This window comes from Lepisosteus platostomus, chromosome 3 (genome assembly GCF_059453375.1).
Source record: "Lepisosteus platostomus isolate fLepPlt1 chromosome 3, fLepPlt1.hap1, whole genome shotgun sequence".
Lineage (NCBI taxonomy): Eukaryota > Metazoa > Chordata > Actinopteri > Semionotiformes > Lepisosteidae > Lepisosteus > Lepisosteus platostomus.
In genome coordinates this window covers 73,405,895-73,550,073 of record NC_142613.1, presented here as the reverse complement: position 1 = coordinate 73,550,073, position 144,179 = coordinate 73,405,895, and the positions used below count along the sequence as shown (strand labels likewise).

Sequence of the window (144,179 nt, the reverse complement as noted above, 5' to 3'; positions counted from 1 at the left end):
CAGTAAACTGTGTTCTTAATGATAACCTGCTATCTAGATGGCCTAAATGGCATCCTTGTGTTTGTGATCTTTCTTACATTTTTGTAATATAGCGTGAAGTAGTTTTTATATACACATGCAGGACAAAACTGAAGAATGTTGAATTTGTAAACAAATGAAATGGAATGGCAAAAGAGTCCAGAAAAGGTACCCAATCAAATAATGAAACAGTGTGGTGAAAACTGACCTATGAGAACTGTTTGAAATAATTGCTAGGTTCAGTATTATGCACGCACAGCAATATTTTGAACATGTCAATCAAGTATTCCCTTAGCCATCTCTAAACAGCTTTGGTACTTTCAGTAAAAGTTTAATCACAAATCAGACCCTGGCTTATCAGATTATGCAAAACTGACCTTTTCTGGAGGTTTATAAGGCAGGAGGCGTGTTAACCAGAACTAGTTTTCCACGGGGCTTCAAACCAGGACATTGCTTAACTTCACGATACCCTCTTTGGATCGCAAGCTTGGGATATTCCCAAGCAATCAATTTGACTATTTAATTTAATCTCCGCAATACGGAGAAGCTGAAATTGATTAATCTACTAGGATGCATAAGTCTTTTCCCAAAGGAAGCCTACAAGTTCCCTGACACACATTTTATAATTGTAACCCACATTTCATCTGTATTACATAACACTTTGTGTTCAGTATTATTACATCCCGATATTTATAGATCTGTCCTTTCCTTTTCTCAGATTGGTCTGAATTTCCCAAACAGTCTCTATAGCATATATTTTCATTTTTTAAGTTTTTAAGCTTATAAACTGTTGGATGTCATTTAAATATGCCATTCAGGCAATATCCTGGTTTCTTTTAAGAAACAGACGAATTATTGTTTTAATTAGCTACTAACTACCAAATGGCCTCCTTTTATTTATACCTCCTCTTTCATACTGTACATTCTAAAGTATAGTGTAGATCTCAGTGGGACTCTGCTTCTCAAATCACCCTCATTACATGATCTTTAATCATTTAGTTTAAACCATTTAAATCGTTTTGTTATCTATGTGCACTGACCGTTTCATAACTTTTTTTTATTTTTTTACTTTCTCATTAGATGTGATACCATCTTCTGAAAATCCATAAATCACAGGTGAACATCATCTTGGATCATCTACAGTATGTGTTGCAGGTGTTTCCTCTAGACGGAAATGTGACTGTGCCACAAGCATCTCTCGTTTTTTCTAACCAGTGGTCACAGTGTGAACTCATTACAAGACTATGTCCATCACAGAAGCATACAATGCAATAACCCAGGATTGTGTGCTGAAACGTATTAACAGATGCTATTGAGAGCATGCCATCACACAGTACTGGCTTGTGTACTGGATATTCCAAAAATATCATAGGACCAGATAATTAATTAAAAAAAAAACATAAGATACTCTTATGCCATGCAACTATGATGCAATTAAAGTCACAGAAACAAAGAGTGATGGTGAATAGTGCATCAACATTGGATGCACAACTGGCAGCATTGGCAAGGATAGAAGACATATACTGTATATCAAAAAGATTATTCAAGCACAGGAACAGGACAGGGGTGAGATACAGTTTAAAAACTCCAGTGAGAGTCTATACTGGATGGCAGGCACTTCTCTGCGGGTTGAGTTATGTGCCCTGTACGATATTACCATTGAGTCTTAGTCTGACTTTATCCTGACACTGTATGTTGCACTGCTGGTCTTCCCTTTACATCACTGTTTTTGTTTCTGTATTGTACAACTTTGAAGCTGTCTGTTACTTTTAGCAGCTGGTTTCAGACCAGTCTGTTTGTCTGGTCCAGTTGTGACTTGCTTACTGAGTCTCTTATGTAGCCTTGTTACTTTTTCCTCAGCAGCTAGCTAGGCTTTTCTTTTTGCTGTTTTGGTTGAGGATTGTTGATATAGGATTTCTTATTGGTGAAAATTTCATCTCATGGGCTGCAGACAAACGATTCTTGCAAAAGTCTCTCACTTCTTTGCTTGCTTCTGGTGTCCTATACAATTTAATTCTGGGCCTTTTTTTACTCAGCTTCTACGACTTGGCAAGGTCATCTGTCTTCATGGTATTAATTTCCATGAAACTGCAGACTAATAAGAAAATATTAGAAGAAAATAATAGCAAAACAGGGATGATGCTACAACGGCCTCTAAACAAATAGTATACCATGATTGAATTTAGCCTGGTTATTTATGGTTTGCAGATTCATTCAACCATCCAAATAACTCATTTCAAAAATATTTTTCTGCCTATGTAATATTGCCAATTTTCACCCAATGTAGTCCCAGTCTCAATGTATGCAGAGAATCTGGGTCATGCCATACTTTTCTCCAGAATAGATTGTTACAAGGCACTGCCTGAGGAAAAGAGTTCTATATGAAATAATACTGGCACAGAAGAAGCCAGTATTGTGGTAAAGGTATAACAATCATTTGATATAAGAGAATCTCCAGGTCCTGATGGCAGATTTATAGACCATCTCCCAACACTTACATGAGATACGGGTAATATCCATTTCCTTGAAAGCTGCTAATGAAGGTCATCCATAAAAAAGGCATCGACACTGTATATAAAATAGGACAATATATGGTAATATGCTGGTAATAGTATTCTAGGGATAGTAATCAATAATTTATGAAAGGTAAGTGTTCCTAATGTGTTAGAGTTCTTCAACAAATCAATAGCAGATCCATTTTGGATACAACACAGAGCATATGATATGGTGCATTGAATTTGTTTTAAGATTTTGATATAGATCCCTGTATAAAGATTCAGTTTTAAATTACAAGCAGTTGACATTAAAGATAATTCATATCTTTAATACAGATTACAGATAATGGCTGAATTCTTTGGGGTAATGTAATTATGTAATTAATGGAGCAGCACTGGAATCTGTACTAGGACCACTGCTTTTGTTAATTTATATCAATGATCTATATTTTGATAATGTTAGTAAATTAGTCAGATCCTCAGACTGTACTAAAAACAGAAAGAATACCAAATAGTATAGAGGCTAAAAAGGAAATTCCAAAAGATTTTGAATTTCAGGACTGGACAAACACTTGGCTGAAGACAGGTGAAAGCTGCCAATACAGATACATCATTTTCATATTCTAAAGAATGTGAGGGAGCAATAAAGAAGGCAAACAATGTTAAGACATATACTGTAGCTAAATACATAACATTTAAATCAATGGATGTTAGGTTAAAATTGTACAATTTATAATATTGTATACAATTTGGTGAACACATTACAGAAAGATATTGCCGTGGAATCACTACAGAGAGGTGCAACCAGATATGTTCTGGGACTTCCTACACTGACAGGCTGAAGAAACAGAACCACTTTACCTGGAAGATTGAAAAAGAGACCTGATGCAAAATCCTCAAAGGCATTGACAAAGTCAACCCAGTGGACTACTTCAGAATAAAACAAGAGACATGAACCAGATGATGCAAGTGGAATCTACAGTATGTTAGCTGCCATCCCATCAGGTCAATAACCATCAGGTCAATAACCCTAGATATGAACAACAGATTCCTTAACTCCCGGGATGTAGGTAACCTGGGAATCAGGGAAGGAGTAAGCCCACATACAATTATGTCTAATTAAATCAATTGACAAGTATATCAAGAGGACAAAGAAACACAGACAAAATCCATAAAACCAACAAATATTCTCTTTAATTAATCAGTCACTAAACTAACTAGAGTTAAAAATGGCCACACAAATGTAAAAATAAACAACAAAAGATATTGTCTAAGATACAGTCTATTAACAACAGCAGTCCCTTCAGGCTCGGGGGGTTGGAGAAGAGCGCAAAACACAATATAACAAGTAATAGGTTTATTCCATGCTGAAAAAAAAAGAAAAGGAGAAGAAAGAAGAAGAAAGAAAACACACACCTGCTCACACCTGACGAAGGCTCCACGGCCGAAACGTTGTGTTTTCTTTCTTCTTTTTTTTCAGAATGGAATAAACCTATTACTTGTTCCTTTGCAGCCTACGCATGCTGACGCAGCTACCCACCTGAACTAACAATATAGCTTAGTTAGGGGAAAACGTCTCAGTACTTTCTCTGCAGTACAAATGCAAGACAGAAATAAAAATATAAGCTTAATGGAATCAAAAAGTGTGTCTGAACACTTGCAGGTGAAAGTGTATGTGAACTGAACACAGAAGACTGACCACAAGAGGACCTGGAACAAGAACTCCTCAAAGGCTTTGACAGAGGCAACCAAGTAGAACACCACTCTCTTTTTTTTCTCTTCGAGACATGGTTTGTCTAAGTCTCGTCTCTCTTGGATCATTTTTCCCGATCCCCCCTTTTTTTTCTTGAGATAAAGGAATGCTTGAACACCAGGTTTCCTGTCATCAATCATTAAACACAAAGAGTGACCGAAACCTGGGGCAACTCACAGGGAAACAAACCTTGGGACAAAAACAATGTAACTGGCAAATTAAAAAAGAACCTACAGGAAGGAACGATGCAAAGGAGCCGATTAAACGTGGCCTATTTTGCTTGTTTGGTAAACGAGTGGGCAAGAATAATAATGCATGAAATAATTGACCTAGTGTTTAAAAAAACAATTATCCAGAAAAATAAAGTAAAAGTTGGAATGGAAACTGTGCTCAAAGAATCCCCAAAGTAATCCATTAAACTTGGCGCCTGCTGCAGACCCTTTGCATTTTATTATAGCTCCACACTGCCTCACAGAGATATTCTAAGATGATTCAGAGCTGTTAAAAGTTAACTATCTGTTATAAGTTAACTGGGCATAACAATTCTTAAGTAAAATCACAACATCGTTGAAGTGCAGTAAAATCACATAGTGGAAGAGCCCTGAAAACATAGCAATAATTTAGATATCCCTGTGGGTCCGGTCTATGGTTTACTAACTGTACAAATGTGTTGTGAGAGTGGTTTTTTTTACATTGTTAATCTATCTCAAATAGTTCATTATACATGTGTGAGGCATTATTATTTTTTTGAGTTGCAATGTGCAGTATGTTTGACTTATCCCCATCATTATACAAATTATTGGTTCTTGGAGAAATATAAAAGACTGTTTCTTCAAGAGTTGGGAGATCTGAGACAGGCACTTCCATTTTCCATTAGCTGCACCAGGCTCTGTTGATTGCATGCAGATTTCCTTAGTGTTTTTTTTCTCCGTGTATTGAAGAGATCATACATCATTTTTAGCAAATGAAAGCTTTGGGGGGCTGGTATGAACACCATCAATTTTACACCTGTGCAAATAATTAGAGACAACACAATTTCACAGTACAATACGTCTAGAAGAATGCCTTAGGTATTTCAATAGCTGTGCCAAAAGCCTGACGGTAAAGTCCATTTGCAAGATGATGTTATCTTGTAGTCTGTATGTACTGATATTAAAGTCAGCTTTCTCTGGGAGTGATGTTCAGGATATCTAGGGTAAAGCATGTGACCTGAAACGGACTTTAGATGTCCTCTTAAAGACACATAAAGTGAATTAAATATCTGTTTTCATTAAAATAATTTAACTCAGCTGTCAATTTTATGTTTCATTCATAGACCCTAATCATGAATATAAACTGTTCATCAGTATAACTTAATACTACACTTATCTAACTTAGGTGGACAGGTTGACTTGCGTTGTAGAGTATTCCAAAACCCTTACTTCACTATGTCATCCTAATTTACCTGGTTGTATATTTCTTTTTTAATGTATTTTTTTTTAATCTAGATTTTCTGCCTTTATGATTTAGATAGAACCATCACAGAGTAAATAACCTACTTCTGAAAAACAGTACAATATTAAATAAGGGTATATATAGACACAGGAAGGATACAATAGTACATTAGTGGTGTAATTAGGCTACAAATTCAATTGTTTGGATAAAATCAGGACAAACAATTTCCAAGTTGTTTGTTCCTACTACCGAGGTATGTTACAATATTGATAAATAAAAGCTGACAATTATTACTTAAAGCCAAAATTGTACCTGAGATAATTATTCAAACTGGTAAGGGCTTCATAAAGAAAGGAATAAGAGAATCATTTAGCAGAGCTTGCAAACTGAGTTGTGCATTTCCGTGCAAGTTAACCAATTGTTTTTTTTTTAAATTATCTCCACATGAATCTTGCTAAAAATATATTGACACAGGTTGGAAATAGATTTTAAGTTTTCACCTAAATCCTTAGATGAAAGTAAAGAACTTGTCTTGCAAGCTCAACAGTAACTTTCAGAGTGGTATTGAAGTCGGTATTGTCAAGTCCCAAGTCCCAGGAGCCCAGTCTCCAGGCACGCCTCCAGTCACAGTGGTGACGAGTCAACCCTGCAGCCTATTCCAGACACACACATCAACTACTAGGAAGTGCAACAGACATTTAAAATCACTGTCAGCATGCTTTATTGTAAGAAAAAATGTGGATTTTCCAATTAAGCAAATTATTACTTTAAAATGTCAATCAATAAATTGAAAACTCCGCTGGAATTTAAAAATGAGGCTAAAGAGTTTCTGAAATACGGTTACAGTCCTCAGGGTATGACGCAAGTAAAAAGGAATAAAAAAGGGAGAAAGGAAGTCAAAAACAACAAAAAAAAAACACTTAAGCAGTCACAATTAATAAAAAATTATCAGATATGATTCTGACCATATCCTTTTAACACAAACCACAACTTTATCACAGCCCCATTTTGAAATCCAGTGAGTTTCATTTCTAAGTATTATGTTATTACAACAATCTGTAACATGTTCGCTCTGTGATAGGAATGTGAGTCAGATAATAGAATATTCCATATACTGTATGTAACTACGTCTGATAACGAAACCTGAGTGAGGAGGTTTGAATGTAAAAAGCACTAGCTGTCAGTATTTGTCATTGTTCCAAAGTACATTTGCTTATTTTTTTCATTCTCAGTGTAGTTATACCGTGTATATACTGTATGTGCTATTAAATACTTAGAAGTAGCGGTTATTAAATGGGTAGATGGATCTGTCTGAGTGTGTAGAAATTACATTAGTAGATTTTTTAAAACTTTCAAGTTTAATATCAAACTGCCAAGAAGCAGAAAAAGCCAGTAACAGTAGAAAATTAATTCTAATAATTAAAGCTTACCGTCCCAAAAATCTAATATCAGCAATGTAAGACAAATAAGTAATAACAATACCATCAACATTTTAATATAGTTTCACTAGAAGGGAGAGGTAAACAAACCAAGATATGACAAATAACAATTTTTATTAACAGAGAAGCAGTTTTAAACCTTCCCAATACTGACAACATATTGCATCAGCAAGTGCAAGCTCAGAAAATACCTTCTGAGGTACGAATTGGTTAATCTACATTACCCAGAATCCCCTGCGAAACGTCTTTAGTTAAATAGCTCTGTAAGACTGACTGGTCAAGTCGCTGTGTGCTTCCTGAAGTTGAACAAAATGCAGCAGTATGAAAGAGTGATTTAGGATGAGGGAGACAAAACACTATCAGTAAACCTATTAGCCCTGGAAGTTTTAATATTTTCAAGTCATTTTTATCCTGTATCAGAGCAGAGTAGTAAGAACATCAGAAAGGTTACAAAAGAAGGGTAACCATTCGGCCCATCTCTAACATTTGGTATAGATTGCTAGTAGTTTATGGATCTGTGGATCTCGTCCAGTTGACGACCTGGTACCTGGCTGCTCTTGTCTGGACTGACTCCAGAGCAACAACATCTTAATTGTAACATGGCTGCTACTTGGTTGCCAAGATTGTACACAACAGTCTAGATGAGATTTTAATCATGAATTGTGCACTTTTATTTGTATTTCCTATTCTTCTGTTTTGTTTGGAAAATGTATACCAAATGATGGGTTCAGTCTTTTTTCTAAGTAGCTTCTTCAAGTTCAGTATTTCCAATTTTGTTTTAAAGTACTACTCTGCTGCTGTCTGCATTGAACATCACCTGTTATGTGTTTATCTAGATTCATTTTCTGTAATCTAAATCTTCTGGGGTTTTTTTTATTTCCTTTGCAGCAATAGAACTATTCTGCATCCATTCGTTTACCAATTCTTAACATGTGCACTATTTTGAATACCTAATGCCTCGAGTAACCACTGGTTACATAGGTCATCTCTTTATCAGCTTTCCAGCAAACTAAAATTGATGCTTTTTTTGCATACGATCCTACATACTGTAGATATAGGACCGATAAATGGATATTGATATGTACAGTAAGTTTCAGACTTACAGTAACAGATTGAAAATGAAGATAAGGCTTTTGTCTTTTAAATGAAATAATTTTAGATTTTAGAATAAACGTATTTTAATATAATACTTAAATGTGAACAATACTGAAAGGATAATAGTTGCCTGTATTTTAAAATGATCACATTTAAAATTGTAATGTCTTTTTTGATGTATTGCAATTTAAATAGGTAAGCTGTTCAGATAAAAAGAAATGAACTCAGGAGCACGAAGCATAACAGAAATGGTGCCGTTTATAATATTCACTGTTGTGGTCAAACCTAGTATTAGAAATCTTAAACTAAACGAGTGTGCAAAGTTCAAAGAGCATCATCAAGCTCACAGCCATCATGAACAACGCCTCTCATCCACTTCATGGGACTGTTACTGGGCAGCGGAGCACTTTTAGCGACAGACTGCTCCAGCTACGGTGTTCAAGGGAACGTTTCCGCAGGTCTTTCCTCCTGGCAGCTGTCAGGGTGTATAACACTGCCCTAGGCTAGGACTGTTAGCCCTTCATTTGCTCGTCTATGGACAGCATGTTTGCTCCATTGTACTTTCTGGACAATCAGTTTGTATAAACCTATGCACATTTTCCACATATTTTATTGTTTTTACAGTGACTATGATCATCACATTTTGCACACACCTATGTATTTATTTTTTATTTATTTATTTTTTATTTATTTTGTTGTCTTTTGTTTTATAACTATTCTGATGTCTGTTTTTGCTTGTCTTGGGCTGGACTGTTGTAACACGTCAATTTCCCTATGGGATTAATAAAGTATTATCTATCTATCTTTATGTTAGGAAAAATATAATACAGTTTTTAAAAAAGAGAACCAGGATAAATTACATTATTTATTATATTCTTATAGATGGGAATCACAGAACCTTAGCTCGTAAAACCTATAGTGTGTTACTTTACAGGCCATGCAAAATAAGTTTAATTAATTTTCATTAACTTAGAATTACATAAGAATCACAAATCCCAATAAACAGAGACAACTCTTTATATTAGGTGCCCAGATATATTCTTTACTAATTAATTATATACTTCACTCTTAAGTATATACTTAACTCATGTATTAATTGTTCCTGGATTGGAGCTTTACTTCTCCTGCACCGTTCAAAACCACTTAACATTTTTAATAGGGATACAAATGTCAAGTGAAATGTAAACAGACAAAAATGTAATTAGGACTGGACTGAGTATTCATTATGGATATTACTGTTATTTTTATTTCCATAGAATTTAATCAAGTTATTAAAATGTATGCCTCTGTATAATTAGGTATACAGTATCTAATAAATTAATTATTGCTGAATAAATCAAGACAAACAGAGGTGGATATAGGTGGAAAACAAAAAAAAACTAAAACTCACCCCAAGTAATTCTAGTCATCTTCCCACAGTACTGTATTTATTAGGGTCAAACTCAGTTCATGATTTGCTAAGGGGAATGTGTAAGTCAAGTGTTGCCTCAAAGTGGCAAAATACTACAGGAGATGAATGCATTTGAATATAAACTACCTTAGCTGTTTTATCCTTGCCAGTGGCCACATTGGATGGAGCATAAGTTTGCAATTTTTGTTTCTGTGATCACTTCTCACTATACCTGGGGACAAATTAATTATCATGATTAAAAAGGTCAATTCGTTAGGTTTAAACTCAATGTTACTATGACATCACAGCTGTTTACAGCAAAACCCCAGCTGAGATAATGCCCTGTTCACCTATAGAACCATCTTAATTGAAATTAATTCACTTATAGCTGATGTTGCTCAAATTATATAAAAATTGAAATTTAAAATTGTTAACTGAATATGAAGATCAAATATCCATCTTCACCTTAACGTAGAGCAGTATACTTTTTTATCTCTGCCACACAAATAAGCATTATGTAAATATTTATATTTCTCCACTGACATACAGAGCCTTTGGGATAAATAATATTAATAATAACAATAACAATAATGTGTTCAACCGTGTAATGTGAAATAAAGGCCCTATTCTCTGCTGTAAAAGCTGCTCATATTTTTATCCCCAATTCAGTAATTGAGACATCTTAAAGTTATACACCTCAGAGCGTGATTTTGCTCAAAAAGCTCAAAATGGACATTCTAGGGACCCTGGACGCATCTGGTAAATTTTGCACACAAAGATTATATGATATATTCTATAGTTTACAGATTACTCCTTTGAATCTTGGCTGTGCCACTAGCAGATCTTGAGGTGGAGCATATTAGTCAAATATGTAAAGGGTTGGATTTGTCTAATAGAATAAAGTTAGACTAGAAGGATAAGTATACACAAGTGCACATGAAGTAATGGAGAAAATAAGAAAGTTAAGTTAAACATATATCACTATGTGTCAGGTGGATTTAAAAGCAGCAGGTCTTCTTTAGATTTGTCTATACAAGAATATAAATGGATATACTTAAAGCATGTGATATTTTAACAGCTTCACTCACAGAATATTAATTTTCAACCTGATATTTTATGAGGATCCAAGATAATACATATGGATTGAAAATAGGGTAATACAGTATGTACAAAACAGGGTATATCAAACATAATGTGTTTGATATCATGGGAATCTTTATCAATATCTGACCATACTGGGGTATACTTGTAAATGATGCAGATTATATGAAAAATATAATCTTTCAGAAAAATTAATGTCAGAAAGAGTACAGGGGGTTGCAGAAAAATGAAATAGCACAGGAAATACCACAAGACTTAAATTATTTATTTTGTATTGAATTTGTGGATGGAAGTACTGACATTATAAAAAGTAAAATGTAAAAATGTTCTTTTTTTATTATAACCAAGATAAAATTACTTCACTTACAGTACATTCTGGCAGGCTGAAAACTACAGTACATGCACATCATATCGAAGTGCAAAATGATGATCTCCTTTGTCCCCAAAATCTCAACTAAAGCTTTCCAGTCAATGATAGAAATTTTTCTACTGCCTGGTAATTGTAACCCTCATGTAAATTGCAGTAAAATAAATAAAAACATTGAACATAAACAATCCTAAGATTTTACTTAGAGTTATTTAAAAGGAAAAAGAAGTGCGTCAGTTTCAGAAGGGAATGTTCATGTGTGCTGTCAAAGTGGCAACACTACCCTTACCTGGTCTTGTTTTCTGCTAGCCTCTGCAGCAGATAGACAGACCACTGGAGCAGAACAGACACCAGAGTCTGTCAATGCTGTACTTCATCAGGCCCAGTCGCCATCATCCCTACATTGGTGCATGCTTATGTGCTACAGACTGGGCAGTGGACACATTTATTGTTTTCTCTGAAGATGTGTGCTACGTTGTCGATATTGTTATAATAACTCCTTATAATAAAACAATATTATTATAATTCATTGGTTAAAGAGAACAATGGTGTAAGCCTTTCATTATGTTGTGAGGTACCATCTCTTGGCAACACTGAAAAAAGTCATTTGTCTTTCATAATGCTCTGTAGAATTATTACAGAGTTATAGTAATACAGTTCTAAAACCTAAAGCTTGCTGTTACTTGCTAATTAACATATTGTTTTCTATCATTATGATGCCAGTATGTACTGTACACGGCTAGGCTAGGCCAAGCTTTCCTGGAATAGAACAACATTTGGTCAATTGGGCTGCCCTTAGATTTAATCTAAATCCTAGATTTAGATCTTGGTTGACAGAGGTCTACTATATCCAACAGCCAGTGCCCAACTATGCCAAGTACTGTTAGACAGCGTCTATGGTTCAATGTTGTGCAGCTGTCTTGGCTACAAATGGAAGATACATTTGTTAGTAATCCAAAATTTGGGAGTAGTGACAGTGGTTTGCAACACAGAGCATAGTGTGTTAAATTAGGAGCAAAGTGTTATGGCACTTCAATACTCCTAATGACAATATTTCAGTATTTGTATTTGGGATTGAACATCAGTATGTCCCATCTTGACATACAGTATATACCTCTTCCAAAAGGCTCCTCAAATGCTATGGTAATAAGTTTCTTGTGGACTTCAGTGTTTTATAAAAAGTCTATAGTGGTGAGGATTGTGGGAATTTCAAGTGCCAGGACACTATCTCCATCTCCTCAGGGAGAAAACTAAGCTCTTGTGATAAAAATATCCCCCTTTTCTTTCTTTACCTGCAGATTTTACAGGCATACATAAATGATAAATGATGTAATCCCGTTTTTGCATCATTATACTGTCGATGATCTGGTTTCCAAATAAATGTTTTAGTAGGAAATAAGGTTTAATAGCTGTCTTTCAATGTCACTGATTTGTCAGAAAGAACATTATACATATCCCAAAAAGACATAAATGTCTATTGAACAGATCTCATGCTAACGGGTAAAGCTGATGAGCTGTTAAAAATTACTTATTATGTTTTCAGATGCCATATCTGTTTTTGTCAAAAGAACAGGATTTCAATTTAATCGCAAAATATAACTATAATCTTACATCCATTTACAGTAATAATGTGATCTTAAAGCTGCTTTGTGATTCTCTGACTATTATTAAGAAAAGCACTTGGAATGAGGAATAATTGCTAATCTTATTCTTTATGACTTGGAGTTTCCTAATCCTCTGATGCTAAACTGTGAATCCGAAATCTGAGTATTTAGCATTTATAGAATAATCCTGCCTTTTTCTGTTCCTGCGCCTTTCAACTTTGAGTGCTGGTTTAGATTTCAGAAGTCAAACCACAATTTTAAGAAGATGTAAAGCACAATTGTTTCCTGATTTAATTATTTGATAACATTGTACAGGATATGCTTTTCCAATTAAATTCTAGTATCTAAGCCTGTGTTGTCAATCTAGGCCAAACTTTTTTTTGCCTTGCTTTCTTTACTATTCAAAACTTCATTAGATAAAAGTCTGTACTCTTTCTGACATATTAAAGAACATTTTGCAGTGTTGTACATAATGTAGTCTTTTTGACCTTTTCGTTCAACATATCATTAATCTTGGTAATTGGATGCTTTTTGTACATCTGCATTTTTAAGCTAAACTAAATTGTTTACAAATTAATGGCATTAATGGAAAAGACATGTTGCTTCTGTAATGGTTTTAAGATGAATTAAATGTACAAATAATTATTCCCCAAATTTTCCGTTTGACCTACAGTACAATAAATTGTTTAGACAGTATTTTTTATTTGCATTTAGGTGATGTATTGGAAAATTAGAAGAGATTAATCCTCAGGTAGCTGGTGGGTATGGAGGACATTTCTTAATCTCATCACATTTTTGAATTACAAGAGTTATCTTGTGAATTACAAACACATATCAAAGATCAAAAACTCACAACATAGTATATTACTAATAAAAAACAATACCTAATGACAGATAAACGTACACCTACATAATTAACAGCTGATATTATGTTTTGGGCTCTGAAATTGATTCTATTTCCAAAACTATTCTACATGAAATTATGATCTCAATTATGACTAATTACAAAATAAAATTGTGAGAAATGTTGTTAGTAGTTACATATATTCACTAGGTCTCTAAAGTATTACACTGATTACCATGCCCTTGACCTTGTGTGTGTGTTTTTATGGCAGTGAGCCTACAGATGGTGAAAGCTTTTCTATCATGGTCAAAAAGGCACAGCTGTGAAGTAGCTCATCTATCTGCACTTGCTGCTAGTATGATCAACTCAGTGGTTCAGTCATCCTGGCTTCAAAGCTATTCAGAACTTAGCACATCTGGCTTCTCCTTTACCTCGGCAAAGAATTAACAGATAAAAAGAACAAAGGGACTTTGGCATATATGTGGATCCTTCTAAATCTTATATAATCCCTTTGTTTCCCTTAAGAAAAAATTTACTAAATCAAGTCAAAAGTCCACATGGATGCATAAATGACAGCACCGAGTAAGACTGTATAAAGAGCCACAGGCATCTAAATAATGTGCACAGAGGTTATTCATGGAATAAAAAGAGGCTATCACCATGTGTGTGTGTCTTAATTAAGAGTCATAGCATATGCTTGTAAAGGATGGTTTAATATGACTGCTCAATAATACAAAGAGAAAAAAAACAGTCTGACTAAAGATGATGCTTAAGTCAATTCAGTATCAACCTAGGGCCAACCATTAATTATCTGTTAGCTCTGGGCCTCTGCTACATCTGGTGAGTGCAGTATTGATGATTTTCCCTGCAACTTTGATACTAGATGTTACAATGTTATTCATGTTTTCAGAATGACAGGTTCTTAACTAATTAGAAAAAATAAGACCATATATTATCGAAACAAAACCAGCATTATTTAACTGCGTGTAAGTCAGATGCACAATACCGTATAAATATGCTAAATAAGAACCGAACAAAAAAAATCAGAAACAAAGAGGTTCGATTTCAACCAAACCTCCTTGTTACAATGTACCAATGGTGTAAATCATCCAAAATTCAAAATCTGTATGTAATCTGAAGTATTTAAAGTGACATAAATGTGATTATAATCAACCTACAGAATATTGTAAATTAAAGGAGAAATACAATGTTATTTTCATACTTCGGAGTTAGAATTAATCAGCATTGATGAGTGCATTTCAAATAACAATAAAAGTAAAATGCACAGAGTAACTTGTAAAACTTCCACTTTACATCGTAAAATAGATAAAAAATTTCTAGGCTTGTACGGCACCATATTCTGCAATTCAGAGCAAGGCAACAACCTTCCAGTGAGGTGAAGCGGCCCTATTGCACTGTAAACAAGCTGGCTTGTAAATACAGTACATCTCTTTAAATCCAATAGAAATATCGCTCTAGAATTCGAGACAGTTTGGCCAACAAATACTGCTTACTTGTTAACTCCGCACGCAGATCGCAGTTGCACAACCTATATTTATTCACTCAAATATTGCATTACATTAATCGTTACAGTGACTAGTGAGCAGGAAGGGATCACTTCACATTGACATAAGTGGGAACTCTTGCTCTTGGTGAGGCCAGCGGTTTTGAACAACATGGTGACTTTCACAAAGTTCACGATTTTGTGCTTAATTCTGAATTTGTAATTTTTTTCTAGACCATCAATGAATTTATATTTTGTTCCCAAGACTTAAAAACTGATCTGAGAAATTGGGATTGCAGTTCTCCATATTGTAACAAAACTATAATTCTGACAATGCTCCTAACCCTGATATTATTTGCAGAATGAAGCTTCTTCCATTTATAATAACTTCTAAATGTTAGCAGCTGGCTGATTATCCATTTATAAAGTGTAATTGTACAACACCTAAACAAACGTGTGACTGGAAAATTGTTTTGACATTGGAAAAATGTTTTGAGCCCTGCAGTGTCACATCTTTGTGCTTCTCTCCTCTGTCCCTGTTGAAATCCAATCTCAGCCACTTGTGGGGTCTGAGCATGCCTGAGTACTGTTGCAGTGGTAGATTTCAGAGTGAGGTAATGTCACTACTGTCATTCTTTCAGTGCACAGAGTCCTGGTACATTTACAATAATGTCTTTGTATAATGATACGAAAAAACCTGAAGTGCTGTGTTTCTTCACAGAACTGCGTAAAAGATAAGCAATCACATACAGTACAGTAGGCCATATTATCCAGATGCCTTCCAAAGCATGGCCAACTAATGGAGGGACAGCAAGCTCTTGGAGGATGAAAAAAGAGATTTAAAGGTAGCATCGGAGAACATGTTAAATGCCACATCACCCTTGCCAAACAGGAAGAAGTGGCCCAAGATTCAGCCAGTCGGAGGAGGATTGTGAGTGAAGGGTCAGAACAACATGAGAGAGACCTCTGCTGTGCTGCAGAGCTACAAATGGCAACAACGCAAAGAGAAACTCGCAATGAAGGCTTGACTCACTTCCTCGGTCACTATAACTACACATAAATGCCCATATTACAGTAGAATCTATGGATCACATACAGGTATCAGCCTCTACAGCTGTCTGAAGGTCCACAAGTGACATACAGCAAGGAGGACATCATACTTGACTTCAAGTGATCGTCGATGATGATAACTGCATAAGAGATAAGCAAGCACTTACTGTACATTTAAAAGGCACATTGAATCTATCTGGAAGCTTTATTTATTATACTGTGATTTGTATCAGTGTGTGCTTATCTTAACATATATATTTCTATATTGTAAAATTAGACTCTGGCTCACCCCCAACCCCATACTTGACATAGCAGTTTTGAAAAAGAATACATGAATGATGAGGAAGTTGTCTCATGAGTGTGAAACTGTAACTAAGATTTGTCCATCCTGTACTGGGAAAGCTGTACAATTTTGGAAAGCAGAAATGTTGAGGTGTTAGGATGTGCTGTATATTCTTTTAAATAATGTTGTTGAGAGAAATTAACACTTTCTACATACAGTATATACCGTATACACACAAATATACTTTACATTATAAACTGTTTACAAGTACTGTACATAAAATGTCACCTTCTATCAATATCCCCCAGAATATACTGTAAATAAACATTTTTCATCTGGACAATGAGACACCACCCAACAGCACTTCAAAGTGTACAAACGAACGGGAATTCCTCTTTTAACTGCTAATCTTATTATCTGCCAAAGAAACTGCAAGACTTTCTTCTAAGGAAGCTCTAAAACTGGCAGATCCACCTACCAAACAATCTTTGTGCTGAATGTGAAATTAAATGCATGATCAGTGCAGGACAAGTACAGAGAAATAACACTATATACTCCAGATGTACTTTGGCAGAAAGATTAAGTCAAGCTTGAGAAAAGACAAATTTTCAGGGTCATCAGAGAACTGTTCTATAAAAATATTTTCACATTCTTGTGGAAGCTTGACTTTATTGTAAATCAGATCAGATAAACACACAAAACATACCAAGATTTTTTTTAACTTAACCTCAATTCTCTGAAAAGGGAGTCTTGGTATGGGGGCTAGATTATCCATCTAGTTTAACAGGGAAAAGCATAATAGGTTTAAAATGTCCTTTTCTATGTGTTTTTCTGTTTGAGCCCTTTGTGGTTATGAAATATGGGGCATAACATTACTACTCTTACAAAATTACATAGGTAACTAAATTTTAATTTTAAAACAAATCTACATAAAACATTATATTTTAGATAAGATCACATTTTTAGTGCTGTTGAATATTCTTATGTTGCTAACATGAGAATATAATATTTTTATTTTATTGAAAACTGGGAAAACGTGGTAAATTAATTCAAAGAAGATGTTGCAGTGCACATAACGGGAATGTGTGATGAAAATATGACATATCTGGTAATGAACTTGGAGAAGTACTGTAAACTGTTTATAAATTAATAACTCATTTACAAATTACTTTGTATGGGTAGAAAAATAAAATACTAAGTCATAAAGTCAAAGTCCCATGAAAAAGCAGAGGATTTAAATCAATAAGATTATATAGTGTACAGTATGAGTAAGACTTCATATACAGTATATAATCAGTTTTGATCACCACATTACAAAAATGAACATTGGTGCACTAGGAAGAGCTTAAAGAAAACAGACTAGAATAATTCCTGGACTCAAAGGAATAACATACACAGATTAAAGGAACCGAATCCCTTTACTCTTAAACAAAGGCGATTGAAATGGGATTTGATTCAAGTATTCAAAATCCTGAAAGGTATTCACAACATTAACCCAAAGGACTACTTCACGCTCAACAATGAAACTAGGATCAAGGCTACTGTACAGTACATGTTACAATTATTGTAGGTTCATTTAGAGCCTAAAAATAGACGTTTGCACATATCACAGATTTTCTTAGGCCATATGAGAGAATTGAATATGGCACATCTGAAAAGGAGGAAACTCATTTTGCAACATTTAAATGAATTAAAACTAAAAATCATGGGTTCTGTACATTACATACAGTAGCAACAACCATAGTACTGCAGTTACACAAGCAGTAAAGACATCTCGAACTCTGTGCTTCCACTAATAAAATCTGTATACGCTCTCTGCATTGTAGTAGCTCAATAGCTATCCCTGTGCTCCAGAATGCAGACAGTTACACATACATGGTCAGATCTTTTTCAGTTGGTTATATTGGTTTCATGGACATGTAGATGGAATGCAGTTAGAAATGTGTCTGACAGCAAGAAAAAGATGTGATTCATGCAGGTAGCTATAATTGGTGGACATACTGTACAGTAAGTGATAGTGACATGTTTTTCACCTGATGAATTGCAGACAGACGGTATACTGTAATGTAGATACAGTACAGTAAGTGAGGAAGGTTTTATTCACTTAGATCTGTGTCATGAATTCAGAATATTAATGCTCCTTAAATTAGTATTTTATTGGTCTATATTTAATTATTCTATTGTGTTTTTTATGAATCCAAATATGAGGCCAGAGGCTTTGATGAGAAGGTGGTATATTGCCATAAGAAATGTCCTTTTTTCTACTATAAACCAATGAATCACAACCATAAAACTTGCCTTCACAGCCTTCTATCTTAATAGACATTGGACTCCAATTTATTGAAGATTCAGAGGCCAAGCTCTCTATACTTTTGAGAATCTTTGCATAATAGAATAAACTCTAACAATATGAAAGATAAGATCACTTTATTGGCCATATACAATTTCTTGCATTAGGAATTTGTCTTTTCGCATACCCCAGCTTGCTCTCCATGTGACACCCAGACGGGGAGAGAGAAGCCTGGGTTAGGGTTAGAAGCTCAGAGCGCAGGGTCACCCATTTATACGGGACCCCTGGAGCAGTTGGGGTTAAGGGCCTTGCTCAGGGGCCCAACGAAGTAGGATTCCTCTGCTGGCCGTGGGATTCCTTCCAGCCACAGGCGCAGATCCTTAGCCACAGAGCCACCATTCCTCCGAATATAAAATGACTGTTATGTCCCAGACGTCCAGAACTAGACGAAGACAGAGGCACTAATTACTTAACCTACCGCCTTGCTCAATCACGACACATCCTCTCCCTATTAAAGTATTTACACACAACTCACCTGTTCCACTCTGCTCAGTATTGCACTTTCTTTTGAGCTTCCTACCTGCTTTGGCGTACACTTTCAGTCTACAGTACATGGCCCCTGACCTTTCACAAACGGTTGTCCAGATATGAAAGGAGAAAATATGTTGTTTGCTTAAATAGAATATTTTGAAACAAATAGGAGATTCTGATGTGAGCAAGAAAAGAACAAAATAACATCTTCCAGATATCTTCAAGCAACTTGTAGATACATCAATCCTATTTGATACATCTTAATGAGGAAAACAGTCTAGATTTTAATTTAAATTAATCAGGAGGTTACTGTATCTTGAAGACATCTCAGAATGTTATATTGCAATATTGAAAAATGAACATAATAATGGTTACCAATGAAAGAAAGGCCATGTGACACATTTAGCCAGTTTGGTTGTTAGTAGCTAAATAATCCAAGGCTTCTAGTCCATTTCCTGAATGAAGCCAAGGTAATTGATTCAGCAATATGACTGAGTATTGGAATATACTCCACATTCCCACAATCCAAAAGATAAGTAGTGCCTTCTGCTCTGAGTTTTAAATGCACTTCCACCTAATTTCCATTTATTTCTACCAGTTCATTTCACTGCTGATTTGAAAAAAGTCCATAAAAATGACTTTTTCAATGCCTTTGAGGATTTTGTGTATTTGAATCAAGTCCCCTCATAATCTTCTCTGCTTAAGAATACAAAAAATAACAAAGTTAAATTCATTTATCCTCTTAGCGTAGTAAATGCCTTTGAACCTTTGTTCTGATTCCAGAACAGCAGTATCTCTTTTGTGATATGATAAAAAATAGACGGAATATTTTAAATGAGGTCTTCTAGTACCTTGTACAATTTTAGCATAACATCTCTTGATTTGAATGAGGACTCTACAATAGCAAATTTCCAGTCAGTGGATATTACCTCCGTTTCAAGAGTTTGCTGGAAGAGTTTTGTTATCAATCATTTATTTCCTGTGGCTTTTAATGGCAAACTGTTGCAAAAGGCACTATAGCAAATAAATGATTGATTATTTATGTGTGGTCAACATAGGAAGCACTACAAGCAGTCAGGTTACAGGTGCTGTCTTGTGGGATTCTGTCTCATTCCCTTTATAAAACCAGGAAGACTTAGCCCTCGTTGACATATCCTAGCTAATCCTGCCAATGTTGAATGGGGCTTACTTCTTTCATGTTCATTTATCCACTTTGGAGTCATGGCCTCTCATTGCTGGACTGTGTTTGCCTGTAGTAATGTGCAAACTGAGGAAAGTAAACACACGAGACAGTAAGAGACAGTATGCTGACCTTGTCCAGCCTGTAATGTGCCGATGGTACAAAACTTTTTTTTTGTAAGCTGGATATATTGGTTACTTCTCTTTCTTTCTTTAATGCATTAAAGAGAACAGTGTTGGAAATCAGGATGGCATACGCCAAACAAGGGAAAACATCATCAATAGTCACAAGTCAAAGTTCACTGACAGGGATAGATGGACACTTTACAGGACAGTTGCTTAAGCTTAAAGAATTACTTCAGAATTGAATCTATACCTTCATGACCCAATCTTAAATACTGTATATTGTGAGCTTCATAAAGCAGGACTGCAATTTAGAACCAAAGCAATGCGTGACCTTGTGTAATGAGCACAAAATCCTGACTTCTGAGCAGTATAAAAAACTGATATGATCTGATGAGATGTCTTCTACTCCCTTTCCTACATCTGGATGGGTTTAGGCTTGGAGAAAGCCAAAGGAAGCCTTCAACCCAAACTACCTGTTCCCCAGCTGTTAAACATGGTGGTGGATCTGTTATAGTATATAGCGGCCATTCTGTGGGAGTCACTGGGTCCAGTTATTATTCTGAATGGTAAAATTACAACCAAATAATACAAAGCCAGTTTAGTCGACCAAGTGCAGCCAGAGCTACAAACATTGTTTCCTCAAGATGTTTGCATATTCCAAGATAATAGCAGCCTCATACTGTACGTACATACCACTAAACTGTCACGGACGTCCAAAGGGACTAACCGTGGGGAGCAGGAGAGCGGAAAAAGACCCATATGCGTAGCGGCGAGACGGGAAAAAGGCCCGGGCTCATTAGTGCAAAGAGTTCAGGAATGCCGTATAGAAACCTATGCCCTCAGGGAGCGGACGTGGGGCGCCCTGGTGCTAGGCGGGTCTCAGGACATCCGAACGTCAATGCTGAGCGAGGACAGAGTGCAAGACCCGGAAATATATAGCCCAAGGGAAAGAGAGGGACAGGAAGGACAGCAGACCGGAAACTAGGGACAGGACAGAGAAGGAGCGCCCTCTGGCTGCAGAGGGCGTGACATAAACTGATTCAAAAGTGATTTCATGGAATAATGATAAAGTCAAACACCTTCCATGGCCTCCCCAATTACCAGATCTAAACTTCATTGAACCTTTATGGGACGTTCTGGAACAGGGTGTGAAGTAGATTTCCACCTACTTCATCTCTCAAAGAACTGGAGGCCTTTCTTCTTGAAGAATGGTCCAATATCTCACTCATTATCACTTGTATAACAGTATTCTAAGAAAAACTGGAGCTGTTCTGCAGATGGGGGTGGCCAATTCCTTATTAGTTAATGAAAATTCATATATTGCTTGGTGTTTGCGTTATTTTGTCATACCCCTGTATATACTGTATCACCAGCCACAATATAAGATAAAAGTGTTTTTTGACCAATATGGGTTTTATAGCACAGATACATTTATGATATTTGCAGGTCTTTGTTTGAAAACATCTTAAGCAAAACAAGTAAATAAATGGCATTCTTTTATTTTTATATTGATCATTGTATTGATTTATGTTAAACTATCACAGAAAGCACATTTTAACATCAAATATAATGCTGCCTCTGTGTGTGTTCTGTGATCATTCTTGGGCTTATAACATACGGTAGGAATGGTAAGTGCAGTGTACTATATAGGCAAAGATCTAAAGAATGTTAATTGTGATTCTGATAGCTTCATCACAGCACTTATTATGATGAATATAATTAGAACATGGGGATTGTGATATGAACTTGCAAAATGAGGTGTAAGGACCAAATGGATTTCTCTTATTTGCAGCCTTTCTTACATTCTTAATTGCGTGATTGCTATAGGTTAATATGTTACTGCTGGGCGTGTTGCTTTGAGATTGCGGAATAAGATGGATAGTCGACAGAACCATTCTTTACCTGGCTCTTTGAAATTAGAATTGAAAGCTTAATATCTTCTTCGTTAAAAAGCCTTAAAATGTGGTGATGATGCATTGCAAGTGAGATTAGGGAATACAGGAGCACTACCTCGAAGCATAACCTCCCCCACAGCCATGCAAAATCTACCATTTCTGCACTCTTCAAACCTGGACCAATTTGTCTCAGATTATAGTGCAACTTGTCAAGAAGCAATGTCGAAAAACTTAAAGAGCCAGCAAATCCCTAACTAGAATGGTGCCTTTATAGGTGAATGCTGACAGAGGAAAAGAAAGCTTAGTTCAGTAAAAAAGGGGGATACTTTTACCATGTGCAAAAGGCATGAAAGAATTAGAAATGGTCAATAAGTAGCTCTCTGGGTTGATGAGCAGATAATTGGAGTCTGAGAGGACATTCATTTATCAGAACCCATCAAGTCCCATACAGAGAGGAAGTTGAGTTCTATCCCTGCGCTGGATCTCACACTTGGCTGAGTGTGTGGTTAGACACAGTCCATGGATCACAAAATTGGATGCAGTCAGCATTGAATACAAGGCAGCTGGGGAAACAGTAAAATTATATACCTTGCTGTTGGACATAAGTGAAAATCAGTGACTGAATTCTTAGGGTTTGAGCACTTGGAAAACATATCTCACTATCATGATAACTTTGCCTTTTTTGCCAATCTTGTTACATCTTAATACAACATTATTACAGCCTTTGGGACAGTCATACTAAGAGTGCTTTTTATTGTGATGGAGGAATATTATATACTGAGAGGCATTAAAATGCAATAAATGATATTGATTCAATGATAATTTATGTTTTAATGCATCTCAATATATTTGAAGTGGTGAAAACCATTTCAGTAGTAATTTTGCACCTTACAAAAATTATTAGCTTATTAATAGCATTTTATAAACAAACATGAAGCTTTATAAAAACACATAAAAGTCTGGAGTATTTCAAAATTGCCAAAGGGTCATGGTTAGAGCGTTATTTAAATATAAGCCAAGCAGAATAAATTAGCTTTCTAATAATGTTATTGTCCAATTATGAATAAGAATTACAATTTAAGTTATTTAAAGTTGCTTTCGATAAAAGTATAAAACAATAAATAACGGTACAAATTGCTCAGACATCTTCAGTAGACTTGAAGGCTGAACATCAAAGGTGTTATGCAGTATCAAATACATGCTAAGTTATTCAATTTAGTTGATTATACCAGTTCATACTAGAATAAACTACCATAATAATTTCAAGTATTAATCAGCAAAAAAGTACAGTATATGTACAGAGAAGATATCTAAATTAGATTATCAAAAGGCTTTTTTTCTTGTGAGTAGTGATTGATATTGAAATAAATATGTAACTGCAAACAAAGAGACAAAAAAACCCCATAGTGAATAGCTTCCTTTGCTATAGTCTTAAGTATTAACTTGTAGTATAGTAAAGGGATTATCCAGAATAATCTAAATGTATACTTCTTTGATTGCGTATAATTAAAATGTGTTATCTTTGCTGCTATGTGTTCTGTAGAAATAAGGAAAATGTATGCAAAGTTTAAGGCATTGGAAAACTTTTTAAAAAATTACCCAAATCTAAACTTGATCTACAACAGCCTTAAATATTTCCTAAAATGTTATTAACCAAAAAATCAAAGAGCACCTTATACAAAGAGTTCAATTCTAGTAAACTCTAGTAGAATGTATAGAATCTACTAAACATTTCCAATATAAATTTTAGATCTATTCTCCTAATTAGAAATGTTTGACTCCCATAGGGAATCTGAAAGGAAAACAATATGTAGAAACAATCAGAACAGTCTGATGGAATCATTTATATTTACTTGACTGCTAAGCGTGGGGCAATATACTGCAGCAGGAAATGATTGTATCTTTTCTGTATCCAAAAAATGTGAGAGGCCCACATACAAGTAGGAATTATATTTTCACCTCTCTTGCAAATATGCCGAGATAAAGAATTTTATGGTTTAATTTATTGGCCATGGGGTGAGTCCTGGCCTAGTGAACCTTCCGTATGGAGTTTCCACACTCTCTGTAGAACTGCTTGGGTTTATATCATGCACTTATTTCTCAAACAGTCCAAAAACTATCTACGTAGGTTAGTTAGTCATGTTTTTGCCCTATATTTGACAGGGGTCCCGTCCAGAGTGCATCCTGCCTTGTTCTCATTGGCTGCCAGGTTAGCCCTGCTTTGGGCTAAATGGTTATTTAACATGGATGGTAATTATGTACTGTATACACCCCCTTGGGTATGCTAAATATTTTTCTTAACTTGTAGTTAAAACTATTGTGAGTTTTCTTTAATGTGTACACGTATAGCTTCAGAAATACATTTACCTCGTACGCATACTGAACACAGAAAGTGACACCTTTACAGTGTCTAGTGCCTCTAGGATACTTGTATTTAAAATATTTAAGTGCAGTCTGCTTTTCAGATGTCTTTCTCCAGTCTGTAAATTATGAATACAATTATAAACCTTAACTCAAAATACTTTCACTGGAATTTTAAAATATAGAAAGTTGTATAAAAATAAAATGAATTTCTGCCCACTCTCCTTACAAAATTATGCATCTCCTCATCACAGTGTTCAGAGGATTTGGGACTCGTGGGCTCAAACTTCATAACTTCGCATTTAAACATGTTAAAGATACATAATATATGTACTGAAAATTAATAGAAAGGTGTAGTGCTCTGTACACAATTTAACATTTTTTTCTTTTTCAATCTTATATTTTCCACACTATTTTAAGCTTCCTCTAAAACACACATATAATATATGCATATACTGTATGGCAGGTATTATGCTGTAGACCTGGATTGCTCACTTTCTAGGAGGACTGAGGTACCTTACTTACACTACAGTACCTGTCGAATACATTGAGAGATGTAAAAGATGAAATAGTTTTATTTTCTGCCTTGGGACTGCATGATTGCTATATTTTTTAGAGCTTTTACCTTTCTCATTCCCACAATATAGAGACTACAGCAGTAGAGAGTGAGATTAACAAACCAGTGTCAGGTGCAAATGGTTATGGGTTATGCAGTGGCAATACCAATGCCTTTTTTTTACCCTGGAGATTTCCAAATGGATTTATGGACCATGTTATAGATCTTGTTCCTGAAGTGTTTTCGCATTATTAAATGTGAATTTTAATATCCCTATCTCTTTTTGCAGAATTGTAGACAAATGTAAGTAGAAGACAGATAAAAATGGCGTTGGTGCTTTTGGGAAAAGCAAAGGTCAGGTTTTTAAACATAAACATCATCATCCTGCAACACACAAGCTGTGTAATTTTCAGTAAAAAAACCTAATTTGTTAAAGGGTGCTACAATGCCACCTAATGAAAGTGAACAAGCATCTGGCCAACTAAGAGAGAGGGAAAACTGAGTATTTTAAACTACAGTCCGCAAAGTAGCAAGAAGACCTACATGGTTCCAAGCTCCCAATGATCTGAGACAGTTACAAAGGACACAAGCCTTTCAATCTTGCAGTTGGTAAATCATTGTGGGGGAAGGGTGAGACCCCCAAAAACTGTGGGGTGAATCGCAATTCAAAACATTCTCAGAGCTTCTCTTGGCAGCCTGGACTAACTCATAATACTGCACACACTATGTTCAGTCCTCAGTCTCCCTTGAAGTCCTGGCTTAAACCTCTCCTTACTTCTCTCAAAGCATTTTCACAGGAACAAGAAAAACCACTTGGGCTACCACAGACTTACAACATTTTGCAATATATCACAAATTAGCTACCTACATATTTCTTATGTTTTTTTTTTTCAGTTCAGAAGCTATATTATACTTAACAGTTCACTCATGGTAGAATATACTGGAAAACATTTTTTTAAAGACTGACTTGTTCATTTTTCTTGTTCATTTAAGATAATGAAATTCACGTGCATATGTCTTGTAATCACTCACCATTCCTTTAAGGTTAAGTTAGATTCACCTGACAGTTTTTTTGGAAACAACACGCTGTTCATTTTAAGGATATTTTTAAGCATAATTTAAGAAATCTCAAAATTGTTTCAGTGAAACACATTCTCAGGTTCAAGCTTGGGCTAGGCAGGTATCGAAGCCGGACTTGACCGAGAGCAGTGATGAAAAGGAAAGCTCAGCTCCCGTCATGGATTAGACAAATTCAAGCTGCCAATAAACCTGCTCGACAGTGTTTTGAGACATGAAGGGACATGAATCTGTGGCAAACAACCTATAACCTTCTATGGCAAGCACGCCACAGTCAGCACCCAGCATCAAACCTTTGACTGCGGTGTTATGAAGCAGCATAACATAATATTGATTTTCAAAATGGTTTAGTTATTTTGAAAATATCTATTTAGTAATGTATATTGAATTCCCAATAGAGATACATTTCAGAACATTGTTAGAGTTCTCACAAAATGACACTGCTCCTTTAAGATACACGACACACAATATAAGACATCTCAATTTCATTTTAAGACAATTAAAATTCCTGAAAAATCAAATAGAGATGAATGAAACATCTCAAAATATTTAAGTGCTTGATAATTTTGGTGATATCTGAAAAAACTGGAGACGATTAAAATGTTTAAGTGTTTTAAAATGTGACTTTACATCTACATGATAATTTAGCTCATTATAAATGTCACTGACTGTGGGGAAAACACTTATGAAAACGTGCTGTGATGTAATTATCTATCCCTTAGCCACCTTAACCTTTTTATATATCTATATAATGATAGTTTTTTTTCATTTTGTGTTATGGAATGACAGAATAATTTTAAAGAACATTGGAGCTCCTTAGAGCTTTCTGAAATTTATTCTTTGCTACATTAATGTACTCTAATTGCTCTTAGAAACTAATAAGAGTCACATTCCTCTTTTTATCTGTCTTTAGATACATAAAATCTTAAGCTGCTCATAGGTCCTAAACAGAGCCACTACAGGGCTATCAATTCACAGCTTGCAGTAACATTTTATTACCACTTCACACTAGGATACATGGATTGCTAAAGGAATATCACTCATTCATACTACTCAGAAACCACTTTTGCCTAATGAAATGTAAACCCATTTGGAAAGATTCACATTTGACACATTTGGTCTCTAGTCATCATTCTACAAAAATAAAATTGATTATTGTCTTATTTCTGTGTTAGGTGGAGAACACAACCATAAAAGGCAAAGTTGTACTGTGTGGGGGGAAAAAAAAGTAAATTAACTTTCTCAAATTACTTACATTAAAGATTATTTTTACAACACTTAATTTGTCTAGCATTGTTGAAAAACATCACCCATTGCACTCCCAATTTGTCGTTTATGGAAAACCAATAAATCATCTCATAGTCTAACACTTAAATTTACACTTAACGTAAAATGTATGCTGCTTCATAATCCTAAATCTTGAATTCAATAAAACAGAGAGTGGCACTTTCACAACACATTTCTATATTGACCTTTCAGTGCTCACAGAGACAGAAGTTGAATTTCAATGAACAGGCTAAGAGTACTTTGAAAAAAAGCATTAATGAAAGTTTAACAAAAAATAAAAAATGGCTTCTTTTTATCTTGATTGGAGACTAAATTCCTATCATTCACAGAGTAGTATTTAGCAACCTGGGTCCTTCACTAACGTGGCTGTTATTTTCTAAGCTACAGCTCTCCATGAAACAGCTCCTTAGCATGGACAGCTACCACATACTGTAATTAAGACTGTTAAATCGACAGTAACAGCTGAAGCATAGGATCTTCAGCTCCTCTATGGTGTGGTTTACATAATATTCTATGCCTCACATAATATTCTATTTTATTAATTTTCCAAATTATATATCATCACTTCATTTCAAATACCATTTCAAATTAAACATAATAAATAAGTTCTGTTGTAGAACAGTGTAATATAATGCAGGTAATGTAATTCATTAGTGAAGCATTCTGATAATGTTTTATAAAACAGTACACCAATTCAAGTATATGTTATAATGTATTAATATTGCCATAGACAAAATTCAATGTCACAAAGTAAAGTATTACAAACCATTAATGATGACTGCAATAAAATAATTTCTTATGGAAATGCTCATATCTCAATTCCAATATTCTTCTCATATTCCATTCCCTTACATTTAGAGGAAGGAAATACTACAGTTAACTCAAAAATTGATTATTCTCAACAATTATCAATCCATAAATATAACATATTTTTCGTAAATGTTCATTTTTTGTAGGAATTAATCCTAACACAGGTGTAAATGGGTCTAGATGTTAAGCATTATGTATAGAAAAAAATAACATTAAAGTAGACCTTTAGCTCAGTGATTTCTTCCTCTTCTGCCTGCCTACAGAGTTCATGAATGAGATGACTTAATGGAACTGTTGTCATCATGTAAAAGCTTTTAAGATCCCTGATCATCATAATAATGAGGCTTCCAGCAGTTTATGACTATAGCATCTAACGTCTAATTTTAAACACTAGTTTCTCCCATTGGTTTGCATATATGCTAGGAAATTTTTATTCGGAGAAACGCAAATAAGATATTTAGCATGTATCAAAAGATTGTAACAGCAGCCTGTCCAATGCTGATTTTAAGGCTAATTAATAAAATTGTAAATTAGCAATGAACTAATGATTTGCATTTTTATATGGGCACAAGATGCAAATACATTTTGCAAATACTTTTAATGCATTTTGAGACTATAATTAGTTTTACTTTACAACCTTCCAGTTTGGAATTGACATTTCTTAGTCAACTTGGCCTATGGCTACAACACCTGGACAGCACAGGAAGAATGAGGGCTTATGCACACACTCCTCCATCATGCCTCCATAGTGAGCCAATTGTCATTCGACACACGGAGAATGTCAGAGTGCCTTACAGATGGAGAAATGTGTGCTCAGAACTGTAAGATTGCATGATTGCAGCAGATCCCAATGGTCTTTTTTGCACAGCAACCTAAGGATATTCTGGCTGACCTAGGTCCCCAGCAGAATTGTGATTTACAGCTTGGGGAATAGTGGTCAAAGCTGGCTAATGACATACTGTAGACCATGTCCCAGCCTGCGATATCTGGATTATAGGTTAATGCTCAACCTGCATTCCAACCAAGTACCATCGCTGGTTGTGTCCCTCAGACGTGTTCAACATGTTTTACTCAGGTGCATAATTCTACCTTCCCATTGTCTTAACATTGATCTTGAAAATGTAATGACAATATATTGTCATCTGATTCTCTTCGTATTACTAAGTATACTGGTAATCACAATTGTACCGATCCATCAGTCACTTAACCGTCCTAAACGCCGGCGCATTCCCACAACCTCAGTTAATCAGACACCAGCCCGATCCAATTCTCGGGAACGACAGCGCACTAAATAATCATCCAATCACGCCTCTCGTCTTTCACCGCACCTGTTATTTGAACCTTCTTCAAACCACACTTCATCGCTTGGAATTAAACAGCCTGCTGTTCTCCTAGCTCATCCACTGTTTCAAAATGTTTCTAAGGAAATCTTCTTGCCTCAGTCTTTTGGATACCGACACTCACCTTGCCTAGCCCTTTTAAGTTGACAAAAACTTTCTCTGCCTTCCTGGAAACCAACTCAGCCTGCTTCTTCGACACCAACCATGCCTAGCCCAGTTGTTTTTGTTCGTGACCTGCATAGGGTTCTTCGGTTCGCATCATGACAATAATCTTTCAATCTCTTCATTTTTTCATCTTATAGTTTATTTATTTAAAAAAGGTTACATAAAACTTATAAATATGTCAGCTTGGTGGATATGTAATCAATGTGGCAGATAATACTGTAACTGTTCTGTAATGTAAGGCATGACTTATGCAGCTTTCACTGTCACTTTTCGGGATGAAAAACTCAATTAATTTACATAAACAAAAGAGCAGTCAGTTCTAACACAGTGCTTATACTGTAAACAAGATACAATGCTGAAACAGTAACTGCTGCATGGTGATTCTACCTTCATTTATCTTTTAATTTAATCACTTCAACTCATGATAATAAATTAATAAGAAATTTCAGTTTGTGTGTAAAATATGAGGATATGTTCTTAGCTGGCATCAATTAAAGAAAGAAGGAAGGATTGATTTTTAGCTTAATGTTTTCACATACCATTTATCTCACTTTCTCAAAGGTAAAAACTCATGCAAACCTAGTAAAAGCATTCTGTACCACATAAGACTGATACTGTATATAAAAATATATAATGCATTAGAGATTCCCTGTTTAAATGTATGGAAGGAGAAGGTAGTCTGTCACTCTTAAAAATGTTAAAGTAAATCATCAAAAGGCTGATGACAGTAAAATTCTAGGAAACTATTGTAAAAATTATGTCTCTTAAAAGGTTGGGTTTGATTATTAACAAATTTTATTTTTTCTCGATCATGAAACCACATTTAATATGAACACAACAAAATACAAATAGAGAGTACAGATCTGTATTTACTCTCAGCCTCTCTCCAACTGTCCCTTGCACACGATCCAAACTGTTTTACTGTTTAAATCTAAAGTACTCCACTCTTCAAGCACAAAACATAAGAACACCCTGCAAAGAAATCCCAGTCCTACAATTTTATGATGATTTGCATAATGCAGAATGAGATCGAGGTCTAGTTCATCCAGAGCTGTGCCACTCATGCCCATCACCCACCTGGCATAGAGCCCGAGCCCCATCCTTCAACTTGCTGGTGGTGATCACACACGACAGATCCACTAGGCCATTTCAGGCAGAACCCAGCTGGGTTACATGGATGTCCCAGCCACCAGGTGCTCACCAGCAAACACCACTGTGACGACCCCAGGTATCTGGTGAGGGACTTCCTTACTTGCCTCCATCCTGGCTCTAGGGGTGGATCCTGGTGACCCTAATCCGGGCAGGGTTCTCTGAGTCTTAAACTGAACCATCAAGGGAATCTAGTTTCTTGTCTGGCACCTCATCTCTTAGACCAGTTTGCCAAGGGTAAAAGTACCAGGAGAGCAAAGCAACTGACAGTATCGCTCTAAGGCTCCTTTGGGCACTTATCTCAGGAGGAGTGGGCAGCTGGGCTTCTCTCCATGACAGGGTAAGGAGCTCGGCAATCTGGGAGGACCCTGAAGAAGAGTCGCTGCTCCTCTGGATCGGGAGGAGCCAGTTGAGGTTGTTGGTGCATCCGATGAAGATGCCCCCCCGCTGAAGGTGTATCAAGCAGTGGGAAGAGACCCCAGGGCAGACCCAGGACATGCTGGAGGGATCACATCTCTCAGACGGTCTGGAAGCCCCTGGGAATCCCGCAGGATGAGCTGGAGACTATTGCTGGGAAAAGGGAAGTCTAGTCTGCCCTTCTAAGCCTATTGACACCACAACCTTCACTGAGGTTAGAAAATGACACGAGATGGAAATGAACTCAATAAATATTTCATATTTTCTTAATAAGGTGTATACATGTTTACAAAACTTTATTCCATATAATGCCTGAATTTTGATTTGTTGTTATACACGTATAATCTGATGGCATATGATAATGACTTCATCTTAATTAAAAAACTTTTGATTCTTATAAGATTAATACATCTTACAAGGAAGTGAATTCATTTAATGCCGTTATTTCTCTTCTCAGGAATTACTTACAAATCCAATAACTGCTTGACATACAAATTTATTTTGAATTAAAATTTAATGAAATAGATAGGAATTACATTGCATAGCACTTTTTACCTCCTTGGGTTCTACACTCTACTAGCCTGCTTTTAAAAAAAACTCCTGAAACAAAATACTGAAACTAGTATTTTACATTGTTTTACCAACATGTCTCTCTGAATTAACTCAATTCAGATCAGTGTAAGAACTTTGAAATATCTAGCACCTGGGGTTGTTGTTTTTTTTATAAGGGCCTGTAGCTAATAAAATACAATCGATGGGTTTAATTGCAATGGGGTCTGATTTTTCTGCCGGCACTTTGATTCAGTCCTTATATTAAAATACGGTCCTGTAATCACTTTCAAGGGTGCTTCTATCACATAGCACTTTTTGGTCCAAAATGTTCAAAAGTGTTTACTTTAGGTTAGACTACTCAGCATGGTCATATACAGTACATGACATGCAGTAGGAAATACTTTACATCCACAAATACTGTGGGGGTCATTTCATCCAGCTGTCACATTTGAATGCAGGAATAAAGCTATTACTGCTATCAAGGTGCAGATTCAATGAAAATGTTTAGTAATCTACTAATCGCAATTTACAAACCTGCTGCTTGCTGTAAGTTTCTGTTAGCTAGAAACTAGCAGTTGACTGCAAACATAAATCATCTAGGGAGAATATGTATTTTCTGACAGTTCAGTGGGTTCATTTTTTTAAAATCTGCCTTTTATTTAAAACAAAGCACTTAAATATTTTGATAATATAAAGAATATAGAATAAACATAGGATGCTGCTAGTAAAATATTAAAAATTAAATATTAGCATTTTATTCAGATACTTCTAAAGCAGTTAAATAATTCTTAACTGTTTTATGTAGTCTATGCCAATGTTAAACTAAACTGTGTGTCAAGGGTATAGAGGATTAACGGTAATTTGCATAATAAATATTAAACAAAAATAAGAAGTAAATAAACCTTGAAGCAAGTCCTTGTCCACTTTTATCAATTTGTAGTGATGTACACAGTTTATTAATCAATATTTGTAGGGCATAATTGCCATTGTTTTTAGTTTTACAAGGTAATGAAGATTAATAAGTGACCTGTAACAAACAGAGTACATGTAGAAGGGTAATGAGTTCTTTTTCATAGATTAATTTATCAGTGATTTGTCAAGCTATCTGAGAGACTGTAAATTAACTTTAAACTTTTTTTAATTGTGTTTTGTGTTTATCTTGATTCTTTTGCCTCACTTAAAACCCCAGCAGTTCAATCTTGTTTTTCAGACCTCTCATGCAGGAAAGTGCAAGGTTGAATTTAAAATCCAAGTCACACTACTTTCGCTACAATGGATTCTTGCTATCTTAAGGTCTCATGCCATTGCATAAAAAATTACCACGCTTTGAACACGTGAAGGTGGTTCAAAAACTGATGAGTCTAATATAGAAGGAAATGAACATGTCTTTTGCTGCTACTGATAGTCCACACTGAATGTATTCAAACAATCACAACATGCTATCCCAGTTAACTTTGTTCCAAATAGCCTAATATTTGATGCTAGCTTAGTTTCCATTAAATAGGAAGAGAAATCCTCTCAAAGCCATCACCAAGTACTGATTTCAGAATTTGCAATTGGTTGCAATTGGTAGGCAGGTCAAAGTCTCATATAGACCCTTTGCCTTTTGTAGAAAACGCCACAATGAATAAATGGGAAAAATAATGTGTCGTAATCAGAGTTTTGACAAATTGTCCGGTGAAGACTGCACTATTACAACTACATCCATAAAAATGATGATCTCTTGTGATTTCAGCTTTCCAAAAACAAAGGTTTCTGCTCTCCAACGCAAATGCGTCTTAAACAGTTCTCCACCAAAGAAGAAAGCTTTTCGGTTAGTCTGTTATTCTGTTTTGTAATAACTGCATAAAGGTATTTTAGATTTGGCCAAATGAAACAATTTTACCTGAAATCTGACCTCCTAGAATCAGGCATCTTGAGATTACTATCTGGATTTCTAGTTCTTACTAGAAGCCCTTTACAAGGGTGGAATTACTTAAACTAGGTGGAAAGCAGACAATTACAAGGGGCTTGAAAAGCAAATAGATTTAAACTCACATTTTGAAAAGTAATTTGCAAATCCCCTTTTTACAAACTTAAGCAAGTATCATAGACATTCTGGTAATGGTGCAATATATACTGTATATAAAATAAATATCAATGCTGTATTGTATTTTTGAGTAAGACAATAATGTGATATTTTTACCAATTTAGCTCTTTTATGGCATTGGCATGACTTTTGAGCAATTCCTAGGATTTTATCTTTTTTAAAAAAAAAACAGCATTTTGTAATGGTGAAAACATTGGATAAAGGGAACAATTCATGGACTTTTTGTATTCTTTTTTAGTAAACTTGTAAATTGTTTTTTTTTTTTCAGGAAACAGCTACAGATTTAAATGCATGCAAAGGCATTAAAAGTGATATACTGTATCTAACAAAGTGTCAGTATACTGTGCCCAAAACTTTTTTATCTTCTTCAATTGCACTTTTTTTAATTCAGTACATAGTCCATGCATAGAATGCATGCAGTGTACTATATGTGTTATTATAATTTTCATTATAACAAGTAACTAGATTAAATAGTATATACTTATTTTCCCTAACAACTTATTGTTGTACAGTTGTTTCACAACTGTTATACACCATTGTCACATTCTTTTTTTGTCTTTTGTTTTTATTTGTTTTCATATGAATCCTTTTTTTTGTATAATGTTATGATGCATTTTGATATATACTCTAAAACTCCAAAGTACACAAAAACTTGTCAAAATCCACACGTGACTTAATCTGATCCAGTGGTTTTCCAAACATTTATATTTTTAAAAGAATTTTAAATTATCTAGAAAAGTAAACATGAGCCAATCGTTTTCTACTAGCTCTTGTTCTTGCACAAATGAGTCATATATCATTTTTAATGGGGTTTAATTTTAGTTTAAATTTAACTTATAAAAGTTCAATATTTTTATTAAAGGATTTATTTCAGATTTAAATTCAGTGAAATAAAAAAGAATAACAGTAACATCCATTTCAGGATAAACAAGTGAAGAAGTCTTGTATAAATTGCACTTGAAAAGCAGGTGAAGCAAAAAAAATAACTTACTATTACCATTGCATATTGTTTTGCCAACACATTTGCTCAAAATAGCATAAGAAGCTTAGAATATACTACACCTCATAAAATTTGCAGCTCATAAAATAGAATCAATGGATCTAACTACAATGGATTCATATTGGGGTGCCTGCAATATAATTCACTCCTTATAATCATGTTCTAAAGCACTACTTTATACAGTATGTCATCATCTGAACACAAATGTTTGAAACAGCATACCTCTAGTGCAGACACAACTAATCTAATCATATGGCCACTTAAAAAATGAAGAGATTTTTAAAGATATAGATGGACTTGTGATGTCTTGTGGAGCATCCCACAACAGGAGTACAAGTTCTAGCTGGGCCTCGAGCACAGTCACACCCCACACGCAAGATTTAAAGTGAAAATCTTGTCCTGTAGTAAAAATAAGCATAGATAATAGAGCTCTTCCACAGAACTATAGGTAAAATAGATTCGGTCTGTGCTGGTTGTAGCTGGGCGATCTGACAGGGCATCTCCTAGGATTCAGCTTGTCAACACTGTCTCCTTCTCCACTCTGAGCTTAATTTATCCTGTCTGAGGCAGGATGAGCAGCTGATCCTGCTCCAGTGATTGCAGGGGTCCTGTCAACCCGCCCGTGTTCTGCACTCCACCATCTTGGGCAGGGGAAAGCTTTGGAAAAATGCATAAGTCTAAGGGAAAGGCACCAGCCCTTGAGAATTTGGCCCCATGCAGTGTCATGGACTGTAATAAAGAGCTCCGTGCTCTCTTTATATAGTTTATTGGCATTTGTGTAGATCTTTTTGATTCTAAAGGATCCCAAAGTGTTTTTAATATAAACGGCGGCCCTCATGTGCTAGTAGACCCACAGCATATCGGGTAGAGAAGAAACAATTTAATTCAACATTTGAATCAAGGGGAAGCCTTAGGTAGACCCGATTGTGCAAGCCCAGCAATTTAGCCAGGACATCAGGGTTAAAATCCCTGCTCTTAAGAACTGTATAATGGGATTTTTAATGACCAGGTAATTAGGACTTCAATTTAACGCTTCATGAATAGGAAAGCACTGTGTCTCTGGTCACCATGCTGGGGCATTGGGTTAAAAAGTCCAGAGGGAAAAGTGTCACCTGTTTGTTCACCAAAGTCACCTGCAGCAGTCCCCTGACTTTTTCTTGGTGGCCTTCCATCCTAGCACTGAACAGGCCCAGCCTTTTTTTAGCTTATGAAATCTGACTATACGTTTTCCTAAAGTAGTCAGGACTTCTGTTTTACATCTCATCAGATGTTAAGTGAGAGAGTACATCTAACAGCACAGTATTTTCTGTCACCGTACTAGTGCTTTTGATTAGCAAATTCTGGTCGCGGGGAAATAGTGCCTCTTATGGATTCTACAATATGACTTCAAGCAGAAGCTGGATTCCCCATCTTACACCCCATTACTGACTAGGTCCAGCCTTACTTAGTTTCTGAGTTCTTACAGGCTCGTGCTAGAAGGTGGAAAGTATTCTTTCCTTAATGTTTGCTCCACCACTGAAGGGATGGTCATTTCCCACGACACAACTGGCCCTTTCAGGAAGAGCAGGTGTCACGGACTCGTCATGGTCCATCTCTTGCCAGCCTCTGTAGATGGAGAACCAGTGCAGCCCTCTTTGTGCCTGTGGGATGGAGCAAATAATGCTGCACATCCTAGAAACTAATCCCCTCTATAGTCCCAGTGGGGGACTATTCACCCTCAACACAGCTGGACCAAAAGCTATCACTTGGCTTAGGTACTTCACATTCACTATATAAATAGCCCCTGAAATGGAAGGTGCATGTTTACATTAATAAATCTTTTAAAATTGCCCTCCAAAATACACATTAGGGCATAAGAAACAAATCATATTAAAACATTTGAGAATCATGACAAATAAGTAAAAGTACTTAATATTATATAGATGTATATGTATATTATACATAAAAAGTGCACTCTTATTGTTTTGCTATTGACTTTATGGGTTCTGGGCACCACGGGAGCTTTTGATAAAGGTTTATTCATCACTATTAGGTGAAACATACTCCTCCGAGTCATTATGTACCATACATCACCATATTTCATTGTTCAAATACATACATTTAAGTGTTTTTTGTAAGTTTAAAACTAGTCAATTATAGCTTGTGGTCAGCAACAGAACGAACTGAAAGGGTAATGCTTTGCTCACATTTTTTAGAACCTACAGCTTCATGCGTTAGCATGTTAAGACGACGGATATGACACTATTATGAATCATACTGTAAATCCATGCGTGTGCAAAACATTTAAGAGGTCTTTATTAAAAGAAAAACTTTCCCATGCTTCAAAATGTCTTCATTTTTACTTTACTTTGATAAATTCCGCGATCAAAGAAAGAAGACAACATTTCGCTGGTGTCACGGCTGCCGAACCGCTAATTTCTCTTCCTTTCCATCGTGAAATTTACAACTGCATATTGCTTCGCAGCTACCCCTCTGACGCCGCAAATTGAAACCACACAACACACACGTACTGTACGTTATGTTAGGGATAAAACTACCATTCTGCCTCCTCTGCCAAATAAAATCGTATTAGGTCATCCCATCAAAGTTATACAGCAGCTCATCCAAAGAAAATCTTTTCCAGTGCGAAAATTAACAAAAAACAAAACATAACCTTTTTCATTTAGATGAAAACGTTTTGCGCTAATTGTAGGCCTAAATAACTAAGGGAGGAGCGAGATCTACAAGCAGTTAATAATGCATCTGAAAATCGGTCTTCCTCTTCTGGCTCGGACAGCTTCCCCACGAATTCCTCCGGCGCAGGTTCGCCAAGTTTCAGAGGCGGCTCTCTCTCGTTATTAAGTTGTTTCCCCGTGTCCCACACACGAAGTCCGCCTCTGCCCTCCTTCCATTCGCCCGACGTTACTCACCTTGGAGGGCGAGGGGGGCTGTGTTTGGACGCTGTCTCCATCGCTCACGCTGACCGACACTGCCTGTGGCTCAGTCCCCTCCCAGCAGCTGTTCCTGCTATTTGAGTGAGAGACGAGTGGAGGCTGCATTCAGAGCTGGTCTTGCGTTGTCAATGGCACGGCGGAGCAGTTGGAAACCAGACACTGACTAGCTAACTTCCGATCGCACCATGGTCTCGACAGCGATTCCTTCTGTGTGGATTGTATTTTGCATTAATTTGTTTCGTTACATGGACAGCGGGATAGCACAAAATGTGAAAGAAGGTAAGCTCGATAAAGTTTTTTTTCTCTCTCTTTCTCATCCTCATCTGAATATTGCTGCGGTAGTGTTCTGAAGTGATTCGAGGCAAGAGATGTGCTAGTTTCTCAATGGGTAGCAACATTATTACGAGGTGTAAGAAGGTACGGTGCTTAAAAGCGTTTGACAGCTCATGAGAGATGGGGATAATGGTAGACCTCATTTTTTGCTGTCTTTAAATATTTATCTTTCTTATGTAAAGACCATAACGTCTACATGCAGTGTTCAAATTTCATATGCCTCTCCGTAGCGTTGTCGTGCCGCTTCAACTTTTGTCTTGTGCGAATTCTGCACCAAAAGTATGCGAAAATGAAAGACAACGCAAAACGTCTGAAAGTTTACAACCTAATGCGGTTTCCGACATGCTTTTGTATTCTACCTGAAAAATGTGTTAGGTGAAGTTTTAAGAATGTTTGCTTCTCGCTAAAGCAGCTGGAGACGGCTCATAAAAAAAGTTCAAAACGTCAATGTACGGAAACCGTAACACTTTGCGGTTGAAGAGGTTGCAATGTTTATGAATTCATAGATATCTTTATTAATTTCCTGAACACAAAAATCACTTCAGTAATTAGCTCGCGCGATACGAAATGCAGCGTTTTCACAAGAGAAGATTTAATACACCATACATACTTGCAACTGAAAATCCTGCGAAACATACTGTGTAATGCACGTTTTCGTAGAGACGCTTAATGTTTAAAATGCCGTACGGTTTCTGCAATGATAAATCTCAGAAGTTTTTGTGTTTTTTAAATGTTCTACAAGGTGTCCAGCTCACAGGAAGCAGATTACATTTATAGCGCAAATGACTATAATGTAAGCATAGTGACAGTGTTGTTGCTTTATTCTGTTCATTTGGCCTCTCAGAAATAAATTCTGCGGTATATGCTGACGTCTCAAAGAAATAAAAAAAAATCCTTATATTTAAGTCGGCAATCCATTTGAGAAAATATAAAACCTGTTGTATATACAGCTACATTTCGAATCTATTGCTGAATAAAAGAACCTAATAATGAGATACTTTAAACAGGTTGAGAGGCTTCAACAGTAGTATTTACTGTGTTTTTAGCTGGAAAATTAATCTCAGTAGCCCGGAGGCGAAGAGTGTCTTTTGATTTCGGCGCGGAGATTGGCTCAAAGGGAAAGAAAAACGAAAGTTTTTGTTTTACGTGTACTGCCAAGTGAGCAACTGGAAATGGAGCAGTTTTTTAAATACGAAATGAAATATTATGTAACGGTGAAATACGAAATAAATGGCGTTGCTTCAGCCCTATCCTACAGTAGACGGAATTCCAGTAGCTGCACAATACAAACTGTGTGATCTGTAATCCAGTTGCGTTGCACAGAGATTATCGAAGGCATCTTTGAGGGAAAATGAATGCCAATTTGTTAATTAGGAGGCAGTGACTGCCTTCTATGACTGGATAAAAAGGTTAAAATGTTTAATGAATGCATTTCTAAAATTGCATTTGTAAGAACTTGAAAAATTAAAAAAATATATAGTTTAAATGCAGTACTGGTGCTGATTAGCCTATGCTGCCTATTTCATTTGGTCAAAATGGTTATTTCCTCCCTTTACTCCCACAGTAATCCTGCTGGACTCTAAAGCACAGCAGACAGAATTGGAGTGGATTTCCTCTCCTCCTAGTGGGGTAAGTACTAAATTACCTTTACTGCGACCGATATCCTCTCATGACAATCTCACCTTTTTTAGGTAAATCTATATTTGACGGGCAGGGTTACTGTATATGTCGCGGTACTCATTTGCAGCCCTTCCGTATTTTTTATATTGAGGATAAACGGGAAGAGTTTTGGACATACCCGTTTTTCTTATTTTTTTGTAGTGATTACATTTTCGGCAAGTGAAACACTTCCACCAAATTAACATCTATCGGCACTGAAACGCACATATTAGTAAATATTGCAATCGCAAATGAAGTTTTATAATATTGTGCTGCGGAGACTCATTTGAGACCTATATTCATGTTAAAGCCAGTAATGTCTCACTGCGAAGTGCACAGCACAGTACTGTACTTCCAGATTAAAAAAAAAAACGTAAACATTAAAAAGCCAGACAATTAATATATACCATTTTAAATATACATTTTCCCTACTGTGCGATTAACCAGTCCCCTGCTAAATATTCTAAAGACATGTTTGTAGTCATTAGCTGTTAGCTTCTTGTCTAAGTGAATCATTCTTCTTGACTTGAACAATTTCACCACAGCCGTCACCGTCTTGTAGATAACTTCGAGAGTGTTACTGATCTTGTGACTCAAATGGCCAGAAAAGGCCATTTGCAGACTGTTTGTCTATGTAAATGAAGTCGATAGAAAAAGCATTCCAAAAGTGTGTAGTGGGTGACATTCTGCTGGGTGGCTGATACTTGTTTAGCTGTTGTCATGTCTTTTCTAAGATAATGTTCTGGACTGGAATGTGGAACATTTGTTTTTGCTCTTTGACGTTTGGCTATGAAGAGAAAAAATAGAACACCTTTGTCTAGAGAAGCATAAACATATTTTATGAGGCAATATAAAAAGAAAAATCAGATTTGAGTCATATGGACCTGACATACAGCATATATATATATAAACTATACAGTGTTGTTGATACTATATCACTTTATTGCTTTAAGGCAGAATCAGACAATTTTAAAATTGTTCAACACTGCAGATGATATTAGAAAAACTTTCCTGTGTGGAACTGTCATCATAGTTACATTGTTCTATGCAGTATTTCATTGTAAGCTATAATTAAGAATAACATATTACTTATAAAACCTTTGTACTTATTAGTTTCTAATGAAATTGGTTTGTTAACACACGATATTAAGGTCTGTGGAAAATAAATTAAATATGAATCATGAATGAATATTTCCAATCTTCATTTTGTTCTTCAGTTGTGTGAATGTCACCCTTGTTATTTATTAATCCCTTATGTTTTATGGTCATGTTCATTTTTGTTTTTAGGACAAAATAAAACATAATTAGAATTGTAATTCCACTCTTTGCTTTTAGGCAGCATTCCTGTTGATATTGTTCACATTGAAACTTTCCCTTAAAAATCAAAAGTGCAGTTCTTATTACTACAAATGTGTTATAAGTGAATCATGCAATAACTCTTACTTGATAGCTTCACTGTTATAGTTTGACAATGTTAAATTTTCAGTATAAGTAGAGAGTAGAATAGTTCATTGATTTGTTTTGGATGTATGTTTTTACCATCAGCATTTAGTTATACACGGGCCTGTAGCCTGAAAGGAAAAGAGTAAAACCTTTGCAACATGAATTTAGGCATCAAGGTCTACATTTTACCTTTTAGTGGGAAGAAATCAGCGGACTCGATGAAAACTACACACCCATCCGAACTTATCAGGTCTGCCAGGTGATGGAGCCCAATCAGAACAACTGGCTGCGGACTAACTGGATCGAGAAGGGCAATGCTCAGAGGATTTTCGTGGAACTGAAGTTCACACTGAGGGATTGTAATAGTCTACCAGGTGTGCTGGGGACGTGCAAGGAAACGTTCAACTTGTATTACCAAGAAACGGACTCCGATATCGGCAGGAATATGCGAGAGAGTCAGTATGTGAAAATAGACACTATTGCTGCTGATGAAAGCTTTACCCAGGGTGATCTTGGGGAGAGGAAGATGAAACTGAATACTGAAGTACGCGAAATTGGGCCCCTGTCTAGAAGAGGGTTTTACTTAGCTTTTCAGGACGTAGGAGCCTGTATAGCTCTGGTATCTGTCAAAGTGTACTACAAGAAGTGCTGGTCAATTATCGAGAATCTGGCCATTTTTCCAGACACAGTCACTGGGTCGGAATTCTCGTCCTTGGTTGAGGTGCAAGGAACCTGCGTCAGTGAGGCAGAAGAGGAGGCTGACAACTCTCCCAAGATGCACTGCAGTGCCGAGGGGGAATGGCTGGTACCTATTGGGAAATGCATCTGCAAAGCGGGCTTTCATCAAAAAGGCGATGCTTGTGAGCGTAAGTAGAGCCGCTTCCCGAACAGTATCCAACATTTTTCACTCAAAAATATTGACGGAAATTTTAAAGCAGTATTTATGATCACCAGCGCAGTCCGAAAATCTTATTTGTATTTTCCCAATGAGTGCTATTCAACAATCATGCATATTATATAAACGTATAAGTATATAAAAAGTATACAGTGTGTAGTATCCTGTGATTTTTATACAACCTTTAGCGTGAATGTCTGCATCCAGCCTAACACGGTGCACTAAACCTAAGCTGGCAGATACTACTTTTGTTGTATAATGCTCTGTTTGGTGATTTATGTTGTAAGGCAGTTTGGTATCATCTCATGGGAAAAACAAAAGCTTTCACTACCTGTACATAATGGACAAAAGGATGTGGAAAAAAAGACATGTAAATGTAAATACAGCACAGTATCAAATTAAGTAAAACATGTACTGTAAGTGCTGTTTAGTATTGAAATTAAGCAGTATAATATTTGTTTGAAGTACTGTGCGGTTAGGTATTCTGCCCTGCAAAGTTCATTAAATTGGATGCTCATCTCAGTTAGACAAGTATAAAAGAGACCTAAAGATCCCACATTGGCACAAAACCAGAAAAGCAAGAGACAGTCAACTGTAAATGCTCCCATATCAAGGTGGAGAGCTAGTGTGAAAATGCGTTGTTGATATGGAAGAGATTTTGGCCTTAAAGTACTGTATTTGTTATGGATTTTTTCTTTTATTTTAACACCCCCTAAGCTATATATTAATGGTCTACAAATTTACCTCAAATTAATACACTTTTTAGTAATAATTGGGGTTGTTTTATGTATTGTTCTCCATTGGGCTTCTGTGTTTTGGACCAGCGTGGGACCTGTGTAAAGAGTAAACTTGCACTGCAGAAACAAAAATATTCACACACTGACATAAGTTATCTGTAGAGGTCGTGGCTTTATGATGACAAAAACTGCTAAATATCCAATTGACTGACATACCAATCCTGATAAAGTTGAATTTTAAGCCATCAACTATTGAAATTTGATTGCATGTTTTTATATATATAATAGTATATGCTTATTGCGGTTTAGTCTTTCAGATACCGCATTATAGCTGTCTGAACTTTTTCTATATGAGATATTTAGGAGCAGTGACACATACTTTTGTAAACAAATCAGCCATTTAATTCCAGGGGGCCTAGGGTATGATGTGCTAAGATCTAGAACATCACCACAGTAAGGAAACAACAGTAGTGACACCTGAACGGGCAGGGGGGTTGTAGGCTAATGTTTAGTCCTCATCTCAATTAAAAATACAAAACGTCAAGCAAACCTAGAACTAAGTTTACAAAGGAGAGCCCAGTGAGTTTACTGAAGAGATCATTGAGCCTAAGGAGTCAACAAGTGAATTTTTTCTGATGGCAGGGACAGCAAGTTTGTTAGGAAAAACAAAGAAGCCGGCTTATGATGGGAAGCGCAGTATATCTACTGATGGATTTTGGCTGTTCAGTTGTATCGTGGAGCTCCTCTAGCTCTTGAGGGATTCGAAAATATTTTCATGGTTGAGAGAAATTTAAGAGCAGAGAAGTACTCGGACACGGTACTGTCTGAATTGGCCTTCAGTCATAGGTGGTTCACATGTAGCTTCACATCTGCACTGCAGTATTAAAATTGGAGGCATACAGTGTTGCCAACAAAAGAATCTTATGAATAGCCATTTCACCACCTGACCATGTCATTTCTAATATGGAAAAGAAATATTCATAAGCATTTACTGAAACATTATTTTATGTATGTATTGTGATATATATCCTCCATTATATATTTCTGCATTTTATTTTTTATTTTCAAATTTATTTCCCCCTTGGGAATGTTGTTCCCTGTACAACCAGTACTGGCTATGGTATGAATGAAAAATGGAACCAGATGAGCTGGATAAGCTGACTCTTTCATCTGTGGCCTTTCTGATGTTATATTTTCACCGCTATTTCAGTTTATTTCCTAGACTTTTTTATATTGCAATGCTTGGGCTGAATCTTATTGAAATGCTGTCTGGAGGAAGCTGTGACTGCTAGGAAGCTCGCTGAGCGAAAGCACTCAGAGTTGCGTTTCTTGCATCAAAGTACAGACGAATAATTCACAAATGACATTTTATTGTGAACTGCAGAAAGCATTCGCTTACCGTGATTGAAATCAAAGGTGGGCATACTGATTTGACATCCTGTTGGCAGTGCATTACGCTCTGCAATGTACGGATGTTAATGTGTAACACACTTAAATGCCTTATTTATATATTTACAAAATATAGAATAAAGAAACTCGGAATATGAGCTACATATATTTTAATTACTTCATGTGTGGAGGTACATAATCTGTACAGGGAATAATAATTATAGCTTAGTTATAACTAGTCAGAATAATCAGAATTTAGTTAGTTAATCAAATAGTTACTTAGATGCATAGTAGATTCTTAAGGCGGTAACTAACCTTCACTTTCTAATTATGTTATCTTCTGTCTGAATGGAAGGGTGAGACCACGACATTTTGTAAATATAATTTCTCAATGTGGATGATGACGCATTTCACCACCCTTTGGGTACATGATATGTGCCCTGCACCTTCTGGATAAGACAGCTGTATACTTGCTTTGGATTTTGCTTCTTAACAATTACCATCTGAAGCAGTGCATTTTAAATCTCAGAAATAATCTGATGTGATAGTGGGATTTTCTGAAATTGATTTCTGAAACTAATTGCAGTGGAATTAAAGTAGTCTGTGATTACTTTATCAATAAATGCATATTTCTAGCCACCTCTGCAAAATAGTTCTCACATCACCATTTTCATGTAATTGTTCAGGTCTGTGGAACATTTGACTTGCTAATTCCAGAGCCCAGTTAATTCAGTTCAACTTGCAAATGACAAATAAGGTCACATTAGTAAACTGCGATAGCAAACATAATTTGTTTTGCCTGTTTAACAATAATATAATTGAGGATAAGGCAAAGAAGCAAAAACAAATCCTAGTTAGTATAATTGGAATCCATGTTAATTGTTTGATAACCAGGCTTTTAATTTATAACTGTAGTTATGTTGACACTAGGATTAAATGATAACTTGCTCTCTAGTTTAGCTCTATGTTCTCCTGGAAGAGCACTCCCCATTTTGGCTGCTTTCCAAAGCAATCACTTGCCAAATACACAATTTTGGAACAAATCCAACATCTTCACTATCCCTCTGCCCCTATTTAATGACCCTGACAGAGGAAGAAAAAATAGCCACAGCATTCTGTGGTATTGAGGCTTCAAGCTGGTTTTGTTAAAGAACCAAATAGGAAAGAGAAACAACAATTGCTCTAGATCTGCATTTTGCAGTCAGTCAACCAAATTACATGATTATTTGTCGCTGATTAGGATTAAAACATTTAAGGATTTCTGGTGGTCACTCTAAAGGGATGAAGACCACTTGTATACAAAAATCCCCCCAAAATAAGCACTTTGGTCCAAATGCTTTAAACGTCTGGTATTGTCAGCAAAGATCTCGCATGTATAATCTCATAAAATACATATCACTTAAATATTCAATAGTAGGTCTATAACATTTTAGTATCATATATGATTAGAAAACTAGCATGTAACCCATTCATTTGATTCTACTGTTGTGAATTTGAGAAGTGATCTGAAGTAAACTGAACGTATTTTAAGCTGTTACATGAGATTGAACAAGAACAGCATTACTGAAAACTGTCACTTTTACTAGTGTAAGATGCACACTCGATAATCTTGACTTTGTCTTTTAACATACCATATATACAGTACATGTGTATGTCCATATACACATCACATTTCTGTTTCCATTCAGTGGTTCTGTCAGTTCATTTCCTTTGTGTGTAGTGAAGTTGCCAGCTTCATGGCTGAAATAGACAATTCAGTGACTTGTAATGTCATATCTTTTATTAATATTGTGACATCACATTTCCAATACATCGTGTACCTCTGTGCTTATTATTTGATAAATATAATATTTTGTCAATACATGTAGTAAAATTCTCCAGTGATACAAAATTAAATCCATAGTGAATTAAGAGACATTAAAAAACGTAATATTATTGCGTTGTTAGAACTGTATTCTGTGTTCCATGGAGCACTTCTCTAGCCCTCTCTTCAGGTACTACTTTTTTATAATAACGGTGGTAAGACACAACAATTTTCACTGCCCCAACACATGACAAATCCATGTGTAAAAAGGTGTGTATAAAATATTAAGTAGAAGAGAGCGGGGGAGTAAATGAGGTGAGCTGTCACTCATGTCATTTGAGAAGCCCCCCCCCAGTGCTCATGCATTTTCTCTAAAATCTGTTGTGATCAAGCCATTCATCACAGCCATGAGAGGGGGACAGCTTGTCTTTCACTTCTTTTTTATCTCTATTTAACTCTTTTATGTAGAAATCATCAGCACTAAATGGCAGTCTTTTCCTCTTGGACAGACGATGCTACGTGTACTAAATAAAATGCTTGTTATGCTAAGCACATACTCGTTTGTAAAATAGGGATATTGCACAATAGAAAAGTGGATATTTTTTATGCTGCTGTTTAGCAATGGCTTGTGGAAATATTACCGTTTAGTATCTCTGATTTAGCAGCAGGTGTTTATCAGATATTGGGATCTTTTATAGGTAGAATACCAAAGCATACCTGCAATTTATTTTCTTCACTGTTCACCACATTAATAAATTACTGATTTGTTTTTCTTGATTTTTAAAAGGTCAGAAAGTGATTGACTATGTTTACACAAAAAACTTCTGCAAACATGTACAGTATACTTAGGATACTGGTATCTTGTGTAAAGGGATTAACTATTTTTTTGTTTTACCTTCTTTATCTTTAGCTTATATTAAGAAGCAAATTAATCAAAAGATTAGATATGCTAAACAAACATAGACACCATTTATCTTTAAACTGTCAGAAATTAGTTGCTGAGACAGTGATTGATGGCCGACACCCTGGGGTAGGACTGTTTCAAAGTGACCATGACAGCCAAGGTGTGAGACGGCAGAGAGCTAAGAGGCACTCCAGCAGGCCCATGCAAGACCCTATTTTGCATTTCAAATAACCTGAAGTCTTCATGCATCTTAACAATCAACTTGATTGATAAGTTGTGTATTTATGTTCCAAATGGTTGTGCCATTGATTACATGTGTTACCGGGCTTAATTATGTAAACACTGGTCATACCCATTCCGAGGAGATGCTCCCCAGTATAATCACTTGAAATTAAAATCATTTGTTGATGGATGAGGGCAGGATCACTGTCATTGAGAGTGATTAGTGAAAAGCTGGTTTCTGCAAAAGGCAGTAGTCATCACAGCAGAAAACAGAAAAGGGTGGATAACAAATTGATAATCAATAACGGTGCATTATTTGATAAATGGTGCATTCAAATCAAGTGTCACAGCCAACACAGGTTTAGAATTTAAGCTTTTCTGAGCTTTCCCATTTATAAATTTATCTATTTATTGCTTTAAAATGAAATCACAAAACACAACTTACGTTGAATTTGTTTCGAGTGCTTTCAAACTGGTCTGAATTGCACTGCTAAAATGTGAAGTTTCATGCTGCAATCAAAATGAAAAAATTTAATCACGCATCAAAGCTGACAGAAAAGGTGTAAACATTTTTTTTAAATTCCACGGAGAGCCTTGAATTTTCTGATATAAAAATATAGAAATAGTCAAATTGATTGAGTACTACAACAGCTTTTTAGAAGTGGGAAAAAGGGATGAGAATCAGTGCTTGTTGTGCAGAAGAAGAGCAAGTGACTGAGAACAAATGGTGGATTTTCACGCTACAGAGCCCTTCTAAGCACTCCCAGAAAGTCTCCTCTTGGTGTTAGGAATAAAAGGGAGGTTATGTAATAAGTTATTGATTTTTTTCTCAAAAGAAGATTGAACTGCCGAGCACCCCTTAGATGTCCCTTAGTGGAGAGTTAGCCCTGGCAAAAAGTGCATCCCCACTGGGTCTGAACGGGTTAAGACGTTGGCCCAGTCACATATCACTTTCCCCGAAATGCCAGAGGGAAACTGAGCTAAACGGCAAGACATTGTCTTTGCCGACATGATGTTCGCCTGTCCAATTGCATCCTTCCCAACAGACAGTAGCAAGCAATTACAAAAAAGACATCTGTGCCAAGGTTTAGATAGCTAAAGAGAGTAAGCTTAAGAGCATAAGAGGTATAGAACTCAGATCGATGAAAATGTCCAGACCTGTTAGCACAAATAAAGATGAAGGCTGCTGAGCTGCTCTGAGAGGTCTTGCGTTGCTGAAAGGAAGAGGCTGGTGCAGTGACTCTTCAGGGGACGAGGGTCAACTAGTACTATCATCCATCTTCCGCTATGGCAGTGTCCTGTCAGGTCTCGGTTCACATTACTAAGCAGAAGAGGCAGGACTCCATTGTTAACATCAGCCTGTTTTCAGCCAAGTGTAAATGAAGTTAATATTCACTGACCTTATGCATAGCCAATGAGATCCCCCTGTGTCACCTTGGAAATCATGCTATCTGACATGGAATACAAAATGTTGCAGGATATTTTTTTGTACGTTTAATACTTACAGTTACTTATTTTCGCTCAATTAAACTGTTTTATACGTAATTTGTCTAGAGATCCTAATCAACCTTTAAAACTGACCTTTAATAACTGTTTAGTGTCAGTGTATGATATTAGGAAGCGAAAGGAAATATTTGTCTTCGCTGGACATGACAATTCAGAGGCATCATTACAGTATTAGAGGCAATAGGGCAAAACATAAATTCTGACCCAAGTGCACTGAGCCAATTTTATAACAGTTGATTTCGTATTCAGAAAAGGAAAGCAAGGAGCCTATTAATATTAGTACGACTGTGAATTTGTAAGATGTAAAAAAAAAAGAAAAACCTTTTTATTATATTTATTATTTATTTATTAATTTTTACACGGAAATAGTCTGAACAGTAAGCATCTTGTGATTTCATATCAGAACAGTTTATAAGGGGTCGAAGTGCTGAACATTACATTGGCAGGATTACTAGATGGAACATTGATGCCTCTTTTCACTCCAGGCATTTGGAAATTACTTTGACAGGATGCTGCATTTTCTAAAAACATCATTTAGTGATGCCTACTGAAAAAATATTTTGAGTGGGAGTTCAGAGTTCTCAGGATCGCATTGCCCAGGAGCAAGATACAACTAATTCGTTGCCAAAAAAAAGGATCATATTATTCCTTAAATGCACATTTAAATATGGTTATTATTAAACTAAAATAATAACAATGTAAAAATGGTATTTTCTGTGAATTTGTTTTTTCTGGGACATCCAACAGGATTAATATTGGGTGGTACGTCTTTGTTAAAGACAGTGTTTGGTTAGCAGAAATGTAAACAGAAATTATTCAATGGCCTAAAGCATGTTTGAAGAGGTGATTTAATGGTTGTGGCCTATCTTGGTGACCGCATTGACCTGCACCATTGGAACTGGGATCACTGTGATACTGGCAGAATGAAAAAAACACCCGCAACCCTACCTGGGCAAAAGGTCTGATTGAAAATTCGAGTTAAACTTAGTTTAGTAGAATGACATTTCTTAGTCCTGGGAGCTCTATAGTAGAAACCATGACAAGTTTTAAAATAAGGAGTCATTTTTGGAAGAAAGTAAGTGTAGTAATCGTAACTGTGCAGCTGTAGGCAGTGACCATCTGAGGCAGTGACCAGTAAGCACCAGTCAGTGATGGTAACTGGAGGGCTGACAGATAACTGATTACCTCAAGGGTTTGGAAGATTAGAGAGGCACTACGGCGTGTAGTTAGGGCGATAGGGTATTTGCCCCTGGCATTGTTGGTTATTTCATGGCCTTCTGTGTCCGTACTGGATATATATTTATATCTGTGATATCTACAAATGTTGGCCATTTATTGATAACACAGATATTATTATATCCTCCTGAAAATGTCTTAAAATTGAAATAAAATAAAAAAAACACATTATTCATAGATGACCTGTATGTCCAAGTTTAGAAGTCCACTTTCATAAATAGTTCATTTAACAAGTTTTGCATGTTCACAACCATAAAGTGGATTATTTTTATAATCCACTGCTTAATATTCATATATACTGTTCATGAGTTAGTTCCAGCAGCTATACAGGCAGTGTGAAAGAAAAGTGTGTTACTTCTTGAACAGGACAGAAAACCAAATTTGTTATGTGAACGTTTCATCAGGTTCAGTTATACTGTATCTAGTCCTTTTAAAAATAATTTTATGGCCTTTACGTGACGATATAAATGACAAGGTTTGTACAGGCTTAACTTCATTTTTTTTTTGTGCATGATATTTTTTAATCAGTTTTTTATATTGGATGTATTTTTCAAAAGTCTGTGATTCAAAATCACATTTTGTAAGTTCGTCATTTAAGTTCTGAGTTTTACAGAACTTTTAGAAATGGGCTGTATCTGTATATACAATTTGTTCAATGTGTTTTCATAAAAAAAAATCAGCTTTACAGACATTTTGACTTCTTTATTTGTAGCATCTGTAAATTATTTCTTTATATTTCCAAAACATTTATTTTCACTCAGCTGGTGGTACTGTTCTATTTCAAATTTAAACACTTTGTTATTTGTTCCACTTAAGTATATACTGTAATGTCAAGGATTTACTCTCTGAAAATGAACAAAAAAACAGTTATAAAGGAAGTCAGTTAAAGTAGACCTATTAAGCAGTTTTCTAGATAAGTTTGCTGCAATTTGGTAAGATTCTTTATTTGTTCGTGTCAACTGCATTAGTTTATTCAGGTATTTTTCAATACATTGCAAAAAGTAGTTTTTAAGAGATGCATATTTTCAAAACAATTGATGAAATTAAAACATTTTTTGAAATATTAAATCTAAAAAATGTGCACACAAAATTAGAATAGGGTGCCAAAATAGTGCGCAGGCAGTTCATGTGAGTTTATCTGCTCCAGATGCATAGTAGGAGGTGGCACTTTTTTTCAAGAAAAGGTGACATGAAAAACAAAAACTGAAGTTAACTTCCACCCTTTTTATTATCTGGAGTAGGTGGCAGTGGTGGCAATTTTTTTTTTTGCTTTTTACATTGACTCGTCATTGCATCATTAATCATATGAGTTTTTTTGTGTCCCTCAATTATATTGCTGCTGTATTGAATTTCTTCACATTGTTGCATGCACGTCCTTGAGGCATTTGAAATACTAGCTTTTTGAAAAAAAAGTTGTATAAATAGAAAGCTTGTTTTGCATTAATTAAAATGAAATTTGATTTTTGCTGCCTTTTTTTCACACACTTGCTTTTTGTCTCAACTCATCAGCCACGTCGATTTGCACAAGAACCAACCAAACAGCTAAACAAAGAAAACAACATTGTAGTAGAAAGCGCGTTTATGTGGAAATGCAAAGCCTGTAATTTTCAGTATCCCCACGAAAAACAAGTATAACGATGGGAATGATTGCTATGCATCGCATGATGATGGCACGAAGAAGAAGGCTCATGTAAAATCAGAATCTCCAAATCTAAATGCCGCAAACGTAATTTATGTTCTTTTAAGTGTTGCATTTAACTTTGAATTCGCGACTTGATTTTTAACATTTTGACTGAGGTGCCAATAAGACAAAAGAATTCTCCATGTGGGTATTGATCCCTTCACACTCCGTTGAGGCTCTGGTGGCGTTGTTTGGCAGTAGGAGGTGCATGGAGCACAGAGCCAGGCCGCGAGCCGGGAGTTGTGGGTGGAGGAGAGCGCTGTCCTTTTGTTTGAGACTGAGCGCAGGAGCAAGAGAAGCGCAGCTAGCAACTGGTTTAACATTGTCCGTCTGCCCAGCTGTTCCTGTCACAGCGGCCTGACGGAGGAGCTTGCAGGGAATGTGCAGATAATATTCTCCTTGGAAGACGGGGCCTTTTTTACAGCAGATTAGTCTTGGTAGTAGGAGGCAGAAACTTCTACAGGCCCTCTGGCCTTCAACCTTTATCTTTGAAATAATTAATATATTTTTTTCCCTTTTTATCTTATTCCTTTATTAAGCATATTGCCAAACAGACCAGATCTCCCATTACCTATGATAAGTTTGATAGTTTTTTTTTTCCACTGCAAGTTAAATGAACTATGTTAGATGTAATTAGGCATGAAAATGTTCAGTGTCAGGAAGACTTCACTTACACAGTGTAACATAACTTTAAACGTGATAATACAAGATAAAAATATAGACTATTTATTTACAGTATAGTTCGTGCTTAAGTAAAAATTAAAGCATTCATTAGAATAATTCCTTGATTTAAAAAAAAACTGTTTTGCAAATCCTTTGAATATACCTTACCAAAATATATATATAATATACTATATATATATTATAGTATATATATACTATAAATGAATCAGTTTTGACACATGCATATTAAATATCTTGACACATTTTAGAGGTTTAAATGAAATGTATTTTATTCACTTTTTCAAAATTATTATTACTTTATTTGTGTTTTTATTCAGAACCACTTGCATTTGTAGCAATTTATACTGCCTCTATAATACCCTGTTAGTTGCACTAATTGACAGTCAGAAACTGCATCAGTCTTATTCATAAACAAACATTGCAGTTTATAGGGAAATCATACATCTGTTTATTACATGATACAGATTGTTAACAAGATGTTTCTATTGTTTTTATTCCATGCCCATTTTTCCTGCTATATCAGGTGGTTTCCTACTATATGTTTATTTTAAGGAAATATTCTATGCATGTTCTAGAGGGAAGCAATTTAGTAACACATGCACACTCATAATTATTATTTTTAGGGAGCCAGGAATGTAAAATACAGTAGTGGTAATTGTAGTGCATTTTTAAAATCTTTTTCTGCCTTTTTATCAGAGGAATGTTTTTTACAAAATTCCAAAAAGTCAACCTGCTGTCCCATCAGAATATCCCTCAGATGCCCTTAGGAGTTTTTTTAATAGAATGCCTAGCTGCTTGTTCAGGAGACTGTAAACAGTATGTGCACTCAAGACAAAATAGAAGGCTGTATAACTATGAGAAGAACATGCTTGTTTAAAAACAACAACCAGCTTTTACAGTTTTCCTGTACTTTGCTACACATTTAAATTTGGATTTAAAATGCCTCTATTTCACCATACTTTCAGACATAAAGATTTATGAATATTATTCATATGTATTTCAAACATGAGATGAAGAGATCTTCAGACCATACCTGTACTTTAATTCAAAATGCAAAAAGCAGTCGATCAATGCAAGGAAAACAGTATCCAGCATCACTGGATACACACTGAAAATCTTCTTTAATGGTTCACAGTTGAGAGTTGAGAAAAATCATTATGCTGTGTTTTGGGTAGCCTAAGAAAGAATAAAGACAATAAAACTTTAGCTTCATCCAAAAAAATGAAATGAGTGTAGCTATAAAGAGAGTGTAATGCTGTTACCCACATCAATTAAAGGGGTTTATAACCATGCTGATAATTGGCATTCTGTGGCCAGATAAACGCAGTGTAAGAAATCGCTAAGCTTTTCAGGGTTCCTGTTGCAAAGCTACTTATCTCCAGCTAGGCACAGGTAAGAACGATGAATGAAACAGTGTTTCCGACACAACTAAGTCAGCCAGCTCATCTCAGGTAATGTGTGTGCTTTATGTGAATAAGGGAACATATGATCATTCTTACCCTTTTAATCTGGTGTTTCTAAGGCTTTTAATCAACTGCTACCTTTCTGAGATTTTCATTTTTGCCAGCTTTAGTTTCTCTCCAGAATATCTTTTTGTTTATAGGTATGGGAGCTGGAATCACCTCGCTTGGAAGTGGCAGACTTTGTGAAACACAATCCCACCCAGAGCTGTGTTTTCCAAGAGGATTTCAATGCTTTAGTTTCCTTTGTGAATTCAGCCACTGTTTCCAGGATCTGGATAGGCGCCTTTTCTTTTTAAGGTGGAAGATTAAAATGTCTGGGGTTAAAGCACAGATGTTCAGCATAATACATGTTTTTAATACGTGCTTTACAAAGTATTGAGTTGTAGAATTTGAATTTGGGGCATGGGCTTTCTACAGAGTAAAAATGTCTCTAAACACCTGTTGCTCTACATATATTTAACGAAGTATTTATGTATACATGTAGGTTTCTGTTCAATAAAAAAGCTTCCATGGTAAACAAAGAAAGGAAGTGCAATTACAATACTGAGTTTTTAATTAGGAAATATTCACACATTGTTTGGATGAGCAAGGTACAGTAGATCTATATCCTGAAAGCGCTCTTCTGCATATAAAGGGTGAAAAGGGAAAACGTTAATGTCTGAGTCTTGTGGTCCATACAGTAGGCAGTTTGTACTTGTGGAGAGCATTTAATGGTTGTACCATAGATTGTTTTAATTGGATCATGTTTCAGTCTAAAATAGCAAGAAAAAATACTAATTTGCTGAATGCTGGTTTAATTAGAAAAGGCCAAATGCTATTAAAGATTTTTGAAAGGGCAGTCAGATTTACAGGTTGTTGGAATACCTCTGCTTTCAGAAATTAATTTAATGATTCATTGTGGTTATAACATTGTGATGTAATGCTTAGTTTATTTCAACAGCTGGTCAAATTTTTGAACACCTCCTGTACTTAACTTAATGTTCTTTGCATATGCTCTTGAAATATATAACTATATATCTGCAAAAGCTTTAGACATTGTAGACATAGACAGGAATTACCATTTGCAGTATATATATTATGAGCATCATAATATATCTATATATACTCTGTATATAGGCTCTGGTGGTGTTTTTTCTCTCGATTTAAAAAACAACTTTCGATATTAATAATACAAATAAGAGTTGCAATCTTTATTTCGTATTGATGAGAGGTTACAAAAACCACGATTACAAAGACTCAAAGTAAACTATACAACACGCAGACAAAATGGAAGTGTTGTTGTAGCTAACCCATTACATTTACCAATCAAATCTAACTATTGTCAGGAGTTCCTTGTTAGTAATATAATGTATTCCTCTACACAAATTTTTAAAGCTAAAGTCTACTTTTTGTGTTACAAAATACAGATCTGTCAGGACATGTGGTATGCTTGAAACATAATGGCCAACATTTCAGTAAGATCACCATAGATTTGCATTTATGCATAACGAAAGACAGGAATAAAACAATTAAAAATGTCTTTAAATATTTTGCATGGGCAGCGTGTGTGTACAATATACTCTATATAGTATATGTGTATCCAGGCTATTGTTTTGATGAAGAAACTTTTTTTGCTGTATTTTACTATAAAACGATACATGGATGTCAGAAAACAATGTAGAAATAGCCCAATAATTATAGTAATAAATACATTTTTTATCTACTGTACATTAGGATAACACAGTATAAAGAAGTATGCTGTTAAATACACTTGGGTTAAAATATTTTTACTTAATTTGTTAAGGGTATCTAAATTTCTCCTCAAAACTATAAATAAATTTCAAAACAGGCTGGGCCAAGCTTCACATCTTTGTACAACCATGTTTAAACATAATGTTCACAAACACATTTCCCCACCGTTTCTGTGGCGAGTGTTTAAACAAGAAGGCAGTGTTTGAAATAAGAAAATAAACTGTTTCTTTTATCATGTTTGACCCATTCCACCTGGCATTCATCAGCACTGGTGTTGTCTGCTCATCCTGTCAGCTGCTCTTTCTTGGTACCTCCTTTATCACTCTAATGGGGTGCTATCTCTAAGTTTCTTTTGCATGTCTTTCTACCGCTTGCTGCAGTGCATTTTTCTCCATATCCACAGTGACAATGAGGCGGATTTAACACATAATTATGAGAGAGGGACGGGGGTTAATCTTGAGTGAGTGCTTCAAAAATTCTTCTTTACCGAAGTTGGTAACGATTGTTGTGCCTCTCGATTTGTCATATTTCAGAAGCTAAATCATTCCCATCATCAACTGAAGCCAAAAAAGTTAGAAATCTGATATAAGTCTTTCATCCCCATGGACTCTAGATTCTGTCTGCACTTGATGGTCTACAAAGATACCCACTTGATTTCATTTAAAGGTTAATGGGAGGGTGGCTTTTTCAAATTTTGCAAGTTCAAAAATGAAAAGTTGCAGTTCTGTAGGTTATGGTAATACTAGCTTCAAGGCTTCTAGTAAAATCTAATCTGTCTATCAAAGTACTACTTTAACGAAAGAAAAACAGTTTCAGTGTCATGGCGTCACACATGGACATTAGTAATAATTATCAACTCAGCCACAGCTAAAGGAAATGGTATGTCAGACTGTCACAAAATGTCGGCTTCGGTTTTGAATCTCATCCATCTCTCTGTTTTTTGGCTTTTCTTCAGATTGTCATCTAATCACCAAACATTTTAAGCACTTGGATACAATTCAAGAATGTTAAGTAGCTGAGTAGAAAACTAGTATCTACAACTAATAAGAATATTTTTGTCCCAATGAGATTGAATTCCTTTGTTTTACCAAAAGCACTACGATGAGCATTGTGACTGAAATGTTTTCAGGAATATGAGCCAAGTGTCATTCCTCACTGAACTCCAGAGCTATTTCTGTAATATCAATTCTATATGTTAAACAGAGCTGACTAAGGACTACTGTGTTCTTTTTCTGAAAATTAAAGTCCAACCACTGCATGGCAAATTACAGGTGCAAGCGTTCTGTGCTTATCTTTGAAGAGAACTTGCAAAAGCTTTGTTTTAATCTTTATACCTATTGAACCCCAGCTTGCTTTTCTTCTAAAAAGGAAGAGAAGGGAGTGACTCTATACTGTATGTATTGTTGTAGTTGTTGAGTCTAGTGCAGGGTTTTCTGTTTCATGGGGATCACATGTATATACATAAAACATATTAACAGGTTTGAGTTTAGCAAGCTTGTGCATGTCTGTGGTAAAAAGGCATGTTCTAGCAATGTAGCTATGGGTGTAACAATATGATTCTGACATCTACAAGACTTGCTACATAAACGTAGTTGCTCAATGTTTTTTCAGGGTAGTGATAGGAAGAAGTGACAAGAAAAGTAGGAAAGAGTCCATTAAAAATATAATATACTGTGTAAGTGAAAGTGTGTTTGGGTAATGGAGCCAAGTAAGGGAATATTGCTAGCCAACAGCAATTACTTTGCTTGGATTGGAATGTATTCACTGGTTTGCCATGTTTATATATGTCACTCACATTAAAGCTGGAATAGCAGTGAAATGAGTTTGGTTGTGCAATTGTTACCCATTCCTTGGACGTTTTTGATTTGAAGAAATTTGTAGCCTTGTTGTCAGACAAACGCTGACATTTGTCTGACACATTAATAAATAAAGTTTGATCAGTAAAGGTAAAATATACTAGGCATACTGTTTTGCATATGAATGAAAATGAGGGGGATTTTTTTTGTTTATTAGACTTGCAGAATACTGTTTGCTTTGTGTCCATGTAAATTAGGACTGCTTTAAGTAATTGTTGTAAGGCTGAAGGTGGTGTTTTTAAGTTATGGCAAGGAAACAAATTTGGAATCAAATTGCAGTTCCCAAAGCTCATAAGCATTTGAAACCTTTAAAAACAAAAGAAAGTTTGTGCAATCTCTTAGAGTTAAGAAGGCACCTATGTCACAGTGCTATATCCATCACATTGGAAGACCTAATTCTGTGACTTGGACTTGGGCATAATTATAATCAGATCCAAAATCACTGATTAGGGTCAAAATCAATTATATTTGCTTATTATTAAATTATACACATACTGTTTATATGAACATGTACTGTATCAGATTACAGGTCTGCTCAACACATTTCTGAGGATGGGAAAATATTAGCAGACCCATATAGAAGTGTTGTTCACGATCTTACAATACAGACATTTTCCATGTTTTTTGGTCATATTGATTCAGAATAGACAATTATATAGATTCCACCACAGTCTCCTTCTGACCACTTGGTTGCACAGAAAAATGTAAATACGTTTAAGAATTTTTATTATTTTTATTTAAGAATTTAAATAGGATGAGAGTAAACTCTTATGAGAATGAAAATGAATTACTGAAACAAAAGTTCTCATTTATTTCTTTATAATCACATTATTAGGCATATACTGTATATAATGGTTCAATTGCCTTCAATGAAAGATGACTTGTTTATTAAATAGCTTGAGATTTGGGAATATATTCATTTATGTTTTGCTATTTTAAATACAAATATGGATGATAATTGCATACACATGAGGGATGAATAAACACATGTTAACTGAGTCATCAGAACTGAAAGTTCCTTTTTACTTTTTGTTATGTTGATCTGTTGCAAGTCCTGCTCCTGCAATATTTAATACGTATGACATATTCAGTATTCATTTTAAGTTTAGTATATTATTGTGAAATTGTGGTAGAGAGTGAATAAAGGACATATTGTGTTGTAAATATACACTGATACTGAGTGAATCATTTTACCATATATTATATCTATACAGTATATATATATATTAATTTGCACTGTAGAGGGAGGGAGCAAAAATGAGACTTGCTTGCATTATTTATGTTAATAGATAGGCAAGTGTGAAAGTATCATTTTAATTTAAAAAGCTGCAAAATACAAGTACGTTTGATAGTTTGACGTTATCTTTCCTTGACGTATCTAAGGGAACAATATGGATAATTTGAGGACAAGATTAACAGTTGCAGTCTGTGCTCTTTCTACACATTAATTAGCATTGCATTTGTGTTAGGAGGAAGTGACTTTACTGGAGGCTTTTGAGGGTATTTGTAAATAAAGAGCATGAATAATGAGGTTATATGAGTATATTGTACTGTAATATGTCAATTCTTTCCCATTTTTGTGTTGCACAGGTGTTCTCAGCTTGGGAAGAAGCAAAAATTGTATTAATTAAATTACAGGAAGACTGTCATATTTTGTTATGATTTGCAGAAAGTCTAATGGCAACTGCTGTGTCACATGATACCTCTCTCCTGCAAGACTCTGTACCTTTCTGTCTTTTCTCTGTTCCTGTGTTTGAAAATTATAAGACATCTTAAATCAACATAGACTGAAATATTTATTGAATAACACGATTAATGTTTTTGTTCATTAATTGCATTGCATATAAATATTCAAAGGGAAGTTTTTAGACTTTGTTTTTCCTTAATTGAAAAAAAAATCATGGCAAAAAACTATTATTTAGTTTAGTTTTTTGCCGAATAGATTATGTAGCTTGTTAAGCGTCTTGCCTTGTTCTGTCTCTAATGCCTCAAGGCTGGGTTACTGTACAACGGTGCTGTTTTGAACTGCACCTTTCCTGTATTTATTAGTCAGAGATGTTGTTAGGTTGTACGCAGATGTTCCTAAGGTACACTTTTAGGCTGTTACCTCAACAGGAAAACCATACAGTGTCACCTGGCACAAATTTTGCATGGTCACAATGAAAGGTTTGCTGGGATAGTTTTCTCCACAGCTGATTTCAGCAGGTTTGAAACAGATGTCTTAAGGCAAGAACTTAGCCCTTGATTTTGCAGTCCTGTTTGTTTGTTTTCAAGAAAGGTAAATTTGACTAAAGGAGGATGGAGTGGATCTTAGGGACAGGTTTATTGGATCACCAGCTGTCCGCTGTGAACTGAAAAGTGAACACGAGACTAATTTTCTTTCTGATCCAGCACAGTTGGGGCTCGGTGTTAATTCAAGTGTAAATATGTTTCTTTCTGTTGCAGCCTGTGGCCGTGGATTCTATAAATCATCCTCCCAGGACCTGCAGTGCTCCCGCTGCCCTGCACACAGCTTCAATGACAAAGAAGGCTCTTCCCGGTGTGATTGTGAGGATGGATATTACAGAGCCATTTCAGACCCACCATCTGTGGCATGCACAAGTGAGTGTTGTTGCTAGGAAAACAAAAGCTGGACAGAAGACAACATATTAAATAGCAGGATCTAGTCTGCTTCTCTCCTGGCAGTAAAGGCTAAAGCAAAGTATGGGGAGGGGGTTAAGTGAAGCTCTTCTCTGCACTTTGCACAGCTCAGAGTTATTTTTCACAACTCAAATCTGTGTTATTTTAGCATCTTTTTTTAACGATGACGGACAGACACTTCCTTTTTCATGATAATTAGTGGTCAAAAAGTTCAGTGTTCCCCCCTGCTGAACAATCTCAATTAACTTTAAAGTCCAGCAACTTCTCCAGTTTCTAGTTGTCCTGGTGAGTGTGGCAATTATGTGGAAGGCTTTGAGGATTCGTTTAAAGAGGTAAGTAGATTAGGTAGAAAGAGGGCTCCAAAACCCATGACATTTCTACCTTTTAGAGGTATAGCAGAAAGCTTGTTGATGCATTGTTTGAGAAGTAAAGATAGGCCCTACTGAAGGGAAGCAGACACGCTATGAACTAAATCAGTGGTTTTCAAGGGTGGAGCAGGACTTCTTTAACAAGGGATTAGAAAAATGTGAGTCTTTTTTGACAGGATTATTTGCAGTTATACATTCTGGATCAGAAAGCAATCTGTCACCTGCATAAGAGGCTTTCCATTTTAATATCTGTTGATTCTCTAGGGCGGTAAGGGTTTAAATATTGAAGTGATAAATGTGGCTAAAAATATTTCCATTTAAAAAATGTATTATACATTCAAAACCGCTTACCAGTAAATATGCATTTTTATGTTTTTTCTGCATGTTTTCCCTATAGATCTGTCTATAATTTTGACCTTTAAGCCTTGCCCCTCCATGTAGCTATATCTCCCATGTGATCAGTGATCACTCTTTAATCAATCAAAGATGACATCCAATATGTAAACATAATACCAGCACATTATCTAACAGGCTTGTACAGTCTGCGATGAAATATGATGCCATTTCCTAAGAATAAAGAAAAGCTGACTTGGGAAAAAAAAGGAAAGTAATGTTCCATTTGTTTAAGTAATTTAGTTTATCAGGGACGTGTTAAGCCTTCAGGGATGCAATGCTGAGTCATGTCTGATGTAAACATTCACAGTGTTTGGGAGGATGATCAGTACATGTGAGTCAGTTCAAGTTTCCCAGCATTTCCTTATCTATCAGACAGTTCTGTTTTGTGGGAGTATGAAGCACTATGTCTTTACTGATGTCTGCAGTTTGTAACACGTTATACAATTCTAAAAACATTCAATTACTGTATAGGGCGGGGGCTTTCACTTATACTCCCCAGGAAAGTACCTGCCCATTGCTTCAGGGTAGACTTGGTTTCTTTTTAAAAGTGTTTTTAAAATTCATTGGGTCTCTCTAATCAGAAGTGGAATCATGACAAGATAATCTTCAAAACCCTAAATAAGCACCATTTCCAGTGAAAATTGTGAGAAACAAGGACAAGCAAAAAAAAAATAGATGTTAAGTGTTGCTTTGAAGGCAGATAGTGTGACTTTAAAGCAAACCATCCTAAAATCTCTTAGATATCTCTTAGAGGGCTAAAGGGCCTAATTTTCATTAAATCATTTGTCATTTGATACATGTATATTTTGCGTTTTTGCATAGAACAGGATATGTTACTATGTGTAAGTGTAAATTGTAGTCGGATGAGGCAGTTAGGCTGCAGTGTTAACTTCTTTTTAACCTTAATTTATTATCTTGAAATTGAAGATATGTGAAAGGGCAGGGGTACCTTACTCTAATCCTGGAGAGCTGCAGTCCAGCTGGTTTTACAGGGCTCATTAAATCATCAGCACCTTAAGAACTGCAAAAAGTTGTTAAACTGGTCCAGTTAAGCTAATTGGGTTATTAATAGCCAAGCTGGAATGAAAATTTACCAACCCAGTTGCCCTCCAGGGGTAGAATTGAGCACGCATGCAGTTAGGACAACAAACCAAGGTGAAAAGAGGAAGTTAAAAAAAAAGTACAGATAAAATAATAAAACCTAAGTTTGTATCCCTGTTTAAGAAACAATTAGCAAAATAAATAAAGTGGTTAAGCAAATTCACTGTTTAATATTAACACACAAATATTACATTCTTAATCATCATTGCCACATAGAAGGCCTTATTCCATTATTTTTTTCCAGCTACATTATAGACTATGCAGTGCCTAAGCAATGTTGACATAAATGGAAATAAATGCAAATTTAGTCAAATGCAGAAAAGAGCTCAAATAATTTTATGAATGACAGGTCCATAACAATGACAGTTGACAGTTTTGGGTAATCTGGATTTCAGTAACCCATGGCAACATCAGTTATATATATAAAAAAACTATTGTTTATATAATGATTCACAATTAAATTGAATAGTCTATTTACTCAGTGGTTTCTATACATATGATCTAAAAACATATGGAAAAATTGCATCAATCACATCATCACACTGTTTTAAATAAAGTATTTGAATTTTTATCTGTTTGAATTATTACATAACTCAATACTTTGTTAAAAGAGTATGTTTTTCATAATTTACAATGACATTTTTTCATTACATCTAAATTCCTGTGCATACTCAATGGAGAGATTATGAATTTTATAAAAGACCGTTTCTGTCTTAATTATTACCGGACTCTGTTATTTTGATAACATACAACATATCCAGTTGAACTTTTTCTTTATAAGAGTTTGCAGTGTGTTACATTATACAGTAATTGGATGTGAAAAAAGAGTTCACTGAAAAAAGTGACAGTTTAATAAATAAACATTTAAAAACATAAAACCTTACACTTTGGGGGTTACGGTAAAATAAGGATCAGTCTGTATAAAAATAAGTATCAGAGTCTGTATTTAAAGTATTAATTTTTGACTGGAGTGAAGTCTTTGCAAATACACTTAGGCATTTATCTGTGTTTGAAAACCAGTGTTTGCTGGACAATTTGTCCAGTAGTAGGGAAATTAAAGAGTTTACATGCTTGGTGGATTATATTCTCAGATTTTATCTCCTCTATTTTGAGCCTTTTGAAATTACAACCTGTGTAACGATACCATAAATAGTTCAGATTATCTAGATTATCCAAATATGTTTTGTGGTATGTTTGCAATATATATTTCTTCAAAAAGCTAGACGTACATATATTAAATATTTTTAGTTCTGTGTGAAGTTGTTTTCACTTACTTAGGTTGTGAAATATGTTTCACCATACTAGAGATTTTAGTTTTAGTATTGGAATTTTGTCTATGTACACTAGTTACATTTGCACAAGTAAAATTTAATATCAACAAAGAGGTTATTTATTGAGAACCGATCGTTTTTCCTTTGGGGTTTCAAGATGAATTGTGTCGTATTTTAGCTGTATTCTCTTACTTCAACCTTCCATGCATGTATGAAGAACAATCTCTCTGCAGACACACCCATGCGTGCCTGGCAAGACCAGTGAATATTGACATTCCTTTACTAAACATGTGTTAAAAGCCTGAGTTCAAAATCAGCTTGTGGCACTGTCAGGTTTTTTTCTTAAAGATGTGACTATTTTCTATCAATGGCCTAATTTTTGCAGACACTAATATTAAACATTTACTCTTATAACTCAAAGAATGTTTGAATATGTGACAGAACTATTTGTTTTAATATCAAGGTATTTCTCTCTACACTTATTTTACTGTAATGCACACACTGGGTCATAAATTAACTGAAGTATGCTGGTGCAATCAGTGGTACTTTCCACTGAGGATTTGCAGCTGACTCAGAAATGTGTTACATTAAAACTTCCCACTGATACAGTGCTGATGCAGGTTTTCTGTTACCACCGAACTATTACAGTAAAGTATCTAAACAACTGGATTTAAAGTAAACATAGTATTATGTGAATATGTATAGAACAAAAGAAATCATCTAAGCAATGTATTTGAGATACAGGATGTTTGAAAATCCCTCCCAGCAGGTTGCTGAAAATGTTCTAATGCTTATAATGTAAATAATAGGTCTGGAGTTAGTTAAGCAGTAAGTAAAGGTTTATTTCATGCTGAAAAGAGAAGAAAAGAAACAAAACGTTTCGGCTATTGAGCCTTCTTGTGACGCAGTTACGGTACCTACTTGAACTAGTTAAGCATTAGTCAAGCATTGGACGAGATATCCCACTTCATGGTTCAGATGGAACTTCTCCCTAAAGATCTTGACTAGTTATTTAATAACAAATAATTTAGGTTACACTCCTGTTAACTTCAGGTTACAATTATGATGTCACCTCATATTTGAACCAACAGAATCTTTGAAGGGGCTTTGAAGCTATTGTACTACTTGAAATATTGTTTCCATAATCATTTTAAAGAAACAATGCCAGCCAATGTATGTTATTGGGTTTATTTGTGGCTCACACACATACATGGATGAGCAGGGAACACTCCTGGTTTTGGTATAGACTTGTGAATATAAATACACTCTCCGTAACACTAATCACTTGATTTCCCTCTTTTGCCCTTACTTGACTACCTTTTTGGAGGAGCAAATGTTTGATGCTAGAGTATGGATGATCAGAAGGGGATCCCACTAGAACTATCTCTATCCTATCAGAGAAGTGCACAGCAAGAATTATACAGTCAGCCATCAGATTAGTCACTTGCATTAATTAAACAAAGATCTCATTAACTACATCCACATGGATGCTATTGTTCAAACAGTATGTGGATAAGTTGATAAGAACATTGGTTAAAGGAGGATAATTTTTATGACAGCATTATTAATTTGCTAAGACTTTTGACCTGCTTTCACACATTTACATTCCTCAAAGCATTGGAATTAACTTTCCAGAATTATTGGGGGTACTTGTCCTAAAATGTTTTCACTTTAACATAACTTTTCTTTGACCTCCCCAGTGCATTATTACTGTTATTGAAAGCTTCATACTGTTTTTAAACCGGGTGTGTTACTTTGAGCTGTGCTTCTGCTAATAAAGTTATTTCTGGAGTCTTCAATGTCCAGTGAAATAGACTCTCCATGAATATGGAACACCAAAATGCATTTCGCTTTTCTTGGCAGAATTTATCATTACTCACACATATTGTGTGTTCATTATTTTGCTAGGAGCTTCCTAGTGACAGTCAGATTGTTAATGCTATGAACACAGAAGTCAAATTAAGTGCAGATACTCGGGATTGTCAGGATTTTTTATACCTCTGACTTTCCAAATTACAAATTTATCCATTTCTGAAATAAAAATATATCTAACTGTTAAGTTAGCTCATTTGCAGTGGCAATCCCATGCCCACACTTTTTTTAATCAAACCTCAGTTACTTGCGATTACAATTTCATTATGATAGGTTATTAAATGACAAATCTACCGTAACATAACTAGCCAAAAGTCAGATGAGTTGACTGTGAAGTCAGGGTCAAGACATAATAGTTATGTAGCATTGTGTTTTGGCAATATTATGGTAATATTCTAAACGTGTACAAAGGAAAAATGAATTCACCCCTGCTTTTAACAATAATAGGATCAGAAATATTCGAGACGCTTGAGGTCACACAGCACCCACCAAGCTGGGGGCTGTGCTTTTAGGTTTGTTATTGTTATTATCTACTGGTCTTTTGACTAAAGGTCAATATAAGGAATAAATATTTATTGTGGCCAGCAGCCATATCACCCTGCAGCTCACAGCTGGCAACCCACTGAAGCTAAGCTAACCCACTGAGCCTGGTCAGTACCTGGATGGGAGACGTCCTGGGAAAAACTAAGGTTGCTGCTGGAAGAGGTGTTAGTGGGGCCAGCAGGGGGCGCTCACCCTGCGGTCCAGGTCGGTCCTAATGACCCAGTATAGTGACGGGGACACTATACTGTAAACAGGCGCCGTCCTTCGGATGAGACGTAAAACCGAGGTCCTGACTCTCTGTGGTCATTAAAAATCCCAGGGTGTTTCTCGAAAAGAGTAGGGGTGTAACCCCGGCGTCCTGGCCAAATTTCCGATGCCTCCTAATAATCCCCCTCTATGAATTGGCTACATTACTTTGTTCTCCTCCCTCCCACTCCGACGGCAGGCGGAGCGACGCGCCGGTTGGAGTATTTCTCGGTCGCAGTTAATGGCAACGTCAGCTCAAAGATTTGGTTCAAACCACCAAATGGAGACTGGTGTGCCGACAAGCGGACCCTGCTGATGCGGGTTTAACGCTAGGAAAGAGAGATAAGGAATAAATATGTATTATTACAAATGGCTACACTCTTTTAACCACAAACTTTATGGAACTAAGATACATAAGATATCAATAAATTACACTGTGAGTGCTTTTTGTGTGAGAATGTTTTGTGGATTTTGAGTTAAAAATGCTTTCTGAAGTTCTGCTGCATTTGCAAGTAACTGCTTGGCATTGGATATATCTTTTACAAATTATTGTGGTCACTTTATACCATATACGTAAGCATTGATGTTTTTTGATCACTTACACTACAAGCTAAATTAAAATAACAAAGTGCATAATTTCTAATGGTCACTTTCATTCCTCTGACTCATGATGGCGAACCACATTCTTAGAGATTTAGCAAAAATAAACCTTTTTGTAGCTATTTATACATTTCCAGATGAAGAAATTAAAAGTTGGACAGAAAGAAACAGTAATATCTCAAAACAGGATGTGAAACGGGCACTAAAGTGCACTGTTTAACTGTCTGGGTCATCCAATAAATTTAACCTTAGATCTAAGCAGTCTTCCTGCTGTAAAAAGGTTTCAGTGTTTTGTGTAAATCCAGAAAAATTATATCTGAAAATCATGGCTTTCTGAATTGTGTCATCTTCCTTACGTTTCATGTTTACATACTGTAACAATAACATACATACTTTGTCATTATGGTACTTAGACATATAAGACCGATATTCAAAACATTTAGGTGCTTAACTCTTTTGTGTATAATGAGTATAAGAGCACAGAGTTAAAATTAATAGTAGAGGATTTTTCTATGTAACTTATTGCTGCAAGCAGCCTCTCTATACCAAAAGCCCGGAAAGCAATACATCTATGCATATTTTAAGAAACTTAAGTGTTCATAAAATCACTCTTTTATTTATAAAATACTAGACTTTGACATAATTAGCCCATGTACAGTATATAGACTATAACTTTATTGTCATTGATCATCATTTTATAAACTGCTCTTAAATTAAATTAGACGGAGGTCAAACATCATCAGCCAGCAATAAATGACAGCAGAAGAATTACGCAGTGCATTGTAATAAAATATTTGGCATTTTGGCATAAGCACAATTCTGCAACTGTTCTTAAACATACGTGTTCTTGATGCATTTACTCTTTTTTTTTTCACTTGCACAAGGACCCCCATCAGCACCACAGAACTTGATTTACAACATCAACCAGACCACTGTGAGCCTGGAGTGGAGTCCTCCTGCAGACAGCGGAGGTCGGAATGATGTCACCTACAGGATTATGTGCCGGCGCTGCAGCTGGGAGCAGGAGGAGTGCGTGCCCTGTGGCAGTAATGTTGGATTTGTACCCCAGCAGTCTGGATTAGTCGATACCTATGTCACCATCATGGACTTGCTGGCGCACGCCAACTACACATTTGAAGTTGAGGCTGTGAATGGAGTCTCAGACCTCAGTCACACCCAGAGACTCTTTGCGGCCGTCAGTATTGCCACTGGCCAAGCAGGTAAGATGATTTGGAATTTTGTTCCACTCAGAGGCATTTTGAAGTTCATATCACAGAGCTGCGGGAATGTGTGAGCAGCAAGGGAACATGTAGCGGATAATTCCGCGTTGAAAAGTATCAAGATGGAAAAGAAACACTTTGGCCATGGAGACATGTTTGGGTGTGTAGGGGATAAAATATGAGACCAGCAACTATATCAATCCTTTTACTTTTTAGCACATCTTTTTACTTTTCATCATGGAATTAACCTCTACTTGTTCCATCAGCATTAATGTTTCATGGACAGCTAAACACATGAAATGTAAAATGTTATTTACAGTAAACCTAAGAGTTATCTGATAATGGAGCCAATAGCGTATACACTCAGGAAGCTAGATTCACTTTGGATGTTGGAAGGTTTTTCCACTGTTACTTGTATGTTGTGTATCTTGTGCATTTTAGCCCACCATTGCTTTAGATAAAAATACCCTTTTCTGACCAAATGCATTGCTGAATTGCTGAACCATCCTTATATATACAGTGTGCTGTCTGTGTACAATATATTTTGCAATCCTTATAGTTCTTTAAATAATCTTAAATGCCTTGTTCTGTTAGAGTGTAGTGGCCTTGTGTGTTTTTAGTATTCTAGTGCAGGTAAGATATTCAGATTCTTGATTTTCCCATACCTGGGAAACTGAGTTAGTAGTTTTTATATTAAATTCATACTGAATTGCACTAGATTCTGAGTGTATATATATATCATAGTGGTTTGCTATGCAGCCACTTTGATGATTGAACCACAAAGTGCAGCTTTTATTCCCACATACAGTAGGAACAAAAACGTTATTTTTACATAAGCTTAGTGTAGCTACTTTAAAGATGAAAGAGACTAAGATAGAAAACCATGAAACAGCATGTATTTTGGAGCCACTGCATCTAGTGTTATAATTGAAACAGGAATTAACTTAAAAAATCCCATAAATGCATTTCAATTAGTTGAGATGAAAACACAGTGGGCCTTAAATTCAGGACACTTGGATTATTAAATCCCTGTAGGATAAAATGAGAATTTAAGTACCTAAGTGTTTCAGATATATCCATCTAACACAAAATATTATAACACCATTTCCATATATTGCTGTGTGGTTGTGGTTTGGTTATATCACATATTAGATTTGGTTATATTATGTATATATCTAAAGGTTTTGTGGGGTTGCTGGAAGGGTACAGTTTGTTTAAGTGTGATATTGCAAAAACTTAAGACAATAATTTAGTGTATATGTTAGAACATAAGAACAAAAGAAAGGCTACAATTGAGAGGAAGCTATTCGTCCCATCTAGCCCGTGGTAGTTACTAGATAATTGATCAATATGGCTGGATAGCTTGTTCCATACTCCCCTTTGGTAAAGACGTGTCTCCTGTTCTCATGTTTAAATGCACTTCCATGTAGTTTCCATTTGTGCCCTCTAGTTCATGTTTCACATTTTATTCTGAAAACATCGACTGGGTTGACTTTGTTAATGTCTTTGAAGATTTTGTGCACTTATGTCAGATCCACCCATAGTCTTCTTTGTTCAAAATCCTATATTGACAGGAGAACATTGCAGCAGTATTCTGGTACGGTTACATTTTGGTCTTGACAACATTGTAAAGAATATTTGACAGTGAACCATAGAGCCGGAGTGTAACTATGTCAGAGTGCATTCAAAACTGAGAACAGGAGGCACCTTTCTACCTAAAGGATTTGGGAATCTGGAACAAGCTACTCAGCCATATAATTAAGCCGATATCCTGTGTTTTTACAAGTAACATCTAAATGACCTCCTTGTATCAATAAGCTACTGGCTACCCAATGGACTAGAATAGAATCTAAAAGTTTTCATTTCAACAATATTTCTGTATTAACTGCAAGTTTTTTCTAATATTGCCACTGTGTAATGTGGTTGGCTATGTAGAGGGATCCGAAAGAACTGGCTTCAACAACACGGATCGTTCTTCATAAACAAAACCTCCCATTTTCTCTCCTAAAATTTTAAGATGTGAAATTCCCATTTGTGGTTTTGGATCCATGTTCCCTTGATGAGCATGAAATAGTCCATATACCCAGGAAGTTGCTTGAAGTGGTTCATGTTTCTTATAAAATTAATTAACATTTATGGAAACAAAATAATTAATACAGTTTAAATTTGTTTTGTGTATCCAGCTGTACTGTATCTATGCTAGACTGCTCATAACCTGCCAGATCTAATTTGTGGGATTATTTTGACACTGATGAATTGCATCTGGTGCGGGAAATCCAAAATATTGTGGTGTTTTGGGATTTCCAATAGACTGTGCAACGCAGTCCATTAGTATGTAAACCAATGGAATATCTGTTTTTTACACTCGTAGACATCTGATGCAGTTTAACCAATCATAAATTTTAATTTTCCAGTACCATTTTATAAACACACTTATTGCATGCAGGGTTTATTAGCATGTAAATTACTTTTGACTAATTACATTTGCACTAATGATTATGTATGTGCTGGTGTTATGATGGCAAATATTAGATTTTAAGATTTCCCGCAACTATTATCAGTATAAGTAACAGTGCTTGCCTTATATTCTCAGGGGAATTCAACAAAATTCAAATACCACATATTCAGATGCATGTTTAGAATGTGGCATGCTGGACCTGTAACCTTTTAAGTCATTTTACAGGTCCAATAAACCAGGTTTATTTTTTTAGTTTAAGCAGCCCTGAAGTATAATTTTATTTAAGCGTGTAGTAGGTAGAATCATTGACAAACATTGCTTCCGTAAGACAGTGATTGTTGTTTGTTAATAGAATGAAGTCCTGCGTATGTATTATATATTTAAAAATTATATTTTCGGCAAATTGAACAGCCTTATGTATTGTAATAATATTGTATACTACAGATTGTATTCAAACATAAATTACAGTTTATACTTTTTATTTTATTATGCCAAAAATAGTGCATTTAGAAGATCAGAGTGCAGGTTAACAAATTGAGTAACTAAGTTCAATACTTTAATAACAGCCTTGATAAAAAAACAAAGGTGTTTGATACCTTTCAGTAAGATTACTGTTATATTGTAATGGGGTTTCTAGATTGAATAGTAACAAATAACATCCTTTTTTATCTTTTAAGATTAAGCATTTGTGAGGATCTATTAATACACACACAGAAACCATGTATTTTAAATATTCAAGCCACATTATAATTAAGTGTCTCGTGTCTTAAGTATCTTGACTTAACACAGGGATGATATGCGTTGGAATACAGCTTCAAACCTTCCAGTATTCCCGTAACACAATTGTACTTCCTCAAATGAAGAAATAAGATCCAACAAACCAAAGTCTACCAAACAATACAACAAAACAAGACCATACCCTGTGTATATTCATGTTGCAAAGAGGTCAGGCACAGACGGAGAGGTAATTGCTGCCAGCCAGCAAAATGAATCTGGGATGAGCTGACTGGGATGATGTATGTTCAATGACAAGATACGTGACAGAGATGTACGTATGAGTCTGTTGTGGCCTGCCTTGGCAAGGACGCGGGAAGGAGACCTGTGAAAAACAATTAGCATGGATTCAGTGTGAACATTTCATAATTATCCATGGCATGTTGACAACAGACAATTAGAGTACCAATTTTAACAGTATTTAACCACTAAATGATGTTAACTAAATGTTGGAAGTTTAAAAAAAAACCCTCAGCCTACATTTATAACTGTGGCATTTAGGAATATTGCACGACAATTTATTTTAATCAACATTTCCTTCAGCCTTTTCTGTTGTTGTTTCTGCTGTTTCAAATATATTTAAATTTTAGAATTGTCACGTTCACTCCAGAATGTTTTCACAAGAAGAATACGTTTCACTAAACAGTGACGATACAGATGAATTAAAATGCATTGAATTATATTTTGTTTTAAGCATACATATAAACATAGTATCTATAACTTGTGTGCATCACTGACTTAAGCATTGAAGTTTGTATATTTGTATATATGTTACTTTAAGCCCAGTGAAACGAGTGGATGTGTCTCGCATTCTTGCACAATATTAACTCATCTACTAGATATACTGTCAGTGGACCTTTAAAGTTTAATTTTCGCAAGACTGGAACTGAAACGCCTGAGTGAGTTGTAATTGGAATGTCCTGGTATCTAAAACACTGACCACTTCCTGGGCCCACATGGGGTCACTTGTGAGAGTGACTACATTATTAAACCTTACACCTCATCTTCTATTTTTGATTAACCTTTACCAGGAGGGGCAGAGTCAGATTTCTGGCAAGTGTTAAAAAAAACAGAAAGATCCACCAGCAATTTTCAATCTAATCACAGGCTCTGACAGAAGAGCACAGGAACATGCATTGTGTGAATGCAGATGGTAATCCTATTGCAGATGTAGGTTTTATACTTCAGCTGAGTCTACCAAAGAAACTGGCTTAGATGTAAATAACAATAAAGAAATTGTGATCATTCTTTAAAATACGTTGTCCCGCCTAACCTCATGATTGCTTTACTATGCATTACATTTCACTTGACTTTTTCAGCCCATAGAAGGAAGCATAAATGGGCTACCTTTAATGCATCCCTTTTGTAGTGTGATATTGTATGATGCTTGCATAACAAGAGAATTGAGAGTCTATCAATCAGTCTGCAATTGTGACTTAACAATACTACAAAGCAGCCCTCAAAGTATGTTTATAAAGCCTCTTTTCTGATACATACTTATAAACAAGCTTTTGTATTGTAATAGAAGCATGTAGGTAAAGATACTTTATGGAACCGCTATTAATATTTGTTCAGGATAGCATTTATATATTTTAGCCTGAAAAATGCACTATGGAGAGCAGTACAAAAGCAGAATTGGATTGGTTAAGGGAATGACTATGGGACCTCTGTATAGGCATACAATACTGAATAAAAAGTAGAAGGAATTTAAGCGTGAAGAGCTAATTATGTAAGCAGTATTATTAAAAAAGGGGGATTTCTGGAAATCAATTTTTATGCCAGTTGAATACTTTCTGCTAGATTGTAATATACAGTATATATACATAGAGATAACAGATACCAGAAAGTTGAACATTATTTGTTGTAGTGTTGCCACTCTCCATGGGGGATAACAGCAGTTTGGTAGGTAAGTAAGTGTGCATCAATATTCACCACTTGATTCACAAAATGAAAAAAAATGCATCTGCTGGGTATATAATGATTTCCTTTCATTCTACCATGAAATATGTCCACCTCTATAAAATGTTTTTTGGAGGAGTCTTTCTTAAGATGTGTTTTGTACTTTCATTACCATATTTTGCAATGCATTGTAGCTACAAATCGTTTGAGACTGATTTGAAGGTATACCTTAGAAAAAACACTTCTCTTTTTTTGGTTGCCTTCTGATCAGTTTTTTTAAACATACTTCTGTAATCTGTAAGAACAGTACAAGAGGGCAGTTTAAATCAAGAACTGCTATATTAGAATTGTACAGTGCACTAGTAACATTTAGAGTATTGAGCAACACTTTTGTCACAACAACTGACATGAAAAAATGCTGCACACTGACAAGGTGCATCTTTTAGTTTTGGATGGAGAAGAGCATGAAAGAACCTGATTCAAATATTCAGAGGCATTGATAGATTCAACCAAATTAGCTTTTTCACAATCAGAAGTAAAAAGACACATTGGTAAATTTCAAGCCGTGAAATGGAGGCACATTTTTACACACACAGGGAGAAATGTCAGTAAACGTACTGTAGTAAGAAGTGGTTTAATACAGTGATTAATTTAGTGAGAAACACAATTTCCACAGGGACTGCAGTTTCCATTTTAGACCAGCAGTTCTGATGCTGTAATGGAGACACAAGCATAAGAAAATGTATTGAAATATTTCAAGATAACTTTAGGATGTGAAGGAAGTAGACTTACAAGTGTGAATGTAAATAAAACCTTTGTTTTGATTTTAGATAGTTTCTTGTCAATTTTATAAAAGACCTCCCTTTTGACAATTAGACTTGCTGTTAATTTCAACAGCTTTAGGATAATTAGTTAAAAGTAAACAGTATAAATCAAGCAATGCTTATAATTGTATCAATAATCAATTTCAAGTGGATTTCATACTGGTATCAATCATTTTGTAGGAATATGAGAAATAACATTATTCTTTATTTAATTGTTTTTGACTTACAATAGGCGTGCGTTTTGAATAATTAGATTTGAAGCCACAAGCGTTTTTTGTGTGATTAAAAGAAATTTGAGACACGTGAAAGAGAATATTCAACTAAATGTTCACACAATCCAGTCCACAGACACTTGAATGGAAATTTATACTGTCACTTTATCACTACAAAGGGGATATTGTCCAATACATTTGTAAGCATAACTCTCTGGGGAGCAATAGAGTTATTGATTTATCACTTACTGCTTTTTATGGTCTCACTTGCCTTTATGGCATTAAATGGTATGGATTGATTGAATCTGAAGATTCCCAGCTGACCGCCGGCATGTGGTGTAATTTTCTAGTTAAGCAGATCCTCCTTTGTAGCTTTTGTCCTCGGTTTTATGTTACCTGGGAGCCTTTTTTTTCCCCTTTTCTCCACATGCAGTAATTTGATGAGAGCCAGGCAACGAGGTTTGATTCAGCAGCTGCAAGAAAACCGTGCAAGTCTCCCAAGCAAAAATCTTGCCGCACTTAACCTGTAGCTTTTTGTAAATGCCTCCTGATTTGTCTGTCACCCAATCCGTCAGCAATGAATAATTTTCATGGAAGGTGCACTTTAATTACTTTCCCATTTAAATTGCATTATCATGCCCTATCTAGGTAATTAATCTCTCCAAGTATCCTGTTTCAGCCTTTTATTACTGGCAGATGAGCCCCTAAATCCCCCAGAATCATCTGTGCTTGAGCGAACACTGCTTTGCTATTGCCCCTGTTCTTTTTTTCCCCTTCAGTTAGTGTTTATGAAAGATAGCAGCCTAACAGCACCAAAGCCCCTTTCTTCACCAGCGGAGGCCTTTTAAACATCTCCAGTCTTTGTCCAAGAAGCAGGTTATCTCTTCTCTGACAAGGGCATTTTATTTAAAGGAAATTGTGCAAACTTTCATGAAACCTTAGGACCTACATGCACAGATTCCCAATTTCTAGCGTCATCCCCTCTTCAGAGGCCATCCTAGAATTCTTCTTTCCCAGTTCTGTACTGTGTCCTATTAATGACTTCAGTTACACATTCATGAAACTCATAGACCTTTAAAACAAACCCAGGCTGTTAAGAAGTGCTTTAACAGCATCCTTATACTGAGACATTCATTTTAGTATTCTGCAGTGATATATATATATAGCAGATTCATCTTCTAATTATGATGTTTGTGATCATTTGGCACTCTGTCGAAGTTGAAAAGAAATGCTTTTTAAATTCAGTTTCATCTGCTCTCCTCTGCCTCTTTTCAGCAGAAAGATCTGTTCAATTATTTAGATATCCTTAAACCTGTAAGGGTGCTATTTTAGAAACTTCTGTTTTATTTAGTTATGTTGAATAAAAATCAATTCATCTCCCTATTAGAATCAAATTGTGGATATATCTGTGGATATACAGTTTTATCTATAAAAATATTTTTTAATATGAAAATAAAATATTTCTGGAGTTTTGTCAGCATTCTCTTTAGTTACACGCTTCTTTAAAAAACATTGGCTGCAGTGTATAACCATAAACCAGTCTTCTTTTATCTGGAATTTTGTCTCCTCGATGTTTTATATTGTCTGTGAAACTGAAGTATTAGACCATTATGGTCTGGAAAGCAGTGAGCATTGTAACTGCTTAAACAAAGATGTGAGGCCAAAATTGTAAAATAAATGGCCTCTAAGGATATATTAAGGCCTGAAGCTCTTTAAGGAAAATGTCAAGGAGAAAGACAATGGAAGACTCTTTAATAATGTAAAGTTGAAGCACTCAGGACCTTTAATGAATTTCTTTTGAATGACAGGGACTAATTGCTATAGTTGCTAGTGGACTAGAATGTAGTGGATGACCATTATGCAGTTTATGAGCAAGATAAATGACTAATCTCCAGAAAGATTAATGGTAATGAAATTACTTTTAACAGTGCTAAAGGCAAGAGTGCAGAGTAAATGTAAGGTTTTATTATTTCTTTTAACAAAATTTCAACCATTCTTATGAATAACATCATAGGACTGCATATTCCTGGTAATGGTAATGCCATGTGGAACCTATTCCTAGTTCACTGGACCACATCCTGAATGGGACTACGGTCCATTGAAAGGCACGGGGACAATTTAGAGATACCTAATCTAGCCTGCGCGTTCATGGGAGGTGAGTGGCAAACCTGACCACCTGAAGGCATCCCATGAAAAAAAAGAAAATGCAAACTTCATATGGCAGGTACCTCAGCATGGATCTGAATAATGACACAAGAGCTACATGGCAGCTGTGTTATCTTACCATTATGCCACCCTAGGAGGTACTGTATGATAAAAATGGACGATAATACAACATTTATGTGCCTTTTTCAGGTATAGTGAGTCAGGTCACCAATCTTAAAGATTAACACTTCAAGACTGTTTTGTAGAGAAAGATTTTGTCAGCATTTTTTCCGGAATTGGCAACAGGTGTCTAAAAGTCAGAACTATGCTCAAGGGAATGCCACGATGCCCATGTATTGTGCATGACCTATAAATGTGAAGCTTTAATTAATTCTACCATTGATCTACAGGGTGAATAGTGATAACAGAGAGGAACAGTGCTCTTGGGATAGTGAGTGCTGGAGCGTCATTGTTGATTACAGTTCATTTTAATGTCCATCCAGCAACAATTTCTCATCTGTTAGGCCATGTTTGGTTGACTGGCTGGGCTCTTGTCATGGTAGTCCTGCTATCACTGCAGACAGAGGTATTCATCTTCTGTTCCTTTACTGCTAGACTCAGTCAACCAGAGCTGCAGAAAATGCTGTTGATACTGGGGTTCAAAACTATTCCTTTAGTGACGGAATAGATTTAAATGTGGTGGCCATTTAAATGGGGCCACATTAACTTTAAAAAGGGCCTTTTTAATTGTTCTATGTACTTTTTTTTAATACTTGAATGGGACATTATTGAAGTGGTACCATTTGTGCAGTTTTGTAGTTTAAATGGCACAAGGAATGTAAGCCAGATATATAGTCTTTGCATGTGCTTTGCACATTTATAGGGGGGACTGATTGCTTGTTGGCATTCCACCTGTTATTTAACCTAATTATTGTTTAGCTTGACTTGCAATGACTTTTCCTTTTACTGCCTTGAAGAATTGTAAAGCAACAGTATCATTCCCAGTGCACTACCTTGCTCCACCTGCGATTCTGGCATGATCTGTTTATTTGGAACACATGTTCTAAATGGGGGAAAGAGCAGACACAATATGGAAAATATTTCATTAGTTTAATGGTATTTAAAGTGTTTCATTTCCTGAAGCCAAATAAAGACAACAGCAATAAAATCCAAATAACAGTGCATTGCTTTAGGTATCTATGAATGGCAAAATCTGTGCAAGCAGTCACTGGAATGTAACAGTTACCTCCTGTATGCTGCCACTATCTCAGGACCTTGATCACTCACATAGTAAAAGGAATATTATTTCCTCTGCTCTGCTGAGGGTGCATGGGGATTTCCGATAACATTGCTGGAGCAGTCAATTTTACCTAGCTTGACAGGTTAAACACTAGCTGTTACTTAACACGAAGAGGCAGAGTCAGTCACATTTGAGAGGATAATATTTTGTGGAGTGTTGTGGGTACCCCCAGTTGTAATAGTATCTCCAAATAAAACCACAAAATGCAAAAATGTAAACATTATTATCTCAACTGATTTATTTTAAAAGGAATCAGTGTTGCCTTGATTGATAAAATTGATTCTTTTGTTATCAATGTGGAATGATTGATTTATGCATGTATTGATTGATTTATGCATGTATTTATTTCACAAGACAGCTGCGTGAGACAGTCAGGAGGACGGAAGATGTTAAGCTGTGGTCTTTTTGGCTTTGCCACTCTTGTCAAGTTCAGTGCTTTAGTAAGATCGACTCTTAGAAGGCATACATACTTGTAATTTACATTATTCAGAATCTGGATATGTCATCATAATGGGAAAAACCTGCATGCTCTTTAAGCCATAAATTACACTTTGCTTGTGATCAAATATTAAAATTCACACTAGAACTAGACAAGAAGAAAACAAAAGACACAATAGGTTAAGTAGCTGTGAATAATGAATTTAAATGAAATTATATTTCAAGTAGTATTCTACAGGATGTGCAGTCTGGCTTTCAGGATTCACTTGTGCTCTGGCATGTTTCAATGCAGTCATATCACAGGCTTCTGAGGACTAGTAGGCATTCCTCGCACAGTTACAGACATACCCAAATCTGAATTTTTTGCCCTTTCAAAGACTGCCCCTTGTTAACAACCTTATGAGCCCCAGATCTGCTTCCTCATAGTCTCACAGCAAAGCCTGTTCTTCGTTTCATCCCGCACTCGCTAACTTCTTCAGCTCCATGTCACTGCTCTCTTAGTTACATCATTTTACAACTAATACCTTTTTATCACAGTGAAGAGAATGTAGGGTGACCATCTGGTACTATGATTTTAATAATTAAGTATGAGACAACAGCAAAAAGATTGTGTTTTCCTCAGACTGTAAGATTGTTTTCACAGCAGATGGAGACACATCTGGTCTGAAGGATGTAAGTAAGGGCACTGGGGAGGCATCAAATGAAAAAGTCCCCTTGCTTAGAAAAATTCCTCACTTCCTTTCTGTCAGTGCCCTAGAAGGTGAATCGTTTGTGTTTTCTGCTATTTAAATAAATCAATGATCGGCTCGTTTGCCTGGGGTATTCTTTATGAAAAGCCTGGGCCTTAAAATTTAATTGGACAGGAATAGTTTTTTGGATGTGTGAGTAAAAGGTCATCAATTAGTGCGTTCTGAAACAACATAGTAGCAGCTTTATCCGAGGAATTCAGATGTTTTTATTTATAAAGCAAACAACATCTTATGTTCATTATAAAGTAAAAGCTTTTATTTGTGCGGGGAATGAACTGTGCCAGATAGTTAAATATGTTGGATAGGCTAGATTTAAGTGAGTTATCACATAATCAATAATACTAATGTTCCACATAACCGTACTTAAGATGAAATTTATGGAAGTTGGAATGCACTCTTGTACAGCATGTTTGCACTTACAACTATTATTATGTCAGTACTGTAATAATACAAAATGACAATATGGTATACTTTACAATACTTTAATGATAAAACTGTAACTCAATCAAAGATTACTGCAAAAAATGTAAATGTAAAGAATTTCATGTGCCTTAAATGCTGAAGTTTGCTTGTTTTTCACATCATCTGCAAACACGCAGCAGAAGTTATTCCAAACTACACACACTTCAGAGAAGATGCACACAGGAGGCAATGCAGAAAAAGACTGAAGTCTCAAGTAGAATATTGTGTGATATAAATGTCTCAAAATAAAATAGGCAAAGATGGTATGCTATGAGATAGCAAGGGATGATTTTGTACCGAGTTAAGGCAAAGATGTTAGTTACTAGAGCATTATGATTAACAAAAGGTCATACAAAAGTAAAACGCTTTTACTGCATATTCAGCATTTTACTCGAGTTAAAATAATTTTAGAAGCTATAATAGGGTGCTACACAAAGTTGATCCAAATGGCTAGGTGTTTAAAAAATAAATCAACCTTTAAGTCGAATTTTGTTTTAAAGAAATTATTTAAAAAAAAAACTGAAGGATGTATTTATATCATAACATATTAAGACAAGTGGAAAAAAAAACACCTTAAATTTTTTCCACAGGCTTATTCAATTTCTTTTTAATGTAGATTTTTAATTTCATTTTTTAATTTTTAAATAAATATATGGTGTTGAAACAGGCACTTGGTTTAGTTATATTATTCTCAGTTCAAAAAAATCGTTTCAGACCGTTCTTCCTTTGAGACTGAAATAATTGAATTTTTAAATTCCTCTCAAACCTTTGGTTACTGTAGCACTGCTGAAAAAACAAAGGTGCTGCCAAAAACCCTGTGGCGCACAGTGTACAGGCCATACTTTTCTGGCAGATTTGTAGGGATATATTTTTTTCATATGGGCTGTGCAAAATGAACACAAAGATTAATTTAGAATCGTGAATTGATTGCATGTGCTTTTTCAGTGAACGAAAGTCTTTAAAAAAGCTATACATTCGCCTGTCAAGTTTTATTCCAAATTATCAAACACAGATTTGTGTTTCAAAGACTAAAGAAACTTAAACTTGTCGATTTTTTTTTATCAGGGCCCCAGCTCCCCCGCAACCCTGTATTGGACAAAGAGTTTGAAAAGAGATAGATGGATTTTTTGTCAGTGTATATGTCCATTTGTAGCTTCACAGTTCTGGGAAACTGTCTTTTGAGAGACACTACTTAAATTCTACAAAGTATTGTTTATTAAAATATTCTTATGTAGGATTACAGTTAGGATTTCTAATGAGGTAACTAACTTAAGACAGCAATTGTGAATTAGTATTTCATGACCTAAACTTTCCTTAACTAACCTATTGGTGCATTGTTCAGTTTCACAAAACAAAGAGCAGGCCTCATGTGGGTATACACAATCCCAGCCATATCAGAAGATCGTATTTTTTTATATACGTGCAGAGCAAAATAACACTTTCATTCTTTCACATTTACCTTATTGTCGAAGTAGAATTAAATCTCTTTTAAAAACAAATCCTGCAACCCTTAAAAGCTATAAAAAGCTGTTCTGTCAAACATATTGAATATAAAGAAGGAATGTACCTGCAGACAGCTTATCTGTCCAGTATTCGTTTAACTTTTACACAGCTTAAGAAATTCCACCCTTTATACTTTCCTTCAGTGAACGCTGAGTTTCTTTGCCTTGTTTGCTTGTTGACGATGATAAACCGTAAGTAAACTGCATGACACAAAGCTCTATTTCTAATTTAAGATGTACAGTATTTACACATTTATGAATGCAACACATATAATTGCAAGTGAAGGTAATATTACTATAAAATAATCATCAGCTTTTAGTTAAACTTTAGTTAAACTATTGGTGCTCAGTTTTTTTCCAGCCCCTGGCCAGCCCATGTGCTCAGACCCTACATTGTATCAAACAGAAAGGTGATGGATGGGGTCAGTAGGACACAAATGCCAGGACTATTCTTTCATTTAATAGTAAGGATTAAGGCAATTCAAAATTTAAGCCCACAAAACAAAGAACAGGCCAGGACAGCTTTTTAATTGTGTGCTTTGATTAATGGCTATTGCGTTAGACCAGGCATTTCAAGAGACAGCAAAATTAAATTTGATTCAAGGCATTGACTATAGATTACTTCCACGTGGAGACCCAGAAATACTTTTACTAGAAGCACGCGTCTTCATTTGTAAAAGAGGAATTCACATTATTTTCTCTTGTATCATGTAGAAAAGAAATGCTACTGTAGAAGCTTCTGTTCATTCTTATGTTTTAAAAGACCAACAACGAATATTGAACAAAAACTGGAGATGGAGTTCATGCTTTTGGCAGTGATCCAAGCTTTAATCAGTCTTCCAACTTCAAAGGCCGAACACGGCCTTCCTATTCCTCTTGCATTACAATACCTTTCTTTAGCAATGTTCTTTTCATATAAGAAGAGGCTGTATTTCATTTAAACTCTACATAGCTGTTTTTTAGCAGACCATATCCTCTGTGTGTTATTACAAATAGCTTACAATAAATTTACCATAAAGCCTAAAAAGGAAGCCTTTCTTTGATCTTAAATTAGAAAATACTACTTTGTAAGTGGAATAATTATAAAAATGTTTTGACAATTACTTAATGACACTGTGTTAATTTCACTGAACAGTATTTACTAATTACAAAGCAAAAGGTCTTCCTTTAAACAGTACTTAAACAACACATTTAATTGACATAATTGGTACAACCTCTCTGGTCATGTACTTTTAATCTTTAAACTCACTAACTATATTGTGCTTGCTACTGATGTTACCTACAGTCAGCTTTTTTCAGTGCCTTCAGTGAAACTTAACAAGCCACTTGCAATGATTGTTTCTTAAAAATGCTTTGCTGTAGATTTAACAAAAGCTGTGGCTGCTTTTGTTGTCGTAATGGTGAGGCAAAGCAGGGACCAAATGAGTGATCATTTTGGTTTGGAGTGCAGTTGCATTGCTTAAATTATCCAGGAGCATAGTCTGAGAAATTACATTTTGAATAGTTATACAAACAGACTGAGCACGAATTAGCAAAAATCCCTGCCGTCACCTGACAATTACTTGTTTGAAGCAACTTAGAAATAATTGTTAAAGTTGATATTATTTAGACTTCAGCCTCAGGCCTCATTATGACAAATTAGAATACCTATTTGCAACCAATCATATCACCCTGCAATCACAGGAATGTAGAAGTGAAACAGTACAGTATGCAAAAAAATACCTTCCTCACGTTTTGTCTCCAACCACATCCACTATTCTTTCAATAGATTTACAATAGTCTGACATGGCAGTAGCTGTCTTTTCTAAACATTACATCCTTGGTTGCCTGAGGAGAAGATTGAATAGAAGTAACCTATGTAGACTATGCAAGTCATGAATTCAGAAAGTAACTTTCAGATGTTTTTTTGATGAGGGCAGAGGGGATCACAATCATACTGTGTATATCACAGCTTATTTCTATTAATCCATGTGCCTGCCTTCCACCAGCTGTGTGATATATAAATTCTGTTTCTTTTATTTTATAAAACACAGAAAAGAGGATTAGGCCATTGGAATTTGCTTCTTTTATCTTGTAATTAACTTGGAACATAGCTACGGTGGGCTTTTCCTGGGCTGGTTTACGTATAGTGCAGTCGGTCGCACTAGGTGATAATGTAATCTGGCAGAGTAGATTCAGGGAACTGGTGGGTTTCTGGCCTGCCTTTGTAGGTTGGGGAGAGCTTCTGTGGTTTGGGGTTTTTCAGGGTTCTGTGAGAGAAGGCTTTGTTTTATCAGGTAGCAGATCACTCAGCAGGGTTTATGCTGCAGACATTTAAAATCAGCAACAGATTCCAGGGAGGCAGAAAGCACCCATGTCTGGCTTCTAGATAATCAGCATTTTCTAATTCTGGTAACTTACTGTAGCTTTACTACACAGTGCAGTGACCAACTAGACACTACATGACATTAGAGTGGCTGCTGAGATATTTCAGCACTGTAGTCTGCTGCATTTGAAGACTTTATAACTGTACTGTAGTACTGCAAAAGCTAATCTTTATGTCTTCTTTGGTGAATACAGTAGAGCTCAGCGCTGCTGAAATAATCATAGATAATTTTTCTACCTTTTCTATAAAATTCTCAATGCTACATGTAAAACAAAATCATCAAGAAATTCAATCAAAGTGCATCTCATCATGGTCTCGTTTAGAATATTGTGCACAATATTGTTTTTTTCCAGAAAATATATTGCATTCTTTGGCTCAAAGGAGTGTCCCACACTGAGAGTTTATAAAGAACTGAACCATAAAAGGACCTGATAAAAACATTCATAACCTGCAGTTATTGACAAAGTCAACCTATGTGACTATAGAATCCGCACTGAAACACCAACCTCAAGACATATGTAGAAAGTTTGTTAAAACATCAATATTATGGTTTTCTTAATGACGATGGTATATTTACAATTGATTTCTGTTATCAAAAACTGAGACACTTATTATTACACTTATTGAGGCACTTATTAACACAAGGGGTTGTGGGAGTATGGCAGTTGCCGCAGCATGTCAAATACAAAATAAAAATGGTAAAAGACTAACATGTTACTCAAAGGAAAACTGAAAATAATTCAATGCAGTTGCATAAATGAAAAAAAAAAATGACTAAGCAAGCATTACACAATGTTTATTATAGTGGTCTATGTTACCAGCATGACACGACCAGTCAAAGTGTTACTTTGTCAAAAAGTCAGACATAGCTGCCCATGACTTTACTGTTAGTAATGTTACTGTTACCATGACCATCTCAAAATCATTTTTAGTGGGTGTTATGTTGTCACAATCTTGCATATATTCCAGAAATATACCACAACCCAGCTGTTGCTGTGTTTTTCCATGGGGTTTAATGCATTTATATGTCACAACGCATTGAGCCATGTGGTGAGACACAGTATGCCATAATTTGCACTCGATTTTGAAGTTGCAACCTAAACATGACATCATCACATATGCACCACTATATGAAACATACAAGCTTATACTGTGAATATTCTGCTGGGATCCTTGATAAATCATGTTGTACATGAGTCATTTCCATTTTTTTGTAATGTTGTAAGTAGGAATAAGGACTTAATGGAGTGGATGTTGTGATGGCATATTTCCTCTATACATAGTTTTTAAACTAGTGGGAATGTGATTCTTTTAATTTGGTAAACATTGTTGCATGGATTAATCTGTCCATGTGTACAAAAGCTTACTAGCATGAATAAAGATTGGTATAGATCCAGGAGTTCAGCACCCCAACAGTCTCATCCCACCCAGGAAATTGGATTCTTTTAAGCTAATTATGCTTTTATTTGTTTTCAGGTTTTGTCTCCCATTTATTTCTGTCTCTTAAAGCAGTTTTGCTACACCCTGCTGAGTCCTTACTACTGCAGATGTGTAACTTTCCCTAGTTCCTGCTTTGTCTGTGCTGGGCATACCATGCTATGAAATGCCCCCAATCAAAGTGATGTGGGAAACAAACGGTTTCAACAAATCAACAGCTTTGGTTGATGCATAGAATGCTCCAGGCAGAACAAGTGTGGTAAACTGGAAATGAATCTAAAATAGAACAGGCACATATCCTACCTTCAGTAAAAATATTCATGGTGTTTAGTAATATTTAGGTATTTCGGGACTGGTATTGATACACCTACTGTATATTATATTAGACATTCCTTTCCATAGAAATCTACAGACATCCATCTGTACACAAAATCCTATTTTAAGTGCGTGCACTGTGTTTTAGCGGTGAACAGATAATCAAAATTTGGGCCACGATCTATGAAAAACACATTTTATAGAGGTAGGAATCCAGCTACACATTTTAACAATCAGTATATTGGCTCTGAATCTGGAGGCAATCAAAGGAATACTTACAGCCAGACTATTCAATGCCAATTATAGTAAATGGTGGAGGGTCTGTTTTGGTTTGGACACAGTTTTGCTGGCATGGACTTGATCCAATATTGTGATTCAAGAGCATATGGATACTCATTAATATTATGATTCTGACAAATCAAAGTGACAAAGGTATTTTTTACTATCGAGTTCTCTTATTGTCATGCGATAACCTAAAGTTTGTTTGAACTGTAAGATATTTTGTGGCAATTAATAAGCCTATTTTCTTTTTCTTTGCTGAAGAAGATTCTGTCTTCAGTATATTTTAAATCAGAATGCAAATACAGAAGAAGGATTAGCCTTAAAACATGCATTCATTGAAAGGAATGCCTCTTACTCACATTAGTGATAGAAAGTATAAAATACTCATAGCCCCTAATTCTAATAGAGTACCACCATAATGAAAATGATGTACTGTATATTCAAAAGTTGTTTTTTTTTAAACCTGATAAGAAATCAATAAGATAACACACTTTGTTCATTAAACACAGACAAGCTGCATCTGGTATTTAAGACATACTATCATAGAACAATGTAGATGCATGAAATCTATGAATGTGAAATCTATCTATTTCACATTCTGAAAGGGTAACAGGAAATGACTTTTTTTTTCTATTGGCACTTGGACCACAATTCTGTCGTAAGGATACTGGTTTTCACAATCTCTGTGATGTACAGATTTATTTTTAGTGATCCCAGTGTGTTTTTTGCCTAAGGCTCTACTTTTACTTTAACTAGAAATAAGAACGCAGAAGCCCTTTGGCTGCTTAATGCCTCTTCTGAGTACAGTATCTGAAGGAGTCCTAGCACTAACCCCAGGCATGTTCACTGCACAGCTTAGTCTGCCCAAGTATTTGCCTTGCAGTTTGAAATATCATTTTAAAACATTCTAAAAATGTTAAATAAGCATTCCAATATCTGTATAATAACAAAATATTCACAATTTACTCCTAAGGTCATATTGATAAAAGGCTGTTTTTAACATTTAACAAGACCAGCTATATTTTGTGAGCTTCAGAATTTATATACATTTTTAATATTTTTATCCAAGTATTCTGTATTCCTTCACACTCTGAACACTTTATATGAAATACAATTTGGGTGTCTGTACAGTTGGACTAGCTTTTAGTGATTTCCTTTGTTGGAACTATTCTTGGCAATAATACACGGAGAAGTTGTGTTGAAATTTAAAATGGTACAAATTTATTTCTGGTCTTTCTTGTTTTAGAATTAGTTTCAAGTTAAATTTATATAAAGTAAAGTACTGTATATAAAACAAAATGCCCTGTACTCTACAATGAACTTTAAATAGCATAGCATGGTTTATGTTTTTAATGTGGTCTTAAATTGGTAATTGCAGTGAGTAGTTCAATAAATACCAAGGGAAAAGCCACATTGTTTCTTGCAATGTGAAGTAAAGGAACAAGAAGCTGCTATTTCTTTTTTATTTCTCTTTTCAAACACATTGTGTTCCTGATACAACTACCAGGCCTAACATAGTTTTCTTTTCAATGTTTATACCCAGATTGTGTCAAAAATGAGAAGTGGAGCTCTATAATTTCAGTGGCTAAAGACTTTACAGAACTGTCTGTAAGACAGTATTGTTCTTCTCCAGTAAGGCAGAAAATGAATAAGATTGCTTAATTTGACAAGATTGTCTGGCAAAGGCCATGTAGTTTAACTTTGGAAAATGAACAACAAATTTGGACAGCATCCTTTCAGACGTTTTTTCTTTTTTTCTAGTCCCAACTAATTTACTTCATCTGCTACAACATTTGCTTTACTGGTTCTTATTTACAGTAGCTGAAGGTTGACATTAATGCAGCTAGTCTCAAACTTCGATAGACTTTGCTTGGCTTCATTGAAATAATGTTTTCCCTTTGCTTTTTTCGTAAATATGTGACTTGTTCTCACTTTCAAAATTTGAAATTAGTTTGCAAGTTTTGCAATAAGCTGGAATCAGAAAAATATATGTTAATAACTGTGTCATTAATACTACTATGTAAATAATTATGTAACAAAGCTGGGTCAAGATTGTTAAGCAATTATAACTGTTCAGAACATCCAGGTTACAGTTTAAAGTAAAACAACATCTGGGGTATAGATTCTGTAGGTATAAGTGTATATATTGCATATTTTGGATAGACTTACATTGTGTATCTTATGTCTAACAAATCCTAAATAATATTAAAATAACAGATGTGTTTTACAGGTGGAAACAACATTTTGCAGTTTGGTGAAAATTCCTATGTTGTCAAAAATAATCCTCATGTATATAATCAGTATATGTTAGAAGGAGATTAACTAAGACTAAAAAAAAGGAAATACAGTATACTATATAGTATTATTGTCATGGAATTCTTGATATGTATATTGATAACAACCATTCCCAAACACGGTTTGGTTTAGCATTCGATAATCCCAAAAATCTGAATTTACTATACGCTGTATTATGAATTCATTATTTATGAAACAAAGAAAAAAATGTCTTAAAGCACTCTGATAATGACATGAAATTGTCATTTTAGTAGCATTGTTAATTTGTCTATGTGTAAGTGTCAGATACACATATTAATCAGTTTTCTACCACCACTTAAACTGAAATGTCAACGTGGATTCTCGTGATACTCAACCCTTCATCCATTACTGTACTATAAACTGGCACGTCAAAGCTCAAAGCCAGGGTTTTCAATCATTCTTGGCTAATTACTTTCAAGTTGAACTCTTTGACCCCCAGCATTGCAAATATTTTGAAGTCCAACATTATTATGCAGACTCCGTTTTGCTCTATCTTCCAATTTCTTGCCTTTACTGTGTTGCAGTGTTGCATTTCAAATAACTTATTTTATCAAAAATGAGAGTGCTCATAAATAACACACTAAAACAAAAGCCCAATCTCCATAATAATGGCCATAATTGTGTGGACCATATCTTTATAATAAAAATAGTGAAACTAAGATATGAAAATTGGGCTGTAGAAAAATAAAAATTCTTGAAGTGTTAAAATTAGCAAGGTCTTTTACTCAGTGTTTGCATTTCATCCGTAAAGATAAAATAAAACGTATCATTATTGTTATTTTTACTGTTGAACACTGGCTTGAATCACTTCATACTGAAATGAAATCGGTAGGAAGCCCAAAGTAGTCTCAGGTGACTGTCATATATGAAGGTGTCTTAAGGCCTAAATTCGCAAACACAAGGTCAGCACCTGTGCTGTCTTTACCACCCTTTCACGACCAGGTACTTCATAGTGTACAAAAGTAATTGCACAAAGTGCCGTTTTATAATTGTGGAGATTTCTGGGTTTGATACAGGATGGTATAAGATGACAAAGCTCGCAACAGCCGGTCCCCGGGCAGCTCGTCACAGGGATGGACACTGAACCGGGGGCCTTGTCAAGCCAGCTCGAGCAGTTTGCTCACATTCATCAAAGTGAGGACCTATCATCATTCGGGGTTTTATTTTCTGACTCACTGAGCCACTGCTGGCTGCATGAAACAAAAGTGAATTATTTTCACTTCTTTTTCATGTCTGCTCTCTACACACAGCCTACTGATTGATTGAATAACCTTCACTCTGAGCCTCAGATGTGTTCCAGCACAAGCAGGGCCTCAGCCACTGTGCGCCGGGTTGGGAGCCTGTGTTAAAAATGAAGGAACTTGAGGATCGCACAGCAAGCTGGGCCTCTTGGTCACTACTCCACCTTTTGTAGACAATGCAACATTTAGTATAACCGAGTACAGTGGGTTTTTCTTTTTAACGTGTTGAGTAATGATGTTGTATTATGAAGTACAACTTGGTTATTTTTCCTCAAATAGTATAATGCGTACATTCTTTAATCAGTCTCAGAATACATAAATACTCATTTAAAACAATTGTAATACCGAAGAAGATAATGAAAGTCATAACAATAATTATTACAGTAATAAAAAGAGCATTTGCATTATACCATCGGTGGAGCGCTGAAGTCCAGTGTGGCACCTTATGCAAGACCAGGGGTGTTATTATGGTTCCATCCCAGGCTTGCACAATTTGTCCTTTTGAAAGTGCTCCCTCAATTCGGTTGGTAGAGCAGTTTCTCCCTTCTCCACCTCCACCTGATCCTCCATGTAATGGGATGGCTGAGGCAGAACAGCTGCCACATGTCTCCCAGATGGGGATTGCACTGTGGTGGGTGAAGTCAGGCTCCTCATGTGTAAAGTGCTTTGGGATCTTTTGGGATAAAAAAAGCACAATGTAAGTGTATGTGCTTAAAAATGACCACTTCCCTGCAGCCACGATGGTATTTGTTTTTCAAGTTTGTACAGAAATTAAAAGAAAAGGTTTCCTGTGCGGCTCATTTGTCTGTTTTTTCAGGTTTTCAAACAGATTAGCTATGATATGTTCCGATTATTGTGAATTTCCTGTTCTCAAGAGTGAGTACAGTAATCTGGTGCACCATTCACTGTTTTACTCCAGTTGTCTTAGAGAAACTATTTTGGTAAAAACATGTCTAAGCCTCTTACTGCTCTTGTATTTTAAATAGATAATATGAAAAAATGATTCTTTAAGCTTTACAGGGTTGACTTGAATTGTTCAGTAATTAAAAAATGAGCTTATAGCCCTTGTATGCTTCACAAGCCAAGCGTAAGAGCAGAGAAAAGAGCTTATAAAATGGAGCGTTATTTCACAGTTAACACTGTTGTAATAGTCAAGCTAACCAGCAGAGTGAAAAAAAGCATTGCAATTCCCATAGGTAATGTATTCATAATGTATTCAAATGTAGGGCATGACAGAAAATGGTTTCCAAATGAATGAACTTTTCAGGAGGAGCCCAGGCCACTTATATCCTCTTTAAAATCTCAGAGGTCTTGCACGAATGTTCTGGCAAACAGTCACTTTAAATCAAAATATAACAATTAAACGTTTTCTGGTACACTAAGCTCCTCAGGTATGTTAGAAGTCTTTGAGTGCCTGGCTGGGTCTTGTCAATTATGGCGTTAATAGTTATGCTGAAGTTCATTACTAAATAATCCACCAGAGAAATAGCAATAAGAGTAAAGTACCTCAGCAGTCTCAACACTTTTACAGTCACACTTTTACAATTGCCTTCCTATAGTGCTAGCACACTCATCGTTTTAGCAGCCCTGCTACTTGTATCATTCAATAGAAAGAGCCTCATACCAGCACACCTAAATGTTTGAAACTATGAAATCTGTCTCATTCTGTTGGACAGTTGTAATTAGCAGCCAGGTGTGCATTTCTACATGAATAAGAGTAAAGTAGTACTTAAAGTATTTGTAAGACCTAAAAGTCCATGAGACTGAACTTTGTGAATGGCTGATTGGTTACTGACTCACCATAACATCCTGAGGGTGTGTCTCATCATCACCTTTTGAGTGTCTAGATAATATGCAGAAAAAGACCTGAGTGTTGCACAAAGAGTTTCTGAGGATTTTGTGAGGATTTGGTGCAGAGAAATTTAATAAATACCCAAATGTGCATAAAACCAAGTCCACCTTAACAGCCACTGTGCTCTTCTTTCATACAAGACCCTGTCAGCCAGGCTGAATCAAGAATAAGCAAATCTGGGAATGTTAAATTCGCAGGCATAGATGTAGAGACCATACTGCATTCTCACTGCTTAGTGGAGGTCTTTTGTTTTAGACACAGCAGAAGATGGGGTTGGTACGCCAGTCTATTAAAAAAAAAAAGGTATTGATGAGTAAAGGTCCTGCACACAAGAATCCACTTCATTTTCAACGTGAACACGAGGAAGACAGATTAAATTAAATTAAGGCCATTTTCTGAAGTACACCTTTATTTTCAGTTGTATTGTGGTCTATCCATCAGACTAGTCCTTCTGTATGTTGAAGCCTTTCTCCCTCTCTGCCTGAAGAGCTGCTGCGCGTAATGACTGCCACACAGCACACAGGTGGGAGCTGCGCTTCAGTCATGTGTGAAGTGAGCCCCTCGTATTTGTTAAAGCGCTTTGGGATGATGCTAATAATAATAGTTTTTTTTATTATTGTTGTTATGTTGAAATTTGTACTGCAGACGGTGAATTTCAAAAGAGGATAAAGTAAAGGACCTTAATATCACGGTGGAAGACAAGCTCTGGGCGCTTTGTTTTTCCTCTTTACTAGGACAGGAAGAGACATTTGTTTTGTGTAAAGGATAGGGTTGACAGCATGCTAGGAGACTAAAATGACCATGTTTATTTAACAACCGGTAATGACCATGTACAGTAACTAGAAATTAAACTTTGAATTCTTCTGGATGTGCAGTGAAGGATTTGTTGCTGAAGTACGCTTGTTACAATCCCATTTATTATGGAGTGTTCTGTGATCGCTTCTGTGGTGTCAGCCCAGCACCATACGAAGGTGACTGATGGTAGCGATATATGCAATTCTGCCCCACTAGTGGGGGTGTCAACTTCAGAATGTATCAGAGGTCAGCAAATGTTGCACCCAGAGACCTGTAGTACCCGTTGATCACTTAACATCACACAAAAAAGTCAGCAATTTTATTTTGCTTTGCTTAACAATATGTCCTTTGATACCCTGTCTCCTCTGTTCTGTCCTGGGAGTTTCTTGTATCTTTTTTTTTTAAAGTCCTTTCAGAATGTCAGAATCATTCTCTGTATGTGTCTGTCACAAGATACAGGATGATTTTGTCATTTTCTTTTTTGGAATATTTGTTTTTAGTGAAAAAGAATAGAAGCTGTTAAAGCACAGGATCACTTCAAAATAGACATCTCACAATCACACACTGGAGATTACAGTATACATTCATAATTTATCTCAGAAACCAATAGGTAGTGGACAAAAAAATGGAAACCACAATAAAAAATAATTAAAAAGGGTATTGAGACACAATGTGTAGCCATAAATGTTCAACTGGGCTTAGATCTGATGATTAAGAAGGCTGTGACGTTTGGTTAACATCAGTGTTGGTTTACGGAAATGGGCCCACCTAAAGACCCCTTAGTTCAATTAGTGAAGTGATTTCTCTCTTTTGTATCTTATCTGTTATGTATTTTTGCTGGCTGTGCATGACAGCTGCTGGACACCTCCAGGTAGATGCTACATTTCAGTGGAACCCCTCATATAAGCATTGTTCCTAGGGATGAAAAGCTCTATATAAACACAAGACGTTGCAATTGCTGTTATTATTTTATTGTTATTATGATTAACAGATTTTAGCAGTACAGCAGTGTTAGCACACTGAATAGTTCTTTGGAAAACAATTTGGATCGGCAAAAGAAACAACCATAATTCATATTAAATACAATGAGTGGATATGTAAAAATATTTTGTAAAATAATAAATGCATTTCTTAAGATACAAACTGCATAGTAACTTCCTATGGTACGTTAGTTGAGACTAAAATGAAAACATATAGATATAAATGATAGAAGTGCTTTATTACACCTTTGTTTAGTTGTTGTTACACAACTTTATAAAACCATTTTTAAAATGTTTTGTCATCTTGAGAATATACTGTATACTGTCTGTTCCACCTATTTAACTTATTGTTATTCATAACCCACAAATTCTGGTTCTTACACTGACTGTGATAATGCTATCTTACGCTGTTTGCACTTTAATTTAAATTTCTATTAGGGTTTCTAAACATTTACCAGCTACCATCTGAATATTCATTAGCACCCAAAAAAGAAAGAGAAGTGATTTTTTTAGCCGTATTGAAAGACGCCTGGCATGGGGCTGATTGGCTTGGCGTTTGATTGCAGATGTGAAGTGGGTTTGCCCTGTGCTTATTGACATGTCTTCTTCAAACAGCTCCCTCCCAAGTAAGTGAAGTTATCAAGGACAGAGTGCTGCAGCGAAGTGTCCAGATCTCCTGGCAGGAGCCGGAACATCCCAACGGAGTCATCACAGAATATGAAATCAAGTATTATGAGAAAGTGAGTGGTGGGAACCTATGAATCTATTAATGACAGGTCTTTTAAATGAGCTAGTCTGTGGCAGAGCAGCCTTTCTTTCCCTCCTGCCTGCCATCAGGTAAACGTGACATTGTTGTGGCATTAAATATGAAAGTAAAACGCTATAGGATATGAGGCTTCAGCTGAGCGAATTCACAGCAGTGTTTATTTATGAGGAAAGTTACAAGATTGAAGCTTTTTTAGCACTTAACTCCATATACTTGGAAATAATTTATAGTTTACTTCTTCTGAAATGAGGTGTTAACTTCTGTGTGCACACCAAGGTCTCCCAGCAGTGCCCCAAAAAACTTGTAATAAATAAAACGTACAAATTTTATAAACGGATTGTGACACTTTTTTGATGAGTTTTTTTTTCTTCTTGTCATGCACTGACAAGGAAAACTAATTTCAGAGATAAGCAGGAGAAAATGAGAGCACATCAGAGCCTACGTTTTCCTTTTCTAAAAGTAAAACAGCAGTACGCTATGGGAATCTTCAGAACAAATCACAGACGTATAGTTCCTGTCAAGATTAACAGTTCTCTCAAAATCTTCTCATATATGCTCTATATATACTGTAGCGTATGACAGAACTAGTGTCTTACCCAAGGCGTACAAAAAAATCACGTTCTGGCAAAAAGGTGTGAGTGTGGTTTAACAGTTCAAATCGTGAACTGGGATGTGAGGTTCCAGTTTATGATCCTTGCTCATTTGTGGCCTGTGAAACTCTCTGGAGAGAGGCCTCTCATCTCCCATCGCTGTAGTCCATCCAGCTGTAAAATTGGGAACAAGCATGACTTCACTGCAAACAAGATCTGGCATTCCATTTGGGTTTTGCAGGGTAAATAATTTACAAATCAACAAGATAAAAAGAAATACCGCACTACTTCATGCGGGCAAAGGACCTTGTAGTTACACACAGTAGTTGCATATTCCTTTTTTTCCCGCCTTTTTGATTCTAGCATACTCTGCTTTCTTTTTTGACAACTCTATTTAAGATAACATGATGGGAGGGCTGTGTGAAATAGAAACATCTGTGTAATATAGTTTCATTTGAAGTTGGATATTCTTTTATTGCATCTTACATTTAAAAGACTCACTTAATGTAGTGTAAATGCTGCCTTATGGCCACAACATGAAAACTAATTAGGCATCACAATGACATTTATCTATTTTGTTTTGTGGTGAAGGATCAAAAGGATCGAACTTACCAAACTGTGAAAACAAAGTCTACTTCAGCCACTGTCAATAACCTCAAACCAAGCACAGCCTACGTTTTTCAAGTCCGAGCCTTTACAGCTGCTGGCTATGGTACATATGGTCCCAGGCTAGAGATCACCACCCAGGATGAAGCAACGGGTAAGATGTTTAAGAACTTCATTGCATTTATCTAGTTGTATTTTCTTCTGTGTCATAATGTTGAAAATTACTTATTGTGTGAATGCTCTGTGTAACTTAATGTCACACATTTTACTGACATTTAACTAAAATCAACAGCAGGACATTGCAGCGGGAGCAACCCACACTACAGACCTCATTCTCACCCATTTTTGTTTTTCTGCTAACAAAAATGATGGCATTGTCTCTTGAAATGAAGCCACTGAACTTAGTCACGGTCAGTTACTGTATGTCCCATGCTGAGCTACTAAACCAATCTCACTTAAACTGCCCTTTTTTAAAAGCATAAAAGATCCATTTAGTACATTTAAACATAAAAGCATTTATATATAATATATATGCTGTTATTTGCTATATAATCTTTATATTTTAGAAGTCAATGACAAATTCCATGGATATGAATTTTATTGCATCTGGATTGAATGATCTAATGTATTGTCAAATAGTTTTTTTTTATTGCAAGTGTTTTGTTACACAGTTGTCATGACTAAAAAATGTCACCAACGTGTTTGGTGCTAATATCAATTTCCAATATGAATAAATGAAAAATGTCAAGTTCGAAATGAAACCAGCACCTTTTAGTCATGTAAATATGACAGTTTGTGATCTACAGCTTGCATTAAAACTTTTAAAAGTTCTCTCAACCAGCTATTACAGTGAAGTAGTGCACAATAGGCTGTTAGTATAGAGGCATACGATTGTCTTTAAATAAATCTCAAAAACAGATATTACCAAACAAACTGTATTTTATTTGTAAGATGCATTAAATACACAGCATTACTTTTGTATTTGCCTGAACATTAACTGACATATCCCGATGATGCTGGTTACACAGTAAGGGCAGATATGGGAGGGGTAATTAGTGGTCATCTATGGTATTGTAGTAATTATGGGAATTGCTGTCGTATCGTGATATTAAGAAAAAAATCAACCAAACTGCACTTTCTCTTTATTTTGATATCTCACTCGAAACAATAGAGAGTATTTGAAAATAAAAGTGTGTCCAAAATCTTACAGGCTGCCACCATTTTCTTTTTCCCAAACTTTGCCCTAACCTGAGCACTGGTAAAACAGCCAATGTTTATGTAAAGGACATACACTGAAAAAGCAGCATCATTGTGGCTTTGTGCTAGAAGGAAATCATTTGTAGATGTATGGAAATTTTGAACAAAAAATTGGCTGCACAGATGTGAATTACCAGGTATTTGCATCACAAATATCTTTGGATTCACAGTGTTTGAAAAGGTAGAGTTATGTGAAAAAGCAACCCAATTTTCAATAATCAAAAGTAAACACAAGACAGGTGTGCAATTGAGAAATGCATATATAAAGTATAACATAAACAGGCAAAGTTGTGCACATTTTATAAGCAGGTGTGTAATGTGGGTTAATTTGATGTTGCTTGAATGATATTAGTCCTCAGGGTATATAAAGTCCTTGCTTTACGATCTTTTACACGGAAAGCTTGGTTACCTTGTTGCTGTGATTTTTATGGGGGGGTAATTTTGAAAAAGCCTGTAATGAAAAGATCAATGAACTCAGAAAAAGAAAAATATCAAAGAAAAAAAAGTTTTGTCAAATAAAGAGCAAACCTGAGTGAAGAATCTGAAGTGAAACCACTCTTTATGTTTCATGTTAATCAAATTACACTTTAGATAGAACAAACAACTATATAGCTGTAGCTGTAGCCAAAATGTTAGTAAATGTACTAACTTAATGTACAATTAAGCAACAAAACTTGTGTGAAGATGCAATCCTGTTGCAGTCCAGCATGTAGTATCTTTTATTAAAGGCCTGCTCTTTTTGAAGAAGAGCTTCTATTCATTTATAGAAGAAAGACAAATACAAATTTCTGCAGGAGACGCGCGTAGACTTCATCTATATGCAATTTTTTGTTTTGATTGATTGGGTGGGGAGATCTTCTAACCTTTCCTGAGCTGAAAATAATTGTTTCTTGTAATGTGCTGCTCTTCCAGCCACAGCTGTCTCCAGTGAACAGAACCCAGTCATTATCATAGCTGTAGTCGCAGTGGCAGGAACCATCATCCTTGTCTTCATGGTTTTTGGATTCATTATTGGAAGAAGGTATGGCCTCTCTTGACCTTCTACTGCTGTGGTTTGGTGTTTGTGAATTAGACTGTGGATCTGCAATATCTTTAAATCATAACACGTCGCATCTTCGCTCACATTGTGTAAGTGTTTGATGTGATGGGTTACAATGCAATTTCTTATACTGAAACACCAGCATTATTTTGGCATATAATTTTGAATAGGGGTTATATACAAAGAGAAATACACAGATGCATCCTTTCATTTTTGTAACATATCTGAATATTCTCAGGCAAAAACAAATCCATGTATTTAATCTCTAGGTAGAAGGATGTGTAGCAAGTCCTCTGAACATTTTATTAACCACATAGGGACACATTAAGAAAAAGAGTACAGCCTTGTTGTAAAGCAATCCCTTATAACATGACCCTGTTTGTAGTGCTACTAGCTTTTTAGTCATGCTTTTTTCGAGGTAATGTATATGAGAAAAACTGATTAAAATCACTTTCCATCCTCTGGGCTTGTTAATACATTGAAGAGCTTGCCAGGACATAAAAACAGTACATGAGTCCACCTTAGAAACAGTGTCAATATTTGTGGGATGTAATTAAAATACTGTCTGGGTTAATTAAAGAACTTAAAACTAGGTGAAATACACAGTCTTTTACATTTAGTGAAACAGTGGACAAGAGAAGAAATCTAGAAAAAAAAGTTACTCACTTTTCTACTTCTAAACAAAATCATACAGACTGCATTAAGCACTGCTCTGCTCTTTACATATGTAAATAAGCCCCAGGCAGATTTGGATGACTCGCTGTCTCTGATACTTGGGTCACAAAACAAGAGTTCTTGCAGGCAGAGTGGCTATGTTTTCTTTTTAATGAGTTTATTAATGTCCAGGATGAATCTCCCTTAGTCATAAAAAAGAATATTCATCCATTTTGGTTTTAAAAAAGGGATTTTGTATCTCAGAGCTTGATTCTCTAAAATCCGCATAACAATACAGTAGATTTGGAGCCTTGTAGTAGTGCTTTTCAAAGACGAAATGTTCTCACTGCAGAGCTCAATTTGTGCATCTCACTTATTGCACACACACAAAATAAACCATTGATGTGCACTTCCAGTACCCAGCCTTTTATGTATTTTAAAATGCCGTTTTTACCTTAGTTTGTTCTTGACTGCACATGGAAGTGTAATAATGAACAGCAAACGTAGATAATGAAGCACCAGCCTATCATTTATAAGGGAATTGGAAATTATATGCACTTCCTATGCTTTGTAATTGTATGTGCTTAAAAGAAAATGTTTTTTAATATTAACTAAAAACATTTTTCACATCTTCTTTTTATGTATTAGTGAATTTTTTCACTTATCTATTCTACTTAAGTTTTGCAAGACATTTTCTTATAATCCTACAGCTTCAAACCAAAACAGTAGATTACAAATTGACTTTACAAAAGTATTAATAAAAAATACTAAAGAAAGAGCTGTTTTTACTCCATTTGGCCTTTTTGTATGAAATGTTATGTTGTTCATAATATAATGAACAAATATGAATGATTCAACTTGCAATCATTATTTTCTCCAAATAATTTGGTTCAAAAACACATTTTAGCAAAGCTGCTTGCTGCTGTTTGTCTGGCAAGAAGGAAAAAAAATAACCCAAATGAAACTATCACCCATTAGGGCAGGAACAAACTTGATAAGTTACAAAAAGATCTTGCAGATGAAGATTGTCCTGCTGTAGGAATCTGTCTCCGGTATTGTCAAAAGCTGCGCAGCTGTAACTATTACATTGATTTTGAACTGTAACCATATTTTAAGGCAAGGGCCTCCCATTCTTATCACAGAGAGCCCCAGTCCAGCAGGTTTTGTAGATTGCCTTAATGTTATCAATTTCTAAAAGTCGGGAACAATTTAACTGTGATCAATTAAACAAGTGGTGTTTTCCATTAAGTAATCTAAAGATCCTATGGAACAAAACTCAGAATAGCTTCTGGCCTTCAAAGACCAGTGTTCCCTTTACTTGCTTAATTGATCAATTGCATAAACAAGTGTTCCTTATCTTTAAATAACAGATTATTTAGGGTGACCTACACTATATTAACTAGACTGCAGTTCTCCAGGACCTGGGTAGGAAAGCCCTGTTCTAAGGAGAAAAATAAAGAGACAATACAGTAGATAAATAATTTATGATTTACTAGAATTACATTACATGCTAGTTTATTAATATTAAAAGTCTTTTAGGTTTCTGGTTTTGATTGACTTCTTATTGTATCCAAACTTTATTTTTGTCATTAAATGTCAGCAGAATGATTCTCCCGGGCTTAGATCCATCTCAGATTACGTTTTAATTAAATATGACTGTGCATCTATACTTGATCATCATAGCAGCTGCTGTGATTTTTATCTTCAAAAACTAAAAGAAGTTTCTAAATACACTTTGCTTACATAACCCTTGGTAAAAATAACAGCTGGACAAAGCTATTATGGTATAAACAAGACATAGCTTTGTTCAGCAAACTAATAATTTATACATTGGTGTCTGAACAAAAAAGGCTGCAGTACATCAAAATATTGTGTTAAAAGTGATTTTCTGAATTGATTCTCATTTAGTGGGGCACCCAGAATAAATGTTTAAAATCCCTTTAAGAACTGAAAAGTGCAGTAATACACAATTAAAGGCTTCATTTTTTAAACATGACAACTGCAAATAGTGGCATCGCAATAACCACTGTGTTTTCTTCATAGTAAACGTGGGTTTAATCATTTTAACCCTGTTTCTTTGTTCATTATCATTCTAGACTGTTTTTACACCATCTTTGCCTGTGTAGAAATTCCCTTTTTGTTCCCACATTTCTGCCCCAAAAAGACCTCAACAGCATATATTTTGTGGCACATGACCTGAAGTATTAACTGTATAATGGTTATAGATGATGTGTTAGAATTGTTCATTAGTAAAATTCAAAATAAATTATTCATAATAAATTGTATTATAATTAAAATTGTAATTTCAATTATAGAATAAAACTGGTGCAAAAAAGATATATTTGTATTAGATTTCTTCAAATTCTGTCCATTAACACCTTGTGTTCTTTTATTTTCATATGAAGGCACTGTGGGTACAGTAAAGCTGACCAAGAAGGAGATGAAGAGCTTTATTTTCAATGTAAGTAGTACCTACTGCATCTGCACAGGAAAAGAATAACATTTATATTTTTGTTTTAAGGTACACTTTTTGTGTGCTAGTAGCTTATTGTTAAAACAGCTGTTTGAGATTAAGTAAAGTAAATTAGGTGAGATTAATTGAGTAAATTAGGAACAAACCGTAATAAAATGTATAAGTGGCGGCAATTCTATTTAAGTTTTACAAAATCTAAATACATAAATCTCGAAGAGTTGAAACCTTTGGTCAAGTATTAGCATCCTGTGAATACCTGTATACTGTATAGCATATTTGATCATTTTTGTTTTCATTTTGCTGTGCAGCGTTACGATTTACAGTATAAAGTACAGTCCATCTATTTCAAGGTTTTCTCCTTTGGCTACTTTTCCAGTAAGTGTTCCACACCATCCTAATGATCCCCCCCGAGATGCAGCTGCAGATAGTTTCTTAGCCAACTTGTGATGATCTTTGCTGTAGGCAAACTGCTGATTAGGAAACAAAGGGTCAGCGTGTCACATGGTTGTGCGGCAGAAAGCTGGCTGGCAAGGCAGGCTGAGTGCACAGTCGGCCCAGTGCTACTAAATATCTGAGAAAGTCTGGGAACACACTCTCCTTCCTGTTGGTTTTCAATTGAAATTGCTGTTCAAGCTAATAAAGGTATCCGTTTCTTGGTATTATGTTAAGAAATACTGCCAGGAAGACGGATGACAGAGATCACAAAAATTCAAGTCATAGGCCCAATTTGTCTTGTTCGCGGCTTGGGAGACTGTGACAAGATGTCTCTGATAAGATCCCACTACAGCCTGAATGGACAAAGCAATTATAAAAAGGGGGTTGGTATAATGTAAGCTGGCATCATTACATAGCTCAGTGTTGCTTTTTATTATTGAATAAACTGATTTGGCTGTGAAAAACAGGGTTATCTCTTGTTTTTCCAGCAGTTCCTGTAGAGCTGATTATTCTCTTAATGATGATTTTTTTAATGTATCAGTTATAGACCTTGTGTCCCATTACACAGCTTGGAGTATTGAAGTTGACAGGTAATGTTGTAATTAGGGAAATGCAATGTATGAAAAATTAGGTCAGAGCAGAACATTAAATTGCCCTGATATAATGTGATACTTTACCCTCTAAGTCTGGTGCTCTAATTATACTTAGATCTCTCTACAAACTCTTTTTTTCTTCCTGACAGGAAATAATAATAAAAAATCTATAAGGCGTAGAAGGCTAGCAGCCGAGAAGCTGTTTGTTTATTGAAAAACAAAGACTTTTTTTTTACTTTCTTTAACAATGCCAGTGCAATATGATTTGCTGCCCAAATAAAAGTTACCATTCACATAAATGTAGAGGTATTTTTTCATTGTTGATTTTTGGGGAAATATTTTAAAGTTTAAAAAAAATCTTTCAAAAAAACCCTCGAGTCTCAATACCTCATCCTCTTTTACGGGTCTACCATTGAATAAGAATAATTTGTGGTTAAACAGGTTTAACATTTAGTGTCAATAAAAATATACATTTAACTAATTTGCAAACAACAGAAAGATTAAATAAGACTTGTTATATGGTAAATTATATTCTTTATCCTTATTAATATGTTCTATACTGAGAAGCCTTTCAGTATTTGCCAGCGATGTACAAAACCATCATGCATGTACACATATTTTAAAGAACTGGGCCATGCAGTGCTACCTAAATAAACTACAGGATGTCTCTCTGTTAACATATATATATTATACTTACAGTCTCTTTTGTGACAAGGTAACATGAAATTATAAAAAAGCCTTACTGTCAAGTAGAGAAGGAAATAATACTTTAACTGTTCTCATTCAATCCTTATGACATGACTCTTTTTCATCTGCTTATATTTGTGTAATTCATTCTGAATTGGAGCCCTTTGTAATTGTGTTCCTGTCAAGCACTCATTGTGCAGTATGCATACTTAATCGTAACAGTAATCCTCTTACGCTTTTACAGTTAAATTTCCAGGCACCAAGACATACATTGACCCTGAAACCTATGAGGACCCGAATAGGGCTGTCCATCAATTTGCCAAGGAGCTGGATGCCTCTTGCATTAAGATTGAACGAGTAATTGGAGCAGGTGAGGCTGCTTTTCTGGTGTGCTCCATTTAGCCACCATATAAACCCATATATCACAATGACAGCTAAATATTTATACCTTGAATAGGAATGTTATTTTCTACTCTTCGTTTATATTGCAATTTTAGAGGGGGGAAATTGCAATTAAGAATTTATTTCCATCTTGTGGTAGTAAAAAAAAAAAGACACTGACTGCAAACAAATTACTTTCACACGAGATTTAGAAATATTGTCAATACTACTAACTGTATGCCCACGATGTTGCTTATTATCGGGTTCTGGCATCCCCAGTGACTTGTCGAATAATCCCAAAGTGTTTCAGTAGCAGCGCTGTTATCTGTGAGGGCAGTACAGTAATACTTTTACCGATTCTACAAAGACAAAGTACTGGGTTTTGTATTGATGACATGTTGGCTTTTTTTTCTAGGGGAATTTGGAGAAGTATGTAGTGGGCGGCTGAAGCTCCCGGGAAAGAGAGACATGTCAGTTGCTATTAAAACTTTGAAAGTTGGCTACACAGAAAAGCAGAGACGAGACTTTCTTTGTGAAGCCAGCATAATGGGGCAGTTTGACCATCCTAACGTTGTTCATCTGGAAGGAGTGGTTACACGAGGTAAGGAGTACCGCTCATGCCAGAAATACAATGAACCCATGATTAATTAAAAAAAGCCTTCGCAGTTAGCTGGGAGGTCACATTCTCAAGGAAGCCTTTTTTGCTTGCTCACAATCACAACAGAGAGCACATGCTTCCCATTGAAAATTATAGGGGAAACGAAGAAATCAAAATTCACCAGGGGTCAAGAGGCAAAACAGAACAAAGGCTGACTTTATGCTTTACCGCATATTAAGGGATGGCAGAAAAGTAAACAGAAATGTAAGACTCAGTGAGTTTCTTGTTTTATTTTTATCAAAAAAAGCTGTGGGGTCCATTTAGAAAACAGCAAATTGAGATGTTCTAATGAGAGTGTTTCTAAAAGGGCATTTTCAAAATCCATGGGTAGCTAGGTTGCCTCAGCATAAGTTCTAGTCTGCTCACCTTGTTTGTTACAAAAATAAAGTATTTATAAAAGAAAGAACATAGTTTTCTATACAATTTCATTTGAGGTTTATGCCTTCTGTATGAATGTTTCACTCTTTCCTGATTAGTGACCATTAAAGCATCTTTGTCGGTTTCTTTATGTTTTAAATTGCACCATTTCTGTGTTTTCACGAAGTTGGGAAGTTGCAGGAATTGTGCTGCTCCTTCCTTTCCTATAATTGGACCTGAAATGGGTTTTGGATATGTAATGCATTAATATATAAAGACATCCACATGTTGAAAACAAAGGCAGTAAAGAGTGGAGAAATCACAACAATGATCAGGATGGGAAACAGTTGCAACATGTGCAGTGTTAGAACAGCTGGCACTGTAGTTTATATTTTTTAGCAAACATTATGTTTGATCATAGTGTTTCTACAGTTTGGCTATAACCCTGTCCAACAGTGGATTACAATCCAAGATTTTTTTTGTGCTCCTAACTCCTTTTCAACATTGTCAAATGTTCATGTTTGTTAAAGTAAAAACTATTTTTTTCAGGAAAACCAGTCATGATTGTAATAGAATACATGGAAAATGGAGCATTAGATGCCTTTCTTAGGGTAAGTTCCATTTGCTGTTTTTTGTTTCAGACTTTATTAACAGTAAAAAATAAAATAAAAGTGTCATATTGCACCCTAATTATCTGTGTGTATTTCAGTCCATGTTAAATTAAACTCATATTTTGGATGGGATTAGAAAATGCTGAAAATTGGTTGTGTTTGAAAATTAATGTTGTGGAAAAATGTCTTAAAGATTGTAAACTAGAAAAACAATGATTTGATAATGTATTTTTGAAAGTAACTATAGGTCATTTGTTGTGAGTTTGTGTTTGTGTGTTAAAATGAAATACATACAGTAAACCCTACATTCGGACTGGGCTTGCTGAGACTAAAGCATCTTTTGGAATGTTTGGAAAATTGCTGCTTTTGCCAGATAACCTGACATCTTTACTTCCTAAATGCAGAAACATGATGGTCAGTTCACCGTGATTCAGCTGGTGGGGATGCTGCGCGGAATAGCAGCGGGCATGAGATACCTGTCTGATATGGGATATGTTCACAGGGATTTAGCAGCACGTAACATCCTTGTCAACAGCAATCTTGTATGTAAAGTGTCTGACTTTGGGTTGTCAAGAGTGATAGATGATGACCCCGAAGCTGTCTACACAACAACAGTAAGTAAAGAAACACAGTTTTGTGTCTTTCTCAAGTTTTAACATAGACTTCTAAAAGAATAGTAAGCAAAACTAAAGCAAAGACTCAGCAAGTGCACGAATGTTACATATGCAAGAAGTGGTCTTTAATTTTTTATAAACATAATTTTTCAAGGCAGCAAACAGATTTAACCCTGTTGAATTTCTTAGCATCTTAGCAACGTAGCATCTACCAAATTTGATCTGTACTCTGACAAGTAGTGTGTGTTTGTCTCACCAGGGTGGGAAAATACCCGTGCGGTGGACAGCTCCAGAGGCCATACAGTACCGCAAATTCACATCCTCCAGTGACGTCTGGAGCTATGGAATTGTGATGTGGGAAGTCATGTCCTATGGGGAACGACCTTACTGGGATATGTCCAATCAAGATGTAAGATTTTTTTTTAACTCTGGTACTTCCCAATTCTCAGTCTGGTACATTGCTATTTTACATCATTTTCAAATGTACGACAGATGTTATGCATGATGGATCCTTACTATTGTTGGCATGTGTCCTTCTGCTTGGAAATGTTTAGGTAAAATAAACTCTGTGGAAAGGTTGCCCTGAAAAGCAAAATACATGACAGTCTAGATGTTTGGCTTAGATGTTTTTTTCCATTTTTTTTTCTAATTAGTAAAATTAAAATACAAGGCAGTGTTTCTAAGGAACTGTCTGAAGATAATGTGGAAATAAGCTTTGGATTGATTTCAGGTTTACAAAAGCACATTTAAACATAGCTGGTATTAAATCTTCATAAACAGACATGATGTGAAATAGGTTTGTTATGAACACAGCTCTGTAATTTCGGAGAAATTTACTTAATCATATAATAACTAAAGTCTTTGTTTTGTTTTGGTTAATTTAGGATAGATGAAAATTATGATGCTGTTCATTATGCCGATAACAAAAGTGACTTTATTAGAGTATGGGCAAATTAAAATTCCATGGGAGTAATGATGGAGAACATGACATAAAGTATTTTAATCCAACAGTGTTTCCAAGGACTTGTGTGATGGATGCCCAGTGTTAGATGGAGCCTATGCTCAAATTCTAATTACGTAAGACTGCAGATATTCATAACAGATAAACACCCCTAAATTGCTAGGACTAAACATAATTTAAAATTCATCTCATGGCTAGACCTTTAAGCCCCGCTGATTGAATGATAGACATCAAAGATTAAAAAAGACAAAAGCACATGACAGTCAGTTAAGTGACGTGCAAAAGTGTTAATATTTGACAGGCTTCAATGTCAAAGATTTTATATGCTGTCAGGATGTGGGAAAACAAATCCTTTGGGGTGCAGAAAAAGAAATATTTACATTTTCTAGACAGTTTCAGTGTTTTGACACTTTTCTTCCATAGCTGATTCACGTTTAAATTGGCCTGACAAGAATATAAGATGACTCTGTGGAGAAAAAAAGCATACCTATGTTAAAAGAAGGAAAGGAGTTCTCAGCAGAGACCGTGTTTCCAGAAGTTTGAAGCTGTGAATTGCTTTCAAATAGGCAGTACAGAACTCCTGTCTCGGTCAAACAGTGCTTTCTCATGCTTGGTTACCATTTAGTTAAGTAAATCAGACTTTAAGGCCAAAGAGTTAAACTTTATCAACTGATAAAATCTGAACTCTGATTTTGTTTTGTTTGATAAATACGTTTGATAATGTATTAGACATATACACCAGTAGGAATATTTTTTGGTATGTACATGATTTTAACTGCTGATAAGGTATAAAAGAAAAAAAAATATTGTTTCTTTTTTTTAATAAGAGACAAGTATGCCTGTTGGCAAAATTAATTTATTTCTCCATAGAAGCATTTTTTCACTTCACATTCTGCCTCATTTGGACATTTGTACACAGTGACCTTGTGCTTAAAATAGTTTTAACAAGCTGACAACCAGCAGTTACTTCTGGTTAGCCTACTTTTCCTCCTAAAGCCTATTATGGCTAGCCACAAACAATTATCCAATGAATCTGTTGTTAAAATATAAAGGATTACAGGATCAAAAGAAACACAGACAATATTTTGTTTTTTTTTTTAAAAAAAGCTCATCTTTAAGTAAAAGTCTGCAAGCTTGACAGCATTCTTTCTGCTGCATTTTCTCTCTGTAGGTAATCAAAGCTATTGAGGAAGGTTACCGTCTGCCAGCACCTATGGATTGTCCCCCAGGCCTGCATCAGCTCATGCTTGACTGCTGGCAGAAAGATCGGGGTGAAAGGCCGAAATTTGATCAAATAGTTGGCATTCTTGATAAAATGATTCGCAATCCTAATACCTTGAAGACTCCCCTAGGTCCTTGCAGTAGGTAAGGAAAACTCGTATGTAGAATTTCTTTTGAGTTTTTTTGATTTCCTTGAATAATAATTTGACAGTCTCAAGAACAACAGGAAAAGTTTGAAATTTATTCCCTAAGACCAAATGATTGTTAACAGTCTGAATAGTTGCCCGAGTTGTGTCAGTGCATATATTTTATGATTTTTTTAATTAGGATCAGATATTCAGCCTACGGTGATTTTGGCTTTGGATTAAAAACTGTCAATGAAAGACTTCAGAAAATTTTCTAAAAAAAGTTTAGAACTGGTGAGGAAAGTCTTAATGTTCACCACTGTTACTTTATTTTTTATCATTTGAAATGTAATAAAGAGTCAAACTAAGCTTCTAAATTTGTCTTCTGTGACAATGAACTGCCTGGTTTAGATTTATGAATGAAAAAGGACTTAGCTAGCTCAGTGTGTGTCTTATTTATGTAAACCATATTTTACATTTCACACTGAACTGTTTTTGCTAGGTGACCATTTATCTGATATCACATCTTTATTCGAATGGTCCCTGAACCAACCAGGCTGTTTTTTCCATAATATTCGTGCAGTTTTGTGCAGAGCTACCCATTAAAATAAAAAAAATTGGGAGGACTGCTGAGTTTTGTTTAAATAGAGGCAAGTACTATATATAATAAAGCTACCTAATTCTTTTTAACTCTTATAATAATAATAAACTATAACATTAGTTAATAACCTGAAAAGCTTTTAATACTGTTGCATAACTTTATGATTAGATCTCCCTTTGAGTCAACCTACAGTTTCCCCAGCTGAATGTCAATAAAACATAAATCCCACAAAATCAATAAATAGAAGTCTATTTATTGACTTTGTGATCCCTATGGCTTTCTCAATCAGCTGTTTTAATGAGTTCCCGTTACTTTAAGAATCTGTTGAAAGAAGCAACCTCATAATGAGAGTTGTCCTAAAAAGTAATATATTTACTGTCAGAATCTTACAGTACATCTCTGTTTTATTAAAATATACAACCCAAAAATACCAGTAAGAGGAAAGAACAAAAGGATTTTTTAACTGATGTTGTGTTTCATGCAGCTGGACACTGGTCTTTTTCTTGTTTAGTTTAAAAGCTTACTGCAGATGTATTAACCGTACATGAAATAAAAAATAATAGTTGCTTCAACCTTTTTTCAAATTCCTACTTGTTTGGAGTTACATGGATTAATGTAGCAGATGCTTGCGTCATAACAGTAATCAGTTATAACCTTGGATTTCAGCGGTAGCTATGATATAACCAAAGCTTTTAATCTTGAATTTTGTTTATTAGGAGTTTTATATAATCCATGACATTTACATTTTTCTCTGTTTATCCTGCAGACCAATTAGCCCACTTTTAGATCAGAACACTCCAGATTTCACTACTTTTCGCTCAGTGGGAGATTGGTTGGAAGCCATCAAGATGGAAAGATACAAAGATAACTTCACAGCAGCAGGGTACAGCTCTTTGGAATCAGTGGCCAGAATGACCATTGAGTAAGTATTTTATTTGTTAACAGATAAACAGATTTGAAATATAGAATGCAGCAATACATGTTCAATGGATGACTTCCTGGCCATTTTCTGGGAGTTTAGTAAAGCAATAATTCCCCAGACTAATTTTAATACTAAATGATTTGCTATGTAAAGCAGTCATAAAAAATTGCATTATTATTTTTCTTGTTTTGTAGGAGGTACAGAGAAATACACTTTTTATTTTTAAATTGAACTTCTGTTACCACTCTAATAGTTCTTCCTCCTCAGGAAAAGAAATATAATGTGCTCTAGAAAACTGAGACTTTTGAGCAGCTTTGATATAGCCATTGTTTTTACGGTTTCAGCCATGGCGTCTTAGACTCAGGAAACGGTAGTCTTGCGCCTTTGATTTGCATTCTAAGCCAGCATTGTTAAATGTATCAAAGTTTGTTCATTTTGGAATAGGTCCAGCTGTAGATTCTCCAGTTGTATTTCTTTTTTCAGAAACTTAATTATTATACAGTATGTTTATTGTGCTGCATCAATGTAATTTCCCCCAAACCGTTTAGTCTTCAGACTAATGTATTTTTCACAATAACAATAGTATTTTCACTGAAATTATGCTGGCTCTGAAATGCTCAGTGTGTTGTTTTAGCATTACTTTTGCAAAAGCACGTTTTACTAACAAAAGAGAGTTTGGAGTAAATTTGACAGATAAGGTTCAGTTTCGAGGCATGCAGTAATTAAGTATATGATTTCAGCAGTCTGTTGCTGCTATTTGTGACTTTTAATATTGTCATTCCCAGGGACATGATGAGTTTAGGAATCACCTTGGTGGGCCATCAGAAGAAAATAATGAGCAGCATACAGACTATGAGGGCACAAATGCTGCATCTACATGGCACTGGTGTTCAGGTGTGATGAACAACATTTCCTCCCTGCTGGGAGGGCACAGACTTCTAAAGGACAACGTGGACATTAGTGAAGATAATCATTGACAAAGTGTTGTTTCCCATATTTGACACTAGGGATTAACACATTCCTTGTCCCTTGATGCCACCTTCAAAAGAATGAAGAAATTAAACCAGGGCCTATTATACGTAAATAAGAAGGTGAAGAAAAATACTACCTGGATACATGGAATTTTTGAAGCTCTGTGGAACTCTTTAGCAGGATATCAAAAAGAGACGGGGCATTTGAATTTTCGTTCCTATTTAGTTCCTTAAAATTTGTAATGTATGTTTTATTACCAGTCTAGATATGAGTTTCTTGAAAACAGTGTCCATCTGTGGAAAAGACAGAACGGTTTCTTTGCAGTGAAGATTTTAAAGTTGTTTTTTTTTTACATTTTTCTTTATTAATTTATCTTAGCCACTCTGATGTGATGTGGTGTGAAAATGACTTTTTTTAACGTGGACTTGGCAACAGGGTAAAATTTCCCATCCATGATGGAAAGGCAATCATTAGAATTTAGATGTGTTTTTCTGGCACTTTAGGAAACCTATTGTTAGGCATAAGTAGCTACAGTTATGAATGTGTGATGAAGTGTAGTTCTGATATTTTTATGCATTTAACCCTTTGCAGACTACCATATGTGCATGAATCCTTTTATGTGTTCCAAAAATGCATTTCTTTGCAAATGTCTTTCAAAGTGGCCTTTACTAATTCTGCTACGTAAGACTGCAAAAATGGTAGTAATAGTCAAAACTCTCAGGAACTATGATGACAATAAGCGTTTAAAAAATGCTACAAATTTATTGGGCTTTTCAGAATGTTGTATGACACATCTACCCTTTGACCAATGTGTTACAGTAATGAAAATAAGTATTATTGTAGTTTCCTGAGAAGCAGAATGTGTACAGTTATGTAAATTCTATTGCTTTCTGTTTGCCTTGAAATATTGTTATTTTCACCATACCTTCATATTTATGTATGGCCAACCCTGAGCACCAGCAAACACTGCAAACAATTAAATGATATAATTTACAAAGTAAACTAGTTAAGTATATCAGAAAAAAAAACAAATAAATGCACCTAATAAAACTAAAGTAATCAAGAACCATTTATAGTTATAAAACATATGACCTTGTATAGACAGCACATAAATTAAACACATAAAATTGTATTTCTTTCCAAGAATTTCTCTACTTCTTGTACCCCATTATTGTATTTCCTGATACTTTATTGTTGAGCACATGTATTTTTTTCTCTTAATTACTTGCACTTTGAATTAGTTGTGATGGATTAATTCCAGACAGAAACCAAGCAAAAACAATAACCGGAAACTAGCACAAAATTTTATTTTGAATACAGATGAAGTGTGTTTGTATAATTCAGACACCCTTGTAATATTCTTTCTGCAAAGGGTTAAATTTGACATTTTTTGGTAAGGATATGAGAGTACTCTCCCCACTTAATGTGGAATCTCAAGCCAGAAACACATTTTTATCAAATTTAAATGTTTACTGCTTGAAGTAAATTCATTTAACAAGGCTATTTATAAACTCTGATGTTTATATTCTGTGCATTTTGTATTTAATGACGATGCTCTATGGATAGCACTAGAAGTGGATCATAATAATACAAAGTCTTACTTCCAGGGACAATTATACTGTATTGGGATTCCCTGGTTATGGTTACTTCCTTCCTTTAAAAATCCGTATTTTAATTTGGAAAATACAGTGTAAATGATGCCTGTATGCGATAGGTTAACACGACCAAACAGAGCAATAATAACTCCTGATGGTACATGGCATCTTCTGAAATGTCAAGGTGCTAGGTTTTTCTAGATATTTCGTGTTGTGACAATACTTTGGAAAATTTCAGTCACTGGGGTGATAAAGAATATACATTGAGATTTTGTAGCAACCAATTGCCTCAAAAGTACTTTTGATTGTTTATTTGTATTTCATTCATTGTTACAGTTATTTACCAGTCTGTGACATCGATTTAAGTACAGTATGTTTCTTTTTTCCTCATGTCTATTCAACAGGGCACTATGATATAAAAAAGGTTCTGTTATGTATGTGCTATTAGCTACTATCCACTGGTGCCATTTGATTCCATTTTATACAACAAATGATTGTCATGTTTTAATTTGTCTTCAGCATTGTAGACAAATTATTTACAGTTAATAAATTGGGTCTAAAGTAAGAATTGGTATGCCCTATAGTAGTAGCCTAAGGGGTTGTTCGTTAATTTTCATTTTTTCAAGAAAATACTCATATGAATAAAGAGTAAATTACAATAATGTAAATTTAAGTAAAAGGAAGGGAATTGTCACTGTTACTTCATTAAGTAATAAACTTAAGAACTATTAGTAACAACATGAGTGTTTTATACCTGAAGAGGCTTTTAAAGATCCATCCCTGAATTGAAACAACTCATATCCCTCGTCATAGCTGCTTTAGACCTGATTTTGTTTCTTCTACAGAGTTTACACCGCTTTTTGTAAGTGGAGAAAGAAATACTAGTGTTTCAGAAGTAGATATAAACAACTTTGAGTGCATGCAGACATATACAGTAAGTACTAAACTACAACTTATCCTTGCTTCTTTTGACTTTGTAAAGTTTTTGGAATCTTGGCAGTAAAAAAACAAACCTAAACCTAAGTTTGTTTTATGACTTGCTTTTCTGGTCCAGAGTTTGTGACAACCTACCTGTTGCAACATTGTACATCATTCCAAAACATTATAAAGGCCTCCTGGGCCAAGCTCCTGGGAAGGGAATAGTGTTTTTTTTGTGCTACTAATGCAAAATGTATACTGCTATGTTTTGTATCTACAGAGTAACATCAGTAGTTTTTTTGTTAAAGTTTGATTTTCATTCCAATTTTAGCGCAATAAATCTGCATTTTACCTACTCCTTTACAACTTCTTCACATCTCAGTCTCAGTTCTGCTCTTAAAGAGCCAGTCTCCATAGGAATATATCTATTTTCTTGACAGCAGCTGTGCCACGGACTGGTGTCATTCCAAGCATGACTTACTATACATCTGGCAGCATACTGTAGGTCTTCACGCAACCTTCCTGTAACCAAGGCACACTAACATTACGTGTAGATGAAAAGTATTTGTTTCAAGGACATTTAGAGGAGAGGGTAGTGTTGAAAATTGTGGACTTCCCCTTAGAAGAGTGGCTGATAATTCCAAAGAGTTTAGCATTGCTGATTGTGTCAGAAAGATCCTAGGGATCAGAGGAAAATTTGTATATGTTCTAATGTAAAATTTGTAAATTTTATTTATACTGTCATTTTTTACACACATTACTCTGTAGTGAGCTCTGAATACATTGAAAATGCACTATATTTTTCTATCTCAGATTGTCTTCACCCATATATTTTCAGTTGTATATAGTTTCCCATTTAGGACCAAAGATGGCTGTAGGTTGTTTTGTGTTTATTTTGCTTTTCACTTTTTGCGTTTTTGTTTCTTTCTTCTTTCAGTGTGATGTACAGTGAATTGATTTCTCAATTTATTATTTATTTCTGTTTGAAAAGAGAATTAAAATTATCCACTGGTCAAAAGTATTTTTCCAACAACCACAACAACAGAAAGTAATGCTGTAAATCATTTATCTAGGTAATTTCTTGTTACATAGACATTTTTGCTTTGTAACCTTTGTAATAGACTGTAAATATATTTTTGGAAATATAATACAATCTCTAAAGAAAACTTGCTCTTTTCATTTGAGTCTCTGGCAAAATTGTCTGCATAAATGATATGCATTTTGTGAAGATTTTTTGTATTATTCACTGGCTTCTTATATGACACTTGCAAATGTTAATGAGTGTATACTATAGGATTTAGGATCACTGTGGTTTAATCCTGATAATTCCAGGCCAATTTAGTCACCATTCTGTAACTCACTTGCATTTTTGACATTTTACAAATTGTTTCCAGGTTATTGTAGAAAATAATCTTTAGAGTACATCGCAAATGGATGTTTTGATTGATGTACTTTGTACATAGAAGATCAAACATAAATAACAGGGAAAAACGTTTTGTGCAGAGCATCAGAAAAAGATCAAATTAAACAAAATTTGAAAAAAGACATTCTGGGCAATTGTGAAGATTACATATTTCTAGGTGCCTTTCCTAATAATTCTGTATTATGTTGCAAATGTTTAAAAGGAATGAACCTTGAATGTTTTTCATGCCACAGAATGTTTGAAATTGTCACACAATAGGTTAAGACAAAAGTCTAGGTTTTGGAGTAGCCCAGAAAAGAGAAAATTAATTAACAGTCTGGGAGACTCGAGCAAGATTCTCAGCTTAGTGCATTTAGTGATTTATTGGTAGGTATGCATAAATATTTGTAGTTACTTTTTGGCTCAGACCCACCTCGCTTCAAAAGTCCTTGGCTGAAGAACAGCAGCCTGGCACTAAGCCTTACATGAAACTAAGCGTGTGGAAGCTAGAAAGGTGATGAGGTGGGAGACAGTATTATTCCCCACATAAAAGACTTATTACCTTTCTTTATTCCTGGACAGGTATGTGGCATGAATTTGTTTATTCTTTTTTCATCCAGGTGTTGCAAAAAGTTCATTTTTATAAGGCAGTTTCACTCTGCCTTCGTTATTTCTAATGTGTACTCGAAATGTGGCATGGTAAAAAAGAGACTAGTTCTTTCAAGTTTCTTAAAATCCGGCACTGGGCAGAGAAGGGTGACACTGGCAGCATGCCACATTCAGGGTGTTAAGTTCTTCTCGGCCTCAGGGTTCACACTATAAAGCTGTCAGTTTATTTCAATGCAGACTTGCTTGCATAGCAGACAGAAACAGTAATCAGGTACAGGGACCTAATTTTTTTTTTAAATAAAAAATAATTTTGAAGAAGCATCCTAATGCTCTTTTTTACAAGAAAAAAGGTTAGGAAGGGGTTAGGAATTGTATGCATGCACTGAATACTAAAGGTAAGAGGTACATTTTCAAATCTATGATAGCCAGGAATGACAAATTAGCCAAAACAGTGGATCAAAGACCGTAAGAGGGAGTACCATTAATCCTACAATCAAAATCTGCATGAGCAGGTGAAACACCATGATTGACAAGATCAGCACAAGATTAAATTGCGTGAAACTGCAATTTTGCTGCAACCACCTGTTGAAGTCTTTTTGCAAAAAGGGCAAAATGAAAATAAAATGGCAGCTGTTAAGCTTTTCTGTCAAGACCAGATTTTCTTAATGCAGTCGTCTTCAGGTACAAGAACACATCTCAAGGACTCACTGATAATATGTCACAAAAGAAGAAAGAGCTGAGAAACTAGGTTTTAGTAAGAGTGCAGAAATGGGATTTAAGACATAGTAAGCAGTACATCTATTTGTAGCAACCAACTGAGTTACATAGGATGCATCAACAGCAGGAGAATGAAAGCTACTCAAATCTGTGAAAGCAGGAGAAAGTGATTGTCAGGACTGCAGGAGGTGAGCTCAGGAGCTGATTTTTAATCTTACGTATTCTGTTGTTAAGAATTGCCTGAATGTGTTACACTATTCAGTGAATGAAGGAAAAGAAGATTTCTGAACTGATTTTACAATGTTATTGATGGTGGAATAAAAGACTATTATTACTGTGAACCATATCAGTAAGCCTGGAAAAGAATGGGGTCACCGTTCATTGCCTTACTGTTGGACAGTTGAGATTGTTCATAGGCATGTAGTTGAACAGTCGGCCCTGTCTCCCTTCTGTATACCAGATGACGAGCAAGCAAAACAAAGTCAGTTTTACAGTGGCTGGGCTATCAATGACTTATGTAAAGGTGTCATTGTAAGGGGTATCAGAATATGTTATCTGTAGACCTCAATGAGTAACAAAATCCTTCAATCTATCAAACTTGTGAATAAACCAAACTCTGTCTATGGGTGAGGTCATATTCTATATACTGTTCATAAGAGGTAGAGGGACTGTGTGGTTCATTAAGACAGCTTTGTGGTCATAAGTCCAGTTCAAGTTCTGGCCAGCTAGAAAAACTAGCATCACAAGCATTGATTCAAAAGCCAATATATGTACATATTTATATGTTGGGAAGCTGATATACAGATTAAAGCTGGAACAATCTAGAGAAGCTAGGAAATCACTGATAGCTGAGCAGTTAGAAGGAAGCTCATGCATATTGAAATTGCCAAGAGAATGAATACTGACAGAGTCTGGATGGAGCTGTTTTAGTAGCCCTTGAAGTTTCATTTCATCCAGAAGTTTTCAGTAGAAACTGAGTAGTAGATTTAGAGGAGTAGTAAACAATAACCACTATCAGAGGCTGAGACTATTTCATATTAAAAAAATCTAACATTGTATCCAGAAACTATATTAGGAAATTTGGTGAACAATGTTTTAACATTGCCTTTGCATAATTATCTTGTATCTCTAATGATATAGTTGTAATAAGTTGATTCCATGATATACAGTATACTGTATCCTTTTTTTCTTAGTAACAACACATTTAAAAGCAACATATAGAGCATAAAACAATGTAGGACAGCCTAGTACAACACTTCATAATGAAAAATGAACAAAATACCTATTAGTGTATTTTAATCACAGAGCTCCCTGGGCAATATATTAAATTGTCCTCTCCATTCCACATGGTCATACAATGCAGCTAAGAGAAAAACACAGCATTAAATGAAAATTAACTTAATCTATTAATTAATTTACATTAATAAATCTTAAGAATGTAATATGTATTACATAGGCGTCCCGTCTAGAGTTAAGTGTTCTTCACTGTCATGAAGACTGTTAAAATTCCTAAAGTACTATAAAAAATAAGCACAGTACACATGTGTTGTGTTAATAAGACTTGTAAAAGATTATGGTAAAAAGGTTCTATTTTCTGGAACCATGAATGGATGGACATGGGCAGTGATTAGTGGACATCAATAACTGGTACATTTTCTGTACACCTGGAATGGACAAGAAATATTTTAAAAAAGCAAGTCTATAATTGAAATACACAGTGCTTAAGGGCAGTAAATCAAAAGGAATCACAAATATGTAATCGACTAGGTACTGTGCTATTTATGATGACTATTCCTAAGGTTCCGCCATTGATGAGACAGGTAATGCTAAATAATTGCTGTTTATGCTATTATCTTTGTAATTGCTATGCATGCTATTATCTGTGGAAGTGTGGTGAAGGATAGGATAGAATATTTTTAATATGAAAATAAAAGCTAAATTTTGGCTTTTAAAAAATTGAGCATTATAATGCACCATATTTACATGCTGTAGTACACCATATAGATTTAATGATGCATTTGAAGACAAGATGATGATTTTAAATTTATATGGTTAATTACTTATCTTATCTTATAGTAAAAGATTTTGGTAAAAAACATGTTTTGGTGGCTATTGGTTTTTTTTTGTTCTTTTGTCTTGCATGAAGAATCAGAATATAAAGGAATTACAAAACTGCAAAGTGAAAATGTTGAATTATAAGACTGAGCCTAAACCCAAGAAGCACGATAAACTTTCATTTGATTGATTTCATAGTAACAGTATACTAGGAAATTCCATTACATCCTGCCTGCTTCAGTAGTTTTTTTCCCAACCCTAAAAATGTGAAAAAGAATTTTGCACACACTCAAACTCATAATAAATACATCTGTGCTATGTGCATTCTTTACGCGAGTTAAATGTACATGTTACAACCAATGTCATACTGTATGTTATTGATTATATATTTACTGACTACAAAAACTACAATGGAAGAGGGAAGAATCCCAAAAATATCTGCAAGGGAGACACAAGGAGATAAAAAGCAAATCTAAGGAAGAAACAAAACATCAAAGGACCAGGTAATTAAGTACTTATGCCTGGATGACAGGAGTCAGGAGACAGAAAAAACTAAAAAATAGAAACCACTGCATTAGCAGATCATTTTGATAATGAAGAGCCAAATCGAAAAAGGTGAAGGAGTATCAACATACATCAAAAAGAACATTCAGATACAGGAACTGGACCAATATGAATCAATATGGGTCACAAGTCAAAATGTTAGGAATATGCTACAGACCACCAAATTAAAATTATCAATTGGAATGCAGTCTTAAATAATGAAATAAAGAAAATCTATGCAGAGGAAGAAGTGGTTATCAAGGGAGATTCTGATTTTCCTCACAGACTGGCGAAATGAAAGAGGGACATCAGCTGAATATGAATTGGTAAACATAACTATTCAGGTGGGTAGCTGCGTCAGAAGGCTTCACAGCCGAAACATTGTTTCCTCTCTTCTCTTTTCAGCATGGAATAAACCTATTGTTCCTTTGCATAACTATTGACAGCATTCTTACTAAAACTGGGGCACCTCCTAAAGGGAAGGTAACAGCGATCATAAAGTGCAGTGCTTTGTTGTATGTTTCCAAAATATACACATTCCAAAACACGGCTTATAATTTCAGAAAAGCAGACTGAATGAATGAGTCAGAGTATAAGGGAAGCAGAGTAAGAAAGGAAGAAAGGATAAAGGCAATAGTTTAAATAGTTTTTGCTTGCTTGAAGCTACTATTTACCTGCATAGTGTCTCACAGGCATAGTCTTCCAGCTTCTTATAGGTTCATCCAATAGAGGACTGGGGGGAGGGCAGGGGGAAGGGGGGGGTAACCTGGCAAGCAACAGGTGCAAGGCCAGTTTTCTTAAAAGTCTTTAAAATTATCCTACCAGTATGTCTTTGAACTGTGGGAGGAAATCAGAGTACCTGGTAGAAACCCATGAAACCTTAAGAAGGACATACTGTACAATCTCCATGCAGAGAACATCCCAGGAATTAAACCCAAGGCCCCACGGCTGCAAGGCAGCAATGCTAACCACTGCACCTCATCCCCAGCTTTCTCAGTATTACAACAAACAACTCTCCGATTTCTTCACTGTACATGTAAGGTGTACTGTGATGTACTAAATGAAGTCAGCAACATCTCTTAGGCAGTGAAAGGACAAAGTTCATTATTAATTATTAACATAGAAGAGGCAGAAGTGTTTTGGGTACTATAAAAACTTAAGATGGATAAATTCTCAGGTTCCAATGGTGTCCTGACAATTGAAATATTAATCTGAATCCATTGATGCAACTGCTCCAACAGCCACTCAAGGCCTGGGCTTGGAGAAATGTTAATGTAGCATTCATTAACAAGACAGGTGTCAAAACCGAACCATTTACTTATTGACTAATAACTCTTGTTTCTATTCTATAAACATACTGTATGTCTATTCTATTGTCATGTCATATCATGTCATTTGCCAAACCGCTTGATACCATACGGTGTTGCTGGAAATCGGAGCCTACCCAGCAAGCAATGAATGCAAGGCAGGGCACACCCTGGATCGGGCACCAGTCCATCGCAGGGCAAGTTCAAGCCGATCAAACTGTACATGGGGACAATCTGGAAGCCATGGTAAAGGCTAAGGGAGGAAATTTGGCCTGGACACCAGGATAACTCCCTACTCTTATCGAGAGATGTCCGGGGATCTTTTATGACCACTGAGAGTCAGGACCACGGTTTAACATCTCATCCAAAAGGCGGCACCCACTACAGTATAGTGTCCCCACCCCCCGCTGGTCCCACTAACACAGCTTCCAGCAGCAACCATAGATTCCCAGGAGGTCTCCCACCCAGGTACTGACCAGGATCAACCCTGCTGAGCTTCAGTGGGTAGCCAGTTGAGAGCTGCAGGGTGATATAGCTGCTGGCCTCTATTCTATTATATATATTTTAATATACAGTATATTTCTATTACATTAAGAATGTGAAAAGAATAATTACAACTAAACAAGGTGATAACCAGTATGGAAATAACACTCTATGAAACTAAGTAGTGACTAATTTGGGGGGAGTTGTGGGCCCGTCCAGAGGGAGGGGACTCCGAAGAGAACATTAGCCTTTACCCTGGCTCTCCTAGAGGAAGCACTAGGCTCCAGAATGACTGATATATGAGTCATGTGCCACATCAGGTTACCAGATGAATAGCGTGTGACCAAGGGGAGAGAAATCTATTGAACACTATAAAAAGGTAATGAGTAGACCATCACTTTGTAAAACAGGGGAGAGTGTAACCAGGTGATGAGATATTGGCAGGGGAGTCAGAAGTAGCGTCCTCACAGACTGATAGTTCCCTGCTGCCAGCTGCACTCTTGTCATGTGCTGTCCCATGAAAATGTCCAGAAACCCTCCAATTATATTTTTGCATTTTTTTTTTAAATAAGCCTTTAAATTAGGGATGCCACGTGAAGTCATTCTCCATGCGTGCCTGTGACAAGCGATCCCAAAGGTGCTGCGCAGAACTCGCAGGATGTCATCAAGGGCAGGCAATTTTGAGATTTGTGATATAAACGCTGTCAGGAAGTCCCCTACTGGGTTTCTGGGAATTGTAGTTCCTCTTAGCGAGCGCAGCAACTCCGAGCCTTCCAAACAACAATCCAGTTTCCGTACCAGGCTCCCCACAATTGATGTTAACTTGTGCACCCTAGTAAACTAGTAGCTACTGCTTGGGAAGTATTGAGACAGGGTTACATTAGAATATGAAAACAATCATTGCCACTAAATTAAAGGATATCCTATAGGAAATAAAACTCTATGGAACAGTAAACACTGTGATGCCGCAGGGTTACAGTCACCACATTGGACACAATGAAACGGGACCCACAGCACAAACATCGCAAGGCCAGCAGTTAAGTTTCAGATAAGTACTTTATTTACAGTGCAAAAACTCAAAAACAATCCAAACAAAATAAATCCTAAGCTCCTTTGAGCTCCTATCTAAACTTCTTTCCTTTCTAATAATGCATGGCAGCTAAGCTTCTTACCAGCTTCTCAACAGTTCAGTCTCACAGCAGCTTACAGGCGCAGCTGCATAGTGTCCAGCTTCTTAGAGACATAGTCTTCCAGCTTTTTACAGGCACATTCTCCCAAAGTGTTATAGACATAGTCTCCCAACGTCTTACAGACACAGACTTCCAGCTTCTTACAGGCACATTCTCCCAAAGTGTGATAGACATGGTCTCCCAACGTCTTACAGACACAGACTTCCAGCTTCTTACAGGCACATTCTCCCAAAGTGTTATAGACATGGTCTCCCAACGTCTTACAGACACAGACTTCCAGCTTTTTACAGGTACATTCTCCCAGAGTGTTACATTTACAGTTTCTAGCATCTAACAAGTACTGTCTCCCAACATCTCACAGGCACAAGCGCATCTTTGGTCATCTTACCGGCGCAGTTTCAGACAAAGCAGCTTCAGGCTACTTCACTAGTTCCGCTTCTTCTTTCTGTTCCCTGTGCCTCTCGCTCTCCCAGCTCCGCACTGGGTATCACTCCCCTGACTGGTTCTCTCCTAGCTGTCTGGTGTGCTCTTCCTGGTGCGCGGCGATCTATTAATACAGTACATGGCTGGAGCAGGTTGAACAACTGTTCCCTCCTCCCTTGATTGACGGCAGCAACTATTACACGGCTGAAGGGCCCTGATATTCCATCATGGCACAGGAGATTCTGTCCAGAAACTTCAATACACTTCTGGGAAGGATCCTGTGGCATCAGTTCTTAGAGTTCTTTGAACAAGCAACAGTAGTACTGGATGCACACACAGTATGTGATATTTTCATTTTCGGAAGACTTTTGATCTAGTTACTAATAAAAGAATTCTCAAATTACAGGCAGTAGGCATTTGGAGAACTAAGTAATAGGTTTATTCCATGCTGAAAGGAGAAGAAAGAAAAGACAATGTTTCGGCCGCGGAGCCTTCTTCAGGTGTGGCTCTCACACCCGAACGTTCTCACACCTGAAGAAGGCTCCGCGGCCGAAACTTTGTGTTTTCTTTCTTCTCTTTTCAGCATGGAATAAACCTATTACTTGTTCCTTTGCAGCCTACACATACTGACACAGCTACCCACCTGAACTATTTGGAGAAATAATTTTGTTTGGATTTAGAGTTGCTTATTAGGTGTTAAAAAGACGGTATGGATAATGACCAAATTGGGGTTGTTAAATGCCTCAGTTTCCCTTTGGGATCAATAAAGTCTTATCTATCTACAGTAGTTGAGTGGTACAGAGATACAGTTACTTTTTTCTGTAATTTATGTAAATGAACTTGTTCCTAGTAATGTTAATATACTAGTAAACAAGGAAATAGTTAAGGAAACACTGTAAAATAAGAAAAAATGATTTATATAAAAGACTGGGCAAACTCCTGACAGATGATATTTAATGTAAACAAGAACACAGTGTTAAGGTAGTAGAAGCATAAACTGTAGATACAGAATAATAATACTGCTGATATGTCAACTGAACTTGAAGAGGCTAGTTATAAAAATGCTTTATTTGACTTAATTAAGTGCAGAGATATAATTTTCATTTTTAAGACACTGAGAGGAAACGGAGAAAAAGCCAACAATATCTATTACAAGGGTATAAACTGTAGTCAAACTTTATAATTTAAATAAAGGCATATTATGTTAAAATTGTACAATACACTAGTAAGACCTCTTTGAGTATACTGTGTACTATTATGGGCATCATACTATATTGCCAAAAAGACATTGGTGCTCTGGAATCAGTCCAGAGAAGAGTGAGCAGACATATCCTCAGGTTAAAGGAATATAATCTTTTTAGTCTTGAACAGAGACTGAGAGTATATCTGATTAAAATACGTCATCCCAAAGAAATTTTTCAGAGTCCTTAGTGAAACATGAACCAAAGTTTGGAAAGTATGGGGAAGTGCTTTAAAAAGAGATTCATTTAGAAACACAACTCTGCCAACGGGGTTTTCAGACAAGGGCAGGACTCTTGGACTGGAGCATTGCTAATTCATTCCCATCCATAAAAACAGTGAGAAAACTGAACCACACAATTAGAGCCAATAAATCTGACTTCTTATACGGGTAAGACAATGAAAACAATAGTGAGAACTAAACCAGAGGATCACGGATGTAGGAGTAATATCCTAGGAAATATTCAAAATTGATTTGAAAAAGGTAGGTCTTGCCTAACCAACTTGTTACAGCTCTTTGGACAAGCAGTTCTATGAACTATGTTTTCCAATGAACAGTAGTAGTTAAAAAAAAGTTATTTAAATTTTCAGAGGTTTTTGATTTGGTTCAACATAAAACATTAATTGTGAAATAGTAAGCAGTAGGCATACAAGGAAAGGTACAGTATCTGAATTGAGAACTGGTGATTAAAAAACAGTGTACAGATAAAGAGTGAATACTCAAATCTGTTTGATGTAATTAGTGGTGTACCACATGATCTAGATTGTTAGTGAAATAGTCAAGTTTGCAGATGATACCAAATTAGCAAGCACTATACAAGCAGCCAGTTAAATTCAGAAAGATTTTGATACAATTCAACACTGAGTAGACACCTGGCTGATGACATTTAATGTGGACAAGAACAGGATTTTGCATGCAGGTAGTAAAAACATAAATTATAAATACAGAACAGGAAATGCTGAGCTTGCAGAGGCTACTTATGAAAAAGACTTAGGTGTTTATGTTGACATATGGCTTACATCTTCTAGACAATGAAGAGAAGCAATTAAAAAAGCCAAACAAAATGTTAGTATATACAGTAGAGTGGAGAGCATAGTATTTAAATCAAGGGGTGTTATTTTAAAGTTGTATAACACACTAGTAAGGCCTCATTAAGAATATTGTGTACAATTGTGGTCACTATGTTGTAGAAAAGATACTGCTACTCTGGAGTCTGTCCAAAGAGTAGTAATTAAGTCCCATGGCTTGAGTGAATGCTGACAGGCTGAAGGAACTGAGAAACCTTTAGTTACCTCAGGGGATTTCTTCACAATGGATGAAGAAACACAAACCAGAGGGCACAAGTGGAAACTGTCAAAGTGCAATTAACACTGAGCACAGGTGATGGTGCTTCAACCGCAAGGTTGTGGAGTTGTGGGAAAAGCAACCCAGCCATGTAGTTGAAGTCAGTACGCTGGTTATCTATCTATCAAACAGGCTAGATGGCCAAATGGACTCCTCTCGTTTGTGACCTTTTTTTATGTCCTAGGATTCAGCGGGTCAGGGAGATGAAAAAAAGAGAAAAATGTCCTGGTACTGCTGGAAAATTGGAGGGATTTAGGAGCAGACTTTTCCCTCAGAACCAGAGAAATTGATGATGAGGCTTGTTTAACCAGAATATAGCTAGATACTTTATTGATCCCGTGAGGGAAATTGCAGGGAATATTTGTAGGTGGCTATACTTGTACTAATCCTGCAGTGACTTGGAGAGGTAGAGGAAAGTCAGGATGAGGACCCAACCACCATTTCTTAAAACTGCACAATAAGGTCCGTCTCTGGTGAGAGAAAATGCCAAATGTGAGAACAAAACCTGCAAAAAAGTAGGCAAGAAGCATGATATTTATATTATTATATCATGATATTATTATAACACCACTTTATTAGCCCTATACAACCTCTTGCATTAGGAATTTGTCTTTTCGCATACCCCAGCTTGCTCTCCATGAGACACAGACAGGGAGAGGGAGAGAAGCTTGGGGTCAGATTGCAGGGTCAGCCATTTATATGGCACCCCTGGAGTAGATGGGGTTAAGGGCCTTGCTCAGGGGCCCAACAGAGTAGGATTCCTCTGCTGGCTGTGGGATTTGAACCAGCAACCCTCCAGCCACAGGCACAGATCCTTAACCACAGAGCTACTGCTCCACCCCAGTATGCACCTTAAATACACTGTTATAAGATGTGGAAATGCCTAGGGGTAGAGCTTCTCGGAAGAGAAGCTACAGTAGTGTTGCTACGCAGTCAGAGCTGAAGGAAGACTCTGTTCTAATTAGACACAGCTCTGGTGGTTCTATAAGAGCAGGATGGATAATTCCCTGCTTGGCGAACAAGTTCAGGACAAGTGAGTCCTGAACTAGCCTCAGGTCTGAGAGGTAGTAATATTGAGAGGCTCTCATTCGGTATGCATGATAGTGAGCTATAGATCCAACACAGCAAGACGAGACAGATGAGCTAGCTGAGCCAGAGTGTCCATGGTGCCGGTGTACAGGCATGACCAACTCATGCTGAGACACTGCAGCGAGAGTGCTAAAGCTGAGAGAGAAACAACTATAGGAGAAACGAGGAGATATCTGCATGTTAGCAGCGGACGTGGGATATGGCAGCTGTCTCTACGGAGAGAGCAAGTTCAGTGCTACGAGCAAACTGAGAGAGACTACGGGTCTGCATAAAACAGTTGCTTTTACATTAACAGGATGAAGGTTGTACAGTATATAGTGAGTTAGCCTATCTATGCTGAAAGCATACAACTGTGTGATGTGAGTGAGCTTAGTTGGTGTTTGAGTAGCATCCGCTTATAATAATATAATTATATGCAACAGAAAGCTGCAATCTGCAAGTGTGAGCTGGATAAGAAGAAGCGGCAAATGAGACAGGAAGGGGAAATAAAAAGTCCCAGAGGGGATAGGGAAAAGATTGAGATTGTGTTCCATAACAGACTGTGAGGGTGTATCAGCTGCTGTGGAGACCTCTGTTCCTGGCTCAATAATGTCAAAAGTGTTGGCCATATCCCCATAGCATCATAGTACGTAGGCTGAAATGGGCACGAATGAGGTTTGACTTCATCGTGAACTTTTGTTTTAATCTCAATTAGGCAACCACACAAAATAGACAGGCTGAGTAGTGTCTTCTCATTCTTAGCCTTTTTATGTTCTTCGAAATCAGTTAAACTTTTGCTGGAGGGATGTCCCCATTACATGTAAAGCAATTTGAGTGGAGTGTTCAGAAAAGCACTATATACTGTAAGTGTAAGCAATTATTATTATTAAGTCTTCGGACTGTGGTAGGAAACCAGAGGGAATCCATGTGAACACAGGAAAAATCTCTACAGCTATAGCACCCTGAGAATTGAACCCAGGGTCCCAGTTCTGCAAGGCAACAATGCTAACCACTGTACCACCACTTTTGGTTCATATCGCCTGTAAATGATATGCTGTGCATGATTTAGCGCGCTTGGTGCATGTGTAGTGACTACATAGCATTACTTTTTGTAAAGAATGTTTCAAAATCGGTTGCACAAACGAAACCACAGGTTGCAATGTTTGTATCACAGAATACAATCTCTTTTAAAAAATGTACTGTACCAGTTTTATGTCATGTCCATCACTGATCTGTCAGGCATGAATGTCACTAGTGGAGAGCACACCAGATGTGTTATTGTACTGCTCCAGTCAGCAGAAATGTGAATGACACTACATCTGTAACTTTTTTTTCTTGGTTATCTTCTTAGCTTTCTTTCTCATAATTATAAAGAAAGTCAGATGTTACCTGACAATAGGATCATTCTATGCATTCCTTTGGAAAACAATACATATAAGACAAGGACATTATACTTTTTAAAATCTAAAATGATAAGATTAATCTAAAATGATAAGGTTGAATTGGATGGTTTTATATATAAAATGCTTATTTAATATTATATTTAGTAAAAACAACTTTCCCAAAACTTTTAATTAGTATAGGCATACAGTATAGTGAATCTGTGTGTCTAAGAAATTTGGGGATAACCCTGCACAAGGGTTAACCCTAAAATCACTGCCTACCTGAAGCATGAAGCAGATAATTTCTGGAAGTGTAGGTATTCCTTTTTTGTTTTTTTATGGTTATGCACCAGCTGCAGTTAAACACAATTTTAATGGGGTTTAGTATCTTTGTTGCTAGAACCTGACACTTACAACATTTCATAGATCTGTACGAAATAATCTATATCGATTCTCATTTTAGAGCAAATTATGAAGATGTGTGTGACCTCTTGAATAAATCATTGCTAATGCCTGGTGAGGCAAATGAGCAGATTAGATACTGTGAGTTGTAAAGGGAGGGAAAGATGCCATGAGGGATGTACATGTAGTTATGTTAATGACCAGAAGGAGTTCTTGATAAATCAGCTCATCTGACACTCTGGGAATCACTACCCACACAAAGACAGAATATGGGCATTACATCTTTGACTGACCAGTCACAGGAAGCCAACTCCTTTTGGTGTATGCAGGTTATACTGTACTCAGTCTTTTCAATCCTCCAACAACCTGTTAAAAGTGACAAGGTCTTTTTTTCAGGAGAATTGGAATACTCAGACAGCCTTTTGAACACATATACAGTAAAAAATAACTAACAAAAGCCAATAAAAATGCTACCTTGTTAAATAGTACATACAGTACTTAAATAAATCAGGTACAGAAACAAAAAATAAAACTTTTCCAAATATCAGTTCTTCACTTTGCAGTTCTAGTGCAGTATTAATATAATGGCAACTTAAATCATTACATAGCTAGCATAATGATAATTACACATCATCTGAAAGGCATATTTTCAATGTTACGCACTCTAACTGCAGATTACTAATGAGATTCAAATTGCTTTTACAATAAGGACATCAATCATAAAAGAATAACCATCCTCCATCATAGTAGTGGAAAAATTGACACTTCTAACAGCACATATATTTTAGGAATGACTCATTCGAAAAATTCCAGTGCCAGATCAGATAAACTGTATGCCTTGCACAGTATAATAAAACAAGCATTCAACTTCTAAGAGTTGGGTGGGTGCAAGCCCATGTATGGCCAATGTGTATTTCACACATACATCTTTTTAGAAATCTCTATCAATGGCCAGTAATTTAAGGAACACAATGAGATTGGATCATGCCCTGTTCTGGCAAAAATGTGACCTGATTTTGTGACACACGATGGCTTAGTTCTATAGGAAATGTTTGTGAGATCTGAGATTTTACTCAAGAGGAATAAGGAGTGAGAGGCATCTTAGGTGTAAACGGTTTTTAGGCTGGATGTTTATATAGCCTCATCCACAATGGTGAAGACCATTCTCAGATTGTTTCTTCCTGTTTGTGATTTTTGAATGGTTTTAAAACATATTTTTCATTCATGCAGCCATTGGCGAGTACAGCTGGAACATGAGAAGGCAGTGTTACAGGTACTTTATGTACGCCATCATTATCTGGCGAACATCTTCTTGCTGGGACTATTGTTTGCCAGAAACTACAAGCTGATAAACGCTTGCTGGGGCACAAGTGATTTGGTGTCCAGAAAACAAACATCTGTTGTCATTTTTCATCTGTCAGAAATGTAAAATTGCAAGATATTTACATGGCATGATGGCTACTGCACTTGACAACATTATTTCATAGTACAGAACTGTTCATATTTATAATGGGTCTTTGCAGACCAATATAATATATTCTAGGCAAATGTAATGTAAGGAAGCACACATTCAAATATTTAAATTCCCACAGTTCATTACCCATTAAGTATCATATTTTAATATATAAAACAATAAATAAAAATAATTATAAATGTACTGTAAAAAAGTTTTCCAATTTTAACGCTAAACTGTTTATTTATACAGTAATTAGGTCTAGTGTATATATGTATTACCTTCCATGATTTATACTTGTTTGTTAATATTTTAAATTCTAAAAGTATTCAGTTCAGTATTTTGAGATACATTTTACAGTTAGGTAATGCCATGCCATGTGGTGATGTGTATGTTTATCAAACATTAACTGGTTAATGGTAGTGTTTAGTCAAATGGGCTGCAGTGTTAACAACAAAGTTGTGTATCATCACAGCTGACTTGCTAATAGTGCACTCCTCAGAGATTTACCTTTCAACATGTAGCATCACTTATTCCTAAGGGGTTTATATATAGGTATTCAGCTAAAATAAATGTTTGAACATGCCCTCACAAAACCCCGAAGGGGAATGAGCTTGCTAACAAAATCTTGTAGTTGGAGCACATCTTCCTTTATTATTAAGAGCACAGCTTAAAACCTTCAGCACAATCTGATGGGTTTATTTCCAATTAAATATAATGAGGCCTAGGCAGAGTTAGCATCCAGCTGTTACTGAGTGCCACAGTAAACCTTAATTTTAACATTTACTCCATTATAATTGAGCAGTCAATCCATCACAGTGCATTTTCAGGAAATAATTATCATTTTACAGCTTGATTAAATGTGATTGATATGTCTTAGTTCTTTTTTAAATCCGAGAGTTTTCATGTGTATTTTTACTAAAATGCTTATCATCATTCTGAAATACTTTATGTATTATGTAAGGAACTCCTTTTTGTATGAAATTTGTAAAATGAGATTAATCAAGAAAGCATGAAGAATAGAGCTTTATGTTAAATCTAAAAAAAAAACACTTGCAGAGAGTCTTTCAGACTACAGAGATAATCTGCAACAGGTCTAATTGTAGGTCTTCCACTTGAATTCTCTAAAAGTTTTTGTATAAATTAGAAAAAGTTAAGATTGAATTATTCATGATGATTACCTACTACACAGGATGGATTATTATCAATTATATCAATGCATTTAATGATTCTATTGAAATATTGTTAAAAAAATAATTTAATAAATTATAAAACCAATACAAATTGTGCTACTTCAAGAGCTGAACTGACTGAAGGGAAGAGAAATAAAATGATGGCTAAAGACAGTGATTTGAAAATTTCTTTAAATGAAAAACAAAACCTTTAAGAGTTTGAACTACAATTTTATTACAACTTATTCCCCAGTCCATATCTCCATTTTATTTTCCTAAATAAATAAATGAAGCATCATGCTAAAAGGAAAAAGCAACACAGAACATATGAACTGTACATGCCAGAATACACTTAACAATGATTAATTAACCCCTTCTTGCACAGAGGTCAGATGTACAATTTACATGTCATAATATTATCCCTTTGGTTAATGTGATATATTGGAATTGCCCTTCAAAAATAATCCCTAGTGCCTGTAATCAAAAACACATGATAACTCATTTATTTTACATTAAAGAGAAATTGAACAACAAAGAATAGATCATAATGATTCAATGTTTATGGGCAACCAAAATATACGAGTCATACATAGCTTAATAAACTAGCATGGTAATCGTACTAGTGCTCAAAGCTCACCCATAATTGGGTTCATATTAAAAGAAGTCTAATATTATGAGTGTATTGTTAAAGAGCATGTTAAGGATAGTTGAAATTAAACTAAAAATACATCACAGAAAAGAAATACAAACATCAAAGAATATTAACAATATTTACTCACTCAAGAATCCCCCAAAATATACTTTAAAGTATTTAACAAAAAACACAAAATATACATGCTCTTTAACAACAAAACTTAAAGTTACATAACGTTAATTAAGATATGCAAAGGTTAGGTGTTCTAGAGTTACATTCTGTGAGGGTGTTTTTTTTGTTGCCATGTTATTATATAAGGCATATATTTTAGAAAGAACTGTAAATAAACTTACTATATTTTGTTCTTAATAGGAGAGGAAAAGTGTTTTTCTTAAGGAGATTGACTGATTACCAAACTATCCTTTGTCCATCATTGGTTTGATAATTGCAATGAAAGTCACATGAATCTTTCATGTCAGTTATTATTTTTTTAATTACAAATGCAGCTGTCAGCTGCAGAATACATCTGCTGGAAAATACATGTGAATAAAATCTGTATAAAGTTGTTGCAAAAGAAAAATATGGAAAATGCTTAAATGTTGCATTGACTCTACCACTAAAGAATATAGTAGATTAAAGCATTCAATATAAATGAAAATACTGTATAGAAACATGGTTCCTGAATTTGAAATGGTCTGTCTGTTTAATGTTTCTGTTGGTTTTGATCAGAAAGGGTAATGTAATAATGTGCGACTTTTGAATTTGGTTAGCTTACTTAACTACTGTATATCGAAATCACATTCATTGATATTAAAATTAGAAGATTTTTATCATCCCAAACTTTGGCCATTCATTTGGCAATATTGTTTCACAACCTTCACCGCTAAAATAAATTGGCTTCATCACTCTGCTCTCCTCCCCACCTAGAGCTGGTGTGTGGGGAGCATACTGGTGCACTATGGCTGTTGTCACCTCACCCAGGTGGGGCTGCTTATTGGTGGTGGAGGAGGGGAGTCCCCATTGCCTGTAAAGCGCATTGAGTGGAGTGTCCAGAAAAATATAATAATAATTATTATTATTATTATTATTATTATTAATAATAATAAAGAAAATGCATTGATATATTGATATACAGCACAAGTACAGAACAATACAATAAATACAACATTAAGTGTTGTATAATAAATTAAAGATACATTACGCTATACTACAGTGATTCAGTCAGTGCTCATTTGTATTATTGTACAATATTATGGCCGCAGGAATAAAAGAGCTTCCATATCCATTGGTGTTTATCTTGTGTGGCAAAAAAACGGCTGCTCCCTCTCCTGCTACATTTACACAACCTGTTCTAAAGGTGGTAACTTACTGTACATCTCCCATCATCTCTTCGGTCTTTTCCTTCATATGATTTCATAGAAATTAAATTAGCAAGATCAGTGGACTATGACAGAGTGTCAGCTAGTACTCTATTGAGAGACTATAGCTGCTGACCATTAGGGCCGTGCAACTCTCCACATAAAACGCAGCGCTCTCTTTACTAGGCATGCATGTGGAGGTAGAAGCTACTGTAAGTACAGAGCATGTAACACACCATGCAGAAGTGTGGTGCTGAGCTTCCTTCACTGAAGCAGCATGACGGCCGTGAGAGAGAGACGAATGAGCCGCTGAACCAGGCTCATGGAAGTAACGAGGAGCTGACGGCTGAGATAGAGAGACGAACAAGTCCTAATGAGCAAACTTAAGTGAAGCAGCTTGAGAGACTGGCAGCTGCAAAAGGGAAAGACTGACAAGCCACACAAAATAAGAAGAGGTTTTCTTTGCTTCTTTTTATTGTGTTTGAGAAGAAAATAAAGAGCACTGCCGCTCTGGTTGTACTTCACAAAGTCTCTCACTGCAATCATTGGACTAGCCTGGTCCTAACACAAATTACTGTGGTATGCCAGGAATTATTTCTCTTTAATTAGAGCATTCATCTTTTGTTTGTGCTCTCATGAGAGGTTGTGAAGTTGAATGATGGCATGGTCTTGTTTTTCTTCCTCAGTGCCAGTTGACCCTTCTGATGTACAAAGAGCAACGGAGGATTTGAATATCTGAAATCAAACAAATTAGGCACTGAATAGTATAGGAGGTTTTATTTCATTGACTTTACAGATTTGTCTGAAAAAACAGACTTTTCCACAGAGGTGGCCATTTCGTCCATCTAGCCTGTTTGGTAGTTAGTAGTTACTTCATCCAAGCATCTGATCTGTCCATTTCTTTCAAACAAAACAGGGTTTTTGGCTTCAACAAAATGGCCGGGCAACAGGTTTTCATGTGTTCCCTCGTTTAATTCAGATGTACTGTACATGTAGTTGGTTCCTTGCTTACCCCAGTAGTTTTGCTAAATTATTACTTAAATCTACTATTCTATAGTTAGATAATATAAATATACTGTATAATGTATTAGTGTATTTATATATACTTATAGTATAAATACTATAAATCATTACTTGAAGTATTAACCGAATCGCATTCACAGCCTTGGCTGTCTGGTTTAACTGCAGATGAAAACATTGATTTTGAGCTGGAAAACTCTGTAGTTGCTCTCATGGTATTGGTGGATCCTCTTTTATATTGACAGGGGTGGAGGATTGGAGTCAAATCTTTAATGCATTTAAGATATCTTCCCTCCATCATAGCTGTCTTTTGTCGCTTGGGGATCCTTCTCCTGGAATCTTGGAGCGGGTATCATTGGGAATAGGGGCAGGGGGTAGGGTGTGCCTTTTGTGTTGTGCTGCTCTGTTCTTGGTTTGTTCTCGACCAAAGATAACTAAAGTAATAAAAAACTGTTTCAAAGTTATCACAAGAAATATATATATACACTGTATAGTAACTGATTGACAGCCATTTTGTTTCTTCTTCAGGGCCAAGAAAAATGTTTGTGAACCCCAAAGCTAAATATGAAAATTTGGATGTTTTAACACGGCAGCCTTCTTGAATCAAAAGCAGCCTTAATATAAATATCAAGTAAGGTGTATAATAACCATTGATATGTCTCATGAACAAAAATGATGTGTGAATCAAACAATGTACAGTGAAAAACTAAGAGAAACCCCAATTTCATTAGCTCAATTAAGGGACTATTTAGAATGAGGTGTTTAAATCGTTAGGTGGATATCGGGAGCTGAGTTTGGAAAGCCCCACTTCTGATCCATATAAGGATCAGAAACATTGTGAGGTTGGTCTTTACTATACAGGTGTGTGGAAACAAGTCATGAAATCACCTAAGGAAATGTCTGGAGACCCCAAAAAAGAGTTATTGATTCTCATCACCATTCCAGTCTAAGCTTGTGGGGTTCCTCAAATCCACGGTCAGACAGATACTATTATAAAAATGCAGAAAGTTCAAGACCATAGTCTAACCAGGAGCAGTCATCCTACGAAAATCTCTCCTAACACAAACTGGAGAATTATCAAGGAGGTTACAAAGAATCCCAGAGTAACATCCAAGGAACTGTAGGCCACTCTAGTCTTGCCAAATGTGAATGTTTGTGACTCAACCATCCTATAACTACTGAACAGGAATGGTGTACATGGAAAGATAATGCGGAGAAAACCACAGCTCTCCAAAAAACAACAGTGCTGCCCCTCTGAAGTTCACACAAAGAACACATCTGGTTCCACTGGATACCAATAGACGTGGCATGTAATGACTATGTAAGGGTTGATATATTTTATGTAATGTAATATTTATGTAATGTTTACTTAAAGTACTGTTTGTACTTGTACATTTTTGTAAGTCTCTGTGTGTGTGTAAAACATGGCTGCTTGGAAGCAAAACAAACTTCTGAGAAACCAGACAATGAAGCATTATTGTATCGCAGATGATCCATAAAGCTTCTGGAACAGAGGAGTGAAAGGCTGGCACAAGGGGACCTAGCAACGACATGAGTTCATTAACAGCTAGCGATTCCAAAATTGGTAGGTATAAAAAATAGTCAATTAAAAAATTAAAAAATGAGCATTCACACTAGACAGGGTTTTGGCACAATTGCATGAAAAATGAATACGTCTCAATGATGCTGTTCACAGGCTGAGCTGTGATTAGGGAGTCAGGCAATCTGTTGCTTTTTCTATAGTTAAGTATTTTTTTAATATTTTTGATCGTTTGCATTGTGCCATGAACTAGGCAGTGAGATGAGAAATAGGTGCTGTCTGAGGTGACCATCTGGCCCTATTATTCCAAGCACACTTTATGACAGGACATAACTGATTTTAAACTAAAAATAAAACAAATAGGTGTAAATTCCATTCTATTGAGATCACCACAAAATTACTGTTCATCACAAATAATTCATAATAATCAGCGAGTTGCTTTTTCTGCCACCAATCAAACCAAGTGAACAATAGAGCTTACGACTAATTTCTTGTAGCAGAATCAGAGCAAATTAAGACAGTTAATTAGGAATAAAAAATATATGATACATTGTATGAGTAATTGCAAAAAAGTAAAAAAAATATTAATGTGATTTAATACTTAAATATTATTTTATTATCATGTTTGTTTCATATGATAATGGGAACAACAATATTCAGTTTAGCAATGCTTTAGTGCTTAATTAACATGGTACTGCTTTTCAGTTTAAGGACAACTTTACTTTATCTTGACCTCTCTCAGATCATCTTTGTAATTCTGGTTACAGAATTACAGGTTTCATTTGATCTCAGTGCATAAAATGTTTATCAGAAACACTAGTCTAAAAAATAAAGTAAGTTCATTTTCACCTTTCCTTCAGAAAGTGTATCAAAGAAACACCATTTTTTAATATAAATTATTTTTTAAAGGTAAATATTTACAGTACGAAGAGAAAGTTTTTTCTAATGTGCTTGGTCTGATTTCATAATGACAAACAAAGGTGGCTCTGCTTCCACTTCATACTAAGAAATCCCTGTTCAGGAGGTAGATGCTGAAGGAAAAGCTTGTTGTTTCGATGTCAGGAGACATCCTTCAGTTGAGCTGCTGGAAATCAGCATGAAATACATGAGTTGCTGCAGGGCATCAAAAACATATTATATGTTCATTACTATGTTATTTTTCCCTAGAGTAAGCCAATAAACGAATGAGTTTTTTTACATGTCTAAGGTGTACGATCCAAGAGTTAAGGGCAGAAAAGGGTGTCAAGATGTGTTAAATTGTACATACACATAGGTGTGTATATAGTGCTTTTTATTCAATGCAACTGACAAGATATTTCATTTGAGGCCCTTAACATAAGAAGTATCGCAAGGTTGTTTGTAAAGGCACATGGCCACTCTCAGAGGTAATCCTGGTGTGACGGCATGGATTTTATACTGCAGGGACTTTCAGCTGATACACACTGTTTATTCTGAAAGCAGATGCTAATTGCATTTTAATGTGTAATTAAAATAAAGTCATAAATCAACTGGTAGCACAATAATTGTGGCTTAGTGGCGATTCTATGCCCCTTAGGCATTCTGAACCAGATTTCAGAATAGCGTTCTAAGACTGCAAAAACAAAGTACATATCAAAATACAGACCATAGCTGTGTGCCAAAGACTACTAGTGCTTTGTCTTTAAAGTTAATAAAATATAGTATTCCAGCTTGGCTGCAGCCAGTCCAAAGCCTAAGAAGGGATGCGCAAGCTAATGTGCAACCTCCACACAGTAAAACTGCCTTGTATGTACTTTTTAAAATAAATAAAGCTTAAACAACCATTAGTGGCCAGTGCTTATTTTACTTAAATAAATGTTTGGGTTATGAATGTTACAAGCCAAAATAAATGTGAACAGTGAAAGTCTGCAATAACTCCACATTATGTGCAACAAATATATTGGGGCAGCTCCAGTAATACCTGTGGGTAAATATAATGAATTAAAGAAAAAGATAAATTGATCTCAAACTGTACTAAACAGAAACGTCTGTACAAGTCTAAACACCAACTTTACTATATGACATTTCTACAAATTTGCAAAATTCGTGTACCCATATTAAATCTGGATATAGACCAAGCTCATTTACATGTCTGTTTAAAATGTTTCCCCCAGTACATGATTAGTTATCTTTCTTGTTCTTTAACAAAATGTTTCAAACTTCTCGAGCTGAAGAGTTCACAAGGATTGTAACTTCAGCCGTCCTAAAATCTTAAAATCCATCCACCGTCTCCCTTTGAACTTTGTGTTCGGTTAAATACCTTGTGTTTTATATTTCTAAATACCTAGTTGTGTTTTACATTTCTACAAAACTAGACTCTCTCATTCTGTCTGACTATTTTGACCCTTAGATTCCTTATAGCCCACTTGTGGTTATCTACTGCTGGAATGTTTGAGGTTCCGTAGACAGGATCACTTACAGTAGATCGCTAAAATGGAGAAACCTATTATTGCTAAGGCTTCTCCAATGAAATTAGACTTCAATTCCAAACACCTTCTTCACAAAAGTGGTCTTAGTTTTAGTTGTTATACAGTATCTTCTTATTACATATCAAATACATCACCAGTGTATGCCACCAATGGCATATAAAGTCAATCTTAACTGATACATTTGGTTAGTGTCCAGATAAAAACCTAAAATATTTTTGAGGCTAACAAATTAATTCGCAAATGTTGTTTGTTGTATAAAATACTGTTCATTTGCTATGAAATAGAAACATATGTATAACTATACAGTATATATGGTCGTTTTACAGTATAAAATACACATATTCGTCAAAACATATGCTAACCAAAATTTGTGTTGAAGATGTGTATCTTAAAATAATTATCCAGTTTAGGAAGGCTAAAAATGAATTAATAAAGTGTCCTACAGTACATACAATCAGATTTTATTTTTAGTTCAATTTCAGTGCTGTCTTTTACATTTGATTATTTTATTCAACATAATACATAAAAACAATAAATATGCTTTACATTTAGAAATCACAAAAAAAATTCCTTTATCTGGAACACATCCTACACCTACCTTACCCAGTTAAAGGAAGAGAAATTTAGCTAGGCAGTACCATAATGCCCTAGAAAGAGGCCGTGACTTAAGTTCATGAAGACAGCTCCAGCTTCCTCCATGTAACACTTTTTTCTATATAAGATTAATATACCTAACAGTATTTGTGAACTGCTCTGTGAAATGTTTAATTTAAATTCTGAGACATTGTTTCCTTCAGCATTACATTATATAAAACCAGTAGCAATATTTTGAGCAGGTTATTTTGAAAAGTAAGCTGATTTTCGTAATCTCCTTATTAAGTTAAAAAAACTAATATTGAAATATTTATCCTTCTTTATTTTCCTTAGTATCTTACAAGCAAGTAGTAAAATATACTTTGTCCTGAAGCTGTTTAACTGCCTTATTTGGCTTTAACAAGCCATGGTTAAATGTTATTTGTTTGATGTGTGTGTCAGTACATTGATTAGTTGAATTAATGGTCATATTCTGAATGTATTAAAATATTACAGTTTATCATTATTCATCTGATATCGTATTTGATTCCATTTAGAACAAATAGATATCCAAATATTAATATTAAATAACTAATGATTGCCATATATGAAATAAAATGTGAAGGTAAAAAGTAATGTAAAGGACAAAAAGAAAAAAATGTCAGGTTTTGATGTGGCCTGTGATTTATGCGTCTTAACAGAATTAAGAAGACATAACTAGAGCTCATGGCTAGCCTTGGCAGACTGTGTTCAGAATACTCAATAAGCAGACTTAAAAATTCCAATGAATTTTATACAACCAGCTGACTAATATGGTGAGAATAAAAAGATTTATAGTGCACGTATACTAAGTCCCTTGGCGCAGGAATGTAGCCTTGCAATTTATGTCTGTGGGGGTCATAACAATAATGTGAACAGATATTACAATTCACACTGTGAATCTGGGATTACACAAATTCCAAATTGATTACTTCTACGGAAAAATAACTTTTTCTTTTAATCTTAATATGTATTGATGCCCTGTCAAATGAACCTTACCTAACTCCCATTGAATGATTTGTCATAGAGTGATTTACTAGAAGGGTGAAATTAAATTTAAAATATAAGGTATCAAAGTTACTGTTTGTCATTCTTTTTATTTTATTAAATCTTTTTTTCCCATGCATCTAAAGGTATGTATTACATGTACATACACAATCTATAATGTTGGAGAAACGGAGAACTTTCTATTTAAAAAAAACATTAAAGTCAAATGCTAATTCAAATTACTATTTGGTATTTGAGATGTTAGATGCTTTAGCTTTGTCAATAATGCTTAAAGCTTAATACCTTACTCAAATTATCAGCTTCATTATGAATTCTTGTTCAGTCACATTTCAAAGAACTGATCTGGCAAATCTGGCCAATCATAATTAGAACTGGTAGAGCCATTGCTCATTTCTCTATCTATAGTGGTGCTGCTGGTGCATTATTATTATTATTATTATTATTATTATTATTATTATTATTATTAATAATAATAATAATAATAATAATAATAATAATAATAATAATAATAATATATATAATCACTTAAGTCTGTGACAAACATTTTCTTTAAACACATACAGTACCTGTTTGAAACATATTGACCAGAGGCAAATCGTGTACTTCCATCCACAGATTTTCCAAACTTTTTTTTTTTCAATACAGGGTCACAGGGGGAGAGAGAGCCTTTTTCCAGCAAAGAACAGGAGCAAGATGGGATTCGTCCTGGACTGCACCTCATTTGACAGACACGACACAAGTTAGAAACCGGAGTGGGATCCGGTGCAGGGACGAGGAGATAAAAAAGGAGTGACAGGGTCAGGCGCTCCAAGCAAACTCTTGTTTGCTTTACTTCTCAGTGTGTTCCTCTGGAGTCTGAACATTGATGCAGCTCCCACTCGGATCTAAAAAGCCTAAGGCGATCAATTAGGTAGTGACTTCTGAGTCAACCTGTGAGGTTGTTGTTATTTTAAATGAATGTACTTTCAGTATCGTATTAATATTTAAATATCCTTATCTTCAGGTATTAAGATAAATATTAACATTAACAAGTTACTAAGGAATTTGAGCATTACTTCCTGAACAGTATGTATCAGGAATATGCCAATGATCAATAAAATTGTTTTTCTTCTGATAGTACAATACTTACAAATGTTTGGAATTTAATGATTGTGACTCTAAATTGTGAGTTGTTTAATTAAATAGTTAATTGTTACTATTTCTATTAGTTAACGAAAAAGATGCAAGAAATAGGTCTTTCCTAATTCACCCATGCAAAGTGAGTACAATGTTTTTCTATGTGAACTGACACCATTTAATTGAAAAGCAAATGAGTTTACATACTTCTTCAGACATGTCTAGATATGTAATCTATTTAGCTATTATGTGTTTAAAAAATTGTTCAAGTCAAATGCCAATTCAAATTATTATTTTGTATTAAAGCTGTAATATCCATTATCTTTGTCAATAGTTAAAGTTTAAGTGGTTACTCACAGTATGTACTTTTAAATGAGCCATGTTATATCATATCTTCAAAGGACTGATCTGACAAATCTACACATCTCCTTTAGATGAGTTGGTCACGCCATTTTTTCTAACCACTGCTGCATGTACTTTTTTACTTTTTCAAATTCACCCAAACTTGCCACTTTTTTCATTCCTTCCTGTCCTTCTAATCAGATTGTGTCAGAGTTAAATCATAACTTTATTCATTCTGCATGACCACACTTTTCGTTCTTGGCCCCGATATTCCACAGCACTAACATGGCACAGTTCTGTTTTGTGACACCCCAGAAAACAATGTTAAAAATAATGAAAGTTGAGCAGCTATAGAGCCAGCATGAGAACAATGTGCCAATACAAAAGTACCATTCCCGATAAGAGTGAAAGCTCAATGGAGCTAAGTACATCACAAAGCTCACAGCTCCACAGCAATCTGAAAAAATCCTGACCCACGTGAGATCACCCATATTAGTCAAACCAATAAATATATTACTTCTTTTCTGATGATATAGTTGAACAATATATATTTATTGGAAATATGCTGTAACAAATTATCATTTTTTTCTTATAAAGCTCGTGGACAACAAAATCATTCTTTTCAAACTATATTTAATATTATTATATATAATATGATAACCATTTACACCCTGCATTTTACTTGGATAAATACTTTACTAGTATTTGTATGAGAAAATGTTGCCTTAGCCATATGCTCAGTTTCTGAATCATACATTTAAATTATAAGTAATTAAACTTAATTTAGCCAACAATAAATTTCATTTTTATTATTTCATATGAAAAATACTAGTCATAGCAAAAGTTTAGATATTTCACTTACCTTTAACATTTTCTGTTTTCAGCGTGTACTCTGAAAATCAAAACTCCAGACAGATCTCTTTTTCTATTCCTCAGTTTTCCACAAGTAATCTCATGTAATAAATCTAGTCTTGAGCTGACAAAGCAGGTAGGGATGCCCCTTAGGTTAGAAGTTAACTTATATTGAAGCTGGTAACCTTATATCTTGCTTAAAAAGCTTATATAAGAAAAGATATGACAAAATTAATGTAATTACGCACAGAGGAGCTGAATCATTCAGCCACAGAAATTGTTCTTTTTGAAAGCTCAGTGTAACGGGACAAATGAGTTGGTTCTTATGGAAAAAAAAATACTGTTTTGACAGCATTATCTTATTCTTAAACAATTAGTTCCACTATGTACAACATTTTAATGTTAAGTTTTAATTCTGATATTGTATAAAGGAGCTGTTTTATATATGCACAAAGATTTTAATTCTGTAAATTGAATGGCTGAAACTGATATTTTTCATTTTTAGGCAATGAAGTTTGTTATCTAAGTTTGGTTGAATGCAACCTTTTGAATTTTATTTTGAATCTCGGCAAAAAAGGAACAATAATTTTAAATTCAACACACATGAATATGGTCATTTACTCTCTCTATTAGATCGCCATTCTTATAGAATAATTAGAAGACCATTTTTTTTCCGGTTCATTTGGACCTGACCATGCTTATGGGCTCATGCAGCTTTGCAGTCCATACAACATTCACACTGTTTAATAACGAATCAGTATTGCAACAAAGGAAACGTGAAAACACGTATTTGCACATTTAGTTAACTAAATCTATTTGATGACCAGTGGTGGATCGGCATTCCAAGGCAGGACAGAAGGCACCCAGGGAACAGCATGTCCAAAAGGATTACTGCCTTTCCCTCATCAGTAAGAAATGATAGGAGCTTAATATATTATAGGTAATCATAGAGAATTTATTTGCACCCTCTTAATCAAAAACCTGATATTTCCAGAGCAGGCAAAAGTGAGAGAGTGTGAGGGAGAGAAGATTAGAGTTTAAAATTCTAGTCATTTTTATTGTTGTCCTGAAGCAATATGTCATTGTCAAACGCTTTATCTGTCAGGCGCACTCTTGCCCACAGCCAGCCGTGGGCCCTCTGGGAGATTTCACGGTGGCTTTTTTCGTCTGGCTGCAGCAGGTGTGAAGTCATCACAACTCTATTAGCTCTACCATGGCAATAAAAGCACATTAATGTAATGGAATGACATCCTTACTCATTACCGGGGAGCTTAGTTGTTTCAGGAGCTGCCCTCTCGGCACCGGAGCTTCACGCTCCTGCCAAAGCTCCGGGGAATCAAAATGGGAAAGGGTCAGGAGAATGAAGACATCAAACACTCAGCTGGATTCAGGCCACATTCCACTCAGCTGTCCTCACAGGCCTGGCTCGGAGAGACAATCTCCTCTTACTTTCCAGCTGACAAAGCCAGGAACAATGGCTGACCACTGACAAGACCTTTTTTTCCCTGCTGCGGTCATTATCCCAGGAATCTTCATTCACATGGAGATAATGCTCACTCGCACTCGCCTTGTAGGGGCCACAGCTCAATCTGTCACAGGGCACGTCTTTCCCTTTCCATTGCCTTTAATCCAGGGTTTACCTACTGAGCAACGGCGGGACCAAATAAAGTAAATGAGGGGATCTCTGGCAAGCCTACAAATCCATAAAGGTTTGAGATAATTAGCTGAAGGATCTTTGTGTTTCTCATATCCTTATGTGTTGTTTCTCTGGGAACAACCTTTAGTGAAAGAGACATTCAGTAAGTCTGAATGGGTTCTGGAGCTGGGGAGGAGCACAGGCAACATGTAAATCCTACAAAGAGCTGGTTATTGTATTTGGCATTCTACTTTGCTTTTCCCTTAAAATAAATCAGGCTCTAAGCTTTAATGTCCAATTAAAAGCTTTGTATTTTATTGTGTAATTAATACAGTAATAAGGAAATAATTATTCTTAACAAAAATAAAATAGATTTTAAATATTTTAAATAGGCAAATTGTTTACATTAATGTTAACAAAAAAACAAAATCAATTTTCTTTTATCTCTAGTGCGTGTCCTATAGATACCTGCATATGGTTTAAAAGGAAGTTAATATGTCCATTTCACTTTTTTGTCAATAAGTAAATTGGTTGCATGTACTTATGTACTTATTTCCCAAATGCTTGAAATAATAATCTGAATAATAAGCTTGAAATATCTAATATTTAATAATACAAACAATAATGTATAACACAGACCAGTATTCTATTAATAAATATAAGCCAAATCCCATAATAAGATTTATATTTTAGTTCTTATCTAATCTCACATGCAAAATTGATTATGCTCAAAGGTGTTAACACTACTTTTTCAAAAAGAACAAGATAGACAGTGGAAATTTAGTTTTAATTTGACAGAGCTCTTTGAACAAGCAACAACACTAATGGACACATACTCAGAGCATTAGATATGGTAAGTTCTGATTTTCAAAAGTCTTTTGATAATGTTCATCACAAAAGATTAATTTTTTAACTACAGACAATAGGAATTCCAACTGAGATTTAGTTAATAAATAGAAAACGAAGTATAGATAAGGGGTACATTCTCAAATTGGGGTAATGTAATCTGTACTATAACAAATGCTCTTCATAACCTATTACAATAATCAAGATTTTGGTATTTTTATACTATAAATTTGCAAATAATAGCAGTTTTCCAAGAACATGAAAACAGGAACATATTGGCCCTAACATATTGTATTGTATATTGTAGAAAAAACGAATGACATTCAAAAAGGTTAAGATAAAATTGAAGATTGTAAAACACCTGGGATATAATGTGTAATGTAGAAATGTGCAGAGTATCACAGGTGGCAAACCATAAATCTACAAAAATGGGAAACTGTGCTTGAAGAGGCTACTTTTTTATACTTATTTAGTGTTGTCATATCATCTTCATCCTCAAGACATTGAGATGTAATAATGAAAAAGCAGAAACTGTTTGAGTATATAGATGAAAGTATTAAATCTAAACCATGAATATTTACATTAAAATTTTACATTCAAGGTTTAGATAGAAGTAAACAGATATATTCCTGGGTTTAAAGGCATAATTTAATATGTTCGGCTACAAGACCTGTGCATTTTTAGTCCCAAACATCCAAGATCATGAAGAGGACCTAATCCAAGTATCTAAAATCCTCAAAGGCACTGAGGTCAACCCAAAAGACTTCTTCAGAATCAATAGTGAAACAAGAAATAGAGGACCCAAGTGGAAATTAAACTGAAAGGCATTTAAAATCAAGAACATGAAGCATTTCGATACATAAAGGTTTCAGGGAGTCCAGTATGGAGCATGCTACCCAGCCATGTTGAAGAGCCCTTGGCTTCCATCAAGAAAAGACTGGATGACATTATCAGATCAATTACTGTAGCTGCAAATTACTAAATGGGATAGATGAGTCATATTTCTCCCATGTGTATCCTTATGTTCTCATTTTGACTTCAAGTGAAGCATCACAATGAGAAAACAATGTTCGTTTTAACTCAGCTAAACTACAAAGCAAAACCTTCCAGTTTACATTCTGTACATTATAAGCCACATCCTTAATACTAAATTTAATACTAAATATTGGCAAAATTATCAATATTACTTGCATTGTCCTTATTTATATGTTCTTTCTGGTTCATGTACAAAAGCATCCAAACATTGTCTATCATGTGAAAGAAATACAGAACTCCAGATTAAAATATTTCAGAACTGTATTGTAAAAATATGCATTTATGTGTTTTTAGTGACTCATTCCATTAGGACAGACATTAAAAAATATTTGCATTTTGGATGTCTGGGCACTTAAACACATACATACCTCCCGTACTATATTCTATTGGGTGGTTGCCAGTATAAATCCAAGCTCTGTCACTCATTTGCTCAACAACAGATTAATTTGTACAACACTGAATCTTAGGTCATACAGCACCATAACAGTATCATGTACTACTGTCCTCTGGCTGACATAAAGCTTCATTGTTTCTAAATAGAGTTTGAAAAAAGGCAATTAGCCTGGAAATAATTTTTCTCCAGGGATAAATTTGTTTGTCTTTTGTCTTCCAAAAATCACTTCACAATGACTATGTTCAACGGACTATTAATTGCATATACAGTAAAGGGTTTAACACAAAATAGTTGCAGAATGTAAACTGAAATATTTAATTTCTTCAGCACTGAGTTTACCCCAATCTTGTAATGGAGAGCTATGATTTTCATTTCATCAGCTAATTGAATATTCTCAGATGTTTTATCTCTAAAAAAAGTTTGTGCTTTGAAGTTAAAATGTTTTACAGACGGTATGACATTTCCCAAAACTTTTACGATCAATTATTACTTCAGTTATGATTTTAATTAGGTGATCCACAGCACAGCTCCTGTTTCATCTAACAAATGCAGAAGCTCAGGAACTGGGCTGACGTTTCCATCTCTAATGGAAAAAATAGATTATTCATTATTAAGTACAAATACATATTATTATCAGTAATAATATAACCAATAATAATAACTACTATTAATAATAATTAATAATATATATATAATTAATATATATTATATTAATATTAAGCACTGATTATTAAATACAAATACATTTCAAATGCCAGCTTTAATTTACAATGTATCAAGAAATACAATGCCACCAATGGAACTAAGATCTAACTGTTTTTTAAAGTTATTGTAGAAAAGATCTACTTGATTTTGTGACTAATATTTCATCACAGGTGCTAACAAAATGGTGTTTTAGATAGTTGGGCACTTAATCAGACAAAGGTCCCTGTAGACTATTTGGCCTTAATCTTGGGAGGTTGCCAGTATGAATCCAGGCTTTGCCACTCGCCTGCTCAATAGATCAATATTGTAAGTTTGTGGGGTATTATGGCTGCTGAAAGTTGGGGCTTTCAAATTTTAACATTTTACAGGTAGCTTAAAACCTCAAATAGCAATTTCAATTATTAGTTCAATTATGGTTTCAATTAGGTGATTAACTGCTCAGCTAGAATTAAATTCTGCAGACACAGAGGTTCTTGAAGAACAGGGTTGAAAACCTATCTCTACTGGAAAAATAGAGATAGTCATGCA

At 35.5% G+C, this 144,179-nt stretch overlaps 1 protein-coding gene across 2 annotated transcripts; it reads left to right on the top strand.

Annotated features, from left to right (window-relative positions):
* Nucleotides 1–38,031: 38,031 nt before the first annotated feature.
* Nucleotides 38,032–112,482, top strand: epha7 (eph receptor A7). 2 transcript variants are annotated; one of them, XM_088626777.1, is made up of 17 exons: nucleotides 38,032–38,413; nucleotides 40,032–40,096; nucleotides 41,766–42,435; nucleotides 60,123–60,278; nucleotides 67,599–67,934; nucleotides 92,896–93,020; nucleotides 94,228–94,396; nucleotides 96,412–96,520; nucleotides 99,598–99,653; nucleotides 101,637–101,750; nucleotides 102,177–102,362; nucleotides 103,326–103,387; nucleotides 103,792–104,001; nucleotides 104,261–104,410; nucleotides 106,134–106,327; nucleotides 107,676–107,831; nucleotides 108,617–112,482. In XM_088626777.1, exons 1-17 carry the CDS (start codon nucleotides 38,320–38,322, stop codon nucleotides 108,729–108,731), a joined length of 2,967 nt encoding a protein of 988 aa, XP_088482903.1. In that variant the 5' UTR covers nucleotides 38,032–38,319; the 3' UTR covers nucleotides 108,732–112,482. The 2 variants fall into 2 exon arrangements, with proteins under 2 accessions (XP_088482903.1, XP_088482902.1); XM_088626776.1 differs by having other exon boundaries at nucleotides 38,034–38,413; nucleotides 101,625–101,750.
* Nucleotides 112,483–144,179: the final 31,697 nt, after the last annotated feature.

Excerpts from the sequence above, each read along its gene's own strand:
- epha7 (XM_088626776.1), top strand. The coding sequence starts at position 38,320 with ATGGTCTCGACAGCGATTCCTTCTGTGTGGATTGTATTTTGCATTAAT. Across the intron at positions 94,397-96,411 it reads CACCCAGGATGAAGCAACGG|CCACAGCTGTCTCCAGTGAA; the intron begins GTAAGATGTTTA and ends CTGCTCTTCCAG. Across the intron at positions 101,751-102,176 it reads TGAACGAGTAATTGGAGCAG|GGGAATTTGGAGAAGTATGT; the intron begins GTGAGGCTGCTT and ends TTTTTTTTCTAG.